The 144,179-nt window shown below is 32.3% G+C and overlaps 1 protein-coding gene across 1 annotated transcript; it reads right to left on the bottom strand.

Moving 5' to 3' along the window:
* Positions 1-32,500: 32,500 nt before the first annotated feature.
* On the bottom strand, positions 32,501-135,604 carry LOC114326282 (glucose dehydrogenase [FAD, quinone]). The gene is made up of 7 exons (XM_028274591.2): positions 135,272-135,604; positions 119,787-119,967; positions 86,872-87,145; positions 64,898-65,165; positions 58,652-58,820; positions 45,105-45,504; positions 32,501-33,133 (listed from the first exon to the last, which is right to left on the bottom strand). Exons 1-7 carry the CDS (start codon positions 135,557-135,559, stop codon positions 32,656-32,658), a joined length of 2,058 nt encoding a protein of 685 aa, XP_028130392.2. The 5' UTR covers positions 135,560-135,604; the 3' UTR covers positions 32,501-32,655.
* Between the last annotated feature and the right edge of the window lie 8,575 nt (positions 135,605-144,179).

Raw genomic sequence — 144,179 nt, 5'->3', positions numbered from 1 at the left:
ATTTCTTAAAAGTTAACATATCCTATTAACTTAAACATACACCGAGAGAAAAAAATTCTTGACATAAAGAAACTTTATTAATATTTAAGAAAGATCGACTTGGCATATTGCCTAAGAAATATATCTTTGTATGTAAGATAAAATTTTCTAAAATATTTCAAATAAATTCTACTATAGCCAAAGAAATATATCTTAAACATGATTGAACTATCACTTTCTGGGAAACTTCAAACCCATTTATCAGAAAGAAATTACACTTGATGTTAATTAATTTTATTAGTCATAAAAATATATTTTCTACACATTAGAAAACTATTCTTTCTGAGCAATAATATTTCTTACTAAGGAATATTATTATTTTACTATTAATAGTTAATTTATTTAATGTTAAGAAATATATTTCGCAGAGATAAACGTATATTTAGAGTTAAGTTAATATTTCTTGAAAATAAAGTGATACTACATACGGCGAAATAAATCATTGTGTTAAGGTAAAATCATTATTTATTAATAAAACAAGATACAAAACATTATTATTACATACAAATATTTTCTCCACTCTTAAACCACTGGCTTCTACACAACAATAAAAGGATGGAGAGGCAAATCCAACTTCCTCAAATTTTCCTTCTTTTGTTAAGAGCACTTTGTATATCAGCAATTCACTAAAACAAAATCGTTATGAAGAAAGAGTAAACTTACTTTAATAAAAATTTTTTTTATAAAGATATAGATATTTATTTTGACAAATTTAGGAAATACAAAAAAAAACAAATACACGGCCCCACATAAGAACTATTAATGCTAATAATAATCAATCATATTAATTATTTATCTGTATAATATTTAGTAACACAATAAACATTGTTTAGCTAAAACAAGAGGGAAAATACAACCAATGTAAAACATTGAAGCAGACATAATAATATGTAATTTTCTTAATTTTTATAATCTAAAAGAGACAGCATACCTAATCATTAAGAAATTTTATTACGTGAAAATATTATTAGTTTACATCTAAGTCATTTAATACATATTAGACCAGTTCTACCATTTCTGGAAGGCCCCGCAGTTGGTTAATAACTCATTTCTTAATATTGTTTTGAAGCTATATATTATATCATTCTGTCCCAGCTTTAAATTGTGGCATATTTCCCAGTTAGAATAATAAGCTCCTTTATTTTAGAGTCGTCCATCATTATACCTACACCGAGAGAAAAAAATTCTTGACATAAAGAAACTTTATTAATATTTAAGAAAGATCGACTTGGCATATTGCCTAAGAAATATATCTTTGTATGTAAGATATAATTTTCTAAAATATTTCAAATAAATTCTACTATAGCCAAAGAAATATATCTTAAACATGATTGAACTATCACTTTCTGGCAAACTTCAAACCCATTCATCAGAAAGAAATTACACTTGATGTTAATTAATTTTATTAGTCATAAAAATATATTTTCTACACATTAGAAAACTATTCTTTCTGAGCAATAAGATTTCTTAGTAAGGAATATTATTATTTTACTATTAATAATTAATTTATTTAATGTTAAGAAATATATTTCGCAGAGATAAACGTATATTTAGAGTTAAGTTAATATTTCTTGAAAATAAAGTGATATTACATACGGCGAAATAAATCATTGTGTTAAGGTAAAATCGTTATTTATTAATAAAACAAGATATAAAACGTTATTATTACATACAAATATTTTCTCCACTCTTAAACCACTGGCTTCTACACAACAATAAAAGGATGGAGAGGCAAATCCAACTTCCTCAAATTTTTCTTCTTGTGTTAATAGCACTTTGTATATCAGCAATTCACTAAAACAAAATCGTTAGGTATGTAGAAAGAGTAAACTTACTTTAATAAAATTTTTTTATAAAGATATAGATATTTATTTTGACAAATTTACTCTACACATCTTTGTTTATTTTTTTCTTTTTGTTAATGACATATTAATTATTTATCTGTATAATATTAAGTCACACACTAAACATTATTTAGCTAAAACAAGAGAGAAAATACAACCAATGTAAAACATTGAAGCAGACATAATAATATGTAATTTTCTTAATTTTTATAATCTAAAAGAGACAGCATACCTAATCATTAAGAAATTTTATTACGGGAAGGTATTATTAGTTTACATCTAAGTCATTTAATACATATTAACTAATTCACGGTTTTCGGCAATAACATTTCTTAACCACAAACATATATTTCTTTTAGACTAACTGATTTCTTTATCTCAAATAAATTAACAGAAAAAATCCTCAGCGTTGCACCCGCCATGTTTGATATAGCGTTGTATTGTATATTTTTATAGAATACGATACATTCAAGAAACCTATTATAGTTGATACATAAGTATACACATTTTTAAAAAGGTACTTACATATATGAAGTTCTACCATTTCTGGAAGGCCCCGCAGTTGGTTAATAACTCCTTTCTTAATATTGTTCTGAAGCTATATATTATATCATTCTGTCCCAGCTTTAAATTGTGGCATATTTCCCAGTTAGAATAATAAGCTCCTTTATTTCAGAGTCGTCCATCATTATACCTAAAAAGCATATAAAGATACTATTATGTTTCTTTTCTAACCATTCGGATACGCAACAATATTATTACATGTTAAATTACTCAATTTACTTTTATTTAATACCTATATGTACGTACCTTCAAAATATCCGTTAATTTTTAAAGTACACCAATAAATCCAACATCATCCATCTATATGAACATGAACATATCACGCCATCTTGACAAACCCTGACGACTAAATCATAAATAGTTAATCTGCGCAATTCTTTTGTGGAAGAAAATCTCTTTGCAAGTAACATTTCGGCATGAATGACAAAGTTTTTATTTTATAACCACAGTTACTACAGAGGGTATTTCTGAAGAATTATTTCTTGTGGTTTAAAATATTTATTTGATTGCAAGAAAATTTCTTGTTCACAAATATAAATATGGATTAACTTAACATTATATTTCTTATACTGCAAAATACTTGTAGTTTTCGATTTAAGAAATAAAAACTTTAGGATAAGAAAATTAAATGTAACCATTAATGCATTTCTTAGTATTGAAGAAATTATCTGTAAGAAATTATTGAGTTGTGTTTAAAAAACTCGTTTCTTTATATGTGAACCGGTATGTTTAAGTTAATAGGATATGTTAACTTTTAAGAAATATTGCTCAAAGAAATCGGTGTTTTAGGAGAAAAGAAATTGTTCTCTCGGTGTAAAAAGCATATAAAGATACTATTATGTTTCTTTTTTAACCATTCGGATACGCAACAATATTATTATTACATCTTAAATTACTCAATTTATTTTTATTTAATACCTATATATGTACGTACCTTCAAAATATCCGTTAATTTTTAAAGTACACCAATAAATCCAACATCCATCTATATGAACATCAACATATCACGCCATCTTGACAAACACTGACGACTAAATCATAAATAGTTAATCTGCGCAATTCTTTTGTGGAAGAAAATCTCTTTGCAAGTAACATTTCGGCATTAATGACAAAGTTTTTATTTTATAATGACAGTTACTACAGAGGGTATTTCTGAAGAATTATTTCTTTTGGCTTAAAATATTTATTTGATTGCAAGAAAATTTCTTGTTCACAAATATAAATATGGATTAACTTAACATTATATTTCTTATACTGCAAAATATTTGTAGTTTTCAATTTAAGAAATAAAAACTTTAGGATAAGAAAATTAAATGTAGTCATTAATGCATTTCTTAGTATTGAAGAAATTATCTGTAAGAAATTATTGAGTTGTGTTTAAAAAAACCCGTTTCTTTATATGTGAACCGGTATGTTTAAGTTAATAGGATATGTTAACTTTTAAGAAATATTGCTCAAAGAAATCGGTGTTTTAGGAGAAAAGAAATTGTTCTCTCGGTGTACCGGTTCACATATAAAGAAACGAGTTTTTTAAACACAACTCAATAATTTCTTACAGATAATTTCTTCAATACTAAGAAATGCATTATTGGTTACATTTAATTTTCTTATCCTAAAGTTTTTATTTCTTAAATTGAAAACTACAAATATTTTACAGTATAAGAAATTTAATGTTAAGTTAATCCATATTTATATTTGTGAACAAGAAATTTTCTTGCAATCAAATAAATATTTTAAACCACAAGAAATAATTGTTCAGAAATACCCTCTGTAGTAACTGTGGTTATAAAATAAAAACTTTGTCATTAATGCCGAAATGTTACTTGCACAGAGATTTTCTTCCACAAAAGAATTGCGCAGATTAACTATTTATGATTTAGTCGTCAGTATTTGTCAAGATGGCGTGATATGTTCATGTTCATATAAATGGATGTTGGATTTATTGGTGTACTTTAAAAATTAACGGATATTTTGAAGGTACGTACATATATAGGTATTAAATAAATTGAGTAATTAAGTAAATTTGAGTAATTTAAGATGTAATAATAATATTGTTGCGTATCCGAATGGTTAAAAAAGAAACAAAATAGTATCTTTATATGCTTTTTAGGTATAATGATGGACGACTCTGAAATAAAGGAGCTTATTATTCTAACTGGAAAATATGTCACAGTTTAAAGCTGGGACAGAATAATATAATATATAGCTTCAGAACAATATTAAGAAAGGAGTTATTAACCAACTACGGGGCCTTCCAGAAATGGTAGAACTTCATACATGTAAGTACCTTTTTAAAAATGTGTATACTTATGTATCAACTATAATAGGTTTCTTCAATGTATCGTCTTATATAAAAATATACAATACAACGCTATATCAAACATGGCGGGTGCAACGCTGAGGATTTGTTCTGTTAATTTATTTGAGATAAAGAAACCAGTTAGTCTAAAAGAAATATATGTTTATGGTTAAGAAATGTTATTGCCGAAAACCGTGAATTAGTTAATATGTATTAAATGACTTAGATGTAAACTAATAATACTTTCCCGTAATAAAATTTCTTAATGATTAGGTATGCTGTCTCTTTTATATTATAAAAATTAAGAAAATTACATATTATTATGTCTGCTTCAATGTTTTACATTGGTTGTATTTTTCCTCTTCTTTTAGCTAAACGATGTGACTTAATATTATACAGATAAATAATTAATATTTCATTAACAAAAAGAAAAAAATAAACAAAGATGTGTAGGGTAAATAATGCCATGTTTGAACTAAATATGATTAATTATTATTAGTATTAATAGTTCTTATGTGGGGCCGTGTATTTGTTTTTTTTTTTTTGTATTTCCTAAATTTGTCAAAATAAATATCTATATCTTTATAAAAAAACTTTTATTAAAGTAAGTTTACTCTTTCTACATAACGATTTTGTTTTAGTGAATTGCTGATATACAAAGTGCTATTAACAAAAAAAGGAACATTTTAGGAAGTTGGATTTGCGTCTCCATCCTTTTATTGTTGTGTAGAGGCCAGTGGTTTAAGAGTGGAGAAAATATTTGTATGTAATAATAACGTTTTATATCTTGTTTTATTAATAAATAATGATTTTACCGTAACACAATGATTTATTTTGCCGTATGTAATATCACTTTATTTTCAAGAAATAAACTGCGCGTCATAGAAAACGGACACCCTAAAAAATGGGTCATTTTTGATGTCGCGTATCTCCTAAACCTGTTGTACGATTTAAATGGTTTTTTGAATATGTTATAGCCCTATTCTTTGTCAATATCTTTGTAATAATATTTTTGTAAAACAGGTGAATTTTCATTGTATACCGGGTGTACGAATCAAACTGTGTTTTTTTCTCAAAGTTCGCAACACCCTGTGGATTATTCTAGCATTTATAAAATACTGAAATTAAAATTCAACTATAGCCTCAGGTTTTCTTAACATTCTGTTTTTTGATTCATTCGCTTGTGTTGGATAATACAAAAGTTATGTAATTTAACAACTAGCCATGTTCTTCATCAGTACAGGGTGTTATAAGTCTAAAGTGTTTTAGGGACTAAATAAGTTCGACAAACTTTAAGGGGTAATTCTGCATTAAAAATAATGACAGTTTGCTTTATAATCATATATCCGCAAAAGCTTCGTTTCCGAGATACGGGATGTTAAATTTTTTTCTTACAAACTGATGATTTATTTATTGCTTTAAAACCGGTTGAGATATGCAAATGAAATTTGGTAGGTTTTAAGAGATGGTTATTGCGCATTTTTTGACATTCAACTAAGAATTTTATATTCACTATTGGAGCGCATACGGGTAATATGACCGATCATATTATTCGTATGTACGCCAATGGTGAATAAAAAATTCTTAATTGTATATCAAAAAATGTTCAAAAATTACTTCTTAAAACCCACCAAATTTCATTTGCATATCTCAACCGGTTTTAGGGCAATAAATAAATCGTCAGTTTTTCAGAAAAAATTCAACATCCTGTATGTCGGAAACGAAGCATTTGCGGACATATGTTTATAAAGCAACCGGTAATTATGTTTTCATGCAGAATTACCCCTTAAAGTTTGTCGTACTTCTTTAGAAACACCCTGTACTGATAAAGAGCATGCCTAGTTGTTAAAGTACATAACTTTTGTATTATCCATCATAAATGAATGAATCAAAAAACAGAATGTTAAGAAAACCTGAGGCTATAGTTGGGTTTTAATTTCAGTATTTTATAAATGCTAGAATATGCCACAGGGTGTTGCGAACTTTGAGGAAAAAACACAGTTTGATTCGTACACCCGGTATATAATGAAAATTTACCTGTTTTGCAAAAATATTAATACAGTGATATTGACAAAGAATAGGGCTATAACATATTCAAAAAATCACTTAAATCGGACAACAGGTTTAGAATATACGCGACATCAAAAATGACCCATTTTTTAGGGTGCCCGTTTTCTATGACGCGCAGTTTATTAACTTAACTCTAAATATACGTTTATCTCTGCGAAATATATTTCTTAACATCTAATATAAATTAATTATTAATAGTAAAATAATAATATTCCTTACTAAGAAATATTATTGCTCAGAAAGAATAGTTTTCTAATGTGTAAAAAATATATTTTTATGACTAATAAAATTAATTAACATCAAGTGTAATTTCTTTCTGATAAATGGGTTTGAAGTTTGCCAGAAAGTGATAGTTCAATCATGTTAAAGATATATTTCTTTGGCTATAGTAGAATTTATTGGAATATTTTAGAAAAGTATATCTTACATACAAAGATATATTTCTTAGGCAATATGCCAAGTCGATCTTTCTTAAATATTAATAAAGTTTCTTTATGCCAAGAATTTTTTTCTCTCGGTGTATTCTTCTGTTTCTTACCCAGTTACTAATGTTTTCCACATTGCATCTCCGTCGTATATCTGTACTTCTAGCTCTGTCCCATAGAGTCTTACCATCGATTTCTCGAAGGGTTTTCATCTCCGCTGTTTCGAGCAATCTTTTTGTCCTTTCTGTGTCGGGTTGTGTTTCTGTCGCATATGTCATTATTGGTCTGATGACTGTTTTGTAAATTCACCCAATTTATTCGTACGATTCGCCGATATACCCAGATTTCAAACGCTTCCAGTTTCTTGAGAAGTGTATCGGTTAAAGTCCCATTTTAGACGCCATACAAAAGAGTAGAGCACACAAGTAACATCTCACTAATCTAATTTTCAGATTCAAAGAAATATTGTTTCCACATAACAGTCATCATCTTAAAGAATGCAGCTTTGGCCTTCTCTATATGGATTCTAATTTCTTTGCTCTTGTCTCAGTTCTTATTTAAATTACAATCAATGTATGTGCTACTGTTACATAGTTATCTCCAGTTGTTCACCATAAGCTATGACTACTTTCGGTTGTATTGGCGTTTCATTGACAATCATCACATTTTCTTTACGGTGTTTAGCTTGAGTGCATATTATTCGTCACACGCTGTGGTAATCCTATTAATCCGATGTGAAAGTTATTCGTACTTGCTTGCTATTAACACCGTGTCATCCGCGTATTTTAAATCATTAATATTGACGCCATTTATTTTGATACCACATTGAATATTATTCACTACTTTATTGAAAACGAACTCAAAATAGTGGTTAAATATTATTGAGAAGAAAATAAGGGGCAGCCCACTTAACTCCTCTTCGTATTTGAAGTTCTTTAGAAGTGTCCCGAAGATGTGTGTTTTGTTGATTACCAGAAAGCGTTCGATAGAATAAAACATGACGAACTTATGAAAATATTAAATTCAATTGGTCTAGACAGCAGAGATCGCCGTATAATAAACAATATCTATTACGAACAAACTGCAGCTGTTAGAGTAGGGGATCAGTTAACAGACGACATAAAGATAAAAAAAGTGTGCGACAGGGATGTATATTATCCCCATTACTATTCAACACATATTCAGAGCACATTATGAACCTAGCGCTAACGGACATACACGAGGGAATACTTATAAACGGAGAACGATTGAACAACATAAGATACGCTGATGATACTGTCATTTTTGCAGACAGTCTTGAAGGTCTGCAGACACTTGTCTCCAGAGCAGCAGAAGTAAGTAGCAGGTTTGGGCTTGATTTTAACATTAAAAAAACCAAATATATGGTTATAAGCAAAAATAGGATACCACCTGGTCAATTACTAGTTAACCAACAACCTATAACATAAATCACCAACTTTTGTTATTTGGGTGCAAACTTAAATGAACAGTGGGACCAATCGACGGAAATTAAGATAAGGATCGAGAAGGCAAGATCAGCTTCCGTCAAAATGAAAAAAAATTTTAACAGCCACAATATAAAATTGGAAATAAAGGTTCGTTTACTAAAATGCTACGTATTCTCCGTTATTTTATATGGCATATAAAATGGACCTTGTGGAGTCATGGACCTTAACTGAAGCATCACTGAAGAGACTTGAAGCATTTGAGATGTGGTGCTATAGACGCATGTTGAGGATTTCCTGAATAGACAGAGTTACCAACAAAGAAGTTCTACATAGAATGAGTAAAGAGCGCGAACTAGTCGTAACCATAAAACGTCGCAAACTGGAATACCTGGGCCATATAATGCGCAATGAACAACGATATGACCTACTTCGGACCATACTTCAAGGTAAAGTGCATGGGAAGAGAGGTCCAGGACGAAGAAGGATATCCTGGCTGCATAACCTGCGAAAATGGTTTAACTTAACCACTACCGGACTTTTCAGGGTAGCAGTCAACAAAGTCAGAATAGCCACGTTAGTGTCCAACATCCGTAACGGATAGGCACCATAAGAAGAAGAAGAAGTGTCCCGACCAATCATGATCTTTGCACAATGATTTCAGTTAAGGTTTTTAATTTTGCGTAGGTTTTTATCATCAATAACAATCTGCTGAAGAATGACAAGCATTTCATTATGTTTACTTGATCAAAGGCCTTCTCAAAATCAATGAAACACATATAAATCGGATATCTGCCTTCTCTACGCCTCTGTGCTATAACCTAAACATTAAATAGTGCTTCTCTGGTTCCAAGGTTATTTCGAAACCCAAACTGCGTATCACTAAGTTGTTCTACTATTTTTTGGTGTAACTGAGAGTAGCAGAATTACCTAAAGAAACTAAAAAATGACAGCTAATATTTTAAGCTTTCTTTGAAAAATTATTATATGTATAACAAAAAAATATACTCGTTGAATTATTTAAAAAAATGACAAAGGGAAAACAAAACATATATCGTCGCCTCAAAGCAACAGTAGGATAATATGTAAAATAATGTAGTTTCGAGAAAAACGCAATTGACAATTTTACGAAATTTCAGTAATAAATAACTTCTTTATATTTGACTGGATTTACATGGAATTTTGTTTGAGTACCTAACTCTACATGCGACACATAACAATTTATATTAATTCAAAAAAAGTGAAAAATAATTGGAAAAAAAGTTAGTTGTAAATTGGTTTTTTTAACGATATCCGTAAATTTCTGTTATATTATTATAAACTTATATTTCAATAAAATTTTGTTTAAAATTTTACACATTTCAATACAAAAAACAAAACAATTTTGTTCTTCAAACATGTTGTTACATAAATCATAACATGAACATACTTGTTTTCCAAAAATTTAAAAATTTGACAAGATAATAAACAAAATAATATGAAAAAATCATCAGAATCAGTTTTGGTAATAGCGAATGTTGAAAGTTGTGAAGTAAAAATTTATTGCACTTTTTTAAATCAGAACGAAATTTCTAAAGGGGTATTTATCATGAATCTATCTGAACTGTTTCCTGTGCTTGATAAATTCCAGATATCAAATCAGAATCAGTATTATTTTTGTTGGCTAAATATACTAAATACTGACTTCTTCTATATACCCATAATTTTTACAATTTAAATTGGCTGGATTATTCATTTTTAGTCTTAACATACAATCAATGTAATAGAACTATTGCTTAAGATTAGTGAAGATAAAATTGTGACTGCAAGCTGGATAATATAAACAAAGACATAATCGCAACTCAGCAATAACTACATGGCAACAGTAGGATATGTGCGTAAGATAACTTAGTGTTAACCATATTGATGACCAAAATGGGTCAACGACAAAAATAGTCCAGGGTAATAAGGTTTTTTTCATGGCACTTGAAAAGCCAGGGTACTGAAGCGTTTTTTCGACAGGTAGTACCTACAAGAGCAAATTGTTACTATTTCCTGCTTAGGATCTGGCGGCCATTTTTATTTATAAACAATTAAGTGTCAAAAAATAGCATTTTTCAATTTTTTTCAAATCAATGGAAAACGGGAAAACTTATGGTTTTTTCAGTACAAATATCTTCGATATTATGGAAAAAGCTTTAAAATGACGTATTACAAACAAAGTTTGATTTACTCATTTATTGTTAACATAATTGCGAAAAAAGGTCAGAATTGCAAAAAAAAATATTTTCGCAATAACTGTTGTAAAAATTAGTGTACAGCTTTGAAATTTTTTTCCAATAAGGATTCTTTGGTGCTTAATATATGATAAAAATTTCAAAGCGATTCATTCAATTGTTTAAATCCTATTCAAATTGTTTATACCAGGGAAAATTTTTTGCAATAACATAAGTCAGAAGAAAATGACGTTAGAAACATTCCACAGATGTCGAATGAAAGAGCATGAGCTATATTTTCAACTTGGTTTAAAAAAAGTAAATAAAAATGCATTTATTATATATAAATAATTATGCAAATGTATCGTAAATCTTTCCTTATAAACTTTTTATTTTGTTATATAAGAAATTATACATACTTATTTATTACAATTTTGTACCAATTATGATATAGATAATATTACTTGGTAGTTGTGCACTTAAAACAGGGTAAAAAAGTTAATTTTTTTGGAAAAAGTTATTTAAAAAGTTTGTAAAGAAAAATTGACGATATTTTGCATAATTATTTATTACTAATAAATCCATTTTTATTTACTTTTTTAAACCATGTTGCAGATGTAGCTCATGCTCTTCTATTTGACACCTGTGGAATAGTTCTAAGGTCATTTTTTTCTGATTTATGTTATTGCAAAAAAATGCTCCCTGGGATAAACAATTTGAATAAAATTTAAACAATTGAATGAATCGCTTTGAAATTTGTATCACATATTAAGCACCAAAGAACCCTTATTTGACAAAAATTTCAAAGCTGTATACTAATTTCTACAAAATTTATTGAGAAAATATTTTTTTTTGCAACTCCGAATTTTTTCGCAATTATATTAACAATATATGACTATATCAAACTTTGTAATACGTCATTTTAAAGATTTTTCCATAATCACGAAGATGTTTGTACTAATAAAATCATAACTTTCACTGTTTTCCGTTGATTTGAAAAAAGGGGAAAATGCCATTTTTGACAGTTAATTGTTTATAAATAAAAATGGCCGCCAGATCCTACGCAGGAAATAGTTATAATTTCTTCCTATAGGTACTACCTGTCGAAAAAACGCTTTAGTACCTTGGCTGCTGAAGTGTCACGAACAGGGTATATTTTTGCCTCATTGCCCTGGCCTAAAAATATAATGTGGTATGATATGTATGTTGTTTTACTGTTGCATTATAGAATTTGGGCTAAAAGGAATTAAGCTACACAATGTTATGTAATATTATGAAAAAAGTATTTCACTTTTTATTTATCTTAGTGTTACACTTAACAGAAGGGTTTATTTCGAATCATTTGACATGGATATCACAAAAGCCATTTTTTTTACATATCCTACTGTTGCTTTTAGGCGACGTTATATAAAAACATTTTAAGATTGTCTGTTACTGTAACTTTTACTATTTATTCCATTTTATAATTTAGTTTTTTTTTAGTTCCAGGTAAGCACCTTCTGCACGTGGTAAATCTTGGATGGCCAACTAGGGTAAGATTTATCTATAATTACCGAGCTGCTCTCTTAAAGTCTACGGTAGTAGTATTTTGAGACACCAATAGTCAATTTGAACAGATAAATAAATAAATGTGAATATATTTATTTTGTTGTGAATGATCATAGAAAATTCATGTAAACAACTTGCATAATTGTCATTACGATGCTCGTCTTTCATACGACACTCGCCGTATCGCGGCTCGTAATCGTATCCGTTATACTCACATCATAATGGCCGTCATTAAAATGCGCCTTGCATAAAATACTATTATATTACCGTGTAATCTTCTTCCGAGTTAATCCGAGCAAGGATACAATTAAATGTTAACTTGGAAAGAACAAAGATGATCTTCAAAACACGAAAGAAGAAATGGATTCTCCCAGAAAACAACGACCTCTATAAAGATATACTAACCAGACGTATACAAGACTTAGAAAACGAAACCGAAGACATCGAACTAGCAAATAATCTCATACCGAAGGCACTAAAAGAAATCATAAGGGAGTGTTGCCTGACGGTCGTGACCCATAAAGAAAAATTAAGCCAAAATACCAAAGAGTTAATAAGTAAAAGAAGACAACTGACGGAAAAATACGACTCCAACTACACAACACTGAAGAAATTAAATAAAGATATCCACCGATCAATCCGAAAAGACATAAGAGAAAACAATACAAGAGAAATAACACAAATAATTCAAGAAAACAAAACTTTAGAAGTTTTGAGGCGAAATACGAATAACATTGGCAACAAAAATATGTACAGAATAAGAAACAAAGACAACAACATTGCTACGGATAGAGCCGAAGTGGCCGAAATCCTTAAGGTTGTCGAATCGTTTTATCGCGAAATGTACGAGAGCACCAACGCAAGGCAGGATCAGCCCCTGCCCAAAATCACAAACCATGGATCAGATTTAATGCCAGAAATAACACCATACGAAGTTAAAAGACATTTTCAGAAATGAAAAATAATAAATCCCCTGACGATGACGGAGTAGTGATCGAGGCTATCAAACAAGGTGAAAATAAAATTAACCAGGTATTGGCCAAACTTTTCACCGAATGCATTTACCAAGGAAAACAATGGAACAATGCAGTCATTGTTGTATTGCACAAGAAAGGTGACATAACAGATCTAAAAACTACCGTCCTATCAATCTGCTATCACACATATAAGCTTTTCACAAAAATTATTAAAAAAAGACTGGAGGCTAAGTTAGACTTCTATCAGCCTAGATAACAAGCTGAGTTTAGATCCGGATATAGCACTAACGACCACTTACTGGTAATAAAAAACTTGATAGAGAAGTCGGCGGAATACAATAAACCATTGGCACTAATATTCGTGGACTACGAGAAAGCGTTCGATACCATAAACCAGCAGGAAATGTTAAAAGCATTGAATGCCCAATAGACCGTCGCTACACTAACATGATAAAATATATCTACCACAATGCAACCGCTAGCGTAAGACTCTCTGATCAACAAACTAATAAATTCTGTATGCAGCGAGGAGTATGGCAAGGAGACACCATCTCACCAAAGCTGTTCACAACCCTTTTAGAACACACTTTTAAGAAGGCAGATCTGAACGAATATGGTATCAATATAAATGGAGGGAAGCTCAGTCATTTGAGATTCGCAGATGACATCGTCTTTATAGCCGATCGTATTGTATTGATTATGCAATAAAAATGTTGAACAAGTTATATCACGCTTCCTTAGAGGTCGAACTAAATATTAATATCAACAAGACGCAAATAATGACTAATCTGGTGCTAAATCGTAATATTGTTGTTGATGGAATGGATATTGAGCAGACTGCATCTTATAAGTACTTGGGACATAAAATTCGGTTGGGAAGAGATAACCAGACATGCGAGCTTCCACGTCGCATAGGATTAGCCTGACTTACCTATCGGACTTACCCATAAGCTTAAAAAGGATAATTTTGACCAGTGTGTATTGCCTGTACTCACTTACGTAGCGGAAACATTAACACTCACAAAAAAGATAGTGAACAAGATGAGCATAACTCATGGCTATGGAGCGCCAGATGTTGGGTGTCTCCCTAAGTGACCGAATCCCAAACGAAGAAATACGTCGTATAACAAAAACAACGGACGCCGTCGAAAGAATCGCGTCGCTCAAGTTAAATTAGGCAGGACACGTCGCCAGATTGTCAGACAACCGATGAAGAAAACGTATAGCCGAGTGAAGGCCACGAGAAGAAGCACTACGGAGCAGAGGACGACCACCAACCAGATGGGCTGACGATCTGAAGCGTATTGTCGGAAACTGGATGCAAGCCGCACAAAACAGAGAAATATGGAAAGGGCTGAGGGAGACCTATGTCCAGCAGTGGACGAGTACGGGTTGATGATTATGAATCTTCTTCGTGTGCGGTCTCCTCTAAGAAGGTCGGCAACCATTATGACAATTCGCATTTACGATACCGCTGCTCTGAAGAGATCTGCAAAAGTGCAGTTAAACCAAGCTCTCAAATGGTTTACCAGGAGTTGTGTCTTTTTTCACGACTCCTTTACGCTGTATTCTTCTTTGTATTATTACAACAAGTTATAACGCACTACCTTCATGACATGCCACAGATATTGCAGTTTTCTAACTTTAATTGTATTTAAAGTCTGTCTTTCCTTTCCTATTCTTCTAAACACCTCGACATTCGTGACTCTATCCACCCAACATTCTTAATATCCTTCTGTAGGCCCATAACAAGAAGGCTTCTCATCTGTCCGGAACATCTTTTATTGATAACCAAGCCTCCAACCCATAAAATAACAATTGGATAATAGGAAACAACAGGTTAGAGCAAATTTTCTCAAAAATATTATATGTGGTGTACCATAAGGTTCAGTATTGGGTCCTCTACTTTTCCTTGTCTTTATAAATGACATCACTAATTTAAAAATCGGTGGAAAAATGTTTCTTTTTGCTGATGATACCAGGATCACTTGGAGCAACTCAACTATTGCAACTCTTCATGAAACTATCCGGATCTACTGACGATAAAGACCTGGTCTGACTCTAATTTACTCTCTTTTAACGTGGTTAAGACAGTAGCATTATCCTATAAAAGAGCTCTTCAACCTTTGCCTCTTAATAACAGCCAGATCAGTACCGTTGATTCTGTAAAATTTCTTGGTATTTTTTAGGCAGCAACCTCAAATAGTCCTTTCATATTGATTGGTTAAGTAAGAAGCTCGCCTCAGCTTGCTACGCAATAAGATCTGTCTCAAGGGAAATCAGTTTAGCACCTTCTAAAGTAACATATTTTTCGTTGTTCGAGTCTCATCTTCGATATGGTCTTCCTTTTTGTGGTTCTAGTACAGCTGCTCAATCTGATGTTATTTTTAAATTGCAAAAAAGAGCAATATGATATATGCTTGGCCTCAGAAGATCTACACATTGCAAAAGTTACTTCAGAGATCACGGAATTTTGACACTTCCATCTTTATATATTCTAGAAACGGTTTGTTTAACCTTGGAAGAACCAAGGAGGGTTAAAAAGTATCCACAACATTGCATTACATCAGATTTTCTAAATACCTTTGTTCCTAAAAATTTCAAATAATTAGTATTTTTGTCGGCGTGCTGTCCTATTAGATGGCATAATTAGCATTTCTATAATTTAATTCATGTCCTCATACTTTTATAGAAACTTGAGAGTGCACTATAAATAATTCCCTAGAATACCTTCGACACCATCCCAAAATGGAAAGCAACGATACCATTCATGTGTCAAATTAGCAAAATATAAACGAAAAAAGGCCAATAAGTGGGCAAAAACAACCATAGTTTGTTCAAAATGCAAGTATGTATGCGGTAAGCACAGCAAGAAGTCAAAAATGTTTCTGTACCCTTAGTACCTACCCTACGATGATGCCAGTTCCACTGAAGCCGATGACTCCGGGTAAATTATTAATTCGTATCTTTTAACTGTCCAATAAAGTCTAGGAATAATAAAAAAGTATTATTTTTAAATTAGTTTAAAAATAAAGAAGCACGTTTTTGATTAATGTATGTGTGGACATTTATTGACCTTCCTCGGTCCTCAGTGTTTCTAATAAAAGGCTGGTCCTGCAAGGGTTAATTCGTAAACACCTTCATGTCTTTCCAGCAAGGCCCAATTATTTTTGCTACACCAGAAATTCAATGTTTGATATTTATTTACCGATCCCATCCACTGAGTTAGTAAAGAAATCTATATTATTATATTCCGCAAAAAAACTATACAACTATCTCCCTTTACAACTTAAATCTGCAACATATTTCCCAAAGTTCCGTAAAATGACAAAAGCCTATCTATCTAAAAGATCATATTATTCAATAGAGGAATTTCTTAATGAATAACTAATAAAATTGGGTTTCATATGCAGTAGCTTAAGCTTGTTAGTTCCTAATGTATTTTATTTTTTGTAAGAAGGGTATTCAATATGCAATTTATATAAATTTTGCAATAAATTGTTTTTGTCTTTGCTTTTATATCTTATAGGTATACTGTATATTTAGTCCGGAAAGCCACTGCGCATCCGCTAGGAAAAATATTCTAATTCGGATTTTTTGCACAATCTTACTCAAAAAGGATTCCTTTTAACAAATTTGCATGTTGCCAGGACCAAAAGGTGGTCAAAAATTTTTTAAACGTTTTTTTTTTTTGTTTTTTTCCTAAAATTATTTTTTTTGCATGGAAAAAACTATTTTTTAGGTTTTCTGGATCATTCCAAACAGAAAAGGTCTTTACTGACTTTTCTCTAAAAATGATAGTTTTTGACATATAAGAGATTAAAAATTGAAAAATTGCGAAATCGGCCGTTATTAACCTTCAAAAATTATGTGAAAAACTGAAAATTTGAATGTTGCCAAGGTAGGTAGATATTCTTTAAACATCGATTGGTTAAATCCCGAAGAGTTTTTTGCAATATAATATTCAAAACTCCTTTGTTTTTTAATTGCTAATCAAGCGTGCGCGACACTATTTTCCACGGACAGTATGGTGCAAATGAAAGGAATAAATTCGTTATTTCGTAAACCGGCGGCTTTAAGGAAAATCCCGAAACATGTCGATTTCTATTTTTAATTTGTGATATTTTGGCATATATGGTATACTAGTGACGTCATCCGTCTGGGCGTGATGACGTAATCGATGATTTTTTTAAATGAGAATAGGGGTCGTGTGGTAGCTCATTTGAAAGGTTCTTCAATTCTCTATTCAGTAATGTAAACATTTACATAATTATTTATACAGGGTGTCCTTCTACTTCTTTTTTTGTCAAATAATTGAATTTAATAAAAAATTTTTGGACACCCTGTACAAATAATTATGTAGATGTTTATATTACTGAATAGAGAATTGAACAACCTTTTAAATGAGCTAGCACACGACCTCTATTCTCTTTTAAAAAAATTATCGGTTACGTCATCACGTCCAGATGGATGACGTCACTAGTATACCATATGTGCCACAATATCATAACTTAAAAATAAAAATGGACCTGTTTCGGGATTTTTACTTAAAGTCGCCGGTTTACGAAATAACGAATTTATTCCTTTCATCTGCACCATACTGTCGCATGTCGGTGGAAAATAGTGTCGCGCACGCTTGATTAGCAATTAAAAAACAAAGGAGTTTTGAATATTGTATTGCAAAAAAACTCTTCGGGATTTCATTAATCGATGTTTAAAAAATTTCTACCTACCTTGGCAATATTCAAATTTTCAGTTTTTCACATATTTTTTGAGGGTTAAAAATGGCCGATTTCGCAATTTCTCAATTTTTAATCGCTTATATGTCAAAAACTATCATTTTTAGAGAAAAGTCACTAAAGACCTTTTCTGTTTGGAATGATCCAAAAAGCCTAAAAAAACTTTTTTCCATGCAAAAAAATAATTTTAGGAAAAAAAAAAAACGTTTAAAAAATTTTTGACCACCTTTTGGTCCTGGCAACATGCAAATTTGTTAAAAGGAGTCCTTTTTGAGTAAGATTGTGAAAAAAATCCGAATCAGAATATTTTTCCTAGCGGATGCGCAGTGCTTTTCTGGACTAATTGACGATTTATCTAATTTTAGTAAATTGTAGTTGTTATATTTATTGATATTATTTTTATTTTGACTGTATGTAAGCTTTGTCCGTAAAATTGTAAAAATTTTCAGTGACCATAAAGCATATTTATAGTTTTATAACACGGGGAACACGTGTCCTAGCATCTCAGAAGTCTTATCTTTAAAAAAATTATATTATACCTGTGACGGAACACTTTTTTCAGTTTGTTGAAAGCATTTCTTGCCTGTCCTATTCTTGCTTTAATTTTTAGTGTGTATTCATTACTTTCATGAATAATAATTATTGTACCCAAACATTTATATTTTTCAACTTTTTAAATTTTTTTTTAGCTTTTTTATGTAAATTTTTTTCGTTTATTTTACCATGTAATGCCATACGATAAATAAGTAATAATTATTAAAATCTTTTTACATTAAAATATCAATTTCCCAACTATAAACAAACGCACGTGTTAGTATTCGCCGTCTCATTCGTCAAGAGGCTGTTAAATGTAATTTATTGCCCTAAGTCGGCGCACACAGTGGAGGCGGTTTCCGCTAGCGGGCAACGCTAGCGGGACCCGCTTTTAAACGTTTTCAAAAAGAATGCACGTCTTTAAATGTACACGAACATAGTCAAAGCAGGTCCGCGCGGGCCAACCGCCTCAACCTGCCTGACCGCTTTTGCTAGAATGAGAATTTAGTTTTTTCCGCGCGGTTGTAATGTTTACTGCAATGATAATTTAGTTTATTCGCTCTTTTATAATAAGAATTAATAGTTCTCCATGGATTAATTTTATAAATAATTGTACATTATAATAAACAAAAGTAATAAAGTCAATCTTATTGAAACCGTAATTTTGTGTGACTTAGGTATTTCTAAAACCATTCCAGTATTAACTATTAACTAAATCAGTACTTGAAAAATAAATTTACAACAAAACTACTTACCTCAATGTTATAACAAGCCTTTCTTCCGGAAGGATAGCCTGCTTATGTAAATTACACCAGTTTTTAATTAAACGATACTCCTTCTTCTTCTTAAAGTGCATATCCGTTCCGGATGTTGGCGATCATCATGGCTATCTTGACTTTGTCTACCGCAGCGCGGAACAGTTCAGTGGTAGTGGTATTATACCACTTTTGTAAATTTTGGAGCCAGGAAATGCGTCTTCTTCCCGGTCCGCTTTTACCATTTACATACCTTCCCTTGGAGAATCAGTTGGAGAAGGCCGTAACGTTCTTGATTTCTCATTACATGTCCTAGATATTCTAATTTTTTTGTTTTGATGGTTATGAGAAATTCACACTCTTTCCCCATTCTACGCAGGAATTCCACGTTAGTAATTCGGTCAACGCAGGATATACGTAAGATGCTCCTATAACACCACATTTCGAAAGCTTCGAGCCGATTCATAGATGTAACAGTTAGTGTCCAAGCTTCCATTCCGTAGAGCAGAACTGTGAATATATAGCATTTCAACAGACGGTATTTTGTTTTTAATGATTTCTCGACTGTTGAAAATGGGTCTCATTCTAAAGTATGCTGCTTTCGCTTTTATTATTCGCTGATCAATTTCTGAGTAGTCCCATTCGCTATTTAAATTCGTACCCAGATATGTATATTCTCAACTCTTTCGATATTCTGTTGGTTGACTGTAAGTTGAGCGTTTAGTATTGTTTTTAACGATACTCCACTTTCTCCAAAATATATTTAAAAGTCTCTTGAGTCATTCTCATATACTGGAAGAATCGTTCATTATCTTTTAATTTTTGAAATAGATGATGATATTCTCCATAAATTAATCTTTCTCGATTAATAGGATGTCCATCAACTCTCTCTCTTTTCAGTTTAGTCAAAACAGAATCTAAAGCAATTATATCATCATCGGAAGACGACATTTTGCTACAAGTAGTAGACGTAACTGCCAGATTTGAACGATCTCTCTCGCTTTTACCCGTCTTCACTGTGTTACCATACACGCGCGCGAAAACCGCGCGGTTTGCCCACTAGCGGAAACCGCTTTCACTATGTGTGCCGCCTAAACGAGGCGGATTCTCATTTTACAGGTCCAAACTGGTCAGTCTGCAAATTAAAATTGTAGGATTGTAGGTAGCGTGTTGGTTTTTAAGATACACTTCAGGACGACCCTGTTTAGCTTCCATGCGCGTTTGTTTACAGTTGGGAATCTGTAAAATGAATGATTTGTTTTAACTCTTTAAATAAAATTTAAACGAAGTTTCAAAGATTTAATTCTACAAAAGGAATGTCTTTGCTTAATTACTTTCCCCAGTTTAGTTCCTTAAAATAACAAAAGAATGATTTCTTACGGCCCCAATCACAAAGCCGTTTAGAATTCCTGAAATCTTAGGCTAGGGTTAAAGTCATCAGTTACCATGAATTACATTTGTAGTCCAGGGCGCATCTGTTTTGAGATGGACGTTGACAGGCGACTCAAATCTTTTTGCAGAAATTGCTTGAAAATAATTCAAATAATAATATTTCAGTTATCCTCCCACTCAAAATGGTCCGGAACATTGTTTAAATAATCTAAATGTCAAAATATGAAAGAAAAATTCTGTTTTTTATTGGTTTTTTGGTTAAAACTTTAAAACTATTCGATTTTGAGAAAAGTTGTACTGACATAAAAGTTGCGTAATTAAATTTCATACAATATAGAATTGGTTAAAAATTTAAAAAATAGTCACCCTTGTTGCAAAATAGGTAGTAATAATTGCGAAAAAAAAAAAAAACATACAAAAACATAAGTATTCGCATTTTACGTTTTTCAACAATTTATGCTACACTTAGGAACTTCATATTTTACCCAGAAAAACTTTATGATATAGTAAAATAATACTGTAAATTTCATTAATAAGCTAATGATTATATTCAAAATAAGATAGCTAAAAGGAACTACAACGTTAACGGGGTTTTATTATTTCATATGGTCAATGGACATCTATATATCAAAAAACCGCGGAGTGCTACCATTTAGAGGGGTGCGTTTTTGAGGAATGAGTGAATTAGTCCCTGGGCACAGGTTACATTAGGGAGAGTTCTATGCACTTTTGGTACAAACATATCTACATAAAAATTCTTCCTGGTTAAATTTGCTATCTAAATATCACTTTTTAAAGTCAATAATACTTTTTTTACAAAAATATATTCAAAAGAAAAAGCACAAAGAAACCCAAAAGAAAGAAATTTTGTTTTTTGCCCCATAACTTTTCTCCACGAGGATATAGGTATAGACGTTGCTTTACAGAAAAAGAACCTACATATTTTTTCTTTAAAATTTTGTTTAGTAGAGGTAATTAGGATTTATAGTTTTCGAAATATGATTTTTCAAAATTCACCACTCACAGCAATTTTGGGCAATTTTCCTTGTTATTTCGCAAATATTGTGCTGTAACTTTTTCTACGTAATTTAGGTATACCCTATTCCACGAACATACGCCTGTTTTGGATTACTTCGACAACGAATATTTTACTGTGCCAAATAAGAAGAACGAAAGTAAATTGCAAATTACATTGTTGTTTATTGGAATAATTATTAGCGCCATTTACTTTCGTACTTCTTATGTTGCACAGTAAAATATTCGTTGTCGAATTAATCCAAAACAGGCGTATGTTCGTGGAATGGCCCATATATGCAATGGTACACGTAATAGGAACAAAAATCAATTACCTTTAAAATGGTCTACTGTATAACGTTGTACGACTTTTTTTAAAGAGATTATGGTTTTTCAAGTTTTTAAGGTTTTATACTTTTAACGATTTTTTATAATATAATATAAAAATAAAATAATATTATTATATAATATATTATATAGTATTATATTATATATAGTATATATAATATTATATTATATATTATATATTGTATAATATGTAATATAAAAAATATTATTTTTTACATTTTTTACGATTATTTTTGAAATTTCTTATTATAACTTTTTTTTTCTTTTACATGAATATACTATAATATATTGCTCAATAAAGAGGGCTGGCTTACTCTCTGTTCTTTAAAATGGTATATTATCTACATCTAAATAATCGAAACCGAGTGATTCTTTGATATTTTTTTACCTGTATTATTTAAAATTACTTCTTTTACAAAAATTACATAAACGTTAGTCCTAGAAAACATCACTTTAGTTAAAATTATTTAAAAGTTAACATTTAAAAAATTTTCAAAATCAAAGTCCATCTCTTCGTTAGCATTAGCTTCAATATCATCCTCTGACACCTCATTTATCTTAGAGTTCCCACAATTAGTACCCATGCACATGCACCCTTGGCAGAAAATTGAACAACTAATTCCTATCTTCCTACAACCGGAGTTTTTTGTACATCCTTTGGTACATTTACATGCTATTTTTTCAAGCAAAGCTTGTGGTGCAGGAGCTTTGACAGTACCTAAATATTGGTATTAATCCATATTTTGAAGTTGGTCCGGCCGAGTGAAGTGGATCCAAAATATTACCTATAAAAAATAAGATTCAATCATAACACACAATCACATAAAAAAGTTATAATGAGAAATTTAAAAAATAATCCTAAAATCAACAATCGTTGCAAGTACTTATTACATTTTGAAAAAGCAAATCTTATTCAAAAATAATCCTAGAATATTTTATAATACACCATTTTAAAGTAAACGGAATAAGCTTTCTTTTTTATTATTTATAATATATACCTAAATGTAGAAAAAAAAGTTATAATGGGAAATTTAAAAAATAATCGTAGGAAATATAAAAACTCGTTAAAAGTATAAAATTTTGAAAAAGATAACCTCTTTAAAAGAAGTCGTACAACATTATACAGTAGAACATTTTAAAGGTAATTGATTTCTATTCCTCTTACATGTACCATTGCATATGCCTAAAGATACGTAGAAAAAATTACAGAACAATATTTGTAAATAACAAGGAAAAATGCCCAAAATTGCTGTGAGTGGCGAACTTTGAAAAATCATATTTCGAAAACTCTAGATCCTAATGACCTCTACCAAACACCATTTTAAAGAGAAAATATGTAAGTTTTTTTTCTGTGAAGCAATGTCTATACCTATATCCCCGTGGACAAAAGTTACGGGACAAAAAACAAAATTTCTTTCTTTTGGGTTTCTTTGTGCTTTTTCTTTTGAATATATTTTTGTAAAAAAAAGTATCTTTGACTTTAAAAAGTTATATTTAGATAGTAAATTTAACCAGGAACAATTTTTATGTAGACGTGTTTGTACCAAACGTGCGTAGAACTCACCCTAATATAACCTGTGCCCAGGGACTAATTCACCCATTTCTCAAAAACGCGCCCCTTTAAATGGTAGCACTCCGCGGTTTTTTCATATATAGAGATTCATTGACCATATGAAATAATAAAACCCCGTTAACGTTGTAGTTCCTTTCTATAGTACATAATCAATAGCCTATAAGATCGGTTTAATAGATTGTGCAAAATAAATTTTGCAATCCAGCTATAGCAAAAAAAAAATCATTTCTTTTAAATCTTGCAGGACCGAAAATAAAGCAGATAGCAAGAAGAATTTTTTTTTGATAAAAAAGTGTACTGTACCTTTCATATGCAATTAGCAAAATTAAAATCGATTAATTACCACGGCGTCAGGAAATTTTTTAAATAAACATTAATTTTTGGTGCTACGCGCAGAACAGCAGTGTTCGATTCACACAAGTTGATTTCCACCAAAATTTCTTCCAATTTTTATCTAATATATTTTTCTTACTCTATATTTTGTTGTATTTTAAAATTTTAACTCCACAAAAATCAATCTAATTTTTTTATTGTTTGTGAAATATTGTTTAAACCATTGCATATGTTTATAAATAATTAAACTTTTATTTTCTAAGTTAACATATATGAACAAAGAAAGTTTTTGCTAAAAAAAGTGTTATTTCAAAGGATAGAGTATGTTTTTAATTTTCAATAAACAAATTTATTTATTTATATCGAAATGTAATAAAAATTAAAACATATCAATAGTTATCAAAGGTCATTGGAATGCCCAATCAGAGCAAACTATCCGCTGTCCTGCGTGTAGCACCAATATTTAATGTTTATTTAAAAAAAATTCCTGACGCCGTGGTAGTTAATCGATTTTAATTTTGCAGATTGCAAATTAAAGGTACAGTACACTTCTATACGCAAAAAAAATTTCAACTTGCTATCTGCTTTATTTTCAGTCCTGTAACATTTTGAAAAAATGATTCTTTTTGCGAAAGCTGGATTGCAAAATCTTTTAAACCGATCTTAATGAAATTTACAGTATTGCTTTACTGTATCATAAATTTTTTCTGGGTGAAATATGAAGGTCCTAAGTGTATCATAAATGGTTGAAAAACGTAAAATGCGAATACTTGTTTTTGTATGGTTTTTTTGCAATTATTGCTATTTTGCAACAAAGGTGACTATTTTTTTAATTTTTAAACAATTCTTTATTGCAGTAAATTTAATTACACAACTTTTATGCCAGTACAACTTTTCTCGAAAATTAACACTTTTAAAGTTATAATCAAAAAACGAAGAAAACAATTGAATTTTTCCTTCATTTTTTGACATTTTGATTATTTAAACAATGTTCCGGACTCTTTTTGAGAGGGAGGATAACTCAAATATTATTATTTGAGTAACTTTCCAGCAATTTCTGCAAAAAAAATTGAGTCACCTCTCAACGTCCAAATGTACTAATATTTTTACAGATGCGCCCTGGTCTATTGTGTAATGGACATTTTGAAGCGCGTGGCCTGATGCTTTGTTTTGACGGCTTGAGTTCGAAATGACGCCCTTTGCAGTCTTGTCTGTGAATATTTTCCCGGCAGCAACTCTTGCTCCACACCAGACCAACGTAATTAGAAAATTGCTGATAGTAAATCGGAATTTAATTAGAATTCCTTGGAGATGCCGAGTGACATATGGCGTTTGACTCTGTTTATCAAACTAGTTAACGAGCTCACAGCGTAACATTTGGCGAGTTCTTTCTCGTAACGAGCTTTACGTTAAGATTACGATGGGCTTTTAAGTGATACTTCTTACTAAAGAGGGCGGGCACCATTATTGCTGTTCGCTATTCAGGAACGAAAGAGGTTTGTTGCGATAATTAAGTTGAAAATTTTAGAGGTTGTTATTTTTAATAAACAAAGAAAATTTTGTAATTAACTATTTCTAATGGGGAATAAGCCACAATTTTACTAAAAAATTATTTTATTTTAACGTTTCGACGTCCAAATCGGATGCCGTTGTCAAAATACCAAAAATATTAATGAATTAAACAAAAATGTTGTTGCTTAGTAAAAAATTCTTCTAATAATTTATTTAATCTGACTCATTTATATCGGCAATTCAGACATAATATATTATACATTTTAAAGTAGAATACTTTAAAAAAATGATATTGCCAATATTAAATATTTATGAGTTGCGTTCCTGGGACGACTTTACTAAAAGCCAAATCATTCCATTACATGGAATCAACCCCAACTCAAGAATATTCGTCACAAAAAAAGATTGACAACTAGGACTAAAGAATAAATATATCAACCATAATGGAGTTATTGACATTATGTACTAATAATACCTATTTTCAACTAAATAATGAATTCTATAGACAAAATTTTGGTCTAGCAATGGGCTCTTCTTTATCTCCATTATTAGCTAATATAATTATGGAGGATTTCGAAACTAATATTATTTCTAAACAAAATTTAGAACCCACAGTATGGTGGAGATATGTAGATGATTTGTTTTCAATATGGCCTCATAGATCTGAATTGTTGGATACATTCCTAAATATTATAAACGGTCAAGAAGAGACAATAAAATTTACAATGAAAAAGGAATATAATAACACCCTCCCTTTCCTCGATGTTTTAGAAGGATACTGGATATTAGACTCAAGTGTATAGAAAACCAACACCCACCAACAGATATCTCAATAATTACAAATCAAATCACAAAATCAACGTTAAAAATGGAATCCATAAGGAAAAATTTTCCTGTAGCTGGCTGGATACCATTAATTACAAAAATTTAAGAAAAATATCTTCTTTGTAAAAGGTATATTAGTTTGAAAACCCCAATAAAGGGCTACAATAAAATACAGAACGTTTTCGCTCTAAAGAGAGCATCATCAGTGTTCTAAACAAGCTCTATATGCTAAGCCACCAAAACTACATGGGTTAAAACCCTTAAAATGCCGACCAAAGGTCTTACATTGGCATATTATTTATTAAACCCTGGCGATGGGTGAAATTTAAAGGGTATACCTCAAGGCACCATATGACTATACCACAAGCATGTGGGTGGTTGAGTTGATTTCTCTGTCTTTACAAAGATAAAGGTAAAAGCCAACTGATTACAGAGTTGCCAACAGAGCTTGTCTCCACTGTTCCAGTTTTTGTTCTGTCTCTTTCACTATTTCCTACTAGCACGACATCATCAGCACACACTAAGCACCATGGAATGTTACCCTGTAGTTTCGCTGTTATCTGGTCCAAAACTAATGAGAATAAATACGGACTAAGCACTGAGCCTTGGTGAAATCCTACTTTCACATGAAATTTATCAGTCTCTCCCACACCTGTCCTAACACTAGTCGTTACTCCCTCATACATATCCCTCACCACAATCTTTACAAATTCACCAGGGACTCATTTCTTATTGAGTGCCCACCACAGAATCTCTCGAGGAACTCTATCATATGCTTTCTCAAGATCAAAGAATACCATATGAGCGTTTGTTTCTTTACTCCTGTATTTTTCCATCAACTGCCTTATAATGAAAATTGCATCTGTTTTTGATCTTCCCTGCATAAAACCAAATTGATTCTCGGATATTTCGGTCTCTTCACGTATCCGTCTATCAATTACTCTTTCCCATATTTTCATGGTGTTGCTAAGTAGTTTTATAGCCCTGTAGTTTATACATTGTTGTATATCTCCCTTGTTTTTGTATACAGGTACTAGTATACTGCTTCTCCATTCGTCTGGCATTTGTCCAACTTCCATAATTCTATTAAAGAAACCTGCTAGCCACCTTGTTCCTGTCTCTCCCAATGCTCTCCATACTTCCTCAGGAATATCATCTGGTCCTACCGCTTTTCCTTTCTTTGTTTTTGGAAGCGCTTAAGCCAATTCCACGTTTGTTATTTTGGTGACCATTGCTGCTACTGTCTCCTTTGACTCTACAGGCTGTCTGTCAAATTCTTCATTTAATAAGCTGTCAAAGTATTTTCTCTATCTCTTTTTGACATCATTTTCGTGAATTAGTATTTTTTTATGAATTTGATCATATAATTTTGTAGATATGCGTTTGTGTCAACATTATACAACTTTAATCAAAAGTAACTTTGTTCATCATCATCATCTTCATAGGTTTTCTCGTCAGTCGATACTTCCTCAAATAATTTTAGTAATATTGGCTTTTCCTTCTCGTAATCCATATCTAAATATAAACAAACAAATATATTATAAACATTGAAAATAAGAAAAAGGTCTTAAATTACCTTACTAATTAAAACTATCGATGTCTGATCCAAACACAAAAACTTGCTCACAAATACTCGCACCCGGTGTACTGCACCGTGTTGCCTAATACTAAAAGCGTTGACTGATAAATTATAGAACGGTAAAAGTACAACACTCTTTTTTACACTGCACGTGGATTTCACCCACAGTTGATTGACGACTGAAGAGGTATATGTTGCATCAATTCAAAATCCCCATTACAATCACAGTTACAGGAAGTTATTCACAGGGCCGGTCTCGAACACCGTGTACGTGTAACCGAGGGTTAAAAACTAGTGGAGATAACGCATCACCCTGTTTGAGTCCACTGTTAATTTCAAAGCTACTGTTTTTACTTACCTCTTATGAAAACTTAAATAAAATTCTCATATTCAGCCTTATTCTGTAACTTTTAACAAATCGAATAGAAATGACCAAGTCGAATCGTAATTACCCGAAATCGGAATGTTTGATATCTATCGCGTCATTTTTGTGTTTTAATTGGCATTCTGTAACTCACATCGTAATCGAACTCAGTAACCTCTATTCCACACGGTCAGGAGGTGGTGGCAACCCCGCATTGACAAGCGAAATGAGTGTTCTGTGGCCTGCTTGTTACTGGCTCTAACTTTGAAATACGACACCGTTGCCATGTCTTCAATTTTTCATACTATCACATTACATACAGTTGCATTAAAAAAAATAGTTTTCAAATAACAAAAAAGAAAAGTTTTGAAAAGTAAACAACAAAATATTAGTGTAAATATTCTTTACAAAAAGCTCAAAAGATGTTAAATGGTTTTAAATCAAAGTTAACTAAAATTGTTATAAAAAAGAAGATCAACTGATAAATAAAAAAGATAAATGAAGATAAGATGTATGATGTAAAATATTACTAGATAATAATATACAACCTTAAGATTTTATTTGATTCCAGCTAAAATAACTGATAAGATAAACAACTTTCCCCAAAAATGACGTCTTTTCTATAATTATTTTCTTTTCTATAAGCGTTGGTTGATAAAAATACAAGTTAACTGGTATAATATATTTATCAATCAACGCTATAAGTCTATCTTTATATTTTAAACGGTCTTGTACAATATATTGAAATTAAACCAGAAATAAAATAAAAGTATATGGCAACACTGTGTCACTGTGACTGGCAAACATTCAGCATCCTGAATGCTGCATTCGGATCCCAGAGAAAATGGGGTTAGGTTCAATGCATACTCCTAGAACATGACTAAATTAAATATACAATTCCCTAAGTAAATAACACCACAGACTAAAAAATTAAGCAAATACAAAAGGTAAAAATTCTGTAAATAATTGTAAATAAGTAGTAATAAACTATTTTTAGTAGATATAAAATATAACTGTCAAAACAAAATACAATGCGCTTGCGTCAAGCACAATTCCGATTATCGAAATCTAATTTCGACAGGGTACACGGTGTCGAAGTAATTTCTATTCACTATTCCGATTGTAGAGATTCCGAGGGAGTTATGGAATACCGATTTTGACTATTTTTATTCGACTTGGTCACTTCTATTCGATTTTCCTTACTTCTATTATCGAAATGAGTTACAGAATAGGCTTGATTAACTGCAGTTCTTATTTAAAAAAAAAAGGTAATGTTTTTGTCCCAACTAAACATATATTTACGACTCAAGCATCAACAAAAAAGAAAGGTGTCAAAATTGATTGGTTTGAAGCTCAGAACTGTTCATTCCAGAAACGTAATTTATGGGAGGGATAGAAACGGCAGAAACGAATCCCCCGTCATATTATTTGTCGTTGGTCACTGAGGGATTTCCGGTTTACAGTCGAGTTGATTCTAGGTCAACGGGGAGCCATTTCAGTTATGCAAAAATACTTTGCGGTAAAGGGAGCCTAAATTAGGCTCGAACGTGACTGCTGGAGTGTTTTACTTAATTGGAAAGATGTTGGGATTTTTGCGAAAAAAGGTTTTATGTACTTTTATGAATAACTCGAATTATTAAGAGGAAGAGGACTGGAAATATTACATCCGTAAATCAGATGGGAAATAAAAATGTCTAGTGCACAGGAAAATATTGAAAATTTGATTTTCTTTTAGTACACTTTAGAAGACCAAAAATAATCATTTTTTTCAAGAAGTTTTTCTCAGAACCTTGATTAAAAATGGACATAAAACTTTGTACATATTAATATATAACTCTTAAAGAGTACAAAAAATATATCTTTTTTTATTTATGCAAATGCATTAATATTGTAGAGGGCGCAAAATCGATGCCTCGAAAAATGATGGCGGACAGTTAATCTCAGGATTGGGATATCTGAAACAAAAAAATCGTACTGCATTTGAAAAAGGAAGGTTTCTTACGTGACAATTTACCACAATTTGACCAAAAAATAAAAAATAAATATTTTTTAACCATGAAAAACTTAGAAAAACGGGCGATTTTTCACAAAATTTTTACAAATTTCCCTAAAATCTTTTTTTTGCGGATTTTTTCACTAACGGTGGTAAATTGTCACGTAAGAGACCTTCCTTTTTCAAATGCCGTACGATTTTTTTGTTTCAGAGAATCCAATCCTGAGATTAACTGTCCGCCATCAGAACTAGTTTTTTTGGAGGCCTCGACTTTGGCGCCCTCTACAATATTAGTGTACGTGCATAAATGAAAAAAGATATAGTTTTTGTATTCTCTAAGCCCGACCGCACATCATAGAAACATGAAACGTAAATTACGTTTCATGGAAATAAACCACTGCTAAACAAATATACGTCCGGCCATTTATGAAACTCTCCGAAAATAAAAATGTGTCATGAGCATGAATCACACTCGTTTCATTGGTAGGCGGACTTTGAGATTTGTTTAGCAGTGTTTTAGTTTCATGAAACATGTTTTTCGTTTCATGTTTCATGTTTTTCGTTTCATGTTTCTTTGGTGTGCGGCTTGGCTTAGAGTTAGATATTAATATGTAAAAAGTATTTTGTTAATTTTTAATAAGGGTTCTGAGAAAAGAAATCTTGAAAAAATGCTTATTTTTGGTCTTCTAAGGTGTACTAGTACCTTAACTCTGCACCAGTGGCGCCTAGTCTGACATACCCTGCTTTGGGAAATTTTGTATAATTCAAACATTGGCTAAATTACAGCACTACTGTTTATAGTTAGGCGAAGCAACGAAGCATAAAACCTAGGAATTTTGTACAATAAGATGAATCGTCATGCTACTTTTTGCATTAGATTCGAGAATGTGTGAGGCAATTTTGTAAACTAAATTGATCTCTGGCAAAAATTTTTGTGCATGAGAAAATGCATTTTCACAGTGCATCTGGAAGAGATGGAAAATTAAAAATTTAGTACTCAAGAAATATTGACGGAGTTCAATTTTTATACATAAGGGGTTTTGGAGGTCACTGAGCATGAATTTTATGACGGCGATGGTCTCCTAGGTACCTGGTGCCAGAGTGGAACTCGTCGCTTGGGACGACCGAATAATTCTCGAAATGAAGATTGGATCTAAAAACTGAAAAATACGTGTTTAATATTTTTTAAAAATCTATCGAATGATACTAAACACGACCCCCCACTCCATTCCCTGGAGGCGGGGTGGGGGTAACCTTAAAATCTTAAAAATGGAAACCTCCATTTGTCATTTATTATTGCAGATTTGGATTGCTTACGTAAAAATAAGCGTAAAATTACGTAAAATAAATTCGTGTTCAGTGACCTCCAAAACCCCCAAGTATAAAAATTGAACTAATTTCCATCAATATTTCCTAAGTTCTAAATTTTTCATTTTCCATTTCTTCGAGATGCACTTTGGAAATGCATTTTCTTATGCACAAAAGTTTTTGCCGGAGATCAATTTAGTTCACAAAATTGCCTGACACTCTCTCGAGTCGAATGCAAAAAGTTGCAGGACGATTCATCCTACTGTACAAAATTCCTAGGTTTTGGGCTTTTTAGTGCTTCGTTGCTTCGTCTAAGTACCTTCTTAGCACATTAGTACCAACATCGGTAAATAATAATAACTAAATCAGATGACTAGCCCTCGTGAAATGAGTTAGTGGGGTCTGTCAGCCTAGGCGCGACTAGAGACGTAATTCATTATTTTATTGGTTTGAACGATATGGAATAAATGAATATTTTTACAAATTTGTATCGGATATCCAAGGATAAAAACTGTGGTAGTAGAAAAATTATAGTGTGTCACAGGTGCAGAAAGGTAATTTCTCACTCGTTTGAAATGCGGCTGTCGCTTGCGCTCGTACCGCAACTTTTCAAACTCGTGAGAAATTAGTACCTTTCTGCACTTGTTGCACAATATACTAATTATATTGATCGGGTTTGTTGTGAAACATAATATAAAAGGTTATGGTATTATGACAACTGAATGTTATTTTCCACGAAATGAAGAAAGATTTATGTAAATAACTGAAAAATAAAATACTTGACCAAGTAATATAAAATAAAATAATACAGAAAATCGGTGGACATATTTTTCAATTACTTTATTCATACAATACAATATTGCCCAATTGTAATAGATCCAATGAAAAACATTTGATAAATATTACATACCAATAAACTACGACAAATAAATATAATATTTTATTCTTTACAATATAAAAATATAAATATACTTTTCTACTTATCTACTTTTCACACCATTTTTTACACCATGGTAATGGTGAAGGCTGTGTCCTTTTACCCCTCCGCTGTTTGGATTCCATGATGGATGATTATCCCAAAATCTATCTCCAATATCTACGTGGTTAATGCCGTTATTGTCTGGAGGATTTTGGTTTTGGACAGGATAATTATTACCACTTATGGGAAAGTTATTGCCAAATCTATTACCAATCTGTTGTGGCTTCCACCTGTCTTTAATGAAGTCGACGCCTCTTTCTGCCATCATAACTATCGTGGCATGAGTATTACCAGATACCAAAATTGGCATCGCAGAAGCGTCCATAACTCTTATACCATCGATACCATGAACCATAAGTCTATTATCAACAACCGCCATGGGATCTGAGAGTGGTCCCATTTTAAGCGAACATGCCTGATGGTTTTCTGGACCGGTGTAGTACCTTATTGCACATTGCCAAAAGTCATCAGAGTCATATCTGAAAGAAGAACGGAAATAAATTCAGATAACTAATAAAGTTAAATAATATAGTACAATACCCAGTGTCCACTTATATTTTCCCCCATTTTAACTGACTATAACTTCTAAACGGCTCAAGATACAAATATTCGGTTTTCGCTGAAATGTTTTATTTTAATAAAAGTTTGGTCTGAATTGATTGAATTTTTTATATCGCTTTCAAATAAGAAAAAAAATGGCGGATTTTTGAAAAAAACGTTGTTGACTTTTTTTAATGGAACACCCATTATATTTTTGCAAATTGAAAGAAAGGGCACTCACCTATCCAGCGATGTAAAGTTTTTCAAAATCGGTTGTCAAATCACTGAGTAATTAATTTTTAAAAAGAGAGGTGCAACATGGATATCGCATACCTAAATAACGTAACTAAGCAAATTGATATTATGTTATGTGATTTCCACATTGCATCTCTCATTTTAAAAATGAATTGCTCAGTCATTTGACAACCGATTTTAAAAAATTTTATACCGCTGGATAGGTAAATAAACGTTTTTTCAAGTTTTTAGGTAAATGACCATTTTTTATATCGCTTTTAAATACAAAATAGCGGAATTTTGAAAAAAAACGTTGTTGACTTTTTTATTAAAACACCCAGTATATTTTTTCGTAACTTGAAAAAATGGTCATTTACCTATATAGCGATATAAAAATTTTTAAAGTCGGTTATCAAATGGCTGAGCAATTAATTTTTAAAATGAGAGATGCAATGTGGAAATCACATAACATAATATCGATTTTCTTATAATATGTTATTTAGGTATTTGATATCCACCTTGCACCTCTCATTTTAAAAATTAATTACTCAGTGATTTGGCAACCGATTTTAAAAAACTTTATATCGCTGGATAGGCGAATGAGATTCCTTTCAATTTACAAGAAAAATACACTGGATGTTCTATTAAAAAAAAGTCAACAACGTTTTCTTAAAAAATCCGCCATTTTTTTTTCGTATTTGAAAGTGATATAAAAAATTAAATCAATTCAGACAAAACTTTTACTAAAATAAAACATTTCAGCGAAAACCTCATATTTCTATCTTGAACCGTTTAGAAGTTATAGACAATTAAAATGGGGGAAAATATAAGTGGACACCCGGTATAACACAATATACAAGGTCTCCCAAAAGTAGTGGAACAGTCGAGTATTTCCTGAACTAAACATCTGATCGAAAAACTGGAAAATTTGTGTTCAATCATTTTCAAAAATCTATCCAATGACACCAAACACCAACCCCCGCTACACCCCTTGGAAGTGGGGTGGGGGTAACTTTAAAATCTTAAATGGAAACCCCAGTTTTTCTTGCAGATTTTAATTCGTTACGTAAAAGTAAGCAACTTTTATTCAAGACATTTTTCGAGCTGTGGATAGATGGCGCTATAATTGGGAAAAACAATTTATCCTGATACCATAGGTAAATTATAGAAACGGTCTAATATCTCACGAAATACACTTCCAAATGAGGAACTAATAAACAGATTTTTAATCTTTTTTGAAAACCTTTCGAATAACATCAAACGTGACCCTCCAACCCACCCCCTGTGGGTGGGATGGGGGGTAGCTTTAAAATCTTAAATAGCAACCCCCACTTTTTATTACAGATTCGGATCCGTAACGAAAAATTAAGCAACATTTATTCGAAATATTTTTTGGAATTGTTAATAGATGGCGCTTTAATTGGAAAAATACCATTTATTAGCGCCATCTATCAGAAATTTTAAAAAATGTTCCGAATAAATGTTGCTTAATTTTTTATGGCGAATCCGAATCTGCAATAAAAAGTGGAGGTTGCTATTTAAGATTTTAAATTTACCCCACACCCCACCTCCAGGGTGTGGGTTGGAGGGTCATGTTTGATGTTGTTCGATATGTTTTCGAAAAAGATTAAAAATCTGTTTTTTGGTTTCTCATTTGGAAGTGTATTTCGTGAGATATTAGACCGTTTCTATAATTTACCTATGGTATCAGGATAAATCGTTTTTCCCAATTATAGCGCCATCTACTCACAGTTCGAAAAAATGTCTTAAATAAAAGTTACCTACTTTTACGTAACGAATCCAAATTTGCAAGAAAAACTGGGGTTTCCATTTGAGATTTTAAAGTTACCCCCCCCCCCACTTTCTGGGGGTCTGGGGGTGTAGTGGGGATTGGTGTTTGGTGTCATTGGATAGATTTTTAAAAATGATTGAACACGCATTTTTCAGCTTTTCGATCCGATGTTTAGTTCGCGAAATATTCGACCGTTCCCCTACTTTTGGGACACCCTATATAAGACAAATAAATAAGGCCACAATCATGTCCGGATGTTTAAGAGATGTGGTCTGGACAGCAAAGTTAGTATTTATAAAGCTTACATTAGACCTGTTATGACACATAGTATTGAATCAAGAGAACAAACCAATAAAACCAAAAGCATACTACCTACGAGCAGACGAAAGGAATACACTAAGAGCCAAGAGCAATAGCAAGGAAGACAAGAAGAGATAGAATACGAAACAACATCATCAGGGAACAATGTGGCGTGCAAGATGTAGTCAGATGGGGAAGGCAAAGACGAAGAGAATGGTTTAGTCATGTAAAAAGGATGGAGGAGCACAACAGATACCAAGAATTGCGCTAGAAAGAAAACCAGCAGGCAAGCGTCCACCGGGGAGAACACCAAAAAGGTGAAGAGATAGCTAGCAGTCTATTTCTCAAGAAATATTTCAACGTCGGAATTAACAGTTCGACAGATCTACAACAAGAGTATGAGAAGAATAGAAATAATACGTATATTGTTAAATAAATTAATGATATTATATTGAAATGTGTTTTGAAAGTAGCAATAATTTATTAGAACAGAAAATGACGGATAGCTATTTTACCATTGACAAGACAAGACGGATAGGTATTTTACCAATTTTGTCACCGTGAAAATGATGTATCGAAAGAAAGCTTACCACCCAAGTATGGCACTAAAGGTGTGAAATTTCCTAGGACTTTCGGTTTTAAAAATGCAACCGGAAATACTATTTTAAAGTCGCCAGGAATAGTACAAGCTATATACTATTCGACGCGCCTTAGCAAGACAAGAACATGTACATATTATATTTTCCCGGGTTCATGAGTGTCTGCCCGTTTGTCCGCGTTGATGATTCGCTAAATAATTCGCATTTTTAGTTGAAGAAATTATAAGATAATTTTCAATACAAAACGATAATTCTGGCAACATTGTAACATCAGTCCTTCATTGGCAGGTGTACAACCTAGTTGCGTGGAAATAGTTCAGAACCCAGCAGTTCCCTAGAGTATTTGATTTTTATAATAATGGTACATTCCATGTCAAATCACTCAGGCAAAAAATTTTGGATTTCCGATTTGTCTGAAAATTGGTATATAGCTTCTGCGGGACGTAAAAATAAGATATTTAAGGTCAAAAAATCTTCTTCTCTTTTTTTCTCAAAATGTGATTTTATGCGATTTTACAGTGATTTGGTGTTTATTTAAACAAATTTGCGTTTTCTGTCGTAAAGTATCAATGAAAAACATTAGTACATTGTTTACCGGGTAGGAAAAGCTTAACATTCCTGGACGACTGTGAAGATTGCTAAGTCGAGGCGCAAGCCGAGACTTAGCAACACAGAGTCCAGGAATGTGGCTTTTCCTACGAGGTAAACATACTATTTTTCCGCAAATCGTTTAAAATTCGACAGATATTGATTGATTTAAAAAAAAACGCGATAATTTTATTCCCAAATAAATGGTGCTTTGAAATTCCTAATAAAATTACTTGGGTTACTATGGAAATATCATTTTACTAATATCATTACACTAACAACTGTACGGAAATATCATTTCCTTACAGTAAGGAAATGACATTTCCTTAAAGTAAGGAAGTCCTGACTTTTTCTTCAAGAAATTTTGACAGGAATGTCAAAATTTCCTGGCGATTTGCGGAAAAATATTTTAATAGAAAGGACTCAAAAATGTCATTATATGGCATTATAACAAGTTATTTTGAATCAAAACAAGTTTTTGATCAAATTTTATAGTGTAAAAAACGTTAAAATACCGTTTTTTACATTTTCCTCCATTCCCAAAATACATCATCATCGATTTGGCTGAAAATTTGCCCACAGATATCCAAAAGATAGAACTTTAAGTGGTTAGAAGGATTTGAATTATAAATATTACAATACGAAAAAAGTTACATGCAGTAATATCAGACTCAAAAGTATATATTAGTCCAGTCGGGATAGCATTTGACCTTGAATGCCGAGCTGCCCAAAATTTTATTTTTCTGATCTTTAAGGAAGTCAATAGTAGCCTAAATTTAAAATCACGAATGAATTCCTCCGTTACGTTAGCCGCCAACTTGATTTTAAAGGAGAACCTGTTTGGCTCAATATCTCCGCCATTTTTAACTTTTCGACAAAAATGGTAGGAACTGAAATTGTTCCAAATAAATCGTATTTACAATTATTACAATTTCTTTTTAACAATTTTTTCGTGAGGTCGATATTTTCGAGTTAATTTTACTTAGAGTAGACGCCTATATTTTTGACTATAATATTGCATGTAACTTTTTTGGTATTGTAATATAATTCAAATCCTTCTCACCACTTAAAGTCCTATGTTTTGTCTATCTGTGGGCAAATTTTCAGCCAAATCGATTGTGATGTATTTTGGGAATAGAGAAAAATGTAAAAAACGGTATTTTAACGTTTTATACACTATAAAATTTGATCAAAAGCTTGTTTTGAATCAGAGTAACTTGTTATAATGCCATATAATGACATTTTTGAATCCTTTTTATTAAAATATTATGTTTTTCATTGATACTTTACGATAGAAAATGCAAATTTTTATAAATAAACACCGTAAAATCGCATAAAATAACATTTTGAGAAAAAAAAGAAGAAGAATATTTTTTGACCTTAAATATCTTATTTGTACGTCCCGCAGAAGCTATATACCAATTTTCAGACAAATCGGAGGTCCAATTTTTTTGCTCCAAAATTGAGTCATTTGAAATGGAATGACCCTAATATAAAAATTGAAAATCTTATGTTGGCCAACTATCTGGACCGGAGTTGAGCTGAACTACATGTAATTTATATGTTCCGTTTTTGTTTCGCTGAAGCTGTATACCTAATTTAATATTGTCACAAAAACGAACATCTTTGATTAACAACAAAATGTTGATTAGAAACATCAATCAAGAATTTTCAAAATTTATACCCCTGAAACGTTTTAGTCTCACATTGGAAATTCCGTTGAACGGGACTACTGAACTTTATATAATATAGCCGGTATCCCTTTGTGTCTCCGACCAATCTCTCGAGATCACTTTCTACAAATTCGAAGGAAGTTACATTTTAGTAAAAATAAAAATGAAAAAATACCGAAATTCGCCTACACAAAATCGAGTATTTCCTCAATATCATACAAAATAATTTAAAAAGAACGTTTTGTCCCATAAAAATATTGATAATTGAAGTAAGTATTCTTTTCAAATTATTGAAACTGCATTTCAAACAGTGTATAAAACCAAGAAACAACTATTGCAAAACAGGTTGGTATAGGATTTGTATTACACAATTTGTACAACAATTTTTATTAATAAAAGTTTCCATTTTTACGCTATTATTATTACTGTGCTGTGTAGACAGTTATCATCCACAATGTTATTAGCTGATGAGGTTCCCGAGGTAAATCTGCCGATTTTTTTTTTATTTTTAATGGTTTTTGAGTCCTTAGCATCCCACGGAAATAAAAAAAAAACAACGAAATTCTTTGTAACGAAAGTGTGAAAATCAAATATTTATTATTGTAAAACCTAAAGTAAACATAAAAACAAATATCTCTCGAGAGCGTCACTACAAGAAATATCTAAAAGAAATCTATGCAAAATTTTAGATGGATCGGTCAAGTATATTTGAAGGAAAACGTGTTTAAAGTTTTGACAACTTCGTCTTCGTCTTCTTGTTTGTCTGTTATATCGTAAATTAATGCACACCGAAATATACTTTTGAATCACAGAGTAATCACCGGTAATTTTACTCCGATCAATCTGAAATTTTCAGAGAGTATTCTTGAAGTTATCACAAAAGAAATTTAAAGTTGAGGCCATCCCCGGAAAAAGGGCCCATAAGCCTATGGGCCGTTTTTCCGCAGATCGTTTAAATCGATCCGCCATGATGTAAAGTTCATTTCGGCCAGGTTTGGCAACAATGTCTCAAACCTGTGTCGTTCGATAAACAAAACATTTAACTACCATTTTAACAAAGTTGTGTTCGCGTCCGTTGTTCGTTTGCTTGTCATTAACGTAAGTGTGTTTATTGAGCTTTAAAAATGGATTCTGACGAAGAGGTAGTTAGACAAATACTGACAAGATGTAAGAAGATTAATGTGACGGGAGAAAAAAGAAAAGTTAAAAGGCAATCAGGTAAAATATACGTCACCTCGCCCGGCCGCGATGTTGCAGCTAAGTCATTTCAGTTAATCATAAAATGCTGCCTGGACAAATGTTTTACCCGTTTAAGTGTCGATGATCAAAAACATTTATTTCAACACCTTTATTTACAAGCAAAGCCTCAACAGGACTCTTTGTTGGATCAGTGTATAAAAAAACTTAATGTGGACCGTAAACGGCTCAAGAATAATCCAAAAGTTTTACAAGCGTATACATGGGAATATTTCGTGTCTCAAAAGGGTGACAGAATAAAAACATGTCGGACCATGATCCAAAAACTTTGTCAAGTATCTGTGAAGCGCATTCGCGTAGTACAAAAGAAGGTAATTGAGGGGGATTCATTTACAGAAAAGCGAGAGACAGATGCCAACAGACCCCACAAATTGGCTCCCAACATTCATTACTTGCTTAATGAGCATTTGGAAACTATTCCGTTTAAGAAAATTCATTATTCCCAACACAAATCCGAAGTAAAATATCTTGAGAATGCCGTATTAAATATTAAAAGCTGTATAAGCTTTTTGTACAATACTCTAAAGAAAAGACATGCACAAATCTAAAGATGAAATACAAGACATACTTTCAGTATTTTAAGTCACTGCGTTCATACAGTTTCAACAATCCCAAAATAGACGTATGTGATTTCTGCACAGAATGTAAACAAAAACTATCTATTAATCCTAATGATGCCTGTGCAATTTCCTATTGCCTTCACAATGTGAAAATAAAGCGACACATAGCAATGAGAAGAAATCTGATAGAAAGAAGTAAAACTAACATTAGTTGCCTTGTTATTGAATTTGACTATGGACAAAATCTACCAGTTCCGAAACTCAATGTAACAGTGCAGTTTTATAAACGTCCACTTTGGTGTTATCTCTTTAATATACATATTCACAATGATGGGTCGTCTTTTATGTATACATTTATGGAAGGACAAGAAAAAAAGGCGCCGATTCTGTTATTTCATTCGTCTATGACTGCTTGTGCAAAAAAATTAATGGCGATGTCACTGAAATCGTATTTTTGTCGGATGCATGCGGAGGACAAAATAAGAACATTTCAATGGTAAAATTTGAAATGTGGCTAGCAAACAAGTTTAACGTCAATATTAGACATATATTTCCGGTTCGTGGCCATTCCATTAACCAGTGCGATCGCCATTTAGGGCTGGTAAAGTCATCTTTAAAAAAGAAGGAATACATAGTGACGGCAAAGCCATATTTGGAAGCAATAGTGCATTGTCGAAAAAAGCCATTTCCTTTTAATGTTTTCATGGACAGAACGCTATTCAAAAATTGGACTGAAAGTTTGGAAGGACTTTTTTAAATAAGCCAAAAACAAAGGGACTTGTTTTCAGCATTCAACAGTATGTACAAATGAAATACAAAAAAGACGGAACATTGGCTTGTTCTCAAACATACATGGAAATTTACATACCATTCACAATTTGGAAAGGAAGAAACATAAACAAAAACATTGCTCTTTAAACTGTCCCAGTGGTTGGAATAAAGCCGACGAAGGAAAAAGACGTGAGAGATCTATTTTCGTTTTTGTACCAAGAAGATGAACAATGGATATGCTTAATACTAGAAGAAGTTTCTGTATAACTTTCTTTGTATAATAATAACTTGTTTTAATGTTTATTTTTTACGTCATTTGCCAAATAAAGATTTTCCTAAAATTTTTTCATACTTTCGCAAATGATCTGTGGAAAAAGGGCCCGTGACAGGCTAATGTAAAAAAATTATATTTACATAAAAATGTGTCTATAGTATATCTTTGAAACATCTTATTGTAACTTTAGTTTAAATACAATACTTTTATTTTAGCTTTTAATAAAGTTCAAAGTTTTATTCTTTGTTTTCAAAATAAATTTTCAATTGCGTTTTTCTCAAAAGCGCCATTTGGCATATGGGCCATTTTTCCAGGGATGGCCTCAATTTCAAACCATACCCCCCTTAATATACAGTGATGAGCTGGCTAATAACCGGCAAAATAGCGCAAGAGATCGAAAACACATTAAGTTGTGAGATAAAAAGAAATAAAACTAGTAGAGTTGTTAAATTTAGCGAAAGTAACATATAAATTAACATTATATTGATTGTTTCCCACCTTTAGACGTATCAGAGGAGTATGTCAACTAAAACTTTCACTGTGACAGTTGCATTTCTCAAACTCGTCCGATACGTCTAAAGGTGGGAAACAATCAATATAATGTCAATCTATGTATAAGTTACTCCTCCTCCATGTTCATCGTTCATCTCTTTTTATCTCACAACTTAATGTGTTTTCCATCTTTTGCGTTATTTGCCGGTTAGTAGCCAGCTCATCACTGTATAAGATATTTTCAAAGTTTATAATGAAAGAGTAGTTGCAGACAGTTAGATTTTCGCTTCCTCCGAACATAACATCTATTTTACTCTGGGCTAATTAGCAAAATACAAGGAATAGCTATTTGTATAACAAGGGAGGAAAGTGCTACTTTTCCTCCCGAGAATGAAGTTTACTGCCCGACGCGTAGCGGAGGGCAGTAATCATTCAAGGGAGGAAAAGGCACTTTACTCCCATGTTATACATATGATTTTTCCACCTTCCTCTAATAACAAGGTCATTTTTTCATTTTTACTTAATTTATTTATGTAACTAACCAACAAAATTTATTAAAACTAAAACTAACAAGTAGGTAGAATATAACTGTCAGCTGTCAAATATAAGTCAAATTATTAATGTAAACATTGTTAAATCAAAATAACAATTTACTGTTTTTTACCATTCTGCAAAATACAGAGTGTTTTATAAATAAACGTTAAAATGTATAGATACTTACGTAAAAATGTAAGATATTATACAGGGCGTCAATAAGTTATATTTCATGAATGACATACCATGACGTCACTTTTACTTTTCCTCCCTAGGGAGGAAAAATATTTTCCTCCCTAGGGAGGAAAAGTACAACTTTGCTCCCTACAATCAGGTCCGGAAAAGTATACTTTCGGTAGAGGTAGGTGGAAAAAGTTATTTACCAGCAATTTTATTGCTGGAATCGAGTCTAATTATTGTATGTATTAATAATATAGATATGTAAAGTCCGCAGATAGTGTGCTACTTTTTTTATAAACAAAATGGCGCCCGAAAATCGTGTTTTTTTCAATTTTTGTTCTATAACTCCAAAGATTTTAACTTTAGACCAAAAACACCCACATAAAAATTCACCGCAATTAAATTTTGCATAGAGACGTGTTTTTTCCAATTTACTTCGACGAAAACTTTCCCCGGAAGAAGCGGGTTTTTCCAACAAAATCTTTAATTTTCAATTAAACTTTTAGATAAGTAGTTGTTAATCAATAATTAAATAACTTGGCAATGTAAAAGCACTTTCCGTATGTATTATAGTTCCAGAAGTATATGGAAATTGAATGGACAGTATAGCAACAATTAAAATGTTAATTAAAAATTTACGGTCGCTATAATACCGATAGTAATTATGATGCATAAGAATAACTATGATTTTTTCATAAAAAGACACTATACCTATCTAATGTACTATACAGAATTGAAATTGGACTATTTAGGCGGCCTCAGGAATATTTTAAATTTATAAACAATTTTCTGGTTTATAAACTAATAGAATATCTCGGAAAGTATTAAAATAAATTAAATTGTGAAAACGGTATTCGAAAGACAGCAGGAGGGCGCTTTTTTTAAAGAAAAAACGTTTAATTATGACGAGTGGTTCCTGAGATACAACCGGTCAAAGTTGACCGGAATTTACGGCAAATAATATGTAAACAACAGGATCAAAATTTTTAAACCATCACCTTTTTATTTTTGTCCTCTTTCTTCACACCAATTTTCATATCTTTAGAATCCTCATAACATACATTATTATAATAAAAACTATCGATAATACGTGTGAAAATTGCCAAAAATAGCAAAATTCCAATCAAAAATTAGGTTGGAGAAAGTGTAACAATCAAAGTTCAAAACCGGTATACGTTAACAAAATGCATTTTCTCGTCTTCCCATGGAGAAATTTCCTTCATTCTTTTTTTGTTCCCTAATAACTCGAGTAGAGCCTTCGAAATAACGCATTATTAAATGTCAAACTTGCTTTTCTTTTGTTATAATAGATTAATTTATTTATAAGAACAGAAAATTACATATTTTTTCCAGTTGTAGGCTTTTTTTTTAGATAAATTTACTACAAGTGTACCTTTTAAGTTAAAAACATAAATATTCTCATTTGAACGCTGTATACTTATTTAAACAATTTTTATTTAAAAAAATTAAAATATTGTGTTAAAATAAATAAATTAATTTATTATAACAAAACAAAAGCAAGTTTGACATTTAATAATGCGTTAGTTCGGCTCTACTCGAGTTACTTGGGAACAAAAAAAGAATGAAGGAAATTGCTCCATGGGAAGCCGAGAAAATGCATCTTTTTAACGTATACCGATTTTGAACTTTGATGGTTACATTTTCTCCAACCTAATTTTTGATTGGAATTTTGCTATTTTTGGCAAGTTTCACACGTATTACCGATAGTTTTTATTATAATAATATATGTTATGAGGATTTAAAAGATATGAAAATTGGTGTGGAGAAAGAGGACAAAAATGAAAAGGTGATGGTTTGAAAATTATGATCCTATTGTTTATATCTTTGCTGTAAATTTCGGTCAAATTGGACCGGTTGTATCGCAGGAACCACTCATCATAATTAAATATTTTTTCTTTTAAAAGAAGCCTCCTGCAGCTGTCTTTCGGATACCGTTTTCATAATTTAATTTAGTTTAATATTTCCCGAGATATTCTATTTGTTTATAAGCCAAAAAATTGTTTATAATTTTAAAATATTCCTGAGGCCGCTTAAATAGTCCAATTTCAATTCTGTAAAGTAAGTTAGATAGGTATAGGATATTTTTATGAAAAAATTATAGTTATTCTTATGCAGCATAGTTATTGTCGTTATTAAAGCGACCGTAAATTTTTAGTTTACATTTCAGTTGTTGCTAAACAGTTCATTCAATTTCCATAGGCTTCTGGAATTATAATACATACGGAAAGGGCTTTTACGTTACCAAGTTATTTAATTATTGATTAACAACTACTTATCTAAAAGTTTAGTTGAAAATTAAAGATTTTGTTGGAAAAACTTGCTTTTTCCGGGGAAAGTTTTCGTCGAAGTAAATCGGAAAAAACACGTCTCTATGCAGAATTTAATTGCGGTGAATTTTTATTTGGGTATTTTCCGTCTAAATTTAAAATCTTTGGAGTTATAGAGCAAAAATTGAAAAACACACGATTTTCGGGCGCCATTTTGTTTATAAAAAAGTAGCACACTATCTGCGGACTTTGCATACCTATATTATTAATATATAGGATCTTATAATTCGATTCCAGCAATAAAATTGCTGGTAAATAACTTTTCCCAAAAATGGCATATTCTCCGATAATCAGCCCAGACTACTTACTTATATTTTTTGTTGCATTCTCCATAATCTTCCTTGATAAGTTCTGGTAAATATTTTTGTTTCATAACGGTAGTATTCATTAGTTTCTGAATCACTCGTATTCCATCAACTAATACCTGTACATCTTCTGGCTCAGATAAATAATTTGCTACCATCAGTGGAGCATCAAGTGGATTCTTGGATTTGAGTGTGACGTGCCCTCTACTCTTGGGGTGCAAAGTAACTGGAGACATTGTAAGAGTTTTTGGATGGTCCGGTTTTTCTGGATCTTCGAGTGCTCTAACTTCGCCTGTCTTAGCACACTTTGCTAAATATCCTGCAAAGAATATTTGAAGATCTGGGTTTTCTCCACTTGGATCTGCATATTTTGAGTTTATTCGTGCTGTCACCTGCGACATACCTGTAACCAAGATTGTTTTAAGACAAAACAGAAAAGAGAAAGTGCTCAAGTATGGGTAAAATAAAATAGAAAAAAAAATAGATTAGATTTATTTCGATTCAAGGGCAATCACTATCGGTTGACATTATATCATGTTTCTTCTGTTTATAGTCTTCAAAGTCGCCGGTGGTGTACCTGAACCGAATTACTAAATCTATCGCTATTCTTCCCTATTGTTATAAAATTTGGAAATAGCCCGATCAGGGAACAGAAAATTTTAGGAGAACCTCCAAAAAAATAAAGGAAGGATGAAAATTTGGGAATGGGTAGGTGATATTGTCTATTATTATATAAGCAAAAGTTTACAATTCTACATCCCCTCCATTTTGGAAAATACAAAAATTGGAAAATACGTGGTGAAAAATATTTACTCGGGGGTGAAAAAATATACGTTCAAAATAAGTCCGGAATTGAATAAAATGACCAATTCTAAGCAACTTGTGTTCTACATATAGTTTTTTACTAAGTCAATACTTTTCGAGTTATTTGAGAGTGAATATGTTTATTTTAAACAAAAAAAAAACATGTTTTTGGACGGTTTTTCGAAGATAACTCAAAAAGTAAGTATTTTAGCGAAAAATATATTCTTAGCAAAAATATAGCTTATAATTATAAAAAAACTAAAAAAAATGGTGTATGCAAGAGGTCTGTTGACCCAGCAGAAGCAGAGTTGTAGCTAATGAAAAGTAAGTTCTTCTTCTTCAAATTCCAAATCGAATATTTCAATGTGAAATAACCAAAAAACGGAGCACTTTTCGGGGAAAATTCATTACAAATTTTTTAAAATGTTTAGAAAAAGGTTCATTTCTGTTTTTAAAAAAAACTTCTAACATTAAACGTAGGTGAGTTACGCTTAAAATATTGGTGGTGCCTTTTATATTTTGGTATAAAAATGGCGAAAATCACCTAGTAATTAGCTTCTCAAATAAAATTCATCGTTACCGCTTCACAAGTTACTTTACTTATGTATTGTTTATATTATCTAAAAGTTCCATTGGTTCAAAGTGCTCAGGTTTAAAAAAAAATTGGGTTTAAAATAAAACATTTTTTTTTTAATTTTGAATGAAAAAAAAATGGAATTGTTTGTGGAATAAACTTAAAAATTTTTAGTGATACCAAAATCGAAAAGAGTAATAAAATGTACGTTTTGCTTTTCTGAATATTTCTGATTTTTTGTTTTCTTGTTAGACAAAAATTGGTTATGCTATGGCTGTTCAAAATTTGCCTAAACTCGTGATTAGTTACTGGTTCAGGCGATTTTAACTAAAGTTTTTTTCAAAAATAAGCACTTTGAACCGATGAATCCTACAGATCGTATAAATATTACATAGAAAGAGTAACTTGTGAAGTGGTAATAATAAAATTTATTTGTGAGGCTAATTAGGGGTGATTTTCGCGATTTTTTTAACAAAAAATAAAAGGGACCAACAATATTTTGAGCGTAATACTAATCACTTACTTTTAGTGTTACAAGTTTTTAAAAAAAAATTAAAATAAACCTTTTTCTAAACACTTTAAAAAAGTTAAAATGAATTTTCCCCGAAAAGTACTCCGGTTTTGGGTTATTGCACATTGAAATATTCGATTTGGAATGTGACGAAGAATAACCTACTTTTCATTAGCTGCAACTCTGCTTCTTCTGGGTCTAGAGACCTCATGTATATATCATTTTTTTTCAATTTTTTATAAGTTATATTTTTGCTAAGAATAGTTTTTTCGCTAAAATACTTACTTTTGAGTTATCTCCGAAAAACCGTCCAAAAACACGATTTATTTTGTTAAACATGAACATATTAACTCGCAAATAACTCGGAAAGTATTGACTTAGTGAAAAAACTCTATAAAACAAAAGTTGTTTAGAATTAGTCATTTTATCTAATTCCGGTCTTATTTTGAATGTATATTTTTCACCTTAGAGAGGGGGGTATTTCCCTCAATTTTTCTAAAATGGAGGGGATGTAGAATTCTAAACTTTTTCTTATATAATAATAGACAATTTCAACTACCTATTCCCAAATGTTCATCCTTTCTTTGTTTTTTTTTGTGGTCAGATTGTTCTTTGATCGGGCTAAAAAAACATATTATAAAAACGTCAAACAACACACTCTGTCAATTTACCAGAACAAGAAAATACGACGAATTGAAATACTTTAACGAATTTCTAAAAGCTAGTAGGTATACTGAGTACAACAAAAGTGATCATCTAATGATCAAGTAAGTCTTTAATATCAGGATTAAAAATAATACATATACCGGTATTTAAGTGTCAACGCCTTTCCGGTAGGGATCTATGGGGAGTATCACCGGGCCTCAAGCTCTTATCCCTTGCCGTACTGCTCCCTCGTAGGCCGATCAGATGCCCGCATATTCCAGTCTAAGCGTCAGATTCATATTAGAATTTTATACTGACGTGTTAGCCTTTTTTGGTTTTCCGTTGACCTGGCTGGGGCTTGAACTCGCATTCATAACGGTGAAGTGAAGTGAGGTCAGCCGCTAGTCCCACTGAGCTGTTCGATCAACAGGATTAAACATAAACCCCTCAAAAATCGTCGTTTCTTGCAAATAACAGAAATGAAATTTATAAGAGCTTGGATTAGACTCGATATAGTAATGCTATAAGAGCTAAATTAATATTCTACTGGGATCTGTGCCTACTGCTTTGTTATATTTGGTGTTTTGTATGGCCAATTTAAAGTCTTCTTATAATATTTTAAAAGCTACACCGTCTTCCATTTCTATTTCAATTTGTTCTTTTCTATTTCCTTTAAGAATCTCATTGATGAATCATGTCTATTCCGTTAGTTTTTCGTGATTATTTTATTAAGTAGCCTCCCATTTGTATCTTTCTTTTTGTGGGTTACAACTATCATGTTTGTTTGTTGATTCTAAGGGAAACAAATCATAACATTTTCTACAACATACAGAGTGGGCCAAAGACAACAATCCACCTCGATATTTGGCAGTATTTATTAGATTTTAAGGAAATGACGAAACAGGTCGATTTTTAATCTAAGGGGGACACATTTTTACGGTACATACATCTGTCATTTGTCAACCCCCTCCCTTCCACTTCCCCATCTCTTTTTTTTTAATAGGGAATAGGGGTTGTGTGCTAGCTCATTTGAAAAGATAATCAATTCTCTATTCAGAAATATAAATATTAACATAATTATTTATACAGGGTGTCGAAGAAAAAAAATTTAAATTAAATTAATTGACACAAAAAGAAGAATGTATGTAATTTATTTAATTCAAACTACATTCTACTGCTGTCACAAAACGGAAAAAAATGTTTTTTGATAAATAAACATTGCTTTTTGCTTAATTTCAATGTTCAATGATGGTAGGTTGAATATTGATCTGCCACTTGGTAGGTTGAATATTGAATTTAAGCAACAAGCAATTAGGACCCACTCTGCATAACCCAATAGGTGTCCGTAACGCTCGAGTAACTGCAAATTTAGCATACTTACCTCCCCTACTATTATTTTTCGCCAACTTTATATACGAATAATAATTACATCTTAAAAGCTACATAATATGTTATAATTATTAACAAAAGCAATAGAATTTAGAAATTTTAATTACTTTAATATTACCATCAACTACACTTGCCGGCAAGCAAGAAAATTTAGAATAAAAACATGAAACAGCATCTCTTTAAAGTAATTAAATTCTTGTGGTTCGGAGTTTACAACATACTTCAGTTTTCACTTAAATTAAAATATTTTCTACTTTAATAATGAGCACCTCCTTTTCTTATTATCTGAACCTCGATGATTTAATAAACATTGTAACTCAGTATAAAATGTACAAAAGAAACGTTATTTTTCCTTTTATAGTTTACAGGAAGTCTCTTTTAATTGTGTTGGAGTCACTTGAAATTCCTTAGGCAGTAAAATGCAGTGATGAAAAATGCTCTCATAATCGGCAAAATAACGCAAAATATGGGAAATATAACACGTTGTGAGATAAAAAGAGATGAAACTAGGTAGAGGTGAGAAAATATCGGTAAAAATCTATAATTTAATTGAAATTACATTTAATAAACGTTGTAACTCAGTTGTCAAAATACAAAATATTACTAAATAAACAAAAATGTTGTTGCTAAGCAAAAAAAATTCTTCTAATAATTTATTTAATCTGACTCATTTATATTGGCAATTTAGACATATATTATACATTTTAAAGTAGAAGACTTTAAAATGATATTGCCAATATTTATGAGTTGCGTTCCTGGGACGACTTACTGAAAGATAGTTCATTTGATTACATGAAATCAACCCCAACTCAAGAATATCCGTCACAAAAAAATTATAGCATGTGATCTGTCTTTAAAAAGACAACCAAATGCAACGACAGTAAAATTCTCGCGTTAGAGACTTCATAGTAAATCACAAGGGAAAAAGTTATATAATTAGTTTACACATAATTATTAATTTTACACATTTTATTATTAATTAGTTTACACATAATTTATGAAAATTCATATCAGAAACAAAGAAATATACATTTAAATAAATTTAATAATCTTTTAGAACAAAATAGTTTACATACTTTTGATAACCTAAATAGAAATAATGACATATTAGCGACAGTTGTCAATCTATCAAATAGACATTTAAATGCAACGGAAAATTTGGTATTGTCAAAAGGTATAAACTATGCTGTTACTCATCCATATATTCCAAAATTAGACATAATCAGCTCAGTGGAGAAAATATCCCAGTGTCTACCAACTCATGAAAAAGAACAATATAGGGTACTATGTAAACTTGAATTGGAAAAGTCTAATCAAATTAAACAGAACATCAGCAAAGAGGAAATGGAAGCTTTAAAAACTTTAAGAAATGATGACTCCATAACAATCCTACCAGCGGATAAAGGCAATGCAACTGTAATAATGAATAAAATACAATATGAGGACAAAATTACAGATCTAATTACAAATGGACCTTATAGCAAATTAACGAAGGATCCAACGAAGACACTGGAAAACAAAATATATAGAACTTTATTCAAATTTAAAAATGATATAACATACTATCAAAGAAAATTAATGACACCTCACTACAGTAAGACACCACATTTTTATGGAGTGCCGAAAATTCATAAAGCGAACATACCACTTAGACCCATTTGTAGTACCATCAATTCTCCTTGTAGTGAACTATCAAAATTCTTATTAAACATTCTAAGACCATTTGCTAATAATGATGACACTTTTATAAAAAATACAAAACATTTTTTAAACAAATTATCAACTATTGAATTTAATCCAAATAATATTTTAGTAAGTTTTGACATAAATAGTTTATTTACAAATGTACCATTAGATAAAACTTTAAACATAATCAAAACGAAATTAGAGAATGATAATACATTGGCAACTAGGACAAGACTAAATGTATCAGCTATAATGGAGTTATTGACATTATGTACCAATAATACCTATTTTCAACTAAACAATGAATTCTATAAACACAATTTTGGTCTCGCAATGGGCTCTTCTTTATCTCCATTATTGCCTAATATATTTATGGAGGATTTCGAAACTAATATTATTTCTAAACAAAATTTAAAACCCACAGTATGGTGGAGATATGTAGATGATGTGTTTTCAATATGGCCTCATAAATCAGAATTGTTGGATACGTTCCTGAATATTATAAACGATCAAGAAGAGAAAATAAAATTTACAATGGAAAGGAATACAATAACAGCCTACCTTTCCTCGATGTGTTGATCTCAAAGAAGGATATTGGATATGAGACTCAAGTGTATAGAAAATCAACACACACCAACAGATACCTCAATTACAAGTCAAATCACAACATCAACGTTAAAAAGGGAATCATTAAATCCTTATATGATAGAGCCAAAATTACTTGTTCTAACGAAAATTCCTTTTTAGCAGAAAAACAATTGTTAACATCTGTTTTATTAAAAAATGATTATCCTTTATCGTTTATAAATAAGGAATTGTCAAGATTGGATCGAATGGAACAGAACAACTTAGAACGGGATCCTACAACATTCACAAGAAATAATACGAGTAAAATATCAATACCATATATAAAAGGACTATCCGAGAAACTTAAAACAATAGGAAATAAATTCAACATTTTAACAACATTCAAAACAACAAACACATTGAGATCAATTCTATCTAAAACTAAACCTAACAATGATCAAGAAAGAACAAAGAATTGCATTTATAAAATACCTTGTGAATGCGAACAATTTTATTTAGGTGAGACATCAAGACCATTAGACGTTAGAATAAGTGAACATCAATCTTATATTAAAAATAGAGAATTTGATAGATCTCAAATATGTCAACACGCATGGGATAATGAACATAGAGTTCAGTGGAGAGATTCAAGTATAGTCCTGAGAGAATCAGATAGTAAAAAGAGAAAAATCAAAGAAGCGGCTCTAATTCTGCTAAATGAAACCAATTGTGTCGCAAATTCCTCGGTAGAATGCAGTAGGATGTGGTTGCCCATACTGAAAGAGGAAGTCAACAGAAAGAAAATACCAAGATTAGTAAGTCAATAACATCGAGCTGGTACATATTTTATATTTTAGTATTACTTATATATCTAGTTTTATTAATATTATTTAAAATTTAAACATGTTACAAGTCAGAATTTGGTATTATTTTTTGAGAGTAAATTAAATGTAAGACCAAATACTTACGATGTCGGGATAGTATCACAGGGTTTTTTTCCTGGTTTTCCCTTGTGATTTACTATGAAGTCTCTAACGCGAGAATTTTACTGTCGTTGCATTTGGTTGTCTTTTTAAAGACAGATCACATGCTAAAATTTTTTTGTGACGGATATTCTTGAGTTGGGGTTGATTTCATGTAATCGAATGAACTATCATTCAGTAAGTCGTCCCAGGAACGCAACTCATAAATATTGGCAATATCATTTTAAAGTCTTCTACTTTAAAATGTATAATATATGTCTAAATTGCCAATATAAATGAGTCAGATTAAATAAATTATTAGAAGAATTTTTTTGCTTAGCAACAACATTTTTGTTTATTTAGTAATATTTTGTATTTTGACAACGGCACCCGATTTGGGCGTCGAAACGTTAATAAAATTATTTTTTTCATTTTAATTGTGGCTTATTTCCCATATAAATAATTAATCATAAAAATGCCACAAGGAAATAGCTTCAGAACAACGTTGTAACTCAGTATAAAATGTACAAAAGAAACGTTATTTTTCCTTTAAATAATTGATGGAAACAAAAGTTTTCAGTGTTTTATTGTGAGTTATTTTTCCTTTTATACTTTATTGGAAGTCTCTTTTAATTGTGTTGAAGTCAGTTGTAATTCCTTGGGCAGTAAAATGCAGTGATGATAACCAGCAAAATAACACAAAAGATGGAAAACATAGCTCGTTGTGAAATATAAAGAGATGAAACTAGTAGAGGTGAGAAAATATCGGTAAAAACCTATAATTTAATTTAAATTACATTACCACTATCGAGAGTTTCCACCTTTAGACGTTAGCATGATACTATAAATAAAAAGATAGTATCTTCTCGTAGCGCAAATCCGTCCGAGTTCGCGCATCGCATGACGTAACTGGAGACCGGAATTTGAATTCTTGTTGTTAGCTTATAGTCCAGGCAGCATCGTCGCCCTCGTTAGGTAACATATTCCGTTTCGATTTTGTTGCACAAACTGACTTAAAAAGAGTTCCTTATTCGCTCCGAGCCTTAACAAAGTGTCAAAGCAAAACCGACCGACCTGCTCATGGTGGCGGTTGCTTGAATCTTTGTAAGGACGCTTTGTTGTATGCTTAAATGGGACATTTAAAAAAATGATATATCACGTTACTTGTTGTGTTGTTCATTGTAAAAATACATGGAAAACTAGTGATATGAAATACTTTTATTTTCCTCGTTCCCAAAAAAAATTAGATCAAAGAATAAAATTAATTAACGCTGTTATAAGAATGAAGTGAGGTTAACTTTTTCTATATTTTATATACAAAGGATGTGGCAGTACATACATGATATAATAATATTATTTACGTTTTTATAAGTTTTTTACATATTATATACACTTTTAGCTCTGATAAATCCAAATTGACTTTAAAAAGTACGGATACGGTATGTCCTATATAACCTCACTATCGCAAATTATGTCAATAAATCTTTATTAACGACAAAAAATATTTTTGTTGAACTATAAATAACATTATAAAGGAATAACTAATGAATTCTAACAATTTGTATTCGTTTATTATCACTAAAAAATAAAATATTCAAGTTTAACAAAATAATCCCATAAGAGTCAATACTAAAACGTTTTTACAAAACCGACAGCGTGTCACGTGACTGTAAATTTCTGTAAATAGAGGGGAGACGCACGGAGCCAACAACAAATGCACAGAGTGCCGGGAGGTGCCGCGGTCGGAAAATTGTTTAAACAATTTTGTTAAACAAATTCAAAAAATCAATTTTTTCACTTCGTATTTTTTTTATATTCCTTGGGCCATTTTAAGCCAAAAAGGTCTCTTTTAATTTTTCTCTAAAATTGATTGTTGTTGAGTTATACTCGATTTAAAATTTGAAAAACGCGAAAATGGCCATTTTCAAGGCTTAATAACTTGGTTAAACATTATGATTATGAAAGCCAAAAAATGACTGAATCAAAGTTGATGGCTACCCCTACAGGATTCTGAAGAAATTTTGTCTTTATTTTATTACTGAGCTGTTATTTTTAATTGTTAACCATGAGCGCTAAGTGAGGCGGACGTCAATGTGAGTGCAAGTGAGATGCACCATTAGACTGCCGGAATGGTGCATCTCTTTCGCACTCACTATTCACGGCCGCGTATATGCAGTTAGCGCTCATTGTTAATATTTAAAAATAACAGCTTAGTATCTAATAAAATGATGACAAAAATTTCTTCAGGATCTTGTAGGGTGGACTTTAAACTTTGATTTGGTCACTTTCCAACTCTCATAGTAATAATTTTTTACTGAGTTATTAAGCCTTGAAAATGGCGATTTACAAGCCTTCTTCTTTGTTTTATTGGCCTTCACCTACTTGAGTACTTGGCCACCTCATCGTCTCGGAATAAAGGAAAAATCCCTTATTCACCTACAATATGGAGTTTATGTTGTAGTTTAAGCCACAATATTAGTTTGAAATTAAGTTTATATTACATTTCTACTTCGATTTGACGCTTGTTTATGTTAGCCGAAGTACATGGAGCACTAAACTAAAATGGTTTTCGACGCCATACATATAAATATGACTGAAGTCAACTAGCCATGTATAAAAACTAGCTTTATCTCTTACTATCTTACAACCTAATAGGTTTTCCATATTTTGCGTTATTTTGCCGGTTATTAGGGCACTTATCACTATATAGTAATAAACCACCTCGGTAGGTCAAAGCATGGAGATGTAACTTAATGGAAAAGCTCATAGTCCAGTCGGGTTAGACGACTAACAGGCCTAAACTTGCATTAGGAGCTGCCCCAAAGTTTATTTCTCTAATCTTTAGGGGGAGTCAATAGTAGTGTAAATTCACAATCTCCACTGAATTGCTCTGTTGCGTTGGCCGCCATCTTGATTTTAAACGAGAACCATTTTTGCTCAATATCTCCGTCATTTTCAACTTTTCGGCAAAAAGTATAACAACCAAAATTGTTGAAAATGTGATTTGCTATCATTTCTGTTACTACAATTTTATCGTGCCGTCGATATTTTCCGAGTTATGGCGGAAAATAGTGACAGTTAGAGCAGAATTATTGAATTATCTCGTTTATTATTAGTTTTACGACAAAAATGTCCCTATACAAAAATAGAGAGGATTAAATTCTACACAATTTGAGTAGTTTTCATTTTTTTCCGAAAGTTAATATTTAAGGTGGTACGTATGCGATAATGGCGCGACCGTAAGACCCGATTGATTTTGTAGCAATTGTTTTTGTTCAATATCTACGCCACTTTCAACTACAATTGTCCCAAATATGATTTCGTACAATTTGTTTTTAACAATTTTTTTCATGCGGTTGATATTTTCCGAGTTAAGTGGGAAAATAGTAAAAAGAGGTGGGGGGAGCATAATTATTAAATTGAATATTGTTTCTGAACTACCCCAAAATGTATAATTCTATCCTTTAGGGGAGAAATATATCCAATAGTAGTGTAAATTTAAAATCTCGACTGAATTCCGTCGTTGCATTAGCCGCCATATTGATTTTAATGGAGAACTGTTGTTGCTTAATATCTCCGACATTTTCAACTTTTAGACAAAAATGGTGGGAGCTAAAATTGTTGGAGACGCAATTTCCTACAATTTCTTTTCCACAATTTTTTATGGGATCAATATTTTACGAGTTAAGGGGGAAAATAGTGGAAGAGGTGGGGAAGCATAATTATTGAATTGTCTCATTTATTATCAATTGTACGACATAATTGTACATAAAGAAAAATAAAGAGATTTATATTTTATACAATTTTTGAAACTTCCAATGAAACACCAACCAAACTAAGTACATAAAAATATAAATAATAACTTATATGCATTAAGTTCACTTAGTTTTATTATCTAGCGGGTTTGATTGGTTGAATTTATCTGTTGATAATTAAGTTTCATGCCAGCTAACATAATTTAATATTTCAAATTTTTTTTTAATTTTGGACCCTATTGGGGGGAATTTTCCCATCCCCCCCTCATAGACCCGCCACTGGTTCTCTAAAAATTGTAGTAAATCGTAATTGCAACAATTTCAGTCCTTACACTTTTTGTCGAAAAGTTGAAAATGGCGGAAATAGTGAACAAAATCCATTGCTATAAAATCAATCAGGTCTTACGCTCGCGCCTTTACCGCGTACGTACTACCTTAAAGATTGATTTTACCAAAAAAATAAAAGAGATCAAAATTGTACAAAATTTAATTCTCTTCATTTTTGTATGGGTTCAAATTTGTTTTAAAGCTAATAATAAACGAGATAATTCAATAAATTAATAATTATGCTTTAACTGTCACTATTTTTCCCCATAACTCGGAAAATATCGACAGCACGAAAAAAATTATAATAAATAAAATTATAGAAAATCGCATTCGCATTTTGAACAATATCAGTTTCTACAGTTTTTGTCTAAAAGTTGAAAATGGCGGAGATATTGAACAAAAACCGTTCTCATTTAAAATCAAGATGGCGGCTAACGCAACGGTCAAATTCAATCGAGATTTAAAATTTATACTACTATTGGCCTCCCCTAAAGATTAGAAAAATAAAATTTGGGGCAGCTCGTAATGCAAGGTCAAATGCTATCTCGACTGGGCTATCAGAAAATAACGGGTTCGAATCCGATCGGAATTAAAATTTCCTATAAAAAACAGTGGAAATTCTTGTCTTCGTCTGTATTCGCCCAAAGTGCAGCGCTCGCTTCCATATAATAAAAGGCAATTTATAACGACGGAAGCCGATATTATACATTCAAAGAGTCAGAGTTATAGCGGTACGCTTTAATTACTATTTTTGCTAATTTTAATTTTAATATTTTTTCTCAAAAACGAAACAACGTTAGTCATTCGAAATGCAAATTCAAATAAAAATGTTAAGAGAGACATGGCTTTACCCTGTCACCATCTGTTTTCTCACCCACATAAATTAGTTACCATATCAGACCATTATGTCAACAACTCACTTAATGCATTCGAAATTGTTTTCTTAAAACTGAAAAAGTATACGCCAGACCTATTAGTGATTTATTTGCTCATCTGGTCAGAGGAAAAGGAACACAAACATATTATCGTTTGTGGCTTTCTTCTTTAGTAATAGCTCAGCAGGCAAACACGTCGGACCACACCCAACGACCCTTCTTCCGAGTGTCTTTTAGCGAAGCACATTTTTGTACAACAATAAAATAAATATTAACCGTTCGTTTTATTACATTCATTTCAGTTAATTCCAGCAACACACCTACCGGAATAGAGTTATCTCTTGCCGTCTGTGGGTCTTCGTGTGAAGAGAAAGCAGCTGTATCGCCCGCAAATATGGCTATTGTAATCAGTGGTGTCGTAGGAAGATCACTTGTGCACACAAATACAGGATAGGTCCGAGTTCACTGTTCCGTGGAAGCGCTGTTTTTATGGTATTTAGAGAAGAATATTCTTTGTTTTGTCTATCAAAGACTCTGTTGGTTAGGTAGGATTTTAGTAGTAGGAAGTGAGGATATGGGAGTAGCTTTTTAATATCCTTATATCATTTATATCCTTAATATAGTCCAATATGCCAAACTTTATCGAATGCTTGTGACATATCAATAAAGGCAGCAGAACAGTAACGTTTTTGTTTGAAGTCATCGTTGATCCTGTTAACTATTCTGTATGCTTGTTCTATGGTACCATGTTTGTTTCGGAATCCAAATTGATAGTCTGAAATTAAGTGCAACATTTCTATTATTGACTTTGGCATTTTGGCGTATATTTTTTCGAAAATTTTGGAGATAGTTGGTAGCAAGTTAACAGGTTGGTAGGAGGTAACTTCTTCTAATTTTTTGTCTGGTTTGGGGATCAGGGCTAGCAACCTTAGGGTTCCCCCTCAGGATCAATATAAGTATAACTTTCATAAAGGATTTTTAATATTTTTTTTTTATTTTCTTCTTCTTCTTTTACTTCTTGGAGATCTTTCGATCTGTTTAATTCTGAAGCTGCCTCTGGTTAATTTCCTGAGAGTTAGATTGCCAACTATCCCTCCATCTATTAGGTGGTCTTCCAGAGGGTTTTGAACCCGGGAGGGTTGCTTTCTAGGGCAATTTTTGGGAGTTTATTCTCATCCATTGGTCTTACAGGGTTGTACCACATCCTCTTGCGCTGCCTTCCCAATCTTACAATATCTTGAATTTTGCATTCTTCTCTAATTTTTGTATTTCTCGATTTGTAAAATATTGGTTTCAAATTATATAATTTATTTGTTTTTCTAAAGGCCTTCATGAGAGGAGGTTGCATGTGACTCTCTGGCCTCTCTGGACCAATTAAAATCCTCTGCTTAAAGTATATATTTAACTGAATGTTTTTAATAAAGTCAAAAACTAAATACATCAGTTTCCACTTACCTGTTGATGACATAGGTCCTTTTTTGTTGACAATGTAATTCATAGCTGTGGCCCAGTCTAGATCTACGAAATCCTTCTGTTTCTTCAGCAAGTACGTGATGTAAAAAGTAACGTGGTTCTTTAGATTTTTTCCTACACCTGGTAAATCATGCACTTGTTGAATTCCAACCTAAAAGTATTGAAATTTGTTTACACAATAATAAAACCAGAGCGGTTTTAAATATTTTTGAATACAACTAAAATAAAACCAGTCTTTTATTTTCCAAACAACCAAAAAAAACAGGTTTAGTTGTTCCTCGTCCTAAGTGCATTCTCTATTGAGGTTGGCAATCAATATGTCAAACTGTGTGTTCAGGGCTTGATGAATTAAGTCATTCCCTGATAGTTCAGAGAAATAAGGAAAAAAATATCCTGTTATTGACACAACCCCCTCCAGGCCGAAACCAAATTTTTTGAGTAGTATGGACATCTATATTAATAACCTATATGTTTTCTGCAGCCGCTTCTGATCATATACATAGTTATAAACAAATGAAAATCAAAAAACAGTAAATTTTCGCTTTTTTCGTCTATAACCGAAAAGTTAATTATTTTAAACAAATTTGAGAGTCAGGAACTCATAAATCGCATAAAAAACTTCAATACGGTGTTCACTGAATATGTCTATCCTTATTGGTTGCTTAGAAAATTGCAAAATAAATCATAAATTTTGAGTTTATATAAGTATTCATAACTTATGTAAAAATTAACTTAGAACCTTCTTATTACAAGGAATGCTGACACTTCTGGTGCTTAAATCATAGCCTAAATTTAAACTTCGTCATAAACATAGTCAAATAGTTTAAAAGGTATTTAATTTGTTTATCCCAAATTAATTTTTTTTGCAACGCTATAAGTCAGAAAACGATGAAGTTACACTAATATTTTGGACAGTTTATGAAAGAAGAAGATTAACGCTATTACTTTAATTAAAAAAAAATGACAAAAAATAATTCTAAATGCTGCAAAATTATTTTGCAAAAAAATGTGAATTAAAAAAAGGGGGACTAAATTCCTCCCTAATTGTCCTAGGACAATTGTTTTTCTCTCTAGATGTGTATAAAAATTCAGTCTTTTCAAATATGAAAAAAAATTTTTCTATGGGTAAAGGTTAAAAAGTTATCCTAATTGTTTATAAGTAAGCAGAAAATCGACGTGTTTTTGCAAAATAATTTTACACTGTTTAAAATTACTTTTTGTCATTTTTTTTAATTAAGTCAATAGTATAAATCTTCTTCTTCCATAAACTGTCAGAAGTCTTACTGTAACCTCATAATTTTCTGACTTATAGCGTTGCAAAAAAATGAATTTGGGATAAACAAATTAAATAACTTTGAAAATATTTGACCAATTGCTTTGAAATTTAAAATATAATTTAATCACCACAAGTCTCAGCAATTCGTGTAATAAGAAGGTTCTAATTAATTTTTACATAAGTTATGAATATTTATAAAAACTCAAAATTTATAATTTATTTTGCAATTTTCTAAGCAAATAATAAGGACAGACATATTGAGCGAATGCCATATTGAAGTTTTTTAGACGATTTATGAGTTTCTTACTCTCAAATTCGTTTAAAATGCTTAAATTTTTGGTTATAGACGAAAAAGTCAAAAATTTACCGTTTTTGATCTTCATTTGTTTATAACTATGTATATCATCAAAATCGGCTGCAGGAAACATAAAGGTTATTAATATAGATGTCCATACTACTCAAAAAAGAATGTGTGTGTACTTTGTACGCACGTAAGAAGTTATACTTCTATTATATGATTTAAACGAAATTAATATACTTTTTATTTATATTTTGTTTAAATATTAAACTAATTTATACTTACTACTTCTCAAACATTTTTATTAGAACAGTGCCAAAAATTAAAATAATAAAAGAATAAAACACACACAAACACATTAAACAAGCCACAAATGATGTCTGAAAATTAATTGTCGAAATTTTTTTTAACTAAATACGTATTTTCTGAAAATACAATTATATAATAAATATACTTACAATCATAAAATGTATTAAAAAAAAACAAAAAAGAAAGTTTCTATTGGGCCTCGAACCAGCGCTGATAAGAGCGGTTGGTATTGGAATTCACTCGCCTTCTCCGCTTAGCCGCGGACACTATGTGTCATTATTTACGAAGATCGACTAACTAAACGGATTAAACTTGTGATATTTTGATATTTTGAAAATTGATCAAATTACTTTAATTTTGAATTGAAATGATTTAGGATTGAAAAAATACAACAAAACATAGAGCAAAAAACCAATATATTAGGTGAATATTGATAGAAATTTTGATGGTAATCAAATTATATAAATAAAAGTATTACATACTATGTATTTTGGCAGATCAAATAGGTAGGTTTATACCCATGATACATTAACAATTTGTTGCTTTTAAAAACTATTTAAAAGTCACTACAATATTATAAACTTTTTGTTTCTGTCCTCACAACAATAAAACTAATATATTATACATTTGCTTACCTTTACCTTTACCTCCAAACCACAGCTGTCCTACAGCTGCCATATTGGATAATTTTTGACATGTCATTTGAACATCCAATCAGAACAAAGTTACAGTTTTTGAGTTATTTATGAAAAATCGCTTTAAAGCATGCATTTTCTTTCACAAAAATTAAAATATTTGATCTTTAATAACTCAAAAAGTATTGATTTATTTTAATCACATTATATAACAAATTTTGCTTACAATTTGTCCCTCTCTCGATTTGTGGGGTTATTTTTAATAAAGTAGTTTTCACCCCCGAGAAGGGGTGACATATACCCCAGGTTAAAACCTCAAACTGTTATTGTTAATTCGTGAAAATGAATGAAAATTTATCGAAATCGAAGGTCATAGTTGATTTTTACCTTCAGTGACTGCACTATAGAAAGAAAATGGCAATTCAATAATTGAGATGCGTATATTTAGCGAGCTCATAAATTATTAAACGATATATAGTCGCCAAATAATTAATTTAAATTATTTTAAGTACAACTCTCTCTTAAGCCGGGAATATGGGATGGTTTTCTTGCGAAGGGGTTGTAGCTCTATAATCGAAAGGCGCGTGATTTAAGAGTTTATTCTTAGAATATAAGCTATTCGAATTAAACTACTATTAACTTTTTTGTAAAAACTTTCAGTTTTTCAGTGATTTACGAAAAATCGCTTGATAACATGAATTTTTTTCACGAATAATTAAAATCTTTAATCTTTAATAACTTAAAAAGTATTGACTTATTTTATTAACTTTATATAATAAATTTTACTTTTAATTTGTTCTTTTATTGATTTGTGCGGTTATTTTTTATAAAATAATTTTCACCCCCGAGAAGGGGCGGTATGCACCCTCAGGGTAAAGGCGCAAGGTAGTATTATGTCATCTTTGTTTCTTGACGTATCCTCTAACCACTGACCAATTTTCGTGAAAATCGATAAAGGTTCACCGAAATTGAAGATAATCGTTGATTTTCACTTTCAGTGACTGCACTATACAAAATAAATTGCAATTTGCTGATCTAAATGCGCGTAATTTGGAAGCTTATAAATTATTCAATGATATGTTGTCGCCAAATAATTAGTTTAATGCATTTTAAGTACAACTTTCTCTTAAGCCGGGAAGATAGGGTGGTTTTCTTGCGAAGGGGTTGTAGCTCAATAATCGAAATGCACGTGATTTAATAGTTTATTCTTAGAGTATATAAGCTATAGGAATTATATCCGCAATACGATATATTTTAAGTTTTCTCAGCATTTTTCTCTTAAGTTAAATCAATTAATGGGTTGTTTGGGGGTGAAGGGGATGAGCTCAAAAATCGAAACTATATAATTTCAAGAGCTCATAAATAGCTCGTAATTCTGCCGCAAAAACCGATTCAATATTCCTATTTTTAAGTAGTGGGGGGGGCTGACTCAGCCCCCCCCCCCCACTAAAGCATCAAATTCCTGCTCAGTGGAACGAGCTCAAAATTTTTAGTTTGCGGAATATGAGAGCTCATAAATAGCTCATAAATCAGGGCTATTTGGTTTTTGATTTTTGTAAGTGGGGGGGGGGGGGGGGGGGGCAGCTCAACACGGGTGGTTGGATTGATAAGATTAGAATGTCCCGCATGCAGCCCAGATCTCAGTCATATTGAGCATTTATGGAATGAATAAAAAAGCTATTTGCCGTCATCCTAGGCCTCCAGAAAATTTTGTACAGTTATGGCCCTGGTAGAGGAATATCGGGCTATTCCCCAGGCAAGGAAAACACATCTTTATTAGATGCTAAACAGATTGCGAGCAGTCGTTGCTGCAAGAGGTGGACATATCCGTTATTGAATTGTTTTGTTTTGTTGTTAAATTTGTTTTGTTTTGTTAATTTTAGTGCGTTTGATATTTTTAACTAAATAAACCTTCAAAGCAGTGTTTTTAATTACAGCTCTTACAAGAAAAGAGATATTCAGATAATTCATAAAAACAAGACCTTAGTGATAACTCCAAGAAAATACAAAAGGAGTATGAAACAAAATCAGCACTCCAATTTTCCCACAGAATTTTTTAAAGTTAGGAGAAAAAACAACGCTTACATTCACCCCCGTATAATGCTATCTAAGCAAAAATTTTTTGTTACCGGAATAATAGCAATTGACATCAATACATGTACCTACAAACTCGTGCAAGAATCTTTAAAATCGAAGTACAAAGAATAATAAAGTTATAGATTGTCAAACTTAATCAAAAATTTTGGGTGGCGGAATTTTGTGCCGGTGATTGTATACATATACATTTAGCCATATCTTCATTTTAAGATTTTTTGCATCTGGTTTTGGTAACACTTCAGAAAAAGTCACGCGTCGCCACTGAAGACCAGACTAAGGTCTTGTAAAGTATTCAGTATACTAAGTACCTCAGAATTCGAATGATCAGATGTTATGTATTTTCTGCCTTGCTATATGGCTGTGAAAGTTGAATAATGGATTCCGATACAGAAAAGAGAATAGACAGATGCCTTTGAGATGTATGCATACAGACCTATTCTGAATTTTTAACGGTTTTTAACAATGAGGTACTTCGGCGCATGAACAAACAAAAATAATTACTAAGAATAATCCAAGAAAGAAAAATACAATATTTGGGCCATGTGTTGAGAAGGAAGAGATATGAACTACTTTAAATCATATTATTTAAAGGTAAAGTATAAGGCAAGAAATCAGTTAAATAACAATTTTGATTTATTACTGGATCTTATTATGTACTGTTCTACTATTGACTGTTTATTACTAATTTAACTATCCAGCTAGATGCTTAGTCATCTACGATTCGCAGATGATATTGTTCTGATTTCGGATGACCTAAAGACTGCCAATGATAATGTTGAATGAACTCCGCGATGCAACACGTAAAGTAGGTCTAAATATTAATTACCAAAAGATAAAAATTTCGACGAATTTATTTCCGAGCCATCCTTTAAAGGTAGAAGACGTCGAAATTGAAGTTGTTGCTAGACATATACCTTAGACATACGGTAAAAATTAGCAGAGACAATCAAACTGCTGAGCTGCTAAGAAGATGAACTCTGGGATGGGCAGCATATGGAAGACTACGTGATATTTTTAAAGGTGATATAGCTATCAGCTTGAAAATAAGAGACTTTAATGAATGTGTCCTGCCTGCTCTTACATATGACACAGAGACACTTACTCTAACAAAGATATCTGCACCAAAGCTACAAGTGACGCAACGTAAAATGGAAAGATCATTGTTGGGCATAACGTTAAGAGATAGGGTAAGAAACGAAAAAATTCGTAGAACAAGTGATGTAGAAGACATTATAAGCCACATAGACAAAATTAAAAGGAAGTGGGCAGGACACGTCGCTAGATTGAGAGATGATAGGTGGACCAAAAAAATCTTGGAGTAGAGACCGAGAGCGGATAGACGAAACCCGGGAAGACCACCCACAAGATAGACTGACGACATAAAGAAAATTTGTACCAACTGGATTGTAGCAGCGCAGGATAGATCTGAATGGAAGTTTTTCGAGGAAGCTTATGTTCAGCAGTGGACAACTATGGGCTGACGATGATGATGATCTAGCTCGAAAAATTATTACAAAATATAGGTACCATAAATAATGTTCTAGATAAATATATGATCTGGGATCTTATCATTTAGGCGTTATGCTTACCCATAGTTGACATTTGTGACTTACCTTATCAAGATCAGCTTTTGGTCCAATTCCTGAGAGCAGAAGAATTTGTGGAGAATTTATAGCTCCTGCTGCAAGGACGACCTCGCTTTTAACTTTCACCGTGTATTTTTTGTCTTCGTAAACAAATTCTACCGTGTCTACAATTTTTTGTTTTCCATCTTTTCTCAAATTAATTTTTGTCACTGTTGAGTTAAGCATTACATGCAGATTGGTGTTATATCTCTGAGGCCTTATATAAGCACGAGCACTGCTTAATCTAACACCGTTTCTGTAAAATAAAAAGAAACAATTAGACTTATCTGGATAAAGTTTTTAAAGAACTGGTTTAGTTAAACTTAAGTTATTTATCAAACGGCGGAAATAACTAGAAGAGTTCGAATGACTTGGACAGCAGTAGGTAGACTCAGTGTTAAAAAAGGTACCAATAAATCTAAAGAAAAGGGTATTCAACAGTTGCATTCTACCAGTTATGACCTATGAAATGAAGACGATGCCACTAACAGAAATATCAGCCAATAAATTGAGAACGACGCAGAGGCCGATCGACCAAGCTATGTTAGGAGTATCTCTGAGGGAACATATACGAAATCAGGACGTGAGAAGCAGGACGAAGCTGGAAGATGTCATTGGAAGAATTGTGTAACTGAAATGGAACTGGGTAGGACACGTGACAAAACATCGAAAGGTGCACGAGAAACATTGTACATTGTAGACAACGCGAGCAGAGTCGTAGAACAGAAAGACCACAAAAACGATGGCCTGACGACATCAAAGCATAAATGGGGAGAAACTGGCACCAAATAGCACAACATAGAGAAAAATGGAGAACTCTTGAGGAGGCCTTTGTCCAGGAGTTGATGCAAACAGGCTAAAGAAGAAGAACAAGAAAGTTGTTTGAGTAATTTATAGAAATTATTGACCATATTGATACTGTGATAATTTTTATAATATATTTTTTTTACGTATAGCCCACGCGCATTTTAAAGCTTTTAGTAAGGGAGATCGGTTGTCCCCATTGTTGCTTAATCTGGCGTTAGGATATATAAGACGAAAAAACTTATCCAAAAAGTTGCTCGGGGGGAAGCAAAAAATCGTACTCGCCTTTGATTATAACGCTGGTGCAGTAGCACATTCATCAATAGAAGTTAAGAATATTTTCTCGAGCTTTGAAGAAGCTGTATTAAATATCGGTCTAAAAAAACTTAAATAAAACCCCAAAAAACAAATGATCGTTTTAAAACACGGCGAATATGGCAGATCGTAACTGCTAAGACGTCAGATAATTTAAATATATAGGGGCAACAATCACCAATAACAACAAAGTAGAACGAAAAGTTGAAATATAGAAGTATATCTTCTATATTTATCTTTAGTCCAATGGAAAAAACCATACAAACGAAAAAACTGGAATATCTGGGCCACATAATGAGAGGAGAAAAGTACTCTTTGCTTAGACTCATAATACAGGGAAAGAGAAATGTGGGACGTAGGAGGATTTCCTGTAGTGTTGCCCAAAATCGATCTTGGTTTTGCAGTCTTGGTCTTATTCTTGCGTTTTCGCAAGACCAAGAACAAGACCAAGAAAACGCAAGAACAAGACCAAGACAGCCTAATTTTAGCAAGACCCAGACCAAGACTTACCGTGCAAGAACAAGACTTAGCCTGCGAGACTCTTGCGTCTTGCAGTTAGAACTGAGGGTCGTTTTAGTGGGTATGTATATTAGTTCGGCTATATTCTTACATACTTTATGAGAAACAAAAAAAAATTTGTAACAAAAATTTTGAAAATTGGACTTATGTTCACTACGAACAATACCATAAACATACATATCGAGTCAAAATAACCATTTAAAGAGCACTTGACACATTTGACACGTACTTAGGTCATTATTACAATGTAAAATAAAATATTTTGTACTTTCCTTCCCATCAGACGACTTCTCTGAAATTAGTTGTCCGGGTTAGAGGTCTGGAAACCGCGTATGAAAAAAAAGTTGATTAATAGCAAGCTGAAAATTTGTTAATAGCTTAAGGGTGTCTAATCAGACAAACTTTGATATATGGGAACACTGGAACAGGGGAAGTTTTAATTGTGGAACAGTTTAAAAATTTGGAGCGGTCAGACCACGAAAACGTCACATGTATTTTGTCAGACAGAACTTCTAATTAATTTGTTACACTTTCGTTAAACTCTCATGCAAAAATCAGACTGCTATTTATCACCAAATGGGCATGATATTGAGTGGAACACGTAGAACATGTCAAATGACAGGAATTATGACAGGTGATAAATAGCAGTCTAATTTTTGCATGAGAGTTTAATGAAAGGGTAACAAATCAATTGGAAGTCCTGTCGGACAAAATACATGTGACGTTTTCGTGGTCTGACCGTTCCAAATTTTTAGTATGTTCCACAATTAAAACTTCCTCTGTTCCAGTGTTCCCATATATCAAAGTTTGTCCGACTAGACACCCTTAAGCTCTTAACAAATTTTCAGCTTGATATTAATCAACTTTTTTTTCATACGCGGGATCCAGACCTATTATGAGAATAGTCGTCTTCTAATCATAACATACCATTCTTGCTTTGCGACGCCGATAGTAATATCAAATATCGTATCCAAACTTTTTAAAAATATGTCACCTTGCTGATAAAAAATATACCTAATAAGTAATTAATTTTTGTCATTATTAGTTTTCTAGGAATTTAAACACCACAAATTTAATCTTATCGGTATATAGAATAGTAAGACTATTATGTATTGTTTTTGCTGAATGTGCTATGACCTATGCTATGAGATCACTGGGTTACAGAAAATTTGCGGAAAGAGCGCGGCTATTATTTAAAAGTATGATAACGAGACAAAGGAACAGTGTAAATAAAATACCGAAATTAACGATATACACTTCTCCAAAAAATTTACTCACCACGTTAAAAACAGGTCATTGTTAATGTCTTGAATTTTCTAAGCCTGTTGTTCGATTTAAGTGATTTTTTAAATATGTTGTCTTATATTTATACATATCGCTGTAATATTATTTTTGCTAAACAGGTCGATTATTTTTGTCACTGTAGACCGTGTGTACCAATAAAAGTGTGTTTTTCACAGAGCTAGCATCACTCTGTGGAATATTCAAGCATTTATAAAATACTGAAATTACAACGATAACCTCATATTTTCGCTTATATTGGACATTACATTCGCTTATATTGGATAATAAAATACACTACTACTACTATTACTATCGGTTTACAGCGTTCTTCGACGCCTTCCGACTCCTAACCGCCATTCGTCTCTGTTTAACCGTAGACCTGGAGGGATTTCTCTTTCATCTAGTTCTTTTTTAGTCCCTCCCTCTAGCTTCTTCTCGCCATTCCACCTTTGGTTTTCTCTTGTGGTGTCCACGCTAAAATCTGTTTAGGGATCCCGTCGTCTGGCATTATCTGTACATGGCCGTACCATACTAGTTGTTTTGTTTTTATGTCATCAATTATTGTATGTGTGACTCCCATCATTTCTCGTATTCTCTCATGTGGTATCCGATCTTTTCTTGATTTGCCTGCTGTTCTTCTCCAGAAGTCTATTTCTGTTAGTAGTAGAATTTTCTCCGTTTTTTGTTTCAGTGGCCAAACTTCACTGCCATATGTGATTATACTTTTAAGTATGCTGTTGTATATGAGCTGTTTGTTCGCTTTAGTTATTGTCTGGTTCCACAGAATGCCGTTCATCATGGATATGGCTCTTCTACCCTATATTAATATAATAAAATATATAAGTTTCTAATAAACCTTACTTAGTTAGAACATAGGCACGGATCACTAAGATCACGGGTTCAAACTCCACCCGGTTGTCCACCAGTTGTCTAGATCAGTAATTCTCAATATTTTTGAGTCATGAACCACAAATTACTTTTTATTATTTTTGTTACCAACTAACTGAAATAGGTATTTAGCTAGGTAATCTAATTAAGTATAATAATAATTGTGGTGCTGATTTTAGCCGTGTTTGCGTTTTGTGTGCCACCGCAAATAATAATATGTACCACCAGTGGTACATGCACCCCAAATTGAGAACCGCTGGTCTAGATATTTATTAATTTGGCTGGTCTTTACTATGGCTATGATATTCTAGCTTAAAATGTACATCTCTGTCACGTTGTTCAAAGATATGCAATAGGCTTATAGGCAACTGCGAGACTTGCAAGACTCTTGCTGCAAGACCAAGACCAAGACCAAGACCAGATGTACTGGCGCAAGACCAAGACCAAGACTGTCTAAGTCCCGTCTTGGTCTTGCATTTGGGCAAAACTAATTTCCTGGTTGCGAAATTTAAGGGAGTGGTATAGGTGCAGTTCAATACAGTTATTCAGAGCTGCAGCCAACAAAGTTAAGATTGCTGTGATGGTAGCCAACCTCCGACAGGAGACGGTACTGCGAGAAGAAGAAATGCAATGGACTAAGATGGACAGAGCATGTGAGTCATAGTAGGGAAAGGTGGAAAATGGAGTCGTATAGGATCAACGAAAAAGAGAATCTGAAGAAAATGGGATTGAGACAATGGGAAAAACTGGTAGAGGATCGACAAACATGGAAGGCAATAGGAAATGTGGCAAATACTCACGAAGTGTTGTAACGCCAGTGATGACAATTTTAATGAGAATTTGTTACACTTTATGTACTTCTAATTAAATTAGAAATATAATAACTCTACCAGGACTAATTTAATTGTGTTGTTCTGAAGCTATTTCGTTGTGGCATTTTTATAATTAACTACATAGATGGGAAATAAACCACAATTAAATTGAAAACAATATTTTTTAGCGGATGTACTTGAGTTGGGGTTGATTTCATGTAATCGAATGAACTATCTTTAAGTAAAGTCGTCCCAGGAAAGCAACCCATAAATATTGGCAATATACGTCTGAATTGCCGATATAAATGAGTCAGATTAAATAAATTATTAGAAGAATTTTTTACTAAACAGCAGCATTTTTGTTTAATTTAGTAGTATTTTTTATTTTGACAACGACACCACATTTGGGCGTCGAAATGTTAATAAAATAATTTTTTTCAATTTAACTGTGTCTTATTTCCCATCTAAATAGTTATCTAATTCAATTGTCTTGAACATGTTCATGACCTTGACCATTTTAGTATTATCCAACATCTATCTAACTCCATTTTAGCTTTTTCCAACTTCTTTTCCTCAACTTTCTTTTCAGGCCACATTTGACCGCCGTACATGAACGTATGCCTCACCATAGTCTTGTAGAGGTTTACTTTCTACCATTTACTGATTTTTAGATCACAGAGTGCCCCTAATCTTCTTCTTGCGGTAGTCTCGCCTTTAGTGGCGGATAGCGACTACAGTAACAAATCTGTCATTGTCCAATGCGGCTTTAAACAAAAATGTTGCTACACAAGCTAAAACCGAACCCTAATTATGGCTTCTGTACCCTATTTTTATTGTCCTATAGAGCCCCGCGTGTTCTTCCGCGAATTGTCGGTAAAATGACATGGTTCAAATACATTTAACTACAAATGCTAAAGCGTCCACCCTGCCGATGGAGCTACGATCAGTACCGTGCTAATTTTACTATATAGTGGTCTAACTACGTTTTCTGAAAATTTTTATCATTGTATAAATTAACCAACGCAATAAAATATCTACCACCCCCACTGGCGGTGTACCTTGATATTCTTGGGGGCGCGATGCGATGGTCCTACTGATTTTATCACAAAAGGAAATATCGCTTCAACACGCGCTTCAACCTCGTCGTTGGAATTGGGTTTAAAGCCGGCCACTCACGATACTGCGGCGTCGTTCGACAAAATCGTCGATGATATCAATTCTGCAGTACTGCAACTGACGGGCCAGTCTCTGTGGTAAAACTGTAATGATTTTGTTGGATACACGGTCACACACGATCAAAATTTTTATCAATAATTAGTAGAATTCGACAAAATTGAACGACAACGCATTATCGTGAGTGGCCGGCTTATAGTTCAGAGAAATAAGGAACAAAATATCCTGTTGGTGACACAACCCCCTCCAGGCCGAAACCAAATTGTTTGAGTGGTATGGACATCTATAATAATAACCTATATGTTTCCTGCCGCCCATTTTGATGATATACATATGTAGTTATAAACAAATTAATGAAGATCAAAAAATGGTAAATTTTCTCTTTTTTCGTCTATTACCCAAAAGTTAAGCATTTTAAACAAATTTGAGATTAAGAAACTCATAAATTGTATGAAAAAATTTCAATATAGCGTTCGCTGAATATGTCTATCCTTATTGGTTGTTTAGAAAATTGCAAAATAAATCGTAAATTTTGAGTTTTTATAAATATTTATTATGTAAAAATTAACTTAGAACTTTCTTACACGGAATGCTGGGTCTTCTGGTGCTTAAATCATACCCTAAATTCCAAATCAATTGGTGAAATAGTTTATAAAAGATATTTAATTTGTTTATTCCAAATTAATTTTTTTTGCAACACTATAAGTCAGAAAATTATGAAGTTACAGTAATACTTTGGAGAGTTTATGAAAGATGAAGATTTACACTATGATCTAAATTAAAAAAAAGGACAAAAAAATAATTCTAAATATTGCAAAATTATTTTGCAAGAACATGTGAATTAAAAAAGGAGGCGTGGCTTGCCTCGTCTAATTGTTTTTCTTTCTAAATGTGTATCAAAATTCAGTCTTTCTAAATATGAAAAAATAATATTTCTATAGGTAATGGTTAAAAAGTTAATCTAATTGTTTATAAGTAAGCATAACATCGACATGTTGTTCTGAAGCTATTTCCTTGTGGCATATTTATAAGTTAGTATTTTCTATGGGAAATAAGCCACAATTTTACTAAAAAATGAATTTATTAACGTTTCGAAGCCCAAATCGGGTTTCGTTGTCAAAATACTGAAAGTAAAGAGTAATACCGTCTAGTTTCTTTGTTATTAAAGATATAAGAGAAATTAAAAAAATAAACTATTTACAAAATACGAGAGTACAAGATAATATCGAGGAATACTGACCTTTGTGCCTTTTTCTCCCTACAAGGTGTCTCAAACTTTTGTTTCGGTTAAAACACATGTTAAATTACAAAACCGTCTATTTTTTTTGTTTCTAAAGATATCAGGGACATTCAAACAACAAAATGTTCACTAAGCATAAGACTACAATAAGATTCTGATGTATACTCACATTTGTACCTCGTTCTCCCTACAGGGTGTCTCAAACTTAACATAAGAAAAATATTTCTTTTCTTCCACCCGGTATAAGTACAAAAAATAAGTTTGAGTAAACCTTTTCACAATTCTGTAAATACTAAAGAAAAGTATAAAATAAAAAAAAAATAGCGGAATCCGTCTGTTCGGCGAAAAAATCAACTATGAAAATCAGCATAATTTTCTATATCCCTAACTTTTGACGAGCAGTTTATCTGACCAATTGCTTTGAAATTTAAAATATAATTTAAGCATGAGAAGTCTCAGCACTCCATGTAATAAGAAGGTTCTAACTTAATTTTTACGTAAGTTATGAACATTTATAAAATCTCAAAATTTATGATATATTTTGCAATTTTCTAAGCAACACATAAGGACAGACATATTCAGCGACCGCCATATTGAAGTCTTTTATATGATTTATGAGTTTCTTATTCTCAAAATTGTTTAGAATGCTTCACCTTTTAGTAATAGACGAAAAAAACGAAAATTTAGGATTTTTTGATTTTCATTTATTTATAACTATGTATTTCGTCAAAATCGGCTGCAGAAAATATATAGGTACTTAATATAGATGTCCATACTACTCAAAAATTTGGTTTCGGCCTGGAGGGAATGTGTCATGAGAAAAATCTTATTTCTCTGGACTATTAAGGCATATTTTCTCACTTCTCTATTGGGCAAGATCCCTACTGTAACCACTGCCCTTTATATTAAGCCAATGTATTGTGTCCCTCCACTAAAAAGCACGTGGGTTACATTTATACAATATATTAACAGATTTTAATTCCTTTTCACAAAGTTAATTAAAAACGTTTTTACCAAACCTAAATATCTCAATTTGGAATATTACACACTTATATACCTTTCATTTTTATTACCGTGGTAATTCACCCTGGAGAAATTTATTATCGTTACTCCGCGGTAACCATGACTGGTGCATTTTTTATGACAAAATAAAACAAAAATATCATACTGTAATGTGAAAAATATGTTAACAGCGTGGTACTAATTTATCCCTAGAGGTATTCTAAAGGTGCTAATATGAGATATTATCACTTCGCTTTTATACACACTCCCTTATAAATTTCATATGTTTCGTGTTCAAAGAGAGTGATATAAAGCAGACTTGATATACGAGGGCGATTTGTAAATAATTATTATCTGTTGTGGGATCTCTTTATCTTGGGATATTAATCAAATGTAAAATATTTATTCACGTAATACTCAGATTGGATGCACTAAAAGATATATCAATAGCATTGATTTTGTGTTTTATGAATTTTTAGTCGGTATTCAAAATAAATAAAATTCAATGGAATCAAAAATTTTGATAACGGCCTTTTACTTTTTACATTTCAATTAGTCCAGTCGGGTTAGACGAATAACAGGCCTAACTTTGCATTAGGAGCTGCCCCAAATTTTATTTTCTAATCTTTAGGGAGGGTCAATATTAGTATAAATTTAAAATCTCGACTGAATTCCACCGTTGCGTTAGCCGCCATCTTGATTTTAAACGAGAACCGTTTTTGCTCAGTATCTCCGCCATTTTCAACTTTTCGACAAAAAGTATAACAGCCAAAATTGTTGAAAATGTGATTTTCTATTATTTCTATTGTTACAATTTTATCGTGCCGTCGACATTTTTCGAGTTATGGCGGAAAATAGTGACAGTTAGAGCATAATTATTGAATTATCTCGTTTATTATTAGTTTTACGACAAAAATGTTCCTATACAAAAATATAAAGAATTAAATTCTACACAATTTTAATGTCTTTCATTTTTTCCCCAAAGTTAATATTTTTTGACAAAAAGTGTAAAAACTGAAATTGTTGAAAATACGATTTTCTATAATTTTATTTATTATAATTTTTTTCGTGCGGTCGATATTTTCCGAGTTATGAGGGGAAAATAGTGACAGTTGGAGCATAATTATTGAATTATTGAATTATCTCGTTTATTATTAGCTTTACAACAAATTTGTATCTGTACAGAAATGAAGAGAATTAAATTCTACACAATTTTGATCTCTTCCAATTTTTTGTTAAAATTAATATTTAATGTAGTACGTATGCGATAATGGCGCGAGCGTAAGACCGGATTGATTTTATAGCAATTGGTTTTGTTCAATATCTACGCCATTTTCAACTAAAATTGTTCAAAATATAATTTCCTACAATTTCTTTTTAACAATTTTTTTCATGCGGTTGATATTTTCCGAGTTACATGGGAAAATAGTAAAAAGTGGTTGGGGGAGCATAATTATTGAATTGAATTTTGTATCCGAGCTGCCCCAAAATTTATAATTATATCCTTTAGAAGAGATCAATAGTAGTGTAAATTTAAAATCTCGACTGAATTCCTCGGTTGCATTAGCCACCATATTGATTTTAAATGCGAACTGTTGTTGCTTAATATCTCCGCAATTTTCAACTTTTCGACATAAATGGTGGGAAAGAAAATTGTTGGAAATACAATTTCCTACAATTTCTTTGGCACAATTTTTTTATACGATCAATATTCTCTGAGTTAAGGGGGAAAATAATGGAAGCGGAGGGGAAGCATAATTTTTGAATTGTCTCATTTATTATTAAATCTACGACATAATTGTACGTAAACAAAAATAAAGAGAATTATATTTTACACAATTTTTGAAACTTCCAATGAAACATCAAGCAAACTAAGTATATAAAAGACATAATAAGACATTATATACATTAAGTTCACTTAATTTTATTAACTAGCGGGTTTTACTGGTTGAATTTGTCTGTCGATATTTTAAGTTTTATGTCAGCTAATATATCGTGATGTTCCAACAATTTTTTTTTTTTAATTTTGGACCCTGTTGGGGGGAATTTTCCCATTTCCCCCCTTGTAGACCCGCCACTGGTTCTCTCGAAAAATTGTAGTAAATCGTAATTGCAACAATTTCAGTTCTTACACTTTTTGTCGAAAAGTTGAAAATGGCGGAGATATTGAACAAAAACAATTGCTACAAAATCAATCAGGTCTTACGCTCGCACCTTTACCACATACGTACTACCTTAAATATTGATTCTATCAAAAAAAAAATGAACGGCATCAAAATTGTACAAAATTTAATTCTCTTCATTTTTATATAGGTAAATATTTGTTGTAAAACTAATAATAAACGAGATAATTCAATAATTCAATAATTATGCTACAACTGTCACTATTCTCCCCTGATGACTCGGAAAAACGCATTTTCAACAATTTCAGTTTCTACACTTTTTGTTAAAAAATTGAAAATGGCGGAGATATTGAGCAAAAACGGTTCTCGTTTAAAATCAAGATGGCGGCTAACGCAACGGTGGAATTCAGTCGAGATTTTAAATTTGTACTAATATTGACCCTACCTAAAGATTAGAAAAATAAAATTTGGGGCAGCTCCTAATGCAAGGTCAAATGCTATCCCGACTGGGCTAAATACACAAATCGATGCTTAATGGAAAAGAACGAAAGAAAAAATAAAATTGTTCCTATTGCAATAAGATTTAGATACGGAGATTGCAATGGAGAATATAAATATACATGCCTACCAATCTTAATCGTTGGACTAAATACGAAGTATAAAAAGTACCTACTATAATAATAAATGTAATAGAAAACACACAAGGAACTTAATCAACTTCAAGACAAAATTGCAGAAAAAGCCCTGGACATTGATGAACAAAAAGATGGAATTCCAAATTCATTGCTAACATATGGAGGAGAAAATCTACTATGTCCTATTAGACCTGGATGCCGCGTGCTAAAAAAAGAATGTGTGTGTACTTTGTATGCACGTAAGAAGTTATACTTCTGGGCAGTGCCTTTCTCGGCCCAAGAAACAGGTAGGTCTTTTAAAAATGTCCCAAGTCGGGGCAAAGATTAGAACTGCCCGATATAAAATATACCAGCTCGGCTCATGGGATATTAAAAATTTTAAATTACTGTCACATGAAAATATCATTTTCGGTAGAGTCATTGACTAATAAAAAGTTTTCCCCTCAATTTTTTTGGTTATAATTTTCATAAAACTTTGAGCTTAAAAAATTGTTTTTGCTAAAGCTGGTTGTAACTTCCGACGAGCATAATACAGATTTTTTTTGCACAATGTAAATCATTTGTTGTCAAATTCGTTACATTATTGTCTTTATTACTTAGTTTTTTTCTAATTAATTTGAAAGATTTTTCAAATAAGTCATCTTCGGCCTTTCGTTTTATCCCGTGACTTAAGACTTGTCTTTCTAATAGGTTTTCTGATTCTGGATCATGATTATGATTATTGTTTATATTAGTTGTAATTCCATTCTTATTTTCTCCAATTGTTTTTATGAAAGCTTTGCAATTTTCCTTTACACACCTCCACTTTGTTTCACCTGAAGCTAATTTTCGTTTTTGTTCTTTAAATTTATAACGTTCACACACTAATAACAATTTTCCTCTTTGAATAAATATTTCACTTATACTTTCGCCTTAAAGATGTCATTGTACTCTATTTTGTCTGGATATTGAATTAGTAATTAATTGAAAGATAAATTGATTCCACTCCGAGGTGTCGACCGAGTAACATCGTTCTGTATTTTGTCGTCCTGTGTAAAACATAGTGAAACAACAGTGACATTAGCGTACCTTCAACTATGTTGAATTTAAACAGTCAAGATGTCTCAAACATCTAACCAAGCTTTTTCCTACGTATCAGTAGCTAAATCGATTCCACGGTCAACATTTAAAACCAATTGAAACTGTTTCTTAAATTCGCAAAGAAGCCAAAATCTCTGTAAATTTCTGTAATTCCAAGATAAAATTATTATTATACCTACTAAGGGGTAATATTACGTACCTGTTAATCTTCGAGCCGACCTGGGGGGTTTTTAAAATGTACCTGGGGTATCATAAAGGGCTAAGGATTATAGTGAGCCGAGATGGAAATACTCCATACCTCTATTATATGATTTCAACGAAATTAATATACTTTAAACAGTTTATTTATATTCTATTTAAATATTAAACTAATTTTAGTACTACTTCTCAAAAAGAAGCAGTACTTCTCTCAGTACTTCTTACTGTTTTATTAAAACAGTGCCAAAAATTAAAATAATAAAAGAATAAAACACACACAAACAAACACATTGAAAAATGCCACAAATGATTTTTGAATAATGTAGGAAAAAATTTTAATTAATACGTATTTTCTCAAAAAAAATTATATAATAAATAAACTTACAATCATAAAATGTATAAAAAAAATAAAAAAATAAAAGTCTCCATTGGGTTTTGAACCCGCTTATCAGCGCAGTTAGTATTGAAATTCATTCACATTAAACTTTTACCCACGGAGACCATGTCGTGTCATAATGTGCAAAGATCAGCTAACTAAACGGATTAAACTTTTGACGGTTCTGAATTTAACCAAATTATTTTGATTTTATAATCAAGTATATTCAAATGGGAAATAAGCCACAATTTTACCTAAAAATGATTTTATTAACGTTTCGACGCCCAAGTCGGGTGTCGTTGTCAAAATACAAAATAATACTGTATTATTATTTTGTATTATTTTGTAATATTATTATAATCAGTATTATTTTGTATTTTGACAACGACACCCGACTTGGGCGTCGAAACGTTAATAAAATCATTTTTAGGTAAAATTGTGGCTTATTTCCCATTTGAATATACTTGATTATAAAAATGCCACAAGAAAATAGCTTCAGAACAATATTTTGATTTTGAATTGAAAATATTTAGAATTGTATGAAATATTAAAATACAACAAAACATAGAGTAAGAAAACAATATATTAGGTGAATATTGATAGACATTTTGAAGGTAATCAAATTATGTAAATCAAAGCATTAAATACTATCTGGGTAGGTTCTTTTTAAAATTTTCAAATAGGTAGGTACCTATGAAATTTTTTATTAGGATACTTTAACATTTACAATTATTACGTACCTGTCGCTTTTAAAAACTGTTTAAAAATTTACTACAATATTATAAACTTGCTTTTTTCTCTGCCATCTCAACAATAAAAACAACAACATTAATTTGTTTATCCAAAATCTCCATATTGAACAATTATTGACAGATGATTTTAACACCCAATTAGATCCCGTATAACGTTTATACCATACTGTCGGTGTGCGCATGCGCTCAGTAAAATAAAAATTTACCCTCGTGCCTAAAAAAGTATAACTTCAAGAAGTTGATTAATAGCAAGCAAATTTGTTAATAGCTTAACGGTGTCGCGTGGGACAAACTTTGATGTATGGGGACACTGGAAGTTTTAATTCTAGAACAAATTAAACATTTGGAACGTCAGACTACGCATACGTCCCATGTATTTTGTCGGACGTTTAAATACTTAGACAGTGACGTTGAAGCAGAAATAAAAGAACCAATAACGAGAGCACCAAAAGTAGTTGGCTCTCTGAATAATACAATATGGCGTAATAAAATCTTAAAGCTGAATAGTGAATATAAAAAGCTGCTAAAGATCCTATAATGACATGCACACCTGAGACTATACCAGGTGATACCAGAAACAACAAAAATAAAAGAATTGCTTGAAATAACGGAAATTAAGGTATTTAATTATCCTTTGCAAATATTTCTAGAAAAAAGTTAATTATTTATTCCATAATTTTGAACCTCTCTATATGTAAATATTCACTGTATATTTTTGTCATTTCCAATACTAGATACTGACTTCTAGCTTATATTTATGCACTAAACAAAATACAAAATATTTGTTGTTCCTTATTAAACAATCATCTACAAATGAAATAAAAATAAAAATATAAAGTATCTTACCCATCTAGCAATATAACGCAAACGTATGAAATAAAATATTTATACGATATTCACTTTACAGAGGGTCATTTAGAATTTTACGTTGCTGTTTTATAAGGCCTACACCAATAAGAAAAAGTGTATAATAAAGTTTTTATTTTAATAGTGAATATTTTTCCGATGCTGGTATATAGCAGTTGAGTAGCTTTTTACTGCAGAATATATTAATTCCATTTATTAACACAAAAGAGGAAACCATAAAAATAAGCTGCGTCTGCATTTTTTGCTGTGATCCAGCCAGATTTAGGACCGAACATTGACGAAAACGTAATAAATAGATAACGACCCACTGTTATACACTGACGCCTGCTAAAATTTGAATGCCACTTAAAAATTTTATGAGTTAGTTTATTTACAAATATAACGCATAAAACAAAATTAAATTAGACTTTATTATTATATTCGAACATTGTAAAAGTGTCTAAATTAGGTTTTCAGAATTATGGAAACTGGAATCCTAATAATTGAAAATTATTGATAGCACAGTTTTAGTCCATTCTTTCACGGTATTTGCTCTAAATGTTAAAGAACCGCTTGGATTGACATGAAATTTGGCATACGTATAGCTTGCATGTCAAAGAAAAAAAGTGATATTGTGCCGAGGTGTGCTTTTGCCCTGGGGCTGACTTTCACCCCCTCTTGTGGGTGAAAAAATATATGTCCTAATTAAGTCTGGAAATGGGTAAACTGACTAATTTTAAGTAACTTTTGTTCTATAGAGCTTTTTCGCCAAGTCAACACTTTTCGAGTTATTTGCTAGTGAATATGTTAATTTTTCAACAAAATAACCACATTTTTAAAAGGTTTTTCGCAAATAACTCAAAAAGTAAGTATTTTGTCGAAAAAAACGTTCTTACCAAAAATATAGCCTATATAAAATTACAAAAAATGGTGTACGCGTTAGGTCTCTGAATCTCGTGGAACCAGAGTTATAGCCAATGAAAAATAGATTCATATTCACCAAATTTCAAATAGAATATTTCGACGTGAAATATCCAAAAAATTAAGCACTTTTTGGGGAAAACCCATTATAACATTTTTAAAGTGTTTAAAAAAAGCTTTATTTATGTTTTTACAAAAAGTTTCTAGTATTAAATTTAAGCGAGTTACGCTCAAAATAAATTTGGTCCCTTTTGTTTTGGCAAAAAAAAATCGGGAAGACCACCCCCTAATCAGCAACTTAAATGAAATTAATAATTACCGCTCCACAAATTATTTTACTTTTATGTTGTGTTTAAATGATCTGTAAGTTTTATCGATTCAAAGTGCTTATTTTTGAAAAAATTTGGTTTCAAAATAAAATTTTTAAAAATTTTAATTTTGAAAAATAGGCTTTTTTTCAAAATAACTTAAAAATTGTTCAGTCAGCATTGCTTTTCAGAATATCATGTATTTTTTATTTTTCTGTTAGACAAAAATTGATTAAGATTTGGTGTTTCCAGATTTGCATACATTAGTGATCAGTGACTCGTTAAACCCCTTTTAACTACAGCCCTTTCAAAAATAAGGACTTTGAACCGATGAAACATACAGATCATATAAACAATACATACACGCGTCAAGAAACTTGTGAAGTCGTAACGATTAAGTTCATTTAAGATACTAATTAGGGGGCGATTTTCTCGATTTTTTTACCAAAACCAAAAGGGACTAACTTTATTTTGAGCGTAACTTGTTTACTTTTGATGCTAGAAATTTTTTTTATAAAACAAAAATAAAGCTTTTTTTAAACACTTTAAATAAGTTGTAATGAGTTTTCCTCCAAATGTGCTTCATTTTTGGTTATTTCACGTTAAACTATTCCATTTGGAATTTGACGAATATGAACCTATTTTTCATTAGCTATAACTCTGCTTCTACTAGGTATAGAGACGTGATATATACACCATTTTTTTAAATTTTTTACTGGCTATATTTTTGCTAAGAATGTTTTTTCGACAAAATACTTACTATTTGAGTTATTTGCGAAAAACCGTCTAAAAGCGTGGATCTTTTGTTGAAAAAATGAACATATTCACTGCCAAATAACTCCAAAAGTATTGACTCAGTGAAAAAACTCTATAGAACAAAAGTTACTTAAAATTAGCCAGTTTATCCATTTCCCGACTTACTTTGGAAGAATATTTTTTCACCCCCAAGAGGGGGTGAAAACCACCCCCAGGGCCAAAGCACATATCGGCACAATATCACTTTTTTTCTTTGACTTGTTAGCTAGGTGTATGCCAAATTTAATGTCAATCCAAGCGGTTCTTTAAAATTTAGAGGTTTTGCAATATTTTACCGTTAAGGAACGGACTATTTGTACGTACAGATAATAATCTCCATGATAACATGATGTTATGAACCAGTGACTAAGAAACGAAACGACTATATTTATCATTTCTTCCTTCTTCTACGGCACTACAGCCTAAATTGAGCCTTGGTCTCGTTTACTTTTTGCCTTCCACCCTTGTTTGCCTATGGCTGCTCCTTCCCATACACGGGCTCCTAAAATTGCTTGTGCTTCGCTGCTTACTTTGTCTTCTCAGCTCTCTCTTTGTTTCCCAACTGGTTTCTTTCCCTGCATTCTAGCGCTCAGTGCTCTGTTGTAAACCTAGCCTGTCTCATTCTTTTCACATTTCCGGCCCATCGCAATGTTCTAATAATCTGTATTCTAATGAAGTCTAACTGGGTTGTTTCGTTATAGAGTTGATAAAGCTCGTTGTTGTATCGAATTCTGAAGATTCTGTTTTCCCTCACAGGTCCTAGTATTATTCTCCTCAATACTTTCCTTTCGAATGTGTCGAGTTTGTTTTTGGATGTTTCTTTCAGGACCCATGCTTCACTGCCATAGCATGCTATTCGTCGGATTAAGGTTTTATAGATTCTCATATTTGTATTTCCTGTGGACACTTTTAGACCGAAATATATAGGAGAGCGGATAGTAAGCTCGGTTTGCCTGCGTTATTCTCTTCCTAACTACTTCTCCATCATCTGATCCATCGGCATATATTTCTACTCTCAGGTATGTAAACTTTTCAACCGTTTCAATGTCACCTTCATGTATAGTACTTAGTGGGGCTATATATCTTCTCGTGTCTGTCATTATTTTTGTTTTTTTTTCTGTGTTAAGTTCCAGACCTATCCGCCTTTTATTTTGGTTTGCATTTTTAAATCTACGTATGTTTCATGTGCTCCTTGTTGATGTTCTACGCATAATATTAATATCATGGGCATAAGCGCTCAGTTGAACCATTCTGTTGGTCAGTAGGTTTCCTCGTCCAGTTTGCATTTGCCTAACCGCGTACTTCAGTGCCAGGTTAAACAATTTTGGGGCCAGCCCATCTCCCTGCTTCAGTCCCTGCGAAATTTTAAAAAAGTCGGTTCGGTGGTTTTCTATTTGTACACATGCCTGAGTAATATCCGTTATAGCTTTAATGAATCTAATTAACTTGTGAGGCATGGCCATTTCATCCAATATAGAGTACAGTCTGTTCCATTTGACAGTCGTATGCCTGTCTACAAACACGTTGTGAACATCAATGTCGTGTTCCCGTGATTTACTCAAGACCTGCCTGACTATAAATATTTGATCCATTGTCGATCTTTCCCGTCTGAAGCCCATCTGATACTCTCCAATAATATTTTCTGCTAGTGACTTCACCCGCTGGTTTATCATATACATGAGGACTTTATATGCTATAGAAGAAACAAGCTGAAAATGCGAGCTTTATCATAACGAAAACTTTGTTTATTTACGAATTTAAATTTATAATATGGAAAATTTCTATTATGAAAATTTGTTTAATATTAAAAGCTATGTTTCAATATGCAATTATATCCTAATTTAAATATTGTGAACTATAAAGGTTCTGTACTCTCCAGCGAAATTCATATTTTTTGACATACCTCGAATGCAATAATTGATAAAATTTGATATATTATGATGATTGCATCTTAGTGTTTAGACCATGCAGACCTTTTCATCAAGAATAACTTTTCTTTCTTAAAATTATTAATAAACGAGTTATAAATGAAAATGATGTTGGTATCGGTAATTTGAGAAAAATTTTCAAATATTTTTTTTTTTTTCACTAAAAGGATGTACAAGTAATTGCATATATTAGAACACAGTATTTAACTCCAAACAACTTTTTATAATAACACTTTTCAATATTGTGAAAAATAAAGATACTTTAATCTTGATCGAACTTCATATTTTTTGACATACCTCGTATAATATAGATTTGATATCTGATGGTTAAATATTCGGTTTTAGACCATAAAAACTTTTTATGAACTTAAGTAGACACTCTGTATAATATAATAATACATAAATATAATACACTACATAATATTATTTATCATTGAGTAGACAGCTCAAATATAACAAGCGTCTCGAACAGGCCGTGAGGCTTACGACTACAGGCGTTTATAGCCGAAATACCATATTATTTTTTACCGCGCTGAGCAGATGGGACGTGAATTATAAATTGTAAAATTCCCTCATCTTCCTTAGTCTCAGCATCCGTATGGCTTGCAAATTGTAGAAGCCTCGGAGGTGTAACCAGAGAAGGTTCCCATTGTTTTCAGTCTGGTGAGATGTAGAGTAACATTATGTTGTTTTATTTGCCATTAGAGTGAAAACTTAGTCTTTTGTTAGCAGTTGCCGAGATCTATGCCATTTCGTTCGTTGCAATCCGGGACTGCACGCCGGGGTTTGTTTTGGTTGGATCAGAGAGAGCAGGATATGTGCCTCCTGATGAGAGACTAATAAGTTTCGAAACCGGTAGAGGTGCTTGCTGCACTCTCTGATTGGACTGGAATATGGTGCGGCTGAGTTTTTGTTTTGCAACGAGATTGAAAATGGTTATTCATTTTTGATTACTATATTATTTATATTTATTTATATAAATATTTGCCAGAAAATAATATTTAAACTATTCTATTGAATAAAATAAAACTGGACGAGGAAACCTACTGACCAACCGAACGGTTCAACTGGCCGCTTATGCCGATGATATTAATATTATGGGTAGAACATCAACAGGAACACAGAAAACATACGCAGAGTTAAAAACACAAACAAAAATGCTAGGTCTGGAAATTAACACAGAAAAACAAAAATTAATAATAACTTAGACGAGAATAAAAATATAGTCCCACAAAACATGATACATGAAGATGACATTGAAACGGTAGGAAAGTTTACATACCTGGGAGTAGAAATATATGCCGACGGATCAGAAGACGGAGAAATACGGAAGAGAATAACGCAGGAAAACAGAGCTTATTTTGCCCTTTCCCATATATTTCGGTCTAAAAGTGTCCACCGAAATACAAAGATGAGAACCTATAAAACTTTAATTCGACCAATAACATGCTATGGCAGTGAAGCCAGGGTCCTGAAAGAAACATCCAAAAACAAAATCGACACATTCGGAAGGAAAGTACTGAGGAGAATATTAGGACCTGTAAGGGAAAACGGAATCTTCAAAAGTTGATACAACAACGAACTTTATCAACTTTATAAGGAAGCACCCCTGTCAGACTTCATCAGAATACAAATATTGGAATGGGCCGGACACGTGATAAGAATGGGAGAGGATAGGCTACCAAAAAGAGCACTGAATGTTAGAATGCAAGGAAAGAGACCGGTTGGAAAGCCAAGAAAACGCTGGGAAGACACAGTAAACAGCGACGCACAAGCCTTTTAGGAGTCCTTGTATGGAGAAGAGCAGCCACAGACAAGCAAGGGTGGAGGCAAAAAATAAAGGAGGCCAAGGCTTAATTTGGTCTGTAGTGCCGTAAAAGAAGAACTTAACATTACATTAACATAAATAAATAAAATTTATTTATTTGACATTTCAATTTTATTTTGACGTTTAGCTGCGTCACGAAATCAAGTTGAGTTGACGTTTCTATGTCGGAAGAAATGAAATATTTAAAGAAGGCTTGTGACATCAGAATGACTACTTTGAGGTCGGATATCTCGAACATGGTTGGAGATAGCGAAATGCCGTTCTCAGATTTGGATTCACAAAACAAAACTACATAGGAATACATCACTAGGTGGCCTGTAAATGTTACAGGAGCGGCAACGCACGAACGCAAATATTGCGAAATTATAAACAACAAGCTGAAAATGCGAGCATTATCATAACGAAAACTTTGTTTATATACGTATTTAAATTCATAATATAGAAAATTGCTATTACGAAAAGCTGTTTAGAATTAAAAATTATGTTTTAATGTGCAAGTATATCATTCTAATTTAAATGTTAACTATAAAGATACTTTACTCGAAATTAATATTTTTACATACCTCGTATAAAATTAATAAAATTTGATTCGTGATGGTTGCATCATAAATCTTAGACCAAGAAGAGATTTTTATGAAGAATAACTTTTCTTCGTCAAATTAAAAATACAAGAGTTAAAAATGAAAATGATGTTGGTATCCATAATTTGAGAAAATTCGTCAAATATTTTTTTCCATTAGAAGGATGTAATTTCATATATCAGAACATACTTTTTTATTCCAAACCACATTTTAAATAACAATTTTCCAATATTGTAAAATAAATAATACATACATGATAAAGATACTTTTTACTGATGAACTTTACTTGGATCTACAGACCGAGCGACTCTCGTAAATTCCACGGCTTTGCGCCACGCTTCACGCAACCGTATTTGCGTACTTGTGTTTCGAGTTGTGTGGTCGTGCGCTGGTCGAGTGGAGTTATAATTTACCAAATTTAAATATAATCGTTTCTACTATATGTATTATTGCTTTCAAAATATACTCAAATTGTATTTTTATACATTTAGGGCCGGTTGTTCGAACGATAATCAACATTGATCACTATCAAATACTTAATTACTGTCACAACTGTCAATGTCAACTTTGGTTGGGTTGCCGAAAACATAATTATTGATGACAATTATGAAATTAGTTAATCAATTATGTTAATAATTGTTATGTTAATTGACTAACTAATCCCATAATTATAATTAACTATGTTTTCAGCAACCCACCAAAGTTGACATTGACAGTTGTGACAGTAATTAAATATTTCATAGTGATCAATGTTGATTAGCGTTCGAACAACCGGCCCTTATTACACATATTATTTTATACAATAATTAAATTCACTATAAAATGTCATTTATATTTTATTAATAGCCAAATAATTTAAAATTTAGTTTGACATTCACGAAGTGTCAAACTCAAATGTAAATAATAACATTTGCTTTGCTTAACAAATTCAGATTAAAAAAAGTAGCCTACTTCCTAATCAAAGATTTCAGCTGACGTTTAGTGCTTGGTAGGAAATAACCGGATTGTGACGTCACATTTTAGATTTTGAGGTCGATTATCTCGAAGACGGTTAGAGAGATCGAAATGCCGTTGTCAGATTTGGATTCAGAAGACAAAACTACATAAGCATCAATCGATACATCTGCTCTAAGTATTGCAGGAGCGGCAACGCAATAACACACAGACTTTTGCAAATTTATAAACGAAAAGTTTTCGTTGAAAAGCTTTTGTTGAAAACCCACGGCAGTTTTGCACTGAAGTTTGTCTCCTTTTTTTATAGATCGGGCATACTATACGTTTCTTTCCAGTAGTAGGGTATTTTCTCTTCTACTCATATCTCTTTGATGAAAGTTAACAAAGTGACCATAGCCATTATGATATCCAACCTCCGATAGGAGAAGGAACTTTAGGAAGAAGAAGAAAATATTGTCTGATCCACAGCATGCTCCTCATTGAATATATCATTTACCTCTGCTTTATTGGTGTATTTTTGGTTACTACTATTTTAACATTACATATGATTTAATACCGACATAAAAATAATGAAAAAGTGACTTTATGATTTGCGCTTACCTCGTATTAGACTGGGCGATCGCAAATCCGCTAGGGTCTCTGCCATTGAGGTCTTTATTAACTTTCTGGCCGCTTTGTTTAGCGGCTGTCAAGATATCGTAGGCCAATTCAGGTTGGTCGTTGAAGCGTGAAGTCGTCAAAGGTCCGCCAGTTCCGTGATATTCGGCTTCGACGAGTGTTCCGATTTCTTTGTTGTCTTCGAATCTTTTGAACACCGGAAGGACGTCTCTGTAACTCCAACCCTCGTTACCGGCTGCAGCCCATGAGTCGTAATCTACAAATTTCAGATTAAAAACCTAATTATTTTTGACAAACGAAGAAGACACTATAAAAATGTGAAGTTCGCTAAAATAGAATATTATGTACAAATGAGGTTTGCAGTTACTCTGTATGTATAACATGTTTAACAATACAGCGACTGAAGTTACTGCAAATACATAGTAGAATTAGTCCAGGAACCGAAGCTTTTCACCTCGCAATTCTTGCAGAATTTGCTTGAAAATTTGAGAATAAGTAGTGGATAGTCCAAGTATCAAAATCTATATGATGCCGAAAGGCGCTTTTACCATGGGGGTGGTTGCTACTCCATCTCGAGGGTGGAAACTTTTTATTATATTTTGACCGCAAAAGTTGATAAAAACATTAATTTTAAACAAAAAGTGTTCTATAAATTTTTTTGATAAAATTAACAGTTTTCGAGTTATTCGCTATCGAAAGTGTTAGTTTTATATCGAAAAAATCAATGTTTTTCGAAAATGCTCATTTACGATTCACTCAATTTTTGCCGTAGAAAACAATTTTTCAAACCAAGTTTTTAGGAACTAGATATCCTACAATTTCATATTTGAACATTTTTTCGTATCTCTGATGCTAATCTTTCTATTATGAAGAAAATGGCATTTTTTTACCAAATTACACACATTCGTTATTCGCTTTAAACTTCAGTTTTTTTAAAACTAATCATTCTAAGCCCGTCGAACTTCTAGAATCTATTATTATTATATAAATAAAGAAGAGTAAATAGGGCCAATGACTAAAAACACCTCTAACTTGCATTATTATGATTCCAATTAGATTTCTCCTTTTTTTTTTTCAAAAAAATATATTGATTTTTTAACCGTAACTTTTTTATTTTTAATCTTAGAAAGTTCGTTAAAAAACAGTTTTGTAGGTTTTTACAAGAGTTATAAGGTTATTAATATTAATTCCTTTTAAAATTCTCAGTCACAAAAAGAGGTGGCATTGAAAGGGTTGGTAAAGGTGGTTTTTGCATGATATTACAAGTTTTAACTGTCAATAGCTCGCTCAATTTTTGCCGTAAAAAAATTTGTGCAAACCGATTTCTTGGGAATTAAATAAGCTACAATTTAATATTTGAATATTTTTTCGTATCGATGCTACACTTTCTATTCTGAAGAAAATGCCATTTTTTAAAACTACAAAAATTAGTTATTCGCTTTTAACTCCATTTTGTTAAATCTAATCATTCTAAGCCGGTCAAACTTCTAGATCCTATTAATAATACATAAATAGAGAAGACCAAATAAAGTCAATGAATAATTTTAATTAGGGTGGTGATTAGGAGATTGCTTCCGATCACTTTTTCGCTGAAACAATAGGGACTGACATTGTTTTCAATATATATATATATATAGTGGCTAAACACCCCTTTAGGGGTTACGCCGCTTACGCTCTCTAGATCTATGTTTTGAGGTAGATCAGTCCTCATGTTCGTTATTTAATTTTCTCTGTTATTTTTCTCCACTCTTTCCTGTCTCTGGTTTTCCCTTTCCAATGTCGTATGCCCGCATTGTTGAGATCACTTACTACTTCTTGTAACCATGTAGATCTTGGTCTTCCACGTCTTCTTTTGCCAGCTGGTGTCCATTCCAATATTGAGTATATCGTCGTAGTTGATCCGGATCTCCATATGTGTCCTAGCCATTTTGCTCTTTGCTGTTTTATTTTACATACTATATCCTCCTCAATTTCTTCCAGTAACTCAAGGTTCGTTCTTTGTCTAAATTCATTGTCATTTATTTTTATTGGTCCTAATATTGCTCTTAGTATTTTTCTTTCTTGTATTCTAAGGTTTTCCTCTTGTTTTTTTGTCATGCTAAGAGTTTCGGCTGCATACATCATCGTCGGTCGAATTATTGTTTTGTATACTTTCATTTTTGATTTCTTACTCAATAACTTATTTTTAAGTAATTTTTTATTTGCATGGAAGCTCTTATTTGCTGTAATAATCCTTTCTTTGATTTCGGTTTCTCTTTCTCCATTGTTTGTTATTAATATTCCTGTTTTCAATATAAGTCACTTAATTTTTGAGCTAGACTTTTTTATTTCCAAACATAGATATTTTTAAAACTTTAAAATAAGTTATCCTCGAAAAATGCATAGTTTTCCCGTCTGTTGACTTTGAAATTACAATATTTCGCATTTGACGAAGAAGGGCTAAAATATAATAAAGTATATCTCGATTACTATTGGTCTTAAATAAAATTAAAAAAAAAACGGTTTTGTTTATTTTTTTAAAAGGTACATTTTTGTTAAGTAAAGTTGTTTTGATAAAACGAAAACTTTTGTAGTTATAAGCAGAAAACTTATTAAGAACATTGGTTTTTTCGATATAAACTAACACATTCGATAGCGAATAAATCAAAAACTATTAATTCTATAAAAAAATTTATAGAGCGTTTTTTGCTTAGAATGAATATTTTTACCAACTTTTATGGTCAAAATATAATAAAAAATGTCCACCCTCGAGATGGGGTGGCATGTGGCAACCACCCCCATTCTAAAAGCGGCTTTGGGCATGATATAGATTTTGATCCTTGGACTATCCACTACTTATTATTAAATTTTCAAGCAAATCTATCGATTCTGTAAAAATTGCGAGGTTTTGTCCTATTTTAAGCTTCATTGCTTGGACTAAATAGAGAACTAGCATAAAAATCTTTAAATAAATGCTATAAATCACAACAGAACATATTATTACATAACAGAACATATACACAACAGAACATTATATCATAAAATATTTATCAAAAAAAAAGTTGTTTTTATCTTTTCTTTGGCCACTAAAGGCGATTAAAATCGAGAGAAAATTCAAATTATAGCAACCAGTCCAAAACGCGCCCTCGTTGGTCGTGACGTCATATCATTATAATTTTTGATGTCGGTGCCATCAATTCGTTACGTTTGATATTCGTTAAATTGTTTTATGGCGTCTCTCAGTTTCATAAATCTAGATTCTAAATAGTTGCTGTAAACTATATATTTCATAATATTTGAGTGTTTTTACTAAGATATTTTTTTAAATGACCGAAGAGGGTTTCACTAAAGGGTAATTTGATAACCTCTATAACCTAGCCGGATATAAACATAAATCTTTATTGTTATGATGAGTTAATTTTAATTTTATAGTAAAGACAGTTCCTGAAAAATAATGTATCGATAAATATCATTTAATCTGTAAGGTATATCTACCAAAATATACCAAAAGTAAAAGTAAAATAATTTTGCATTCGATTCGTGAATGTTCAGGAAATTCTGTGGCCCCGAGCCATGATATAATATTGAAAAACTGCATACAAAAAATGCATTCTTATAGTGCCCAGGGTATCTACTGTTTACCTCGTCATTAAAATTCATTAAAAATTTAGTCAAAAATCATTACTCGGGTGTTTTTAGGGTAACTAACGATGAATATGACATCGGAAGTGATATACGGAGTACCTGGTGCCCAAGGTACCTACGATTTACCTCGTCTTCGGAAGTTTTCGGCAAATTCATTAAAAAATTAGTCAAAAATCATTTCTCAGGGGGTTTTTGGGGTCGCTGACGACAAATATGAAATCGGAAGTGATCACCGGAGTACATGGTGCCCAGTGAACCTACTGTTTCTCTCGTAGCTAATGATTTTTGACTAATTTTTTAATGAATTTGCCGAAAACTCCGGAAGACGAGGTAAACAGTAGGTACCCTGGGCATCAGGTACTCCGGACATCACTTCCGATGTCATATTCGTCGTCAGAGACCCGAAAAACCCCCCGAATAATGAATTTTGACCAATGTTTAAATGAATTTGCCGAAAATTACAGAAAACGAGGTAAACAGTAGGTACCCTGGGTACCAGGTATTCCGTAGATCTCTTCCGATGTCATATTCGTCGTCAGTAACCCAAAAACCCCAAGTAATGATTTTTGACTATTTTTTTAATGAATTTGCCGAAAACTCCAGAAGACGAGTTACCCTGTGCACCAGAGACTCCGGAGATCACTTCCGATGTCATATTCGTCGTTAGGGACCCCAAAAACCACCCAAATAATGATTTTTGACTAATTTTTTAATAAATTTTTTGCCGAAAACTCTACACCACAAGGTAAACAGTAGGTACCCTTTTTTTTGTTTTTTGGATTGAGGTGGAACGCTCTTAGCAGACTAGGGAAGGTGTCCCTAGTACTGCTGGACTCGGACATGAGAGGAGAACACGCTGGGGCCCACAGACCAGAGTATGATCCATGCGTCCCGCGTGCCCCTCATAACCAGCCACCTACCAACTAAAACCACCCCCTCTTCCGACTCAGAACATCCCTGGACATGTTCATTAGTGAAAGACACATGTAGATATTCCGCGCGGTCTGTAAGTAGGTCCCAAGAAGTTTTGTTTAAGCCCTGCTATGCTATAGGAAAGGGGGATAGGGGAGATCTTTAAGTGACGTGTTGAATTGAAATAAAGATAAGTTAGGGGTTGAGGTCATGTGTATCTGTGTACAATTTTACTAAATCTCATTCTTAACGTAAGATAGGAGAATAGGGGCATATCTCTGTATACGATGTTTTTAAATCGTACTGAGAAAAGTATTTTCTTTGTATTTTGTAAATTCTTTTACCTTTTTATTTATTTTTTTTAAAATTTTTTATTTTTATTTTTTATTTTTTTTTATTTTTTATTCTGCTGACTTTGAGGGCCCACTTCACCCGTTTTGTTGTTCTACCCGTTCTAGAGCCGCTTTACGTTTTACGATGGCCGCAACGATGTCAATTATAAATTCAAAATTTAATTTGTTCTCGATCGCGACGTTAATTATATTATCTGGGCTTACATCGCCGAATCTGTTCCTGAGCTTGGCCTGTTCGCGAGCAATGACGCTACACCGGAAGACACAGTGTTCTGCGTCTTCCCTCACGTGACAGGTCCGGCACACGTCGTCATCAATCTTGCCGATTTTGTGAGTGAACGCCCGGAAGGACCCGTGTCCAGTTAAAAATTGAGTAAAATTAAAATTAACCTTCCTAAACTTGCAAACGTACCACGTCCCTACATTCGGGATGAGTTTTGTGGTGCATTGGGCTTTGTTGTGTTCTGCCTCCCATTCTGCCTGCCAGTCCGTGAGAAGCTGCTCTCTGGCAGCCACTCTTACCTCCGGAAGGTGACAGTTTTGTTGTTTGTATAATGTTTTTCTTTCCCTGGCTAGCAAGTAGATAGGAGGGGCGCCTGCTATCACCTGTAAGGCCGTGGTAGACGTAGTCTTGTATACGCTGACTACGTTCAACAGAGGTTTCCTCTGCGCCTTGTTTAGCAGATCTCTATATTTCTTATAGCGTAGAACCTCGACCCAGACTGGAGCTCCGTAGAGGAGGGTGGACTGTATAGTGTGGAGGTAGTCTCCTTTTGGCACTACCTGGCCTTCCGATATTTGGTGTTATTCTTCGGAGGGCCCGGGTTTGTGCCTCCGCTTTCCCGACCACCCTCTTAAGGTGCTTGGTGAACCTCAGTCCTCGCTCGAGTTCCACGCCCATATATTTGGCGCAGGAGGAAGGTTTGACTATGTTATTTCCAAAACGGAATAACAGGTCTGGTCCGCCTCTGGGTTCCTTAAGGACCACCACCTCTGTGTTTGCGCTTGCAAGTTCAAGATCAGTCTCATTCACTAGCTCCAAGTAGTGATCGTGGGTAACTAGGATAGCTAGATCGTCGGCGTAGGCTACAGCTTCGCAATTCTCTCCGTAGCGGAGATTTAATACACCGTCCCAAATAATGTTCCACAACGTCGGCCCAAGGACGGTAGGTACGCTGGGCACCAGGTAATCCGTAGATCACTTCCGATGTCATATTCGTCGTTAGTGACCCTTAAAACCGCCGAGTAATGATTTTGGACTAATTTTTTAATGAATTTTAATGACCAGGTAAACAGTAGGTACCCTGGGCACCTGGTACTCCGGAGATCACTTACGACGTCAAATTCGTTTTCAGCGACTCCCAAAGCCTCAGAATAACAAAGTTGACCTCATTTCCGCCGATAATTGGCGAGTTCTGAAATATTTTTTTGTTTGTTTGAGATGCACTTTAAGAATGTATTTTTTGTATGCATTTTTTGAATATTATATCATGGCTCGGGGTCACAAAGTTTCCTGGCGCATTCACGAATCGAATGCAAAAATAATTATTAAGATCCGTCTTGTCACTTCTTTTTCGGAGGTAAGGCCGATTTTAGTGCTTTTTTGCTTCGTCTATAGTTTCTTTTTGTACAAAATACACTTGACTTATCAAAAAAAAAAAACATTAAGCAGACCACAGACATTAAAAACTCGTTAAAAATGAATTCTTGATATTACACTGTTTTCCCTCAAAATTAAACCTTTTCTATCATTTTTTATATAACACAATGGCTAAAATGTAGTTTTTACCCATTGACATATTTGTTTTTTGTATTTGTGCCGTCCAAATTAAGAATTTCTATTTTATTTTATCTTATAAGGAATTTTATTGCAAAAAAAATTTCCAATTTTACTTCTCAGCAGCTGACAGGCACATTAATTAATATTATAAATAAAAAGAAAGAGATATTACATCAACATGATACAGTACGTAAATCGTTCTGCTGGACATAGGGATTATACATTGAGATCATTGTGGCAACTGCGCTAACCTGTGTTAGTTGAAACCTTTGTTCGAGTACGAGTTTCTGGTGCAATAGAGCTGTTAGAACGAATATAATGAGTGATTTTGAATGCAAGTCAGTCCATAAATAAATCAAAAACAAAGATTATGACTGATAAATTGATAATTTTACTTTAATTTTTAAAATATATTTTATTTAAAAATTAATTTCAAAATTAAACAGACACTCACAGTTCCCATTAGGTCAAAAATAGTTCTATTACAATTTCATGTTTTGACGTTTATTTGTGTCACTCGAAATTTTGAGGTTAATGCCCCTTAATGCTAACAACTATTCTTGTCATTGAGAGAGCGAAGTTGCCACAATTATCTTAATATAATACAATGTATGTATTTATGTATCTAAATATATACAATGTATGTTCCCTATGTCCAGCTAAACGATTTACGCACTGTATTATAGTTACATGGTATTAACACCTATGAGTTTGAAATTGACCAAGACATATATTATGGACTTACACTATAACATCATAGTAAACACTTTACTGTTATTGTACTGATATCTTGTTAGTTTCGACTAGGGCCTGAGGATGGCATATAAATTGTGAATGCCGAAACCGGTCGCAACAATTTCATCATTCGTCATATATATACTTTATATAGTTCTTTCACAAAAAGCAGAAGCGTATTCAAACCTATACGATCAACTTGATAATACCAGGGAAGGCTAAACGAAGATATTAAATTAAATAGCCAAACCGAGAGCAAAGAAAGAAAAAAAATTTAATCAGATTAGATGTAACCGAGATGAAAATAATCAAATACTAGTTCACGAAAGGGATGTCAAAAAGAGATGAAGAAAGTACTTTGACAGCTTATTAAATGAAGAATTTGACAGACAGCCTGTAGAGTCAACGGAGAGAGTAGCAGGAATGGTCACCAAAATAACAAACGAGGAAGTGGCTCAAGCACTTCAAAAAATAAAGAAAGGAAAAGCGGTAGGACCAGATGATCTCCTGGGGAAGTATGGAGGGCATTGGGAGAGACAGGAACAAGGTGGCTAGCAGGTATATTGCCAAGTTGGAGAAATGCCAGACGAATGGAGAAGCAGTATACTGGTACCTGTTTACAAAAACAAGGAAGATATACAATAATATACAAACTAAAGGGCTATAAAACTGCTTAGCCACACCATGAAAATATGGGAAAGAGTAATTGATAGACGAATAAGTGAAGAGACCGAAATATCCGAGAATCAATTTGGCTTTATGCAGGGCAGATCAACAACAGATACAATTGTCATTATAAGGCAGTTGATGGAAAAATACAGGAGTAAAGAAACAAACGCTTATATGGTATTCATTGATCTTGAGAAAGCATATGATAGAGTTCCTCAAGAGATTCTGTGGTGGGCACTCAATAAGAAAGGAGTACCTGGTGAATATGTAAAGATTGTGAGGGATATGTGTGAGGGAATAACGACTAGTGTTAGGACAGGTGTGGGAGAGACTGATAAATTTCATGTGAAAGTAGGATTGCACCAATGCTCTGTGCTTAGTCCGTATTAATTCTCATTAGTTTTGGACCAGATAACAGCGAAACTACAGGGTAACATTTCATGGTGCTTAATGTATGCTGATGATGTCGTGTTAGTAGGAAATAGTGAAAGAGACTTACAACAAAGACTAGAACAGTGGAGGCAAGCTCTGGAGGAAAAAGGTTTAAAACTTAGTAGGACAAAAACAGAGTATTTGGAATGTTCATTTAAAGATGGAGTTACTACAAACAAAATGGTATCTTTGGATGGTGAACTGATTGTAAAAAGCAATAGTTTTAAGTATCTGGGATCGGTATTACAGAGTAATGGAGAAATAGATGGAGATGCATGCAGTAGAATTAAGGCTGGATGGATAAAGTGGAAAGAAGCGAGTGGTGTGTTGTGTGACAGAAAAATTCCAATGAAGCTGAAGGAAAAATTCTATAAAACAGCCATAAAACCGGCTATGATGTACGGAACTGAATGTTGGGCAGAAAAAAGAAAGAGGAGCAACGAATGCATGTGGCGGAAATGATAATGCTTAGATGGATGATTGGAGTGACAAAGAAGGATAAAGTTAGAAATGGGTATATTAGGGGAAGTCTAGGTGTGGCACCAATTGATGCCAAAATGAGGGAGCATAGGTTAAGATGGTTTGGTCATGTTCAACGTCGAGACGTTAATCACCTAATACGAAGAAGAGCTGAAGTGCAGATTCCTGGAAGGAGTAGGAGAGGAAGAACAAAGAAGACCTGGGGGGAGACGATAAGGCAGGACATGTTGGTAAAGGGGATTGACATTGATATGACCCAAGATAGAATTGTGTGGAGAACTGCAATTAGGAAAACCGACCCCGCATAGGGATAAGGCAAAGAGAATGATGATGAATAGTTCTTTCACGCTATGTTTTCCCATGCATAATATTACTCACGAATTACTTTTCATACTAGGTCTCGTTTTAACTCACAGAAACTAGTATCGCAAAATTAAGCAGTTTTTTTTATAGAAATTACAATAAGTTAAACAAGGATGAACAAAATGGAATGTCTTTGATAGCTTATGATATGAATTTTGACGTTTATAATTTTCAATGAGAGTGACAGTTTATTGGTTTATTTGAATTTAGTGTTTACTTGGTTTTACAAATCAATAGATTTTTATTTTTTTATCAATAAAGTATATTTGGTTTTATATTCATAAAAAGAAAATATAATATTCTAGTTAAATAAAAGAAGATTTGTAATACTGACTTTTGGTTCCCCAGATCAAGATGAATATTAGTAATATCATAGTGTTGATAACTCAATTTGTGGAAAATTTGCTATCATTGTTTCACCAAAGGTGAAAAATATTAATAAATTATTTATGTAATTCACTCGATAGTTTTGTATGTCTCAACCTTATGTAATATTAAATGTTCTTAACAATATTAACAATTTTGATGTCACCGTTTTTTAATTTATTATCTTTCTATATTTACCTTTATAGGTCTTATTTTATGTTGTCTTGTTTATGTTAATGGTGAGTCTATCAACCTCATCAATACCGAAAAAACAATAAAAAAATCAAAAAGTCAATACAATAACTTTATAAAACACGTTCACGGGATAATACCCATTTCATTATTACCACTGACACTCTGACAGCACGTATTAAAGATACTACACATCGACGTACCATTCACTATATTTTTGATTTAACTTTTTTGAAAATGGATCGTGAATCATCGGAAAAGGTAGAGTGGTCGAGCCATATTATATACAATGTAATGTATTCTATAAAAAATAGTTATTTTCCTAACTAGTGTGGAAAGTGATACTTTCACGCACAACACTCCGATAGCGCAGTTTGGGCAAGCAGTCGAGTGCGGGGAAGACACTTTCCGCATGATTTAGGAACAATATTTTTTCTACGTACGTTTGGAAAAAAAGCCACAAAAAATAGAGTTATATCAATTTTTATTTAGAAGTGAAAATACACAAATTAATTAATTGACAAAGTTGTCAAAACCAAACTTTCAATATAATGGGTTACCACGACGACGATATTGGTTTCCATGACGACGATTCAAAGCCATTGTAATTGTCTACTGATCTGACTTAAATATTATGTCAAAATAATTTTATTTCATCGAATTATCGTGCTAATTTCATTAAAACATGAACACAATAAGATAAATTTGAAATAAATTAGTAAATAATATCTAAATATTAGTTTCTAACAAAAAAACGCTGAAAACGTTTGTTTTCTATACTTTCACTCTGCCGAAACAGCTGTAGTCACATAGTTGTAATAAATTTTGTGGAAGTATAGAAAAGAAACGTTTTCAGTGTTTTATTGTTAGATAAAATGAACTTCCATCAAGTAACGGTCGAATCCTTCAAACATTAGTTTATTGTATGTATTATAATATAATTATAATGCCATATTACAAGGTATTTTACTTTCACGCACGTACGGGAAAGTGCAACTTTCGGAAACGAAATGCGTGCGTGAAAGTGGCTCTTTTAGCACGGCCGTAGAAAAATGACTTTTCAATATACAAAATATGTACAATATAAAATACACCTGCGTTTCTTTACACTTTATCGGTTTGTTTATTTTGTTGTCGATAGTTTTGCACAAAAATTTTATTTTTCCTCTATTAAAAAGTCATTAATACTTGGCGGGATCATTTATGTTAAATAAATAAGGGTATTTATGTAATATAAATAAAAATTGTGCTCGTATATTCTTTATTACGTACTAGCTATCTGTCATCTAATCTATGACTAAAACACTCTCTTCAATTTTTGTTTGTTAAAACTATACTTATCAGTAAAAAAATATTACCACTCGGTATGTAGGTATACATTATCTAATATATTACTTTCAAAAAACAAATATTCCTATAAAAGTCTAGGGGTTATCATATGAAAATACATTAAAGGAACTAATTAACCTCAATTTGTTATTATCGCTCTAAGTTAAAAACAGAAGTTGTATTATCTTCGTAAACTATTAATACGTAGCTTGATTAGATTGGCTTAAATACGTAATTTTAGTAAATATTGTAGAATATGTATGTTACCATGTTTCGAAAGAGTAAAAAAATAAAAGATAGGCTTAAAATATAGCTTCACATTCAAACACATAAGCAAACATATTTTAAAACAACAACCAGTGCCACATTTACCAATCTTAATTCTGCAGGTAGTTGATTGAACTCGTAATTAAACTATATGATTGATATTTATTAAAATTATACAGAAAGAGGTCATAAGAAATCAGGAAGTTAAAATTTACGTGAGACTACAAATTAAGGCATAATTTGTTATTAAATAACCCCTCTATTTAATGTTGTTCTGAAGCTGTTTCCTTATGGTATTTTTGTAATTAACTAGTTCTGATGGGATATAAGCCACAATTTTATTAAAAAAATGATTTTATTAATGTTTCGACGTCCAAATCGGATGCCGTTTTCAGAATACAAAAAATATTAATGAACTAATTAATATGTTATATATATTATTTAATATTTAATATTTAAATCTCCCTTTCATGTATCCTATATTATTTTCCATGTATTTGTGTTTTGTGCTCTTTACATCCAATTTTTGTTGATCCGATTTATGTCATCCATCTTGTTGGAGGACGACCTCTATTCCGATGTGCTTGTTGTATTAGTCTCCACTGTATTATTCGCTGTGTCCATCTGTTACCCGACATACCAGCTACGTGCCCTGCCCAGTTTCATTTAAGGGTCATAATTCTTTCTGTAGCATCTGTCACTCCTGATCTACATCTTATTTCCTTGTTCGTAATCTAACCCCTACGAGAAATGCCTAACACGGAGAGTTCCATGGTTCTTTGAGTAACACAAATTTTATTTATTACTTTCTTGGTTACTGCTTAACTTTCTGCACCATATGCATGTACTGGCAACACGCACTGATCAAAGATTTTGCTTTTGAGACACATAGGTAGTTTTGACTTAAAGACATAGCTAAGCTTGCCGAATTCCTCACAAGTGAGTGCTATGCGGCGGCTTAGTTCGCACGTTTGATTATATCTTCCTATGCGTATCTCATGCCTTAAGTACTTATAAGAGGTGGTTGCTTCAATATGCATCCTATTTACTGAAATATTTTCGCTTAACAAGAGATTTGTCATAATTTGTGTTTTTGTGTGGTTTATTTTTAATCCATCTTGTAAAGAGGCTAGCTATAGTTTCCCCAGTTGCGATACTGCATCATCGATGCTGCCAGTAAAAACATCAATATCGTCAGCGAACCTCAAATGACTAAGTATTTCTCCGTTGAAATTAATTCCTTTTCCACTCAGATTTGCATTCTTAAACATATGCTCTAATATTGTTGTAAACAATTTTGGCGAAATTGTGTCTCCTTGTCGGAAACCCCTTTTTATTTTAATTGAGTAGGTCTTCTTTTCTGCCAGTTTCACGCTTGCTGTCACAATTTGATAGATGTATTTGATCATGTTTATATAGCGATGATACGGCACTCTGTTAAGACTTTTTACATTTTTGATCATTTATTGATTCGACAGCCTTACCTTAGTCAAAAAATATCAGGTGTAATGGATTGTTGTATTACACAGTCTTTTTTGTTAAGTTCTTAATTACCTACTTGTAAATGATCATTCGTGTTATATCGTGCTCTAAAACCTGCTTGCTCTATTAACCGATAGAAATCTAACGTACTTCCTGGCCTGTTGGTAATAACAATAACTCTTATGAATAGCTTATATCTTATATCTCCCCTTTTATGAAGTAAGCAGATGATTTCTGCGTTGTTCCATTGCGTCGGTGTTATTGCTTCGCACAGACATTTATTTTATTGAACAATATAGCAAGTGCTAGTAAAAGTTTATTTCCTTGTAGTTCTAGCCTTTGAGTCTTTATTTTGCCTTCTCCTGGGGATTTATTGTTCTTCATCTTTTGCAGCGCATTTTTAATTTCACCATTAGTTATATTCGGCATTAAATCTGAGCCTTGATTATCTCTTTTTGGTAAAGGGTGCCTTTCATTGGATTCACTTGTTTCATAGAGTTGTCCAGTTGTCTTTAGAAGCCTTCACGCTCGTCTGGGGAAAAATAAATACAGCAAAAACAACTGTGATTTTCTCAATTCTGTTGAGAAATTATCCGTTATAGTATAGCTGCTATTTCCAATAAACTGCAGCATCCAAACTATTTCACGTCGAAACATTCATAGATCAACTGTTTGCGTCGATGTGTTAACCTGCTAATAGGTACTTTATTCTGTCCTTAAATTTGCTGTTCAGGATTAATGCATTATCAAAAATTAATTAATACCCTTAGGCATAATTTGGCTATATATCATTACATTGATGACATGCAAACTTAAAGGATTTTGTTAACTATCAGGACAAATGTGTGTACCTAATATAATATATTATGCTTCATAATACCCATAAATAGGAGATTAAATTATACTAAAGTAATATTTGTTTTCAACTAGAAACGATTATGTGTATATAGCACTTTAGTTTATCCGAAATACTTGCAAAATATTAAAAGAGCCTCTAGAATATCAGAGGCACTGGAAAATTGAATCAACGAGGCCAATATTTAAATCCTTACCGACATAGGTAAATACAGGGTGTTTCATTAATAATTGAAAATATTTTATAATAAACATTCATTTCGTTGTGAAGAGAAACAAGATCCGTCTTACCTTAGGTAGTTCAGAGAGCGCCAAAAGCACTCTAAAATTAAAATTTTAATCAAACTGAAAAGTCTCATATGCAGAATTCACCATTGTAATGAAAATTAAAATGGTAAATAGTTATTAAATCTAAAACTTTTCTCGTTGGGAGTTCTTTCTGGTACATCCATAATCTGCGACATTTACAATTTATAAGACAGCAGACGACGAATATAGAAATAAAAAAGGAATCTACTATATGCAGTCACATTCCGTTTTCATTCGTCTAGAAAAAGGACAGAAAGAAAATTCCTAGTACTCAAATCTGAGTAAAGATAGAAAAGTAAAAGATGGTTTTTGCTGGTTTTCGATTAGGATGGATGCACAATCCCTGACAGCTGTTTCTGCCTTATAGGCTTCCTCAGCAAAGCAGCGTGCACACCTCTGAAGGCAAAACCAGCTAGCCTATCTCTTTAAGGAAAAAGATCATTGAAATCTCCATTGGGACGCAATTCAGCGACATCTCTTAAACAAACTGAAAAGTCTCAGATGCCTTTGAGTACTAGAAAGTTTCTTTCTGTCTTATTCCTAGACAAATAAAAACGGAATGTGACTGCATATTACAGTCGAGTCCTTTTTGATTTCTACAAATATTCGTCGTCTGCTGTCTTATAAATTGTAAAAGCCGCAGATTAAGGATGTATTAGAAAGAACTTCCAACAAAAAAAGTTTCAGGTTTAAATAACTATTTACCATTTTAATTTTGATTATAATAGTGAATTCTGCATCTAACACTTTTCAGTTTGTTTAAGAGATGTCGCTGAATTGCGTCTCAATGGGGTTTTCAATGATCTTTAAAATTTCCCTTAAATAGATGGGTTAGCTGGTTTTCGCTTCAGAGGTGTGCACGCTGCTCTGCTGAGGAAGCCTTTAAGGCAGAAATAGCTGTCCAGAAATTGTGCATCCCCCTGAACGGAAAACAAGCAAAAACCATCTTTTACTTTTAAAATTTTAATATTTAAAATATATTATTCGGAAAAATTTTAAATTAAAATTCCTGAGCTGAAAATATCGAGGTTTAACCCAAATTACCTTGTCCCAAAATGCTTCCTAAGCGTACGTTCAGAGTGGACGAGCAAAGAGCAAAGAGCAAAGAGCAAAGAGCAAAGCGGAGAAATCAAACTCATACTGGCAAACGGAGGTGCACAGAGTGCTAGCAAAGAGCAAAGCGGCGAAACCAAACAAGTTTGATTTCTTTGGTCCATGTAGTGAGACCGCTCCCGTCTGAAAAAATTTTTGATTCGGTTTCTTTGTCAATTCCTATTCAAAAATGTCCCCTTTAAACAAATCTGAAGAGCACCGGGCGGAATTTTTGGGCAGAAATTGTTTAAACAATTTTATCTACTCTGTTATGTTACGTGTAAGTTTTTAGTTTGTGAAAACTGTCATTATAGATAGCAGTGCGTGAGGTGTTTAAAGTGAGCGTGAAGTAACAATGTATTTTAAATGGGACTTACTTTTTCGCACTGTTTTTAACACACTTTCATATAATCAAATATCCTTAACTTGGGCGTTGTCATGGTGATGACATAATGAGCAATGAATTACGACAAGAGTTTTTACAGTTTTGTGGTTTGAAAGAAGTTAGAATTTTTAAATGTCAAAGTTCTAAAAATTGTAGAATAGAAATGAATTCCAGTGACGAAGAGTTACAGTTTTTTTATTTGTTTATGGTAGAGTAGATAAAATATTGTATGAAACTGTGCATGAAGTACTTTTTGCGAACTTACGCGATGTATAGCACTCGCTCCGCTGTCGCTCGTGCTCTAAATATCGCGTGCGTTCGCAAAAAGCATACTTCACGAACTGTTTCATAAATACCTATTTTTAAACAAATACAAAAGATCACGTTTTTTTGCTCCGGAACATATATTTTTAGACGAAGTAGTTTTCAATCCTAATAGTAAATTATTAATATTGAAAATATTAAAAATATTACTAAAAGATTTTTAAATTGAAAACTTATTGGTACACTTTCCTGGTGACACCTCCAAGACCAATTTGCAAGTCAAATGGATGCTGCAGTGAAGACGAGAGGGAAGGAATTCTACACTATGCAATTCACATCCCCCGTCTGCAGCTGCTAAAGTTCCAACGGAAAAATGCACCTAGTTAGGCCGCACCTACATTTGATCCGATTTTCTCCGATCAGATTAGATCCGACGTCGGCCGACGTCGGAATAGAAAATAAACCCATAGTATTAAATGGGGGTGCCTACATTGGATCCGTTTTCTCCGATCCGATCAGATCAGATCAGATCAGATCCGACGTCGGCCGACGTCGAAATAAAAAATAAACCCATAGTATTAAATGGGAGTGCCTACATTGGATCCGTTTTTCTCCGATCCGATCAGATCAGATCAGATCCGATATCGGCCGACGTCGGGAGTAGCTTCTCCTATTCTCATCGAGAAGTGTTTGGTTTCATTCCGATTGGTTGCAAGTTGAGTTGCAATTTTAGTTGCAAGTTGGTTGCAAGTTGGTTGCAAATTGGTTGCAAGTTGGTTGCAAGATGGTTGCAAGTTGGTTGCAAATTGGTTGCAAGTTGGTTGCAAACTGGTTGCAAACTGGTTGCAAACTGGTTGCAAGTTGGTTTCAAACTGGTTGCAAGTTTGTTGCAAGTTGGGGGTTGCAATCTAACATGTTTAAATATATTCAATGTCATCATCTCAACACATCTTCATCGGAACTTATTGTCGCTGGTCGGTGGTCGGAAGATTACTGAACCAATGTAGGCACCATCGCCGGAAAACCGGTCTGATCGGATCTGATCTGATCGGAGAAAGACGGATCCAATAGGGCTTTTCATCGACTGTCATTTGTTTCGAGCTTCTGTCATGTGTCACATAATATTGATATATCTACGCCATACGTCTTTGGTTTGTATTGTTTATATACCAATAACGTATGACGTAGATAAATTAATATTATGTGACACATGACAGAAGCTCGAAACAAATGACTGTGAATGAAAAGCCCTATGTATCGGATCGGATCTGATCTGATCTGATCTGATCGGAGAAAATCGGATCCAATGTAGGCAATGTATGTGTGCACTTACTCTACGGAGTAATACGACTATAAAATAAAAATGTATACCATTTTTATTATTATACATTTTTAGGTTTTTTGGGTTATTCTAAACAAAAAAGGTATCTTGTAATTTTTCCGAAAAATTAATAGTGTTCGAGTTATAGGCGATTTAAAATCTGAAAAATGCGAAAATACGCATTTTCGAGGCTTAAAAATTCATATTTCAATTAGTATTTTTGAGGTTACCAGATACTTAAATTGATGATAAAACATTCAGCTTCGATTCTGAAGAGTGATCGCGTCTAACCTTAATTTATACCGTTGTTTTTTAATTGTTAAATATGCGTGTTTATCAGATTTTTTTGCCGGTGCGGCGCGCTCTATTTCAAAAATATCCTATTTTCTCCGAAAATTATTTTTTCTAGATTTTTTGGGATATTCTAAATAGAATAAGTTTTTTGACATTTTTCTCAAAAGTTAATAGTTTTAAAGTTATAAGCGATTTAAAATCCAAAAAATGACAAAAAAACTCATTTTTGGATTTTAAATCGCTTATAACTTTAAAACTGTTAACTTTTGAGAAAAATGTCAAGAAACTTATTTTATTTAGAAAATCCCAAAAAATCTGGAAAAATAATTTTCGGAGGAAAATAGGAGATTTTTGAAATTGAGCGCGCCACACCGGCAAAAAATCGAATAAACACGCATATTTAACAATTAAAAAACAACGGTATAAATTAAGGTTAGACGCGATCAGTCTTCAGAGTCTTGAGGCTCAATGTTTAAACTTCAATTTAAGTATCTGGCAACCTTAAAAATACTAATTTAAATATGAGTATTTAGGCCTCGAAAATGGGTATTTTCGCATTTTTCAGATTTTAAATTGCCTATAACTCGAAAACTATCAATTTTTGGGAACATTTACAAGATACCTTTGTTGTTTAGATGACCCACAAAACTTAAAAATATATGTTCCAGAGCAAAACACGTGATCTTTTGTATTTGTTTAAAAAAATTGTTTAAACAATTTCTGCCCAAAAATTCCGCCCAGCACCCTTCAGATTTGTTTAAAGGAAATTTTAAAATATTTTTAAATAGGAATCCACAAAGAGACCAAATCGGAAATTTTTTCAGACGGGAGCGGTCTCACTACATGGACTACTGTGAGAGTAAAGAGCAAATATCCTACCGCTCCTATCCACACTGCCGAGTGGAAAAGAACTAAACTCTCGTCTAGCGTAACTACCCGCTATTAGCACTTCTTTGCTCTTTGCTCTTTGCTCTTTGCTCGTCCACTCTGAACGTGCACTTTTTGCTCTTTGCTCTTTGCTCGTTGCTCTTTGCTCTTTGCTCTTTGCTCTTTGCTCTTTGCTCGTCCACTCTGAACGCGGCTTAAGGGAGGTGGAGTTCTTTGAAGATGACGGCTTGTAATTCATTTTTTTAAATACCTCCGGAAGGTTTCTATTTCGAAAAACGAAAACTGGAACACCTATTTATTTTCCAGAGATAAATCGATTCCATAAATTGCGAATTTCTAGTACCGGTCAGAGGCGTCCCTTTTGGGTAGGGCAACGGCTATTTTATCGCATAACTTTTTTTTCTTTAACTTTTAAGCATTTTTGACACTGGGATATTAAATTGTAAGGTATTCTAGTACTAAAAGTTGCTTTGCTTTAGGTTGGTAGGATACACCGTTTTCTAGAAAAATTGATTTGAAAATTTTTCGTTTTTTGAAAATGAAAATTTTTTTAAAACAAAAAACGGTGTTTTACTGACTTAAAGCAAGAGTAACTTTTAATACTAAAATACCTCATAATTTGATAATATGGTGTCAGAAATGCTTAAAACTTAAAGACGCAAAAATAGTGCGATAAAATAACCGTTCTTCTTCTTCTTCTACGGAACTACAGCCCAAATTGTGCCTTGGCCTCCTTTATTTTTTGCCTCCACCCTTGCCTGTCTATGGCTGCTCTTCTCCATACACGGACTCCTAAAAGGGCTTGTGCGTCGCTGTTTACTGTGTCTTCCCAGCGCTTTCGTGGCTTCACAACCGGTCTCTTTCCTTGCATTCTAGCATTCAGTGCTCGTTTTGGTAGCCTATCCTCTCCCATTCTTATCACATGTCCGGCCCATTGCAATCTTTGTAATCTAATGAAGTCTGACAGGGGCGTTTCCTTATAAAGTTGATAAAGCTCGTTGTTGTATCGACTTCTGAAGATTCCGTTTTCCCTCACAGGTCCTAGTATTCTCCTAAGTACTTTCCTTTCGAATGTGTCGAGTTTGTTTTTGGATGTTTCTTTCGGCACCCTGACTTCACTGCCATAGCATGTTATTGGTCGAATTAAGGTTTTATAGATTCTCATCTTTGTATTTCGGTGGACACTTTTTGACCGAAATATATGGGAGAGGGCAAAATAAGCTCTGTTTGCCTGCGTTAACCGTTGACCTACCCAAAATGGACGCATATAACCGGTATTATAAATTCGCAATAATTGATCAACTCGATTCACCTCTGGAAAACAAATAAACTCATTAGTTTTCATTTTTCTAAATACATAGTTTTTTTATTGATTTTTTTTTTATTTCAAAAACGAAAAATTTTCAAATCGATTTTTCTAGAAAACGGCGTATTCTACCTACTTAAACCAAGAGTACCTTTAACCTTTAACTACCCGCCTTAGATTAATGAAAACACCGAGATGTAACATGGTTCATTGCGCAGCGTGCCAAATTCTTCTTTATCCCTACCTACGCCATTCCACCAATTGGAGTGGACATTAGCATCGTATCGTGACGAGAGCCGCCGATAATGTTCGAAGCTCATATTTTGTTTCGTGCCGTTGAAGGTTAACGCAAGCAATTAAATTGTGAATATCAAAATAGTTTCTGTTTGTTTTTGTGATTTTAGTGTCAAAATGAGTCGATGTATTGTAAAACCATGTGTATACAACAAAACTAAAGTATGCCGACGTGATAAAAGAAGTATTCATTTGTTTAAGTAAGTATTGAACAGTATTTAAATTCTAATTCCGCGCCGGTTTGTATACATTCGACACCAGGGCCAGGGTGGTATTAGGCCCGATTGTTTGTAATTGTAAAAAGTACCGAGTTACTGATTTTAGCATTGTATTGCTTTGTTTATTTTTTTATATATGTATATGCTCAAGATGTCGTAGTCTGTTAGTTGTTTATTCTAAATATATATTAATGCAATGTAATATAACTTAAAAAAATATTACAAAAATTTAGACACCATATTTCATCAAACTTCTCACATAATCATTATACAGGGTGATAAAGTAAATAAAGCATGTAAACATAAGTTAGTCATTATTACTGATTAATACAGTTACTTTTGATACATTACTTTAATTTGATGGTGTATAATCAAGAGTGTGCTTTTCAGTTGAATCAAGCTATTTAATTTACTAATAATCCATCGACTTATTAAACTGGTATTATTTGTAGTTTTCCAATGGACAATGAAAGACGGGAGTCATGGAGATTGGCTTTAAACATAAACAGTGAAGACGTATTTAAATATTCACGTGTGTGTCACCTACATTTTAACGATGATGCCTTTGATTACGAAAAACCTCCGTTTTCTCTATCTCTGAAAAAGAATGCCATACCATCTGAGGTAAGAAGTATTTTCATATTACCTGAAGACTAAGACTAAACATATATACTTCTTTTTCAGCGAGTTGCTTTAGCGGATATTCAATGTTCTGTACCTGATATAAGACAACCATCCATTAGTACTTGTTATTATGAAGAACGAAATAGAGAACTACCATCAACTGTACAAAAAACACCTCCGACTTCACCTACCATAAAAAATAATTCAGTAAGTCCAACAACATACTAATACTGTAATGTAATCTCGTAAAATATTATATCTGATTTACTAGCATTGTTTTTGAAACCAATAGTTTGTTCAACTTTTTCCGATCCTTTACCTGTTCTCTTGTCAGTTCCTTGTTCTTAGTTCTTATATGTCAGCCCGGAGAGCATCAAACCACTTCTTTCTCACTCTCTCTCTCTCTCTTCTCTTCTTCCCCCCTTTACCTGATTTGAGAACTCTTTATTTTCTTTGACATTAGTAAAACAGGTCCCAATCATCGAACTCTCTGTGCCGTGATTTTTTGGTATCTTATATATCCCCATCAGCTCTGGTATGGGCCATTCCACGCCATTAACATACGCCTGTTTTGGATTACTTCGACAACGAATATTTTAGTGTGCAACATAAGAAGTACGAAAGTAAATGGCGCTAATAATTATTCCAAGAAACATCAATGTAATTTGCAATTTACATTCGTTCTTCTTATTTTGCACAGTAAAATATTCGTTGTCGAACGAATCCAAAACAGGCGTATGTTCGTGGAATAGGGTATATATGTTATATGTTCTTGTATGCAATTCACCGTGAGCTACCTTTATACAACTATTTTTATTCTTTCTGGTTCATGGTCCCTGTTTCACATGCATACAACACTGTTGGTCTAACTATTGTTTCATATGTTCGGATTTTGGCTGCTCTAGTCACATTTTTTGCCTTCAACGGGCTAATTTGGTTTCATTTATTGTAGGCTGTTACACCTAGAAAATTAAAGTTAAGGAAACAATTAAGAAGAGCTAGAAAAACAATTAAAACTCTTAGAGTCTCCCTTAATCGTTATAAGAAAAAAGTTGCAGTTTTAGAAGATGTTATTAAGTCCTTAAAAGGAAAAGTTGCAGATGAAACTTTAGAAACTTTAGCTGTAATAGGACCAAATAAGGAATTTTTACACAGACAACTGTTTAGTAAAGGAAAATATGGTAGTGAACTGAAAACCTTCGCTTTAACATTACATTTTTATTCCGTTAAAGCATATAATTATGTAAGAACTACTTTTAATTCTGCATTACCCCATCCCAAAACAATATCAAGATGGTACCAAAGTGTCAATGGAGATGCTGGTTTTTCAAAAGAGGTTTTTGAACTGTTGAAGATAAAGGCCACGAATACACCATATAAATTGCTCTGTAATTTAACAGTTGATGAGATGGCTATTCGCCAGCATGTTCAATGGGATGGAAAACGATATTATGAATATGTAGATTATGGAGTTGACTTACAAACGGATTGTCATTCAATTGCAAAGGAAGCAATAGTATTTATGTTAGTATGTATTAATAGCTCTTGGAAACTTCCCGTAGGGTATTTCTTAATTGATTCATTAACTGGCAAACAGAAACAAAATTTATTATTACAATGCTTAAATTTGGTAAATCAATCTGGTGTAGAAGTGATATCAGTAACTTTTGATGGTGCATCAAATAATGTGACAATGGTAAAGGAGTTAGGGTGTAGTTTTCAATTAAATTCATTAAAATCTACATTTACTTTACAAAATTCAAATAAAGAAATTGCAGTTCTGTTCGACCCGTGTCATATGATAAAATTATTAAGAAACACACTAGGAGATAAACTAATTTTAGTTGATGATAATGGTGAAACTGTAGAGTGGAAATATATTAAGGAATTAAATAAACTCCAAGAGGAAGAGGGGGTTCATTTTCGAAATAAACTTAAAAAATCTCATATTAATTATAAAAAACAAAAAATGAAAGTAAGGTTGGCAACACAATTATTTAGTAACTCTTTGGCACATGCTATTGAATATTCAACACAAGTTTTACAGTTACAACAATTTAGTAACTCTGCTGCAACGGTCAATTTTATTCGTATCTTAAATAATTTGTTTGATGTTTTTAATTCCAGAAATATGTCACAAAAAGATTATAAAAAGCCTTTAAATACAGAGAATTATATCAAAATTAATGACTTTTTAACCGAAACTGCTGAATATTTAAAATCATTAACTTTAGTTAACGGGGTAAAGCTTTGCGAAAGCCAGAGAAAAATGGGAGTTTTGGGATTTCTATTTTGTATTAATAGTCTTCAACATTTGTACAAACAATTAGTGGAAACAAATTTATTAGTGTATATTCCAACCTATAAATTAAGTCAAGATCACGTTGAACTTTTTTTTTGGTTAATTAGATCAATGGGGGGTTATAACAATAATCCAACTGCTAAACAGTTTAAGGCAGCTTATAAAAAAATGTTAAAACATTTAGAACTAAGGGATAGTTTTAGAGGAAATTGTATTCCTTTAGAACTGATTACAGTTATGGCTCCTGAAAAAATAATTAATAAGTCTTGTGGCAGAGAACGAATTGTTGAAGACGAATGTGTTGATGAAAACGATGACATATCCAATACGAATTTTATATCACTTCAATTAAGGAACTTATCATTTACACATTACAAGAGAGAAGTTATTATATACATTTCAGGATATGTCGTTTATAAAATATCGAAAATTTTGAAATGTGAAGACTGTGTAAACGCACTTATAGGAGACCGAGCAGACTTGTTGACATCATTCATCAACCAAAGAGATACATTAAATTTAACTTATCCATCCAACGATGTTGTTATTATTTGCTCTACTGCCGAAAAAGTGCTACAGTGCCACATAAACATTAATAAAAGTATTAATGTTAATATTGTTAATGTCCAAATATTAAAAGAATTAACAGAACAATTATTATTTAAGAACTTAAACAACCATTTCAAACATTATTCCTTTTTAGAGTCACATTATTCCAATTTATTAAAATTAATAATTTTCACCTACATTAACGTCGAATTCATCATTATAATAAAACAATTATAGATACTAGTAAAAGTAAAAGAATTTTTCATAATAAAATGACATTATTTTCTGGACAATAAAAATATTTTTTAGTTTTTGATCATTGATTATTTTAAAACCTTTTTATATACTTGGCTTGGTTGGTGTCACGGACTCCACAAATTTTGTAATCCATTTTAAAAATAGTTGCAGGCTATCTAGCCACCTGAAATTTTCAGGATAGCTTAGAACTAGCTAACAATGCAATATTTAACTGCTATTATACAGGGTGATTAATTATTAGTGGGGTGAAACTCCGTAGATCCGTTATAGTAATGTATAGCATATTATATATAATTATATAGTAATGTATAGTATATAAAACTTAATAACAAAAATTGTAGCGAACTTTGAGCTTCACATCACAAAATTAGTTAGAATGTTACAGGGTGTTCGATAACAGAGTGGCAGACCAAACTTTTGTTTTTTTAATTGAAACACCCTATATTTTATTATATATTCGATATCTTCGTAACTTTTCGATTACAAAAATGTAAAGGTTTGGTATGTTATACGGGGTATTTACAAAGTTATAACCAATTTTATATGAAAATCGTAACAAGTTTAACTACCTGTATAAATAAAACCAAGCACAAGGTCAATGGTTTATTGACGTCATATTTTCTTAGTAATTAATTTCAAGTACATTATTTTCTTAGTAATTTTAACCCCGTAGTTTAATATCATTATCGAAAAGTACCATTACCATACTATAATTTTTGTATAACATTCCCTATGTGTAAATTTATTAGTTTTCGAGATATTTTAATTTTTCAGAGCAAAATTATTAATAATTACGGATCTAAATCTTTCCAAATTTTAAGTAAGCCATGACTGAATAATTGTCTAAGGGCCGGTTGTTCGAACGCTAATCAACAATGATCATTATCAAATTTTAATTACTGTCACCAAAACTGTCAATGTCAACTTTGTTTTGGTTGCTGAAAACATAATGAATTACAATTATGAGATTTATTATTAATTACGTTAATAATTATTGTTATATTAATTGATTATAGACTCCACAGACTTTTTAACAACCCAAACAAAGTTGACATTGACAGCAATTAAGTATTTGATAATGATCATTGTTGATTAGCGTTCGAACAACCGGCCCTAAAACTTACAATTTAGGATTACTGATTATCAATTTGTAATCAAAGTTGGCTACAATGTTTGTTATTAACTTTTATTACTATCTATTACTTATCTTATAACGGATCTACAAAGCTTTACTGTCCAATCACACTGTATGGATAAATCGATTTTTTTTTAATTTCAAACTATTTTAAAAATGTGACTAATGCAATGATATTTTAAAGTACGTTAATAAATCGATATCTACAAATTGATGATGCCTCAGTGGCATTAGACTGCAGATCGAGAGGTCCCCAGTTGGATCCCGGCTGTTGCGTATCTTTTTTTAATTGTTTTAATAAATAATTAAAACTTTATATACTTAAAATTATATATACCAGTTTAAACAACAGTGGTATTTTAAAAAATACTATTTTATGCTAGTGTAATTGTTGGAATCATAATTATAAATAACAGTTAATACACCTACTAAAAATTCATATTTTATAAGTTAATTATTCTTTCCAAATATGTTGCGTCCTACAATGTACAGCTGGTTCCAAAAAAACTGATACGACTCTTATAGCGTATTTTATAGAAAATTGAGCAGTGTACTTTCTTCTTCTTCTTCTTCTTCTTTTGTTTTTGGTCTCGCTGCAAGGCAATTACCAGCACGATTTATAGGCGACCTTGATGTAGTCTGGCTCTGCCATATCAAAATCGCTGACTATGTTCTTGTAAAAAGCTTTTGATGAGGTGTGACATAATAAATATGAGTTTAATTATATTTAATTTATTATATTTTGAAGGATAAATACTTATTATTTACATACTGTCACCGTCACTGCCAAATCTTAAAATTTGTCAGATAACTTCAACCTCAAAAAATGGCTGTTTGTTTGTTTATTTTATTATTTGTCTGTCATAATAAATATAATATAATGTCAGACCAATCATACACTGCTCAAAATGATCAAATCTTACTAAGAGTCTTATCAGTTTTTTTTAGGAGCCAGCTGTACATGTACAATAACAAAACCGTGATAATATAAAAAATACTTTTTCTACTCTATGTCATATTATATTATATAAGTTTTTAGTTTGTGAAAACTGTCATCATAGATAGCAGTGCGTGAAGAATTTAAAGTGTGCGTGAAGTAACAATGTATTTTAAATGGGATTTACTTTCTCGCACTGTTTTTAACTTTCGCGTTGTCATGGTGACAAGCCTTAACTTTCGCGTTGTCATGGTGATGACAATATGAGCAATGAATTACAACAAAAGTTTTGACAGTTCTGTGGTTTGAAAGTAGTTAGAATTTTTAAATGTCAAAGTTCTAAAAATTGTAGAATAAAAATTAATTCCAGTGACGAAGAGTTACAGCTTTTTTATTTGTTTATCGTAGATAAAATATTTTATGAAATTGTCGAACTGTTTCATAAATAACTATTATCTACTCTGTCATATTATGTATAAGTTATTAGTTTGTGAAAACTGTCATTATAGATACCAGTGCGTGAAGAGTGTAAAGTGTGCTTGAATTAACAATGTATTTTAAATGGGATTTACTTTTTCGGACACTTTCAATGCGTTTTTTGGCATACTTTCATATAATCAAATATCCTTAACTTTCGCGTTGTCATGGTGATGACAATATGAGCAATGACTTACAACAAAATTTTTGACAGTTTTGTGGTTTGAAAGTAGTTAGGATTTTTAAATGTCAAAGTTCTAAAAATTGTACAATAGAAATTAATTCCAGTGACGAAGAGTTCAGTTTTTATATTTGTTTATCGTAGATAAAATATTGTATGAAACTGTACGTGAAGTACTTTTGCAAAAGCATACTTCACGAACTGTTTCATAAATAAGTACTTTTATTAGAGTGTAATTTTTGGAATTTTAAGCATTTTATTAAACGCTTTTATTTAGTTCAATAGTTTGTGTCAAATCTTTAGACGTTAATTTAACTGCCTTTTCTCCAATGCAAATTAATGAAAATTTGCAGACATATGCGTTCGAGGGAACAATTCACGAATAGTCAATAAAAAAATTGTTTTTATGTTTGTTAATTGTTTAAATAAAAAAAAACGATTTTAATGGAAAATGCTAAAATTCTCTCGTTTTTTACAATGTAAGAACTTGGAACTTTTACGGATTATAGCTAATGATATGAACTACACATAATTTCACTTTTTACGTTAATTTTTTACGCTATACTTCAAAAATAAACAATAAAGTTTCAAATTTTTTGCCGATTCCGACTACTTTTCATGTTAGTACATCATATCGCACCTTGAAAACCATATGGCAATATCTGCAATTTTTTCATGAAATGACCTTTGAATGTAGTCTAATAAGAAAAAAAAATATTTTTGAATGCTATATAGCAGCGTCTGCAAAAAAATTTAAGTTCGGCACCAGAAAGATACATCCCTATGGCTTTTGTCAAAAATCGGTTCTTCTTTTTATACCATCAGGCATTATCTGCAGTAGTTGATGCTCTACGGTTCTAAAATTGGAAAAAAAAACCCAGATTTATATGGCAATATGTGCAAAATGTGACCCACGCTGGTAAAATGAAAGCAAGATCTACTAAGGAAACATCCTTTGAATGCAACAAAACAGAGTGCTGCATAGAGATTTGATTGCAATACTGGAAATAAGCGACAAGACTATAACAAATTGATATACAACGTCGTACTGCAGATCCCAAAAGAAAAGCGAATTATAACCGACAGACATTATATAAGCGACAGATTATAATATGCAAGACTTTGATTAAGTGTTAACACTAAAAATTTGTAATAAATAAGTACAATCAATAAAAAAACTGTTATTTTATATGAATTTTTACTGTATCATATGCGAAAATTGATATATTTTTTAATACCATATGGCCGTATCTGCTAAAATACCTATTTCCTGGGGGAAATTTTACGTACTTCTTAATTCATATAAAAATATGTAAAATTAAAGACAATTGTGCCAAATACCAGGTTTGCAGCTTAATTTTTGGAATTACAGTAAATAAAATTATCTTTACAAAAACTTAAAATGCTCATAACTCAATATTATGATTTTTGCAGTTACTGCCCTATGGTTTTCAAGGTGCGATATGTTTTATACATTATTTTAATAAACATAACGATATATTTTAATGTTTGAAAAGTGTAAGACTAAAAAGAAAAAATTAAAAAATATAAAAAAAAAATTTGAAGAAACGCTTTTCTTTAGTTACGAGTGACTAAAATTAAAAATAGTATAAAAAAATCAACCAAAAAGCAAAAAATAAAAAAAATTTTAAAAATCTAACACATTCGTTAAAGAAAAGCGTGGGGCGAAAACCGTTTATTCGATGAAGACGCGCCACGCTTTTCTTTGACAAATGTGTTAGATTTTTTCAATTTTTTTTATTTTTTGCTTTTTGGTTGATGTTGTTTATACTATTTTTAATTTTAGTCACTTTTACCTAAAGAAAAGCGATTCTTAAAAAAATTTTTATATTTTTTTATCGTTAAATCGATTATCGTTAAATTATTTTATATTCTTTCCTATAAATAATAAAAAGGTTTTATTATAAAAAAGTTCTTTTTTATAAAAGTGTAATTATTTATTGTAAAACTTTATGTTTTATTTTTTGTGATTAGTCAATACGATTAGTGTAATTAGTTAAATAAGTGTATATTAATTTGTGTTATATTCGGAACTAATTCAATAAATATTATTAATTATTCTGAATCCAACTCTGTTTCATTTATGTAGAAGCTCCCCACCCCTGAAATTCTGTTTAGAAACAAGGCAACATTCGCGCAGCTATCTAAATACGTTCATGTTACATCTCGGGCTTCTTAAATCTATGCTACCCGCGCATCAAGTTATAACATAACTACACGCGTGGCGTACTTTATACACCACAAGAGAATACACTTAAAAACAGCGGTTTTGTTTATTTTTTTTTTGTGATAAATACATTTAGTTGGGTATTATAAACCTTATTCAGCATTAGAGAATGCTTGGAGTTGCTTTTCAGTAAGTCAATTAGGATTTCTAACTGGAATCTGATTGCTTCAAAAATAAAATTACTAATTAAAAAAAATTTGAAATGTGATTTTTTACATGGAAAAAAATATTGTTTATAAAGAAAAATATATTTTGTGCAATAACGACTAAAAAACAATTGGAAAATGTACTTAAATTACGACAATGCTGACGTATTTTGAACACCACCGGAAACAACAAATAATAAATTGGTAATTACGATCTTCTCAGAACGCCGATTATAACGAAACTAAAACCAATTTTAATTCACATTCCAGTGATAGGTTAGGTTTAAAGTATATTTGCAGTAGAATTCTTATATCTGGCCTACAAAATACGCCTGCGCCTGTAGTTAAATACTAGAACACCTGACAATTTATTAACCCAGTGTCAAAAACGGTTAAAAGTTAAAGACAACAAAGTTCCTAGATAAAATAACAGTTACCCTACCAAAAACGGCCCCTATGACCATTCCTAGAAATTTGCAATTTATGGAATCTATTTATCTCTGATAGTTCTGAAACAGTTCGTGAAGTATGCTTTTTCCGAACGCACGCGATGTTTAGAGCACGAGCGACAGCGGTGCGAGTGCTAGTATACATCGCGTAAGTTTGCAAAAAGTACTTCACGCATAGTTTCATACAGTATTTTATCTACGATAAATAAATAAAAAAACTGCAACTCTTCGTCACTGGAATTCATTTCTATTCTACAATTTTTAGAACTTTGACATTTAAAAATTCTCACTTTTTCAAACCAGAAAACTGTCAAAATTTTGTTGTAATTTATTTTTTTACATGTCATCACTATGACAACGCGAAAGGATATTGATTGTATGATGAAAGTATGCCAAAAAAACAGTGCGAAAAAATAAATCCCAGTACTTTTTCGGACTGTTTTTTGACACAATTTTTAAATGCCAAAGTTCTAAAAATTGTAGAAGATAAATGAATTCCAGTGACGAAGAGTTACAGTTCTTTATTTGCTTATTGTAGATAAAATATTGTATGAAACTGTGCGTGAAGTACTTTTTGCGAACTTACGCGATGTATAGCACTCGATCCGCTATCGCTCGTGCTCTACACATCGCGTGCGTTCGCAAAAAGCATATTTCACGAACTGTTTCATAAATAACTATTTAGTAGCTGACTACATATTCTCAAGATTATAAATATAGATATAGATATATAAATATTCTATAGAGAATTACAGACCGATTAGCCTCCTCAGCCATTTATATAAGCTATTTATGCGAATAATAGTTAAGAGAATGGAAAGAAAGTTAGAGACTTATCAACCAAGAGAACAGGCAGGATTCCGAAAAAATTATGGAACAAATGACCATCTACAAAGTATAAAAACCCTGATAGAGTAAGTAGTGGAATACAATAAACCCCTAGTTCTAGTTTTTTATTGATTTTCATAAAGCCTTTGACAGAGTTGAACTTAGCAAAATATTACAGGCGCTTAAAGAATGCAGGCTAGATTATAGGTATACAAAATTATTACACAAAATATATCTACTTACAGGCAACAACCAACGTCAAATTACATACTAACAGTAATCGCATAAAAATAGAACGGGGGGTTAGACAAGGAGACCTAATGTCACCTAAACTTTTTAATACGGTCTTAGAACATGCTTTCAAGAATTTGGATTGGATGACAAAGGAAATAAAAATAGATGGAGAATACCTAAACAACTTACGTTTCGCCGATGATATAGTCATAGCAGCTGAGGATCTAGGTATGGCAAGAGAGATGGTACAAGAACTCGTTGTGGCTACGGAAAATGTAGGTTTAAATATAAATATCTCAAAAACAAAAATAATGACAAATTTGGTACCCAACCAGAACATTAGTATTGGTGGGAAGGAAATAGAACTCGTAGATAGATATAAATACCTGGGACATGAAATTGCGATTGGCAGGGATAACCAGACTCATGAGCTGAAGAGAAGAATCGGTCTTGGGTGGGCAGCATTTGGAAAACTGAGAAAAACTTTTAAAAGTGAGTTGCCCACATGCCTAAAGAGAAAGGTATTTAATCAGTGCGTCCTCCCTGTCTTCACGTACGGATCAGAAACACTTACCTTAACTAAAGCCTCAGCTACTAAACTAAGAGTCACGCAGAGAAGAATGGAGCGATCAATGTTAGGAATAACTCTGCGAGACAAAATCAGAAACGAATAAATCAGGAGAAGAACAAAGGTGACTGACGTCATCGAGAGGATAGCGAGGTTAAAGTGGAGATGGGCAGGACACAGCCATAATGACAGATGGGCGATGGACGAAGAGGTTATTGGAATGGAGGCCAAGAGAAGGCAAGAGAAGCGTCGGTCGACCGCCTACAAGATGGACTGACGACTTAAAAAAGGTAAATAAAAACTGGATGAGAGCGGCGCAGGATAGATGGGGTTGGAAACGAGGGGAGGACGCCTATGTTCAGCAGTGGACTTTGAGGCTGGATGATGAACATATTCTCACTCCCTTTGAGAGTCAATTACAAATTTTAATAAAGAAGAAATTACTAAAAAGCAGTGTCAAGCTTAACAACTGAGTAACCGAGACAAAAAACATATATCCCGGAAGTACAAATAATTATGTTCTGAAAAGAATTTTTATATAAAATATAAAGTGAGATCTAATTTGATGTTGACATCAAAGGAAAACAAAAGCCACGTGTATGAGTAATGCATTTATAATCACTTCAAAAATTCGTGTTTTTTACTGAATTCGGTACATATTCTTTAAAAATTAAAATGCGTCTATGTTGAAGTTTTAGAGCAGGATATGGCACGAACGATCATTTACAAGTAATTAAGGACTTAATAGAAAAGAGTATTGACGATTCGTCTTGATATTTGTTGACCACGAAAAAGCTTATGACGGCACCAAAAAGTCATCAAAAAATGTTTTAATTAACAGAGTGCCCTATAGATCATCTCTATAATATGTGGTTCAAAGAAAACAGTCCACCTCGATATTTGGCAGTAGTTATTAGTTTTTAAGGAAACGCCGAAACAGGTCAATTTTTGATCTAAGGGGGACACATTTTTACGGTACATACATCTGTCATTTGTCAACCCCCTTCCTTCTACTTCCACCAGCCCTTATTTTTAAATAGGGAATAAGGGTCGCGTGCTAGATCATTTGAAAGGTATATAATATTATTCAATTCTCTATTCAGTAATCTTAACATTAACATAATTATTTATACAGGGTCTCCAAGAAAAATTATTTTGAATTAAAATAATTGACACAAAAAGAAGAATGTATGTAATTTATTTAATTAAAATACATTCTACTGCTGACAGAAAACAGAAAAAAATGTTTATTTGATAAATAAACACTGTTTGATGCTTAAATTCGATATTCAACCAACCAAGAGGCAGATGGGTGGCAGCTTGAACATTGAAATTAAGCGAAAAGCAATGTTTATTTATTACAAAACATTTTTTTTCTGTTTTGTGACAGCAGTAGAATGTATTTGGAATTAAATTAATTACACACATTCTTCTTTTTGTGTGAAATAATTAAATTAAAATTTTTTTTTCCTAGTCACCCTGTATAAATAGTTATGTTAACGTGTATATCACTGAATAGAGAATTCAATAACCTTTCAAATGAGCTAGCACACGATCCCTATTCTCTGTTTAAAAAGAAGGGGTGATACCATTTATCTCAAAGCTGGCAAGTTTTTTTCAGTTGCACCCGTGATTGTCCAGGCTTCAACTCGCAATATCTCCCAAATAAGCTAAGTGGTTTATGACATTATGTTTGCAAAATAAAAAAATATATTTTAATAGTATAGAGGATGCAATATAGGATTTCTTACCTTTCGGTGTGCCTCTAGTATACATCATGCCATTAATCACACTGCATCCACCAAGGACTTTACCCCTAGGCCAACTGCATCTTTTTTCAGGATATCCTTGACATGCTACTTTTTCCGGTTCTGTTTTGTATTTCCAATCTACATACTTATTTCCATGGTAACTCACTACCATCGATGGAACCTATAGACAAACGAAGTATACAAATATATAGTCCAGGGAAATAAAATAAAAATTTTCTCAGAATAATCAGATTTCTTAAATAATCTTGGTGTTACAACTTTTTTAGTTATTGTAGACCTATAGAAAGAAAACCTATTCGTTTCCTGGTTTCTTGCCAAGCGTTCGGAACTGATTTTTAATTATTATTAAATTTTGTCGATTTTTACTAATTGACAAAAATATTACGAAATTACAAATAGAAATGCTTCAAAATGCTGGCGATTTTTTAAAGTTAAAAGGTAATTTTGTTGCTTCGCAAAATGCAAAATAAGGCACTCTCATTATCTGTTCATAACTATTATTAAAATTAACCTATAATGTTGGTACCTTACTCAAGATTATGTAGGTACTTAACAAAACCTTAAAATTTGAGACCAATTTATCAATTACTTTAAATGTTATTGTATTGGTATCCTAAATCTTAGAAAGCGAGTACCAAAATGTTCTGTATTTTCTGTTCTTTTGTATGGTGTGGGTGTGGATTCTTAAATTAACAATGTCTAAATAGTTTGAAAGCATTTGAAATGTGGATATATCGAAGAATGCTGAGAATCTCCTGGACAGACAGAATACAAAACTTACAGCATTTTGAAGTTCATTCGTATTGTCGAAGACTAGAATTTTTAGTTCCCCCTAATATGGTCCAACTTATTTTCATTTTAAGCTCATTTTTAGCAGTAACAAACAATGCTGTCTAAGCTTATGTTATCCCTACTGTCCCAAATAGCACCGAACGGGTTTATTAAGTCTTTTAAGGATGCTTTAAAACTGTAGAATAAAACTAAAATGAAAACCATTTGGTTTTTAAGTAAACCTTAAGGTTGCAATACAACCGCTTTCAGCATATAAGGGCCCTCTCTGAAAGAGATCAATAAAACCAAAAATAAAAATCTTCTTAAAACTTTGTTTTCTTAAGCAACTGGTTTTAAAACTGCTGTGAATGTGCTTTTAAAACCATGTTAAAAGACACTTTAAGTGCAGGCAGTTTTATAGCAAACTTAAAAAGGTTTCTTAAATGTATACTTTTTAAGACAATTTACTATATTAGATGATTCTTTAAACCCATATACTCCATATAGGCCAACAAATTTTTACATGTGTTATGATAGGTAGATACGTATTTGTAACCATAAAATAATAAAAAGCACTTGGTTATTTCGGATTGTCAAGGTAGAAAAATACTTGCGCACCCAACTTTATTGATAATGTTAACAAAAATAGGTCTAAATAACTCACGCGCCCTCAAATTTCTGACTTTTGGCGATTAAAAAATAAAAATAATAAAAAAATTTAAATCCGAAAAATATTAATTTGAAAGAAAAATAATTGTATCTAAAATTTTAATGTTTTAGTGTTTAAATAAATCGAATTTATGTCTTTAAGTGGCTTATTTATAATTTTTATATAAGCCTTATATGTATTGTAATCTATAATGGATTTCAGCATCTCCAGAAAGCAATATGGCTGAAATCCAAATAAAATTTATTTTATAGCTTTTCGAGAGCATATATCCTACATAGAAGCAAGGTTGCTTTGGAATTAAAACCGTTTAGTTTTAATGCTGCTGTTAATAATACCACTCGGTTTTAATGTAAATCTAACCTAAAATCGAGGCGTCGCGGTTGTAGTGCTGTGTGTGTGTTGTACTTTTCTTTTAAAATGACCAGTTCGTTTATATTTTAAGTACTTGCGATTTATTTCTTCCATACCAACTGTACTTCCACTTTTTACAACACCCTACACCACTGTTTCGCTCTAAAACAACAGGCCAACCCTTTTGGACATTAAAGAAGAGGGGATGAGTTTAGTTTTATTGCTTCTAACAGGAAGCATTGTTTAGTCTTTACGATAACCAAATTGATTCAGTTAAGAGCGTTTGGTTTTAATATAGCGTACTAATTGCTTTTAAGAAAGCAACTTTAAAGAAAACTAAAAAATAGTTTTAATGCATATGTTTTACTGACACAATAGTCTTGAGATCAAGTAGTTTTAATAAAAGGTTTTATTAGTCATATTAGGAGAATCTTTAAAACTGCAATAATACTAGAATGTCACAAACTAGAATCTAATAAAACCACACAGTCCGGAAGCTTTTCATAAAACTGATTAGTTTTAAAGTAAACTGATAGTAAACCATTTTAAAACTACAATAAGACAACATTATCTATTAAGATTAATTAGTTTTATTTCATACTCTTATTTGATACTTTAAGACTAATAAAATAACTATTTTAAATGGGAAATAAGCCACAATTTTACTAGAAAAATGAATTTATTAACGTTTCGACGCCCAAGTCGGGTGTCGTTGTCAAAATACAAAATAATAGTACGACACCCGACTTGGGCGTCGAAACGTTAATAAATTCATTTTTTTTGTAAAATTGTGGCTTATTTCCCATTTAAAACAGGTCATTATAAAAATGCCACAAGGAAATAACTTCAGAACAACTTTAAGACTAGTGACAAATGCTTAACAAGTTTTAATGTTCTGAAAGTACATCTACAAGGTAACTTTAAAACCATTATCTTCTTATTTACCACAATAAAATCTTTATAAACTTTAAATAAAACTAGAATGGTTTTATTGTGCTACTTGGGGTTTGCCAAATCATTCCAGAAAAACTTTGTTTTGTATTTAAATTCGTGTATAATTGTCAGATTTTTAAATATGAAAATATAAATATTCTAATTGTTTTTACGTTAAAAATAAAAGTAATTTTGGAAAACGATTTTTGGTTAAAAAAATGATTTTTTAGTCTTTTTTGATACATATTGATAGTTTAATTCTTCACTTTTATTTTTGTGTACGTAGAAATACCGGATCTTCATTATTTTCTCAAGTCAACAAATTGACTTTTCAAAAATCGCCATCTTAAAGCTTTTTCAATATTCTAAAAACTCAAATTTTGTATATCAACTATTTAGCTTTTTAACTAGGTGCAAAAATCGAGCTTATTTTCCTGTAGTAATAAGCAAAACAAATAATTATGGTCATGATCAAGGTTGTTTCGTTCACGTTTTTGTGAATCCGTCTTCTTCTTTATTTTTTATTTGACTGATTGAGATTTACTGTCTGTAACAACTTAATTATGTAAATTCCCAATCAAGATTTCCAGTTGCATAATTTAATAACGTACGTTACTATTTTAGACGCTTATAGTATATTACGAAATAATTAAAATTGTTAATTAAAAATTTACTAGTTTTTTCGGCTTTTATTATATTTATTTTATTAGTGCGTTTGATATATCACCAATGTCAGAGCTAGTAAAAAATAAACATTTATTTGCGGCAAGAGATAAATTAATCACACTCCATAATAAATTAAAAATTTTGAATTTGGCAAAAAAATAAATATATTATTAAAAATTGAAGAAAGACTTCTGTGTAAAAGGTATATTTATTAGAACCCCGATAAAGGGCTACATTAAAAGACAGAACGTTTTCGCTCTAAAGAGAGCATCATCAGTGTTCTAAGCAAGCTCTACATGCTAAGCCACCAAAAATACATAGGTTAAAACCCTTAAAACGCCGACCAAAAGTCTTACATTGGTGTGTATTATGTTAAACCCTGGCGATGGGTGAAAATAAAAAAGATATACCTCACAGCATTATATGACTCTACCACGTGTATGTGGGTGGTTGAGTTGATTTCTCTGTCTTCACAAAGAGAAAAGTTGGCTTTCACCTTTCTCTTTGTGAAGACAGAGAAATCAACTCAACCACCCACATACACGTGGTAGAGTCATATAATGCTGTGAGGTATATCTTTTTCATTTTCAACCATCGCCAGGGTTTAACATAATACACGCCAATGTAAGACTTTTGGTCGGCGTTTTAAGGGTTTTAACTTATGTATTTTTGGTGGCTTAGCATGTAGAGCTTGCTTAGGACACTGATGGTGCTCTCTTTAGAGCGAAAAGGTTCTGTCTTTTAATGTAGCCCTTTATCGGGGTTTTAATAAATATGCCTTTTACACAGAAGTCTTTCTTCAATTTTTGTAATTAATGGTATACAGCCAGTTACGGGAAATTTTTCCTTATGGATTTTAAATATATTATTATATTATCATCTAAAAATTGAATTGGAAATATAGGCTATTGATTATATTCAAAATAAGAGAGCTAAAAGGAACTACAACGTTAATGGGATTTTATTGTCTCATATAGTCAATGGACCTCTGAATTTGAAAAAACTGCGGAGTGCTACTATTTAAATTGGTGCGTTTTTGAGAAATAGGTGAATTAGTCCCTAGGCACAGGGTGAATTAGGGTGAGTGCTATGCACTCTTGGTACAAAGACGTCTACAGGAAAATTGTTTCAGGTTAAATTTGCTATCTAGATATTACATTTTAAAGTCGAAAATATTTTTCTTTACAAAAATATATTCAAAGAAAAAGCAAAAAAACAACACGAAAAAAGCAATTATGTTTTTTGCCTCATAACTTGTTTCCACAGGGATATAGGTACCTATAGACATTGCTTCAGCAGAAATTAACTTACATTCTTTCTCTTTCAAATGACGTTTAGTAGAAGTCTCTAGGATTTTCCCCATTATTTCGCAAACATTGTTCTGTAACTTTTTTCACGCATTTCAAGGTACGTGCAATGGTACACTTATTAGGAAGAGAAGCCAATTACCTTTCTAAAATGGTCTATTGTATAAGGTTGCTTGACTATTTTGAAGCAAGTTCTGCTTTTTCAAAGTCTCATACTTTTATTGATTTTTGATAATTTTTATGATTATTTTTGAAATTTCTCATTTTGACTTTTTTTCTTGTACATTTAGGGATATACCTACATGGTATAATATAAAACAGCATCTTTTCTTTCCTTTAAAATGGTATTCCAAAAAAATCTATGACTATTTTTAAACAAGGTATCCGTAGGATATCCAAGAGTATCCGTTGTTTGAAAAAAATTTAACATTTTTTATTTTTTTTTTCAATTAGAAGAATATAATTGCATATTATAATATAATTTTTAATTCCAAATAATATTTCTTAATAACACTTTCCGACATTGTGAAATATAAAGGTACTTTACTCCTGAGCAAATTCTTATTTTTTAACATAACTCGTACACTATTAACAAAACTTTATATCTGATGATCGTATTTTAGGTTTCAGACTAGGCAGAGAATTTTATAAAGAATAACTTTTTTTCATAAAATTAATACTAAAAAAGTTTTCCATATGGTTATACCTATTGCATGTGTATATGTCACATTTTGAAAGAGCATATTATATTTGCGTTTCGCAACCGGTGGGTCGCGACCCACTAATGGGTCGCGGACAGATTTCGGGTGGGTCGTGGCGTGGCTCTTACAGTAGCTGAGTGACGTACAGAGTATAGAATAGCGTATCAACATGGGTGAGGGATGGGTCGCGAATATGAATAAACATCAGAAGGTGGGTCGCCATACATAAAAGGTTGGGAACCACTGTACTAAATGTACCATTACGTATACCTAGAAATGCGCAGAAAAAAGTTACAGAACAATGTTTGCGAAGTAACAAGGAAAATATCCCAAAATTGCTGTGAGTGGCGAAATTTGAAAAATCATATTTTAGAAATTGTGAATCACAGCAACTTCTACCAAACGCCATTTTCAAGAGGAAGGATGGAACTTTTCTTCAGTGAAGCAGCCTATACCTATATCCCCGTGTAAAAAAGTTATGGGGCAAAAAACAAAATTTATATCTTTCTTGTTTTTTCTTGCTTTTATTTTGGATATATTTTTAGTAAAAAAATGTTTTTGACTTTAAAATGTGATATTTCGATAGTAAATTTAACCGGAAATAATTTTCCTATAGACGTGTTTGCACTAAATGTGCATAGAACTCACCCTAATTCGCCCTGTGCCTAGGGACTAATTCACCCCTTTCTCAAAAACGCATCAATTTGAATGGTAGCACTCCGCGGTTTTTTCATATATAGAGGTCCATTGACTATATGAAACCTTAAAACCCTGTTAACGTTGTAGTTCCTTTCTAAAATACATAATCAATAGCCTAATAACAAAACAACATTTATTTTATAAAAAATGCTGAAAAATTCATCAAGTATCATAATATTCAAAATACACATTTATTAAATAATGTATCTAATTCTTGTTCTTCTTTATTATTGATCCTAGAAAAGTTGTAAATGCAAATCTTGAAAAAGTGTAAATTTAATTTTTTTCTATCCTCCTAGTCTATCTTTTCTCCTTCGTAAGGATGTAGTGACGTCGTGTAATTTGTTTGACTATTTCTGTCCAATTATCTCTCTCCTGCGCGTGTTTTGCTTCGGAGGATGAGTAACAACTCATGTCCTTCATTTGGTCCGACCATAGTACTGGAGATATTCATCTAGATCTTTTGCTCTCCACTTTGCCTTCATCTATCATTCGACTCGTGGGACAATACTCAAGAGATTAAATGTCGCATCGGAAAGGCAAAGAGTGCATTCTTGACTATGAGCTCTGTGTTCAAGAGCCATGACATCACTCTAAAAACAAAAATAAGGTTCCTTAAATGTCACGTCTACTCAGTGCTTCTATACGGAGTAGAAACGTGGACATTGAAGGCGGAAACTCTATCGAAACTTCAAGTTTTTGAGCTATGTTTGTACAGAAGGAACCTGAAGATACCATGGACGGACAAAGTCACCAATGAAGAAGTACTACGGAGGGTGAACACAACCGCAGATTCAGTCAACATCGTGAAGGGCCGTAAGCTGCAGTACTTGGGGCATATAATGAGAAATTAAGGCAGATACGAGCTACTCCAGTGCATTTTACAAGGTAAAATTGAAGGGATAAGGGCCCCAGGACGAAGAAGAATATCCTGGCTTGCTAACCTGAGAGCATGGTATAGAAAGACCTCAACACAGCTATTCCGTATAGCAGTTAACAAAGTCTTCATAGCCAGAATGATCGCCAACGTTCGGAATGGACAGGCACCTTAAGAAGAAGATCATTCGCTCCACGCTTTCTCTTCTTTTAGTTATATGTCCAAAATATCTCAGCATATTTTGGTTGATAGTTGTGATGAGTCTAGTTTTTGAAGTTATACTTCTTTAGGAGCGATTAAGAGTAAAATTTCATAATACTGCGCGCATGCGCACACAGGCAGTATGGTATAAACTTTATACGAGATCTGATTGGGTGTTAAAATCATCTGTCAATAATTGTTCAATATGGAGATTTTGGATAAACAAATTAATGTTGTGTATATTAGTTTTTATTGTTGTGATGGCAGAGAAAACTGCAAGTTTATAATATTGTAGTGACTTTTTAAATAGTTTTTAAAAGCGACAGGTACGTAATAATTTTAAATGTTTCAGTATCTTAATAAAAAATTTCGTAGGTAGGACGTACCTACTTGGAAAATTTAAAAAGAACCTACTAAAATAGTATGTAATGCTTTGATTTACATAATTTGATTACCATCAAAATTGCTATCAATATTCACGTAATATATTGTTTTGTTACTCTATATTCTGTTGTATTCTAATATTTCTTTCAATTCTAAATAATTTCAATTCAAAATCAAAACAATTTGGTTAAATTCAGAACCGTCAAAAGTTTAATCTGTTTAGTTAGTTGATCTTCGCACATGATGACACATGGTCTCCGTGGGTAAAAGTTTAAGGTGAATGAATTTCAATACTAACTGCGCTGATAAGCGGGTTCGAACCCCAATGGAAATTTTATTTTTTTTTATTTTTTGAAGTTATACTTCTTTACGATCGGGGGTGAAATTTTATAATTCCCTGGCGTATGCGCAGTCACACAGGGTCAGGGACAGGGACAGGTACAGACGCGTTACTAATCTTTCAAATTATGTATGTATCAGCGCAAATAATTCATTAAAAGAATATATTAGTGTTATTAATCTTTTTCTTCTTCTACTTTCTTTTATGTAGGCTTTAAAGCCTATTTATTCTTCAATATTAGCCTCCTAAATTGTTTAAGTTATCGCACCATCTTTTTTTTTGGTCTGCCAATACTTCTTCGTCCATTTGGTGACTTATCTCGTGCTATTCGTAATATCCTATCCTCTGCCATTCTACTAATGTGTTCGTTCCACTCCTGTTTCCGTTTTGTCACCCATCCATTTATTTCTTCTACATTGCATGATCTTTTTATGTTTTCGTTTCTCTCCCTTTCCAACAGACTTTTCGCTGATATTCGTCGGAGTATTTTCATATCTGTTGTTTCTAGTAGTCGTCTTGTTTGAGATGTGTCAGGTCTTGTCTCCGCCGTGTATGTCAATATAGGTCTAATTTCTGCTTTATAGATTCTTAGTAAATGTTCCTAGTATAGTGTTCTTAGTAAATGTATTATTTATTATACTTTTTGTGTCTTTAGATTTGTCTTAATCGGGCGTAAGATAATAAAGTATCTATTTTTATACTTCACTTTGATCTATTTGTCTCCGTGATGTGTAATTATATCCGACACGTCAATAGCACGGGGCTTCATAGCTCGGTTGGTATAGAATGGACCAGAGATCGAGAGATCGCGGGTTCGAATCCCGGATGATTTATATTCATATTAATTTTTTTGGTATTATAAAGTTTTGGTTAATTTTTTGTAATTATTGTTAATTTTTGGTATTTATTGTAATTGTTAAGTATATTTATTACGTTGAAATTATAAAATATAATAGAAGTATAACTTCTTACGTGCGTACAAAGTACACAAACATTCTTTTTTTTCATATATCGAAAACTCTTAGAGATTTTTATTTAAAATGGACATGTGAAATTTTTATGGCAGCAACATCTTAAAAAAAAATTAATCTGAAATTTATAATTTACCCCATACCCATAAAAATAAAAACCCCATAAAAATTTTATAGCGGTTTTGTTCCCTTAAACCCCCACAAACTTTTGTATACGTTCCAATTAAATTATTATTGTGGCACCTTTAGTTAAACACCACGTTTTTAAAACTTTTTGCCTCTTAGTGCTTTTTTTATAAGCCAGTGTTTATCGAGATATTTCGAATATTTATCAAATCCATCACAAGTATGATTATAGACACCTGTTAATAATCTGAAAATTTATTTATAACTTACATTTTTAGGTATATTTTGAAAAAGCTGCCACATCTCGATAAAAGGCGACTTATCAAAAAAAAGACTAGGAGGCAAAAAACTTTTAAAAACACTGTGTTTAACTAATGGTACCACAATAATAGTTTAATTGGAACGTACAAACGTTTAAAGGAACAAAACCCCATAAATTTTTATGTAACTGTATTAAAGAAGCATCTCGATAAAAATTGGCTTATCTAAAAAATAATAAGACGCAAAAAAGTTTTAAAAACGTTGTGTCTAACTAACAGTACCACAAAAATGAATTAATTGAAAGGTACACAGAAGTTTTGGGGGGGGGGGGGGGGGGGGTGTTCAAGGGAATAAAACCCCCAAAAAATTTTATGGGGTGGACAAATTTTACTATAATTTTGTTTTAAGATATTCCTGCCATAAGAATGTTACATGTCCATTTTCAATAAAAAATCTCTAATAGTTTTCGATATATCGAAAAAAATCGATTTTCATTTTGTAACTTCAAAGAGCTGTAACTTTTTTATGAGCACATTTGTACTAAGGTAAGTTAGGTTCAACCGAACTATTTTTGACCCCAGAATGTGTGGTATAATTTATGACCAATCTTTTCGGGACACCCTGTATATATAATTTGCATTTGCATACCTACTAAGGAAATAATGAAGCGAATCTGGTTTTTCCAAGAGATTCGAGAGAAGATTAACGAGAATAAAATAAATGACTGATGCCAAACACATCAATACCGCGGGCTTAGTTGAAAATTATTAAGATAAATTTGACATTATATGCGAAAGAGTGGTAGGTTGATGACCCGATTTTGCTCTAAAACGAGTAAGCAGAAAAGCAACAATATGGAAATGATATATTTGAATTTTCTAAAACCGCAATACCTTTGTTACTCTTACCCTTCTTTGATCTTTTAATACAAAGTATTTTGTTACGAATAAACAATGTAGGTACAGCAGAAGTAAATCAGACACGAAGAGATGATCCTACATAGTCTACATTATTAAATGCTCACCAAAAGTTAGGAATATTTTTAGAAATTGTTTTAATGGAATTAGTTGTTTATTTTGGAATACATTAACATAAGTACATAAGCTTGATTTTAAAGATATAATAACTGAAGAGTTTTCTACAAAAATTTCAAAAAGTAGTAAAATGTTACTACGATGTTATATCTTTCCTATAGGGCTTTTCACTCACAGTCATTTGTTTCGAGCTTCTGTCATAATCCGTGTACATTAATATTATACACAGATTATACAACATATGACAGAAGCTCGAAACAAATGGCAATCGATGAAAAGTTTTCAGACGCAACCTGCAAGAAAATTAAAGCTTTTGAAATGTGGCTTTATTGTCGAATCCAAAAGATATTTTATACCGACCACATTACTAATCAGGGTGTTTCATTGAGAATGCAAAAAGAAAACGAGCTGCTAACCACAATAAAACAGCCAAAATGGAATACCTCAGTTATATCATGAGAAACAGCAGGAGATATGGACTACTGCAACTAATCTTGGAGTGAAAATTAAAAGGAAAACGGGAACCAGAAAGGCAAAAAAATTCCTGGCTGAAAAATTTATGTATGTGGTTCATCAAAATAACCACAAATATTTTCAGAGCTTTTTCTTTAAGTGCCATCTCCGCGACGGAGGTCGGCAATCATCATAGCTATTCGGACTTTGGAGACGGCTGCTCTGAAAAGTTCATTTGATGTACATCCGTATCATTCTCTCAGGTTGCGCAGCCACGATATTCTGCGTCTCCCTATGCTTCTTTTTTCTTGAATCTTTCCCTGCATAACGGGTTGGATCAAGTTGTATCTCTCTCCAAGTGTAATATGTCCGAGATATTCCAATTTTCTGGTTTTGATTGTATTTAAGACTTCCATTTTTTATTCATCTTTCTCAGAACCTGTTTGTTTGTCATTTGTTCTGTCCATGATATTTTGAGAACTCTTCTATATACCCACAACTGGAATGATTCCAGTTTTTCCATTGATGCCCGCATTCAAGGTCCAAGCTTCCATTCCGTAAAACAGAGTCGTAAAAACATAGCACCTAGCCAACCTTACTCTTAGCTCTAACTTTATATCTCTTGTTCAGAGCACTTTTCCCATTTTATTAAAATTGGCTCTAGCCTTTTCTATTCTACTTTTAATTTCCCGGAAGTAATCATTTGTGCTCATTGTTCCAAGATTCCGGTTATGAGAAGATTCCCGTTATGTCTTTGAGTTTTAGGTATTCTCATAATATTTGTCGTCTTGATGTTCATTGCTAGACCGTATTCTTGGCTATATATCGGTATTCCGTTAACCAGTCTCTGAAGATCTTCAATATTTTCGGCTAAGACGACAGTGTCATTTGCTTATCAAATATTGTTAATGGGAACTCCGTTCACCTTTATTACAGCTGTTTTACCATCAAGAGTTTTTTAAGGATCACTTCCGAGTAGGCATTAAAGAGAACTGGCAACAATACGCATCCCTGTTTCACCCCACGTCTAATTTCAATTTCCTCTGACAGCTGTTCGTTAACACGTACTTTTGCTCGCTGCTTATACTATAAATTAGATATGATCCTGAGGTCACTGTAGTATATCTTCTTTAATTTGAGCACATTCATTAATTGTTCATGTCGTACTTTATCAAAAGCTTTATTATAGTCCATAAAACAGATATATGTATTATATGATTGACGTCAATTATATTTATCTTGATTGACGTCTAGGCAACTTTGTATTGGGATATTAAGTGAGAAAAGAGCTTTACGCTTTCCTCGGCCTTTGAGAACCCCAAATCTGTACAGAACACACTGCATTTCAGAACAGCAGTGTGCAAAATACAGATCGCCATGATGGTCGCTAACATCCGAAACGAATAGGCACTGCAAGAAGAAGAAGAAAAAATAATATGACAAAACTACACCACACTCGGTCGGCAAATCATTAGGCAGCAAACGACAGCTGGACTTTTCTCCAGAGACTCATCATCATCATTAATCACTCAAAAGATTTTACGTTCCCACACCAGCAATTTATTTAATTCTTCTTGTTAGCGTCAATGTTTCGCTTTCCTACGCGACTGCTGGTCGTATTATTGTCTTATATATTCATGTTTGCACCTTGTGAATGAATTTTTCACTTCATTAGATCTTGCGTTCATTACATGCTGCAGTTGGTACAGTTACGGTACATGCTTGGTACTGTTACAAAACGTGCCGCTTAGTCGTTGGAACGACTACATCGAGTGTCAGAAACGTAAGATGGTTCTTGTTCACTGATCCTCAATGTACACCTAACACCTTATTATTGTTGCACGTGACATATCCCAGGTAACTGCATTTGCTTGCAAGCTAAACGAAGTGAGGGTAGTCAGATATGGAAAAATTTCATGGGGTAATTGTCGGTATAAGCAATCCTTCACTTACTAACCAACGGTTTCACTTGAATGAGTTGACAAATAGTAGGGTACTTTTTTGTCCTATAATTGAGGAATCCATCTCGAAGGCGTATGATTATGAACCAAGCTCAACGGAAAAGGATGCAGAAGGTAACGGGAAAAATTACACTAAAAGCTCGTACAGTACTTCTAATTGAGGCGTCAATGGAAAATATCAAATAAAATCTACTGATTATGGACCACGGAAGCTAAGATCCTACAGGGGACGAATAGCTGTAGTCAATGAGGGCTCTCATGTTGTAAACCAGAAAAAATCCTGCCCATTTAATGTTGATATTGGAAGTTATCGGACTGAAATGTCAGATTTTGTAGAATTTAGAACATCAATTTGGAGAACTTTCAGATTGATATTTGGAGGTTTCCCAACGACTAGGAAGACTTGGAATATTCTTAAAATCAATGAAGAGACATCATACTGCCCATAATATAATAGACGAATTAAACGCCAAAGTTTGCCAGGGATGAGTGGATAGACAGTAGTGGTTGAATATGGTGTAGGAAAAAGAAATAAAGGTTAAGACTGTTTAGTATAAAGTTGTGATAGTTTTTACTGTGAAGTTGTTGCTGATGATAAAGTTGTAAATCTGCCAGTTGATCTACTCCCTGACAATAACGAAAATAAAATAAACTGTAAATATTGCAAATGTAAAACAAGGAAGGTATATTATTATATCGAAGACAGAAACGAAAATAAACTAAAGTACAGTTATTTACGGATCAAAATAAACTAATAGACCAGGGCGCATCTGTAAAAATATTAGTACATTTGTACGTTAAGAGGTGACTAAAATTTTTTTGCAGAAATTGCTTGAAAATAAATCAAATATTAATATTTGAGTTATCCTCCCTCTCAAAAAGGTCCGGAACATTGTTTAAATAATCAAAATGTCAAAAAATTAAGGAAAAATTCGATTTTTTTCTTCGTTTTTGATTATAACTTTAAAAGTATTCATTTCCGAGAAAAGTTGTACTAACATAAAAGTTGCGTATATAAATTTCCTACGATATAGAATTGGTTATAAATTTAAAAAATAGTCACCCTTGTTACAAAATAGCAATGATTGCGAAAAAACCATACAAATACAAGTATTCGCATTTTACGTTTTTAAACCATATATGCTACACTTAGGACCTTCATATTTCACCCAGAAAAACTTTATGATACAGTAAAACAACACGGTAAATTTCATTAAGATCGGTTTAATAGATTTTGCAAAATAAATTTCGCAATCCAGCTTTCGCAAAAAAAAATTCATTTTTTTAAAATGTTACAGGACCGAAAATAAAGCAGATGGCAAGTTAAAATTTTTTTTGCTTATAAAAGTGTACTGTACCTTTCATTTTCAATTTTGCAGAATTAAAATCGATTAACACCACGGCGTCAGGAATTTTTTTAAGTAAACATTAATTATTGGTGCTACGCGCAGGACAGCGGATAGTTTGCTCTGATTGGTCATTCCAATGACCTTTGATAATGATTGATACATTTTAATCATTACTACATTTCGATGTAAATAAATAAATTTGTTTATTGCAAAATAAAAACACATACTCTATCCTTTGAAATAATACTTTTATTAGCAAAAATTTTCTTTGTTCATATATTTTAACTTAGAGAATACAAGTTTATTATTTTTAAATATATGCAATTGTTTTAAACAATATTTCACAAACAATAATAAAATTAGTTTGATTTTTGTGGAATTAAAATATTAAAATACAACAAAATATAGAGTAAGAAAATAATATATTAGGTAAAGATTGGAAGCAATTTTGGTGGAAAATCGAACACCGCTATCCTGCGCGTAGCACCAAAAATTTATGTTTATTTAAAAAATTTCCTGACGCCATGGTAATTAATCGATTTTAATTTTGCAAATTGCAAATGGAAGGTACAGTACACTTTTATAAGCAAAAAAAATTTCAACTTGCTATCTGCTTTATTTTCGGTCTTGTAACATTTTGAAAAAATGAATTTTTTTTTTGCGAAAGCTGGATTGCGAAATTTATTTTGCAAAATCTATTACACTGATCTTAATGAAATTTACAGCATTGTTTTACTGTATCATAAAGTTTTTCTGGGTGAAATATGAAGGTCCTAAGTGTAGCATAAATGGTTGAAAAACGTAAAATACCAATACTTGATTTTGTATGTTTTTTTCGCAATTATTGCTATTTTGCAACTAGGGTGACTATTTTTTAAATTTTTAACCAATTCTATATTGTAGAAAATTTAATTATGCAACTTTTATGTTAGTACAACTTTTCTCGGAAATGAATACTTTTAAAGTTATAATCAAAAAACGAAGAATAAAATCGAATTTTTCCTTCATTTTTTGACATTTTGATTATTTAAACAATGTTCCGGACCTTTTTGAGAGGGAGGATAACTCAAATATTATTATTTGATGAATTTTCAAGCAATTTCTGCAAAAAAATTTGAGTCACCTATCAACGTCCATCTCAAAACAGACGCGCCCTGGACTATAATAAATTCATCACGAACCAAAAACGGCAATAAAACGTTTCAACAAAAGTATGGTTACGATTAAAAATAACATAATAAATTCTTTATAAACCAAAAACAGCAATAAAATGTTTGAATAGCGCTGTACTACGCCAGCCCTTACGAGACACGGGCAAGTCTAAATTTGCTCTATCCCGTGTCAGACACGGGATAATGCATTAAGTGGTTAATGAAATTAAAGCCATTACTACTTGATATTTGTCTTACCTGTGAACCCGGCGGCTCGTCATTTCCAGCCTCTATTAACAACACTTTCCAACCCGGTACCTGTGCCAATTTTCCCGCAGCAGTAGCACCACCGCTACCACCCCCGATCACTACAAAATCGTACTCATGATCCGGCCTTCTGCGAGGTATTACTCTTTCACATGCTTCCGATATATCGCAAGCATTTCGTATAAAAGTGTCTAGCAGGGTCATAAATAGGAATATCGAACCTCCGCATGTTTGGTCCAACGATGGCCCCAAAAAGTTGTTCGCACAGCCACATTCCATTTTCCGCAGGCAATATTTACAAACTGATAGTGGATAGCGGTCGGCTAAGGAATATAAGTATCTTCGCGAGTATAGTGCGGTGAAATATTATCAAAGTGTTGAGGTCAAGGCGAAAACCAGAATCAGGTTTTTAGTTGATATTTTAGGGAAGTACGTTTCGTTGAAAATGTTGTAATCTAATACAAACAGAAAAGTAATTAAAATTTTATTTTTACGGATGTGATAATAATTTGTTTATCTTCTTCTGAATGTGCCTATCTTCTAGAGATGTTGGCGACCGCATATCATACCACATATCTCGATATTAATCTAAGTTTTTAGATTAATATTAAATTGGTTATTCTTTAGTATTGATACTTTATAATTAGCAAGAAGGACGCATTTCAGCAGGTGAAGTAAAGGTATCTAGTACCTACCTACTATCCAATCTTAACTTTGCCGATTGTAGCCCAGTAAATGAACGGGAAATTCGGCGGTACCGTGTAATTTCCAGGGGAAACTCCGAATTGCATGAAAATTTGGATTTAGGTTCTGCTTACCCTCCACTTCAAAGTTGAAATTGTGCCGTTGGTTGCTTTTACTTGGGGGCTGACAGTCACCCCTTCTCGGGGGTGAAAAAACATACGTTCAAGATAAGTCCGTAAATAGATAAATTGACTGATTTTAAGCAACTTTTGTTCTATAGAGTTTTTACTTAAGTCAATACTTTTCGAGTTATTTGTCAATGAAAATGTTGATTTTTCGACAAAAAAACTAGGTTTTGAGACGGTTTTTCGCAAATAACTCAAAAAGTAAATATTTTATCGAAAAAAATATACTTAGCAAAAGTGTAGCTTATAAAAAACCCAAAAAAATGGTGTATAAGTAAAGTCTATCAATTAAATAAAAACAAAGTTGTAGCTCATGAAAAATACGTTCTTATTCGTCTAATTCCAAATCGAATATTTCAATGTGAAATCACCGAAAAATTAAGCACTTTTCGGGAAAACCCCATTTAATTTTTTTTAAGTGTTAACAAAAAGCTTTGTTTTAATTGTTAACAAAAGTTTTATCATTACAAATAAGCGAGTTACGCTCAAAATAAAGTTGGTCCTCTTTTTTTTTGTCAAAAATCATGAAAATCTAGCCGTGTTTAGCTCCCCAAATGAAATTAATCGCTACCGTTTTACAAACAATTTACTTACCTATCTATTTTTTATATGATGTGTCAGTCTCACCGGTTTAAAGTTTTTATTTTTGAAAGGGTTATAATTAAGAAAGCTTGAATGGGTCACTAATCACGAGTGTATGCAAATCTTTTTCCAACCAATTTTTGTCTTACGGAGAAACAAAATATAACTAGCATATTTATAATAGCAAAACCTACATTTTTTTAGTCTTTAAAATTTTTCTTATCACTAATGCTTCTTAAATTATTTTGAAAAAACGAAATTTTTCAAAAATTTTTAGAAATTTTTTTTTTTTGCTATAAAGCCAAATGTTTTCAAAAATAAGCACTTCAAACCAATCAAACTTACAGATCATATAAACAATACACATACAGTTAAAATAGATGGTAAAGTCAAACGATTAATTTCATTTGGGTCCTAAATAAAGGGAGGTTTTCACGATTTTTTTTACCAAAAAAAAAGGGGCCAATTTTTTTTCAGTGTAACTCGTTTATTTTTGATGCAGTAAACTTTTCTAAAAAACAAATAAGTACTAAACTTTTTTTCGATACTTTAAAAATGCTAATAAGGTTTTCCCGAAAAATGCTTCTTTCTTCGGTGATTTCGCGTTGAATTATTCGATTTGGAATTAGACGAATAATAACGTATTTTTCATGAGCTACTTTGCTTCTACTTAATTTGTAGACGTTACTGGTACACCATTTTTTTCGTATTTTAATAGGCTACACTTTTTCTAAAAATATTTTTTTCGATAAAATATTTACTTTTTGAGTTATTTGGGAAAAACGGTCTGAAAACGTAGTTTTTTTGTCGAAAAATCAACATTTTAAATCGCGAATAACTCGAAAAGTATTGACTTGCGTAAAAAACTTTATAGAACAAAAGGTGCTTAAAATAAGTCAATTTATTCATTTCCGACCTTATTTTAAAAACGCGTTTTTCACCCCACGAGAAGGGGTAAATGTCACCCCCCAAGTAAAAGCAACCAACGGCACAAATTCAACTTTAAAGTGGAGGGTAAGTAGAATCTAAATCCAAATTTTCATGCAATTCGGAGTTGCCCCTGGAAATTACACTCCAAAAGGGTCATTTATTGGGCTATTGATAATAAAAAGAAAATACCACTATTATTATATTATTACATATCCAAGAAAGTTGGTTTAACCTTCCGTGACTAACATTGGGTCTGTGAGACCGACCAGTTAGAGTTTTTACGATTATATCCAAATGGTTCGTTAAAAATCTTCGCCGCCATCAGTAGCTGCCTGATTTAGATGCCTGTATTTAGTGTTGAAGTTTGAGTCTTCAGTGTCAAATAATTATGCAATTATCGGCAAATCTTGTCTTAGAGGCCCATGTTGGACCTATGATCTACTCGATGAAAAAAATATTAAGATTAACGAAAGACCGTGCAAACAAGTGCTGATAATTTAGTAACTCAATTGACAGGAGTAAGATATGAACCTAGGTATAAGAAAACAGCAATGCAAATAGTGAGGTTGTTTTTGACAAATCAGATGTTATGTGATTATTTTATTTTCTTTGTAGTCCAGAAAGCCACTGCGCATCCGCTAGGAAAAATATTCTAATTCGGATTCTTTGCACAATCTTACTCAAAAAGGACTCCTTTTAACAAATTTGCATGTTGCCAGGACCAAAAAGTGGTCAAAAATTTTTTAAACGTTTTTTTTTTTTGTTTTTTTCCTAAAATTATTTTTTTTTGCACGGAAAAAAGTTTTTTTAGGTTTTTTGGATCATTCCAAAGAGAAAAGGTCTTTAGTGACTTTTCTCTAAAAATGATAGTTTTTGACATATAAGCGATTAAAAATTGAAAAATTGCGAAATCGGCCATTTTTAACCCTCAAAAACTATGTGAAAAGCTGAAAATTTGAATGTTGCCAAGGTAGGTAGATATTCTTTAAACATCGATTGATGAAATCCCGAAGAGTTTTTTGCAATACAATATTTAAAACTCATTTGTTTTTTAATTGCTAATCAAGCGTGCACGACACTATTTTCCACCGACAGTATGGTGCAAATGGAAGGAATAAATTCTTTATTTCGTAAACCGGCGACTTTAAGGAAAAATCCCGAAACAGGTCGATTTTTATTTTAAGTTATGATATTGTGGCATATATGGTATACTAGTGACGGCATCCATCTGGACGTGATGACGTAATCGATGATTTTTTTAAATGAGAATAGGGGTCGTCTGCCAGCTCATTTGGAAGGTTCTTCAATTCTCTATTCAGTAATATAAACATTTACATAATTATTTATACAGGGTGTGCAAAAAATTTTTATTAAATTAAATTATTTGACAAAAAAAGAAGTAAAAGGACACCCTGAATAAAAAATTATGTAAATGTTTACATTACTTGATGGAGAATTGAAGAGCCTTTCAAACAAGCTACCACACGACCCCTATTCTCATTTAAAAAAATTATCGATTACGTCATCACGCCCAGACGGATGACGTCACTAGTATACCATATATGCCACAATATCATAACTTAAAAATAAAAATCGACCTGTTTCGGGATTTTTCCTTAAAGTCGCCGGTTTTCGAAATAACGAATTTATTCCTTTCATTTGCACCATACTGTCGGTGGAAAATAGTGTGGCGCACGCTTGATTCGCAATTAAAAAACAAAGGAGTTTTGAATATTGTATTGCAAAAAACTCTTCGGGATTTCATCAATCAATGTTTAAAGAATATCTACCTACCTTGGCAACATTCAAATTTTCAGTTTTTCACATAGTCTTTGAGGGTTAAAAATGGCCGATTTCGCAATTTTTCAATTTTTAATCGCTTATATGTCAAAAACTATCATTTTTAGAAAAAAGTCACTAAAGACCTTTTCTGTTTGGAAAGAACCCAAAAACCTAAAAAAAACGTTTTTCCATGCAATAAAAATAATTTTACGAAAAAAACAAAAAAAAACGTTTAAAAAATTTTTGACCACCTTTTGGTCCTGGCAACATGGAAATTTGTTAAAAGGAGTCCTTTTTGCGTAAGATTGTGCAAAAAATCCGAATTAGAATATTTTTCCTAGCGGATGCGCAGTGGCTTTCTGGACTATTGGTACTTTGCTAATGTTAAAGAGGTTTAATAATTTAAAAATAGGTATCATTTATGTTATTTTTACACCCTTAGGGAATAAACAAAATCCTACGCTTGAAAGTGTGTCAATGGAAACATTTTTTTATGTCGGTCTCTGAGACCCGATGTTAGCTTTAATGTTCAGAAAACCTATGTTAGTTGCCGAAGGTTAATGTCAAATAAGGCGTTAATCAACGGCATTAAACGTTACTGTAGCCCCAGCATAACTGGCATAATGTTCCCCATAGGAAAGCGACGTTGACGAAATTTCGTCTACAGAAGAGTTACAACCTCTTACAGAGCGTTAGTTTTGGTGGTGGCAGCCTAGGGTTATGGAGCGGTATTGCTTGGAAAGGACATGCCAAACTTATGGAGGTTATTGGGAAATTACAGCTGACATGTACATTAAAACCATTTTAGAAGATCACTAATTTAAAATCACGAATTTAAAAGATGATTTTAACTATTTATAATGGGAAATAAGTCACAATATTATTAAAAGATGATTTTTATTAACGTTTCGACGTTATTCTATCTAAAACTAAACCTAACAATGAACAAGAAAGGGCAAAGAATTGTATTTATAAAATGCCATGTGAATGCGAACAGTTTTATATAGGTGAAACATCAAGACCATTAAACATTAGAATAAGTGAACATCAATCTTATATTAAAAATAGAGAATTTGATAGATCTTAAATATGTCAACACGCATGGAATAATGAACATAGAGTTCAGTGGAGATATTCAAGTATAGTCCTGAAAGAAACAAATAGTCAAAAGAGAAAAATCAAAGAAGCGGCTCTAATTATGCTAAACGAAACCAATTGTGTCGCAAATTCCTCGGTGGAATACAGTAGGATGTGGATACCCATACTGAAAGAGGAAGTCAATAGTAAGAAAATACCACAATTAGTAAGTCAATAGTTGAGTTAGTACATATTTTATATTTTAGTATTACTTATATATGTATTATTGATATTATTTATAATTTAAACAAAATTATAGTAAAGTCAGAATTTGGTATCAATTTTGAGAGTAAATTAAATGTAAGACCAAATACTTACGATGTCGGGATAATATCACGAGGTTTTTCCTGGTTTTCCTTCGTGATTTACTATGAGATCTCTAACGCGAGAATTTTAATGTCACCGTTGCATGTGGTTGTCTTTTTAAAGACAGATCACATGCTACGATTTTTTTTTGGTGACGGATATTCTTGAGTTGGGGTTGATTTCATGTAATCGAATGAACTATCTTTCAATAAAGTCGTCCCAGGAACGCAACTCATAAATATTGGCAATATCATTTTAAAGTCTTTTACTTTAAAATGTATCATATGTATCTGATTTGCCGATATAAATGAGTCAAATTAAATAAATTATTAGAAGAATTTTTTACTAAGCAACAACATTTTTGTTTATGTTAGTAGTATTTTGTATTTTGACAACGGCACCCGATTTGGGCGTCGAAACGTTAATAAAAATCATTTTTTAATAATATTGTGGCTTATTTCCCACATTATAAATAGTTAAAATTGTAAAAATGCCACAAGAAAATAGCTTCAGAACAACTTTAAAAGATTATATTGGCTATCATAGCCTATATCTGATTTAAATCGTTCGAGCATTTATATGGAACTTTAAAACACTGCATTTGAAAAAAAACCTATTCCTATGACATCGGAACGGCTAAGAATTGCAGCACAAAAAATTTCACTTCACAAGATAATTTCAAAATATTCGATATGTTTGTCCACGTGTGTATATTGTACTACCAAGCAATAAAAAGAAATGAAATTTTGAGAACGATTTCCGAAGTGAAAATTGAAACGTCAAAATAAACATACTCTTAACTAAATTTGTGGTTAATTCCCTTCTTCGGCGGCTTTACTACACCAAGCTTTCGTCATCCTCTACGATGTCTTCATCAGGGCTTCCTGTGTGTCACTCTCCTGATCCCCCAAATTAATTCACTACACGTACACTGTTCAAAACTTAGTGCACTACAGCTGCTGGGGAAGAGAGGTTCATTTATACCGTCGACGATGCCTGTTTGCTTCTTCTTCTTGTAGCTTCTTCTCCTATCGGAGGTTGACTATCATCACAACTATCCGTAGCTTATTGGCGGCTGCTCTGAAAAGATCTATTGAGCTGCAACTATACCACTCTCTTAAGTTTCTCAGCCAGGAAATCCTTCTTCTACTCACGGATTTTTCCCCTAATTGAAGAGCACGGGGCAATATGGGTTCATTCGTTTACCAGCAGTGGAAGTATACGGATGTATGTTTTGATTTGTTTTCTTGTGTTTACAAGTTTTGTTATTTGTTTTGATTTATGTGTTGTAAATACTAGCTGTAAGTGTTTCAATTTTTATTACCATCATCACATCGACCTAGTTAATTTTTGCACATCTAACCTTGAAAATGACGTACACTTGTGAACATTGTCTTACACAATATTCTGACTCGGATAAATACAACCAGTTAAGATGTAATGGAGATTGTTAAAGAAACTTCTGTATGAAATGTACAAAATTAAACAAGACCATCACTAAAGCCCTATTGGACCAAAAGTCTTCTCACCTTAGATTCTTTTGTACCGTATGTGACTCTCCAAGTTTAAATTATTTAAATGACAAAATTACAAATTTATCAAAAAATCAAATACCTTTAGAGAACTTTGAGGCCTTAATTCAAGTTACTAAAAAACTAAATGACAATTTGCCTGTTTTCATCGAGACTTATGACCTATTAACTAAAAATGACGGCAAACTGGACTATCTTACGAAAAAATTGACGAGATCCACAAACTAAACAACCTGCTGAATCCTGAGAAGGTTTTAAAATCTGTAAGGCAGATGGAACACGACATTTTTAATATATCGTCAGTTTTTTTCGGCTCTTCTTCAGATGAGACTATCAAGGTTGAAATCCAAGACACAAATTCAACTGAGATTAAGTTGGGATTAGAAAGGCTCTCTTCAAATATCGGTGAAGTGTCAAATCAAATGAGCAGTCTTACAAAAAATCTATCTAATATACCAACTAAAAAAGAGATATTGAAGAAAAATACATCTTATGCCACCGCAAGTACCCAAACTGAAGAGCCCCGACATCTCGAACCAAGTCCAGAGCAAAAGCCAAAAATTACAGAAGATAAATGCCACTTTGTAGTTATTAGTAACTTGACCCCAACTTACACCCCTATACAAGTTGTGCACTATATCAAAGAGAGGCTAGGCATTAAGGAATACATTAGATGTTACACACTCCTTAAAGATGCCGACACAGCAACTGGCTCTTCGTTCAAAATAGGTATAAAATCTAGAACAGCTATTAACCTATTATTTAATAAGGAAATTTGGCCACCTGGTGTTAACATCAAATGGTCTATAGAATCATCCAATTTTGAACCAACGCTTTCATCTGAGTCACATAAGAATCCGAAGAATCTCAGAAGTCCTGTCACCTTGGAAAATCCAATTACCAATTCTCGCAAGAACAAAGATGAAGTAGAAAACACAAACATAAGTACAGACAAGCAGGCCATCGAAGTTTGTAAATCTAAGAATCCGTTCCATTCGCCTGTAAATTTCATTAAGAAGGATACTTTAGAACCTTCGATAAATCTGGATCCTTTGACCCCACCAAGAGTTAGATTAACCAATAACTCGAATAGTCGATATCTTCTAGCCAGATTAAGGGAACCGGATATCTTAAAAGCCATTAAACTTCATCTTGCTTATCTACACGACCAACCAGCTTCAGTGTTTTACGATGGATTTACCAATACAAGCGTTAAACTCTTTTTGGCTTCCGAGGGACTTCCCACTAGGACTGAAGATCTACGACGAATTCTGCTGGAATTTAACAATGCCTATGGGATTGGTCCAGATGAGGTGGAAGCTGATCTTGATGCTTACAGATCCTTTCTCACTTCTGAAAGAATTATTCACCTGCAGAAATCAAGGGAATGTCACCGAAATTACTATTCCGCTGCCTCTCCAAAACGAAATTTTTAAACATCACGACGTGTTCTGAGGGACTAGAATCCTCAAATTGTTTTAGTGATAACAACTTTAGCATGGTTCTGATTAATATTCGTTCTATAAGGTACAAAACTGATGAATTATTTTTGTTCCTAGAGGAATTAGGATTTCCCCCGGTAGTTGCGGTTACAGAGCACTGGCTTGAAGTCAACGAGCCTTTTTTTGTAGAAAAATACACCAAAATTGCTAGGTATGATCGTCCAAGCTCAGCTTACGGAGGCACCCTAATTCTATCTACGAGCAATGATTTTTCTTCGGTAACAAAATATGACTTTCTGCTAAGTGAAGCCTTCTTTGA

The sequence above is a fragment of the Diabrotica virgifera genome, chromosome 4 (assembly GCF_917563875.1).
Source record: "Diabrotica virgifera virgifera chromosome 4, PGI_DIABVI_V3a".
Classification (NCBI taxonomy): Eukaryota; Metazoa; Arthropoda; class Insecta; order Coleoptera; family Chrysomelidae; genus Diabrotica; species Diabrotica virgifera.
The sequence above is the reverse complement of the archived record's forward strand: the minus strand, read 5'-3'. Positions and strand labels throughout refer to the sequence as shown.

What these genes read in the sequence shown, in the direction of transcription:
- LOC114326282 (XM_028274591.2), bottom strand. Translation starts at nt 135,559, where the DNA reads ATGGAATGTGGCTGTGCGAACAACTTTTTGGGGCCATCGTTGGACCAA. An exon ending in ATCGCCCAGTCTAATACGAG is followed by an intron (nt 65,166 to 86,871) that starts GTAAGCGCAAAT and finishes TTTATTTTACAG; the next exon opens with AAACGGTGTTAGATTAAGCA. An exon ending in GAATGCAACAAAAAATATAA is followed by an intron (nt 33,134 to 45,104) that starts GTAAGTAGTCTG and finishes TTCTTCTTTCAG; the next exon opens with ATATGACTCTGATGACTTTT.